This window comes from Fundulus heteroclitus, chromosome 12 (assembly GCF_011125445.2).
Source record: "Fundulus heteroclitus isolate FHET01 chromosome 12, MU-UCD_Fhet_4.1, whole genome shotgun sequence".
Classification (NCBI taxonomy): domain Eukaryota; kingdom Metazoa; phylum Chordata; class Actinopteri; order Cyprinodontiformes; family Fundulidae; genus Fundulus; species Fundulus heteroclitus.
The window spans coordinates 31,792,733-31,911,794 of NC_046372.1; the positions used below are offsets into that span (position 1 = coordinate 31,792,733).

The window sequence follows — 119,062 nt, forward strand, 5'->3', positions numbered from 1 at the left end:
GCTAAAAGAAAAACCATGAGAAACTCCCATCTGCAGCTAGCCACAAGCCGTGTAGGAGATGCAAATGTGGAAGTAGGTGCTCTGTTTTAAAGAGACCAAAATTGAAACAGTATGTGTCGAGGAAAACTAACACTGCACATCACCCTTAAAACCTAAACGTTGTGGTGAAATTATGTGATGGTGGCAATGCGCTGTTTGGATGCTTTTCTTCAGCAGGGACCGGGAAGCTGGTCAGTTCGATGGGAAGATGGATGGAGCTACGTAAAGACAGGACAGTCCTGGAGATAAAACGTCTGAATGGGAAAGAGGCTAATCTTCTAGCAGTATTATATCAACTCACATTCATGTGACTGAATGGACCACTTTAGACATCAGTTTAGTTGAGGATAGCTTTGCTGTTCACAGATGCTCTTCGTCCAATCTGACCAACACAGCTATTCTGCAAACATTTCAATCTATAGATGTGCAAAGCTGAGGAGGCCTACATACCCTAAATCTTCGGCAACTATAATTGCAGTAAAAGAATGGATTTATAAAGTATTGACTCAGAGGGGGCCGGTTAGAATTACATGCCTCAGTTAAGATTTGTAAAATAAAAACATTTAAAATTGTGTATCTTCTATCTAAATGATTAAAATCTATTGAAAATGATGCACACATTTTTCTTAGCAAATAATGTTAACAAAACATCAGACTTTACCAAAAACACACAAATGTTTATTCAACAGGCGATTTTGTAACAAAAGCTGAAATTTCAGGTCAAAATATACTTTAAAAAATTTACAATAACTCGTCAAGTGACAAAAAGAAAAAAAGGACAGCAAATACAACATTGACTATCATTTCTACAGTACAAGTACAGAATCATATTTACAAGGTTTCTTCTCTCAGAAAAAAAAAAGGCATCAGCTGAACAAAAGCTGAGCAAACAAAATATCTCCCATTTTCTGCTCTTTTTTTAACAGTACAGTGGTTAAAAGGCAACAAGGTTATTATTGTACTCCAAAAGTCTCCCAGTCAGCCATGAACAGATACTTCAATGCTCAGTGGGGGAGCCCTGGTCACATCCACACACACGTTAAAGAATACATCATCCTAAAGTACAGCTCTATATAACTCAGCAGGTATACGATCTTTATGCATTTTCTGCTCACTACTACTGCACAGTATGGTACATAAATTCATCTATTGTCATCATTCTGTTTTGGTAATAATGCACATAAAAAAAGGTAATAGATGAGGCAGACAACAGGTAACACATTCAGTTCTGTTTAGAAAAAGAAAATAATGACGTAATCTCTCTTTGTGCTGCAAAAAAGGCAAAGTTCTTCAGACATCGTCGATGTGAAAAGATAAATAAACATGAAAGCGAAGCTCCAGTAGCTCCATGTAGGAATTCAAACAAAGGTGCTCAAAATCTGAAGTCTTTCAGCTGCACAACGATCAGAAGAGGTTTTCCAGTTAAGATTCAGGTAGAAACGCAGAAGAGCCTGATAGGTTTTACTGCACATTATCGAGGAGTTGTTTCCAACTAATTACAAATGTGAGTATAATCTCTATTTTTCAAGGTTTGTTGTATGCTAGGAGCACTAATCCACTGGCTCGGATTTTCCTACACTACAGGTTTTAACCCGGCCTTAAATTGCTCTGTAACGCTCAGACACCGCTCCACTTTCAGCCTTAATTAATGTCTAGTTTCAGGTACAACACAATTTATTTTCTGATATCCTTTAGGCCTGTGTGCCTAACCCATTATGTTCTTTTGTTTAAAAGAAAAATTCATTTGTATTTTCATTTATTGCCTGCCGATATTAGTTTGTTATTATTAGCATTAATGAACCAATGTCTTTTTATTCCTGTGGTCCAAGATAAATGCAATAATTACTTTTTTAAAGCTTTGGCTGTTGGATCTATAAAACAAAAAGTGCATTGACTTAAAAGAAGGCCCCAAACGCAGGCCAACACAAACACACCTCCAAACAAAATCATTAAAAAAATATTTACCCCGTTCATATCACCACTCCTCATTCCCACTCAATGTAGGTAAACATAATCATCACTGTTAATAAATTAAGAGTTCAGCAGTTCACATTCATCAACTGGCTGTGTGTTCGTGTGCAAGAATTTCTTTTTTGGCTTGGTTAGTTGAACAATTCACATTGGCTATTGTTGCCCTGTGGCTTTTTTGAGAAGCTCCAGGTCTTTGCGTTTTTGACTTGCGAGCGGCGAACAGCCATAAGTCTCCAAACCCAACGGCAAGTAGCGCTCCTGCAGCCCCAACACGTTGTCCTCTTGCCCGCTTTGTAGTGAAATCCACGAGGGGGGCGAAGAAGCACCCAGGAATCCCCACATTGCCAGGCTTTCTGTTGTGAGAGGCAGCAATATCAGAGTTTAAAGAAAGTAAGTGACCAGGCAGGAAAGAATGTGGGAACAACTAGAGATGCACAGAGGAAATTAGCTGGTGACTGGAATCGGACAATTATACACTTGACCGTCTGATCATAAGCTCAAAAATATCCTCTATGCAGCAAGTAGACACTGTTAATTTGGGGGGGTTAAAAAAATATTTTCAACATCAGTTAGTATAGAGAGCAAGTAAGAAGTGGGATCCTTTTGAAATCAAACAAAAAAAAATGTTAATGTTATCTTGATGAATTACAGGTCATATCACGATAAAAAGATTTTCACCATATCGGTACAGTAATTGCCCGCCCCTAGTTGGCAGTAGGGTAAATCCCCAGAGTCTGCTTCTTTTGTATTGGTTGCTATGCTAAACCTGCCCATTGCTTACATGTCACAGGGAGCCAAAATTGTGTAGTAAAAAGTATTCAAGGGCCAAAAAAATTATAATTTAAAACCAAAAACTGAAATTACCCCAAAAATCATACCGCGACTTTGTTTTTTGCTGTTCCACAAAATATTTGCTTGCAATATTTTAATTAAACAACCTGGTCAGATTTCCTTTAGGAAAGGGAAGTGTAAATCATTGTAGATAAAATATAAAAGGGTTTGGCATAGTTGCCTTACTCAAATATGGCCATCCAGTTTGTAAATTCTGTTGTGCTTGAGTGAAGGAAACTTGACAGAAATGTGGTCTATTCTGAGCAATAAGAACAGAAATTGAGTCATTCTTTCTTTGAAAAGGATTTCTGTAATTTAGGCAATTGTTTTACATGAACTAAAAAGAAGATTTTGGTGCCTCAAAGTCTGCATTTCAGTAAAAATCCCTTAATAGTTGTGGTCTCGTTTACTATGAAATTAAAGAGAATGTGAAAAGCAAGGTTATTAAAAGACAATTACTTTGTGTTGTACCTAACATTTTACATTGTAATAAGATTTAACTGGTCTGTAATAAATTTGCTCTAATTAAAGCTTAAACGTCTCCATCTGCATCAACCACCTGTCCTGGGGGATCAAATCATTCTTCAATTGCCTTTGGGGGCCACACACAAATGGCCCCTGGGCTGCACTTTGGACACCCCTGCTTTAAGACATCAACTCTGTAATCATTTTTGTCAATGATTTAGGAAAATTAAAACCACACAAAACACTATTTTAACCACCAATCTTATGGTAACATGTAATATGGCTCTTAAAGAGAAATCCAAATGAGCTAAAGTCATCTGCTGGTATTTTTACCTTTATTGTGCAGATCAGCAGCTTTGGCGAAACCAAAAGAGACCAGATGCGGAGCCACATCCACCAAACCTTTGGGCTGACCTCGTGTTGCCAACAGTACTATTGACCTGGAGACAAACAGATATGTGTTTTGCTATATGGGGTGCGGATCGTGAAGTGTGTCCTTATTTTTCCAGAGACTCACCTCTTTGGGATTCCTGTTTTTAAATACTGTTTCATCTTGGAGTCTACACTCCCAAATGAGGCTTTCTTGACAACTTTTCCAGAACAAGCATCCACCGAGACCAGGAAAAACCCAGACTGAGAGAAGGGCATGCTAACCTCATTCACCTAAAGGGCAACAGGAAACATTTACAACAGGTAAAACGCTACTTTTGTAATGATATGACTGACAGTGAGGCTTTAGATCTGATCTTGAAGTGTTGCACGCTCACAGTGATGAAGGAGGCGTTGTCTCCGCGTTCTTCCTCTTTCCTGCTCAAAGACTTCACTTGTGTGTGAAGGTAGGACGTCCATGGCTCACTGGAAAACACAATCTGAAACAACAACATGACACGTGATCAACAGCCGTGGCTTTTCTGTTAATGTTTTAGTGTCGAGATGTAATGTGACAAACCTCCTTAGCCCTACAGTCTTTGCAAGGTTGCGTGTTTGGAGCCGGCAGAGGCACCACCGCTGAGGGCGTCTTTGAGTACTTGGGGTAGGCCTTAGCGGTACAGTTGCAGGCCTGTTTGGAGGATGTAGTGGCTGTGACTTTTACTCTTTCACAGCCTTTTGTTGAACAGTAGCTGTGGCCATCCCGTCCGTGCCGCGCTCGGAGGTAGAACCACAGTAAGCTGGGAATGATGCCACAAGCACAGCAGGAAGAGGCAGTTCAATAAGCGCTTAGAAACGTGGAGCCTCAGAGACAGCTACAATGAAAACTGATGTGGCAGACTGCGAGAAAGTTGACCTTTATAGGTGAACATCTGTCTGTATTAAAAGCCAAACGGCAACAAATCTCCTGACTTCTTCATCACCTAATTATGTTGCGATACTATCAAATTCTAGAGAGCAAGAGAAACTCAAATGTAGGGTCATTGCTGACAGAGCATCGTATTTGGACTTCCTCACCCAGCAGGTTGGTCAAAGAAGTACTTCCTTTCTGCGGGCTTCGCCTCCAGCTGGGCCAGCGAGGACACGGGGCCGTAATCAGTGATGTCGTCGAATGTATTTTTTTGCCTGTCGTAGATGTCGCTCATGATCTGAAATGTGGTGTCTGATGGGTAACAGAGTCCAACCAGAACCCAGTCTTCTCTGAGTAAGAAAAACACAGAATATGTGCCTTAAAACCTGTTAATTCATCGTACCGTTGTACTTTAACTGTACTACGGATTGAACAAGTAAACTTCCCTTGCAAGCATACCCCACACCTTTTTGCCCTTCTACATAGTTAGTCATATTAAAAACATTGATGTAATTTATTGTGATTTTATCTGAAAGACTAACGCAAAGTGAGGCATAATTGTTCAGTGGGAAGAATATACAATCACATTCAATAAATTAAAATGTGCCCTCCAACAAAAGGTTCTCTGTCAAATTAAAAGTGCCTTTGAAAGTAACAACTTTTGGCAGATGTTAAATATACTTTTTATTAAACTCAGTTTTCTGTATAAAAATGCTTTTTTTTTTGTTCTATTAGTTGTAAGCAAAAAAATCCTAATTAACAGAAGTAAAGGCTTGAAAACATCAGTATGTGTGCAATAAATATATATAATGTGTTTTTATTTAATGAAATGAGTTACTGAAATTAATGAACTTTTTCATAATGTTCTAATTGTTTGAATTTGTCTATATGCGTTAACAACTTATTTATAAATAAAAATCTAAAAAAAATTTACCATGCCGATTTATTAAACCCTCTTTAATCTGATTTAGTTAACTTCAAAAGTCACTTACTATTAAATATGGTCCACTTGTGTTTTTTTTTACTATTCTATATTCAAACAGTGTAGCAGGCATTTAATTCATCCCCTGTGAGTGGATAATAAGCTTACAGCATCGTGTATTTTTGCCCATTTATCCCAGACTCTGGTCTTTTGCAGCCTCTAACAGGGTTTGCTCTGGTATTGCCAAGTATTTAGCTCCAGCCATCATCCCATCAACTCTTGGCTAGTTTTCCTGATGTGCACAGTTAGGCGGACGGCCATGTCTTGACAGCTTTGCAGCTGTAACCTGCAATTTCCACTTTTAAAAGATGAACTGAGCATTGCTCTGTGAGATGATGAAAGCTTGGAATATTCCACAACTTTCTCTTTGGTCTGTCTGCTGCACTCCTTGGTCTTCATAATGAAATTCACTGATATTCTCCAACAAACCACTAAATTCTTCAACAAAAACCGCTGGATTTTTACTGAATTTGAACAAAACTAAGGTGGACTCTTATGAGGTGACTTCTGAAGGCAATGGGTTGCAACCACTGAGCTATATTATACACTGGAGTGCGAATCGCCCGCTGTTAGAACCAGTCGCTTTGAAGCCACCAGCCGCCATATTGGTACTCCCTATTTCCTCCCAGTAACTAGGGAATATGTGCGCTACAGCATCGAATAACAAGGATTTTCTCATGTTCAGGGGGGGCTTAAAACTTTTAAAATGTCAAATGCCATATACTTTTATGTTATGTTCTAAAACTATCAAGTAATGAGAAAGTCATGTGCTGACATAGTTTGCATTATATATATATATATATATATATATATATATATATATATATATATATATATATATATATATATATATATATATATATATATATATATATATATATACACATCATATGAATAACATGTAAAATATTTTAGCACCTAATTTCCAAGTAGTTGATAGTTTTAGTACATCCACTGACTGTAGAATTATCTAAGAAACGTCTTCACACAGCCAGAAAACTGCTTGTTGTTGCAACCAAATCCTATGGGATTCTGTGAGAGTAGGGAGGAGCAAGATGGCGGCCAGAGACTTCACTTTTTCGGCAAAATCAGCACTCCAGTGTATAATATAGCTCAGTGGTGGCAACGGCATGACACAAATGCATTCCCTACAGTTGGTCATTTTTATTTTTAGATGGTTTTGAAACCCATGTATCATTTTCCTTCCACTTTTAAATGATATCCTTTTTAGTTTTGGTGTGTCATATAAAGTCCCCAAAAAATACATTTATATTTGTGGTTATAAAAGTGACAAAACGTTATAAAAAAGTTGACGGCTATGAATACTTTTGCGAGCCACAGTGTACACAATTTGACATTATGAACACCTGACGACTTCATCAATGTCAGCAGCTCCAAAACATGGGAGCCAACTGCATCTACTCACTTATCAAAATTGATGAGCGAGAGGACAAGCTCTCTGGGTGCAGGTCCGTTCCAGTGCAGAGTGTAGCTCTTGCTCATCATCAGGATAGGCTGGTACTGCTGAGACGACGCCCCCTGGCTATTGATCCCCCTCAGTACCAGAGGTGCACCAGGATATTCATCTCTGTTGATAGACAAGCTCAGGCTAGGGGCTCCCCATGTCTGAATATACACCTGAAGGAAGAAAATATTGCGGTGAGTTAAGACCAGGAAAGGTCAAAGAGAAGGCCTGGACCACCCGGACCCCGCCGTGCAGTACCTGAGAGTAGCGGCCGCTGCAGATCACGCCATTCCACCGGGTTATTTTCACACAGTCAGGATGCTGGATTAGGTAATTGTCTGCTCGGCCGACATATGCATCTCTGTAGCCCGTCACCGACCCGTCCACATCGTGAAAGATTGAGTTTTTGTCCCCGTCCAGGTCGTTTTCCTCAAACCACTGTCCAGGACGACCAAAGAACACTCGAAGAGCCACCTGAGGATGTTATTTGTGAGGAGTCATGTGAACGCTAACAAATAAGTGAATAACTGCATATGTTTTGACTTCATCCTTGTGAAGGTACCTCCCTGAACGTTACTTCAGATTTTATTTCACATCCTTTTAAGATTAAATAAGATCTGAAATTAGCTCCTATATTTCATACCGTTCTAGTCACAATGAAAATATGCCACAAATGTCAGCAAAATAAATACTGCATCCTGGTGTCTTTGTTTATGAAATGAACCTTAACATAAAAACCTAGTCGACTTACACAAGCCGTTTGGTTTTACAATTGCATTTTTAGGCAGTCTTTGGTAAATATGTAATTGCATCTAATTGGTAAAGTTTTCCAAGAGATCAATTCAAACAGGCTAAATATTCTCGAAGATTTACAACTGCAGTATACAATGAAGCCAGAAGAGGGCACCGGTCTTATAAAAATGTTTTTCCACAGATGAAGTAGATCCAGTTCCATTTCTACCAGAACGCTGATCTACTCAAATATGATCCCAGGTGCCTCAGGAGGATGAAGGGATGGGCAATAATCACTAGGACAAATCATTCAGTGGGTCTATGATGAAGTGAAGTCAACCTATTCATACTAATCCCTTCCTATTTTAGTGTTTTCATTTCAAGAAGAAAAAAAAAAATCTACCTACAAAAGAATAAAATACAAGAAAGCAAAAGGAAGAATTAACATAAAATGGTAAAAAGGACGGCTATCAGAGTCACAACTCTCTATTCTGTCGTAAAATATAAAATTTACATCCCTACTGTTATGTTAACAGATTTTTCCTTTTTTTTTTTTTACATAGTCTATGCTGTTTTTATTACCAGTCATACATGCACATTTTGTACACTTTCAGATCTACCTTACTCTGTTGCACATTTTACTTAATCTGAATATGCCATTTATAATAACTGTTCAGTATTTCTTTTTCTTCTTGGACTTTTTTTCCCCCCTCTTTCACTTCACTTTAGTTTATTGTCACATTTATGATGGACAATTAACTGGAGTGAGTTACAGTTCTCCATGGTTCATAGTTCTCAATAAACTAAAGTTTAAAAGAAGGTTCACAAACACACACTAAGAGAAATTAGAGAAGAAACGTAAGATATTTTCTAAAGTTTCCATGCATTCAATTCATGCCACCCATCCCTGGTGTTAACAGGTAGATTACAGGGCAACTTGTGAAGACATTTCATTGCCCTGATGGTCTTAGGAAAGGAGCTCTTCAATGGTCTAGAGGTTCTGGCCCGGATGCTCTGCAGCCTCGTACCGGAGGGCAGGACGTGTGAGAGGGGTCAAGTGTGCTTTTCGCCTTTCTGACACATCGGTCTTTATAAACATCAGTAAATTCAGGGAGAGAGACACTGCCAATTTTTCTTGTCAGCAGCATAGCAGCTGCTGTACCACACAGTAATGCTGCTGTCGTTCTATCGGATTTCGCCACTGTGGGACAAAAATTATTCATCTATTGTATCCACCCAATCTGTCTGAGATTAAAACTACTTAGCAAAGAATAACAGCACATATTTTAGCCTTCAGGTGTGCAAAGCTTGATAAGCTGATTTGTAAAAGACCTTGAAAATAAATGTTTTGCTACCACTTCAGTTATGCACTACTTTGTGTGGGTCTGTCAAACAATAGCTCAATGAAATACCTGCCAAGTTTGTGGTTTCTGCATATTAAAATGTGGAAAAGTTTAAGAGAACTTTTTAAATTAATGAAATAAAATACAATATAAAACAGATAAAGCATGTTAAAAAGATATTTGCTCACAGTGGGGTGGAAGCTGAGCTGGGACAGGTTGTTCCTTGGGGTCAGCTGCCACGTGTTCTTCAAGTTGAAGCCCACCGCACTGGTGAAACGCTCCGGTGTGGGGACGAACCCCCGAAACGTACTGTGTGTAAGACGCACTGGACCATCATAGATCTGGAAACCTCGGATTGGGAATGTCCTGAGGTGCAGATGGAGAAGGCCCACACAATAAACAAATGAACAGTAAAAGCAGTCGTACATGGTTTCAGCAAGTTTCAGTTATTCAAATTTAAGACTTTTACTTCATTTCTACCTAAAATTAAGACCAGCATGAATTTTGAAAATTAAGTTAAATACTTACTTTATAACCTGTGTGTAACTAATAGCTGAAGCAATTTAAATTATACCTTAATCAGGCTAAATTTAAGTTTTTTTATCTTTGACTTAGCTTAACTGTTTGATTTTAATTGCATAATCATACCATTTTAAGCCAGTAAGTCAGCTTCAGAAGCACAACTCTTTCGCAGGTTTGTTGGCAAGGCTGAACGCCTGTAGATAAAATCTTTTTGACAAGGCGCATCCCTTCTCAGCATCACATGGTTTGCAGATTTTTCACAGTATAACAATCAAAGCTAGGAATCTTAGAATAAATAGAAGCAGCAAACATTTTTCAGAAGAAGAAAAAGTTGATGTAATAACCGAATGTATAATTGTGAGATAACTAAATGTATTTCATACTAGATACAGAATATCCGTATTTAAGACTTTTTAAGGCCTATAATTTATATTGATACATTTTTGGACACTCTCAGGGAGTTTCCTTTGATATGCACTGAAAATAATGAATGCATCTTTTTAGTGAAACCTCTCACAGAGAGCACACCAGAAGAAGAGTCAGATTTCCTGTGTCTATTGAGTGTTTGAGAACATCTACAGTTTTCCCTACGTATTACAAGCTAATAAAGTTTTTGGAAATAAAAGTTTTTTTTATTTCTGAGAACCTTGTTCATCTTGTTCTCTTGGTTGTGAGTAGAGATGGCGAATTATAGAAACAGATAAAGATGACAATGTGTTCCCAAAAGACAAAAGAAAGAGTTTGTTGCAGCAGGTAAAGCATATAAATATTTCTGCAATGGAAGTTCAATTAAAAGAGACAGTGTGTTCTTAAAGAAGCTATGTTACACAAACTCCATTCATACAGAAAACACTAAATACGACTTGCTCTCTAAAAAAAAGGTAAGATCTAAATGTTACCGCCACCGTTTTTCATTAACTGCTGAAAATATCATGACGGGAAATGAGTCAACCAGAACTTCCTTTCACAAGTTCATCTACTTTGAAAAGTTGCAGTGGCATCGTGATGACTCAATCCTACCAGCTACCTGAGTGCCTTACCAACTCTAACCCTCCTCAATAATTTAATCACTATTTTCTTGACCTTACTTGTTTCTTGGCAGTGTCCGCATCTTTCCATCAATCCCTCCCGTCCCCCAGTATTTATTTTGTCCTCCATTGGTCCCTCTGTTTCGGCTCTCACCAACAAACAGAGACTGGGTCACCTCCTGGCTGGAGCCTTCATCTTTTGGGTAGCTGCCATCGCTGCAGAAATTATATAGCATTATGTGACGTATTTATACATCGTTAATAATTTGTGCTTGAAACAAGAAACAAGTTAAACAACACAAAAACAAAGCACTGTTTTGTTTTTTAATAATCACAGGTAATCTTTGAGAAATGAATATGGCAGCATGAGAAAAAGGGGAAATATTTGTGAAATTATTTGTACAGCTAAATAAATGCATGATTTATAGTACACACCTGGCAAAAGACAGACCCACTCCATTGTCTGCAAAGCTGTAAAACATGTAGAACAATCCTATATTATTTTTAAATCCTGAGGCAAAGTAACAGCATCATACATGCTTTCCAGTTTCCAGAAATAAGGGACAGAAACAAGGTAGGACACTGTTAATTTTACACAAATATAATCATTGAAATGTGTGACCTGTTAAAATAAAAGAAAACACATGACTACATGATCCACAAAAAAATCTTCTGTCCTCGTTGTGGGACAATAAAAGGAATTTCTTATCTTGCTATGGGATAAAAGCTACCCTACATACACCCTATGTAAAAAAATAAGCTACACCCTTTTAGTCATAAATTAACTGAAATTGACCAAATGTTTTGGCTAGGTTTCACCAACCACACCCAGGCCTGATGTCTGCAGAATCAAGAAATCACATAAAAAGAACCCATTACACATGACATGAAGTAGGCTAAAAGATCTCAAAAAGCAACACCTGATATAAACCCTGAAATAAAGAAAAGCCCTATATGATGAGAAACATTTATAAGGCTTTGGGTTTCCAGTGAACCACAGTGAGAGCTATTATCCACAAATGGAGAAAAAGATGGAACAAAGATATCATCACTGTAAAATTAGCGTGCGTATTATCTATATCGCAAAGGAATGCTTAGAGTGCAGTAACTGATGGCTAATATATTCCCAGAGTTAGGAAGTAGTATTTTATCCTCTGTGCCATCACCAAAGTGCGGCTTTTCAAAGCAAACTGAAGACGTATTTGTTTAGACAGACAGTGTTTTATGTTCCTAGGCACATTCCCTTTTAACTAAATTATTTAGTTTTCTGCAATGTATTTTGTGTGTGTTTTTATTAACTTGTTATTTGCTTTGGTCTCCTTATTTGGAGGTTTTAATGTGTATTATAAATCAATAAACTAAATTAAACAAAACTGATATGACTGTCGCAATATTTTGCGATATTAATGCCATCGCCATACTTTGCAGCCCACAGCTGATCTACCAAAATTGCTCCAGGAGTGCATCTAGGAGATCACAATAGAATCCAGGACCCGATCTAAAGAACTGCAGGACTCACTTGCCACATTTAATGTCAGTGTTCATGACTCCACAACGACAGAAACACTGAGTCAATAGTTCATCAATGGGAGGACGACCAGTCAGAACCCACTGATGAATTAAATGAACACAAAGCCCCATATCACATTTCCTATACAACATTAAAATGATAATAAGGCCTTTTGTGAAAGAAATTCAGTGAATAGATGCAAAAGAAGTGAAATTACTTGGAATGCATGCATCCACTTGTACCTGGTGTAAAAAAAAAAATAGCAGCATTTCAGAAGCAGAACATCATACCAACAGTCAAACATGGTGGTGGTAGTGTGACGGTGTTGAGCTTCTTTGCTGCTTCAAGTCCTGGACATCTTGCTGTACCTGACTGAATCCATGAATTTGGCTCTGGAGTAAAAGCCAATTGAGATGTTGTGCCAAGACACTAAACAGCCCGTTCATGCTCAAAAACAACCCAGTGTGGGTGAAAACAAAGCAATTCAGCCAAGAGGACTGGGTAAAAAAATTCCACAGATGTATAAAAAAAAAACATGTGGAGGGAGATAAAGATGCTTAAGTTGTGATGAGGATGGGTAGGATCAGCAATGAGTGCATCACAGGGACAGCCCATGTTAGATGTTTTGGAGATAAAGCCAGAGAGGCCAGGCTGAAATGGTTTGGACATGGACAGAGGAGAGATAGTGAGGATATCGGTAGAAGGATCCTGAGACTGGAGCTGCCAGGCAGGAAACCTAGAGCAAGACTAATGAGGAGATGTATGGATGAAGTGAAAGAGGACATGAAGGTAGTTGATATGAGAGAAGAAGATGCAGAAGATAAGGTTAGATGGAAACGGATTACTCGCTGTGGTGACCCCTGAGTGGGAAAAGCTGATGGAAGAACTGAAATAATCTTTTTTGTGTTTATTCAAGTTATCTTTGTTTATGACTTGAAAGAGAGAGAAAAAAAAGAAAAATGGCTCTGTACTTGGCCAGTGATCAACATTAGCCGGTTGTCTGTTGACTGTATTTTATTTATTTTCATAAAAATCCACTTTTCAGTCAGTATGCCACTATAAAACAACATTCTTTGAAACGGCTTGTTTTTAGTTTAGTGAGAATCGGATAAAGGGTTGGGGACAGATGCCATGATTCATAAACTGTGGTGATCTTGTGATTACTTTATTTTCCGCTAGTCTTAATTCAACAATGACATGTAACAAACATGGATCATAAAACGTGCAAAATGTTCCTTTGGTGACTAACTTTACAAGAATGAGATTGCACGTGTTATAATCCTTGGAAAGAAAATCTAAATGAGCAGGTCAGATTACAAAGGAATCTGGAAATCTGCATTATTGGTTAGAAAAGAATTTGATCTGTGCGTCACTAAAAGAAATTTGTGTAAAATATCAAGTTGAGGAAAATTATTTGAAAATGCATGATAAAATGATTAACATACAACCCCCTAGAGGCAGCACCATGCTTGCCTGACTAAAATAATCCAGTAGTCTTAGATCTGTGTCAAACTCTCACCCAGAGTTCTGGATGATAATGTCTCCACCTCGTATCCACGCTCCTAAGTCATTGTTCTTAAAGGAAATCAAGGAGTCGATGACTGCTGCCACACGAGGACGACTGGGGTCGGCATTCTGGTGGGGTCGGAATCTGACAAAGAGAAAAGAATGATGCAAATAAAGACATTTACATTTACATAGTGGCAGCTCTTATTTTCCACCGACTGCCTTTCTATCCAGAAAGGTTTTTTTATTTAACAATCAAAAAACACCCCCCCCCCCCTCTTTTGCATGTCAATAACTAATATTAACGTTTATAATCCTCCTCTGCATACTCCTGCATACATGCTGTATGTATTTGTGTGCAGCAGCCAGCAGTCTCAGTGGACACATAAGATTTTTCTCCCATCGAGTCGGGGGCTGTGTTTGGATAGGTAGCAGAGTGGAAACTCAGTCTGTAAAGTCTTGTTTTCTCTGTCAACACAAACTTGACAGGCATCCCACCAAAATGCACCAACACACTATAAAGCCGTACACTTATCTTTCTCTGTCAATGGTCGTGTCCCGGTACGTCTCCATCAGGGAACTATCAATAACTTTATTCATAAACATTAATTAGCTGTGGTTTAAAACAAATATATTAGAAAACCACAAATTCCTTCATATTTACACAGTGTAATTATACAACATGATGTCTGCGATAACAAACCACAGACCGTTCAACAGAGCACAGCTATAAGTTATGTGTTTATGCATAAAGTACTTGGAACACGTAAATAATTCATCAAGACTTAAAGATAAATAATCAACGTGGCCATATTGGTACTATTCACATTAATTTAAGGAAGAAAACTAGAGATGTCCAGCGAAGCAGCCTGGTTACCAAAATCTGAATCAGCTTGGCTAGCCCTACCTGGTGACAGGTGGTTGGAAACGTAAAAATCTGATATTATTCTGATCAGTGAAAGCAACAAGAAGCTATTTAAAAGGGGAATCTATTTTTGACAAGATGTTGCAACATGTCTGTTCATTCTGCTGCAAGAGAGAGTTAGACTTTGAGCAGGTAACAGGAAGGCTGAACAAGTACAACTCTGAACTTCTGCCGTTTGTGCATCACACTGAATTTGGAGCTGTCGGTAGCCCTTTGGAAATCCGAGGATTAGGGTAAGGGTCTACCTTTTCCATGAGGAAAATAAACATAACTACTGCTATTTTTTAAAAGCCATAGCTAAAACTGTAACACACTAAAGCATCCGATTTCATCCGACCCGAAGTTCGGATCCATACAGATTTTTTTTCCCCCCTCACCTATTGGCTGCATAGAGGCTCCCTCTGCGTACCACCGGACTTGCGAGATTGCATATTCACACTACAGTAGATACCAGAAATTCTGGAAGCTCCACCAGCATAAACAAGCCAGCAATCAACATAAAGCTGCAGTTGCTGCTCAAACAAGCTCAAAGATCACTGTTTAATTTGCTTATCTGTTTGCTGTACTTCTGAGCTCCTACCATGGGTAAGTACACTGTTTATTAAAATGTTTCATTGATTATTTACTGAGCTGTCCAGGACGGACCTATATGGGGACGAACCTGGCCAGGAATTGCTTTCCGTTTACCTTACGGTTTGTAGATTTTATTTAGCATTTTCCCCAAAATGGGCATGTTTTACTCTGCCAAATATCTTGGATAAATTATGGAGTAAATGCCGCATGTGAGCAAAAATGACTAGACTGCAATTACTCGGATGTGTGAGACATTTCCGCTTCTCCAACCTAAATACAGCCATCTAAATCCTGTCCAATCACAGTACAGTAGTCGGACACCCCTTAAGAAAAAAAAGGTTTTGCTCAGACGTCGAGAAACAGCAGGGAGACCCTCACAGACGGGGATGAGAGAACGAAATTACGTCATTCCCTGCAGGAGCGAGACAAATGTCTGATTTCTCATGGAGTATGATTGCTTTTGCAAATTTTTTTTTTTTTTTTTGCTATTCTAATAAAACCCTTTTCTACATCAACCGCTCATTTACACACACAGCACAACATCTAAAATGCTCTTGCTCACAAATACGCACCTTGCACTGTTGTCTAGACAGAGGTATTCCCGGGGATCAGCAGCACTGGCGTTGGTAGTCTTCACTCCTTTATCAATGAACAGCCCTGCCTGAGAAGATCATAGTATGATTGTAATACAATAACATTTTCCCCTGAAACTAAAATTAAATAAAAAGAACTGTCTTGGACAGGTTTGTATCTAGTGTGTTGCTAAAAGAGCTGAGAAATGCAAAAAAAAAAAAAAACTAGAATAACATAAGCTGAGCGGGGGTAGTTTGTTAAAGATAAATGGAGGGAAATACGCTTCTGTAGATAATTTATGATGCCCATGTAAAGGCTTTGGAAAGGTCTGTATGTTTAAAATGGGATTAAAAAATATATAATATGTGACAAATCACAGGGTTTCTTGTGCATATGGAAACTTATGGTGTGAGCTGAAAGAAGAGAGGTTTGGTCTTTAACCGCAGGGCTCCTTCCTCTATTGGAGGCAGCTGTGGTCAGACTGGATAAAGAGCTCACAGTTCACCTGCCTGACTTCTGTCATCACAAAACAGAGCACCATTGTACCACCGCTCACATGTCTGCGTGTATCCACGTGTTTTAAGACATACCTTTAGGCAAGAACCTAGCAATTATACAACCAATTATGCTTGCTTAACATACAGATGGATTTTTCTCGTCATTGTATGAAACACAGAAGTAGAACTAGACACATCTGGAGTTTTGTGGTACAATAAAGGGTTGGTAGGACAAGAAATACCAAGGATACCTTGAAGTTGGAGTGTACACGGTTGTTGTAAAAAATTCCCAGAGGAGTGAGCTCTGCCTTGGTCTCTGGTACCAGCCCATGAGAGTCTCCAGTGGAAGAGCTGTGGAACACAAACCATATTCCAGCGTCCTGGGATAGGGAGGAAGAGCAGAGAAACGGCTGATTACGGACATCGTTACATAGATGAGAGCAGAAAACATACAGACTATGAGATACTGGGACAGAAAGTGATATCATTCTGGGGTCGTCTTTGTGCCATGGCAATAAAAGTCAGATTTAACAGGCAAAAGTTGCTCTTCAAATGAACTGAAACCAAACAAATGCCCGAGTAAGAAAGCAAATCCTCTTTATACTTTCACATTGAGAAGTCTTAGAAAGTTATTGCTTTCCTCTATTGGTTTTTAAGTCTCGTTTCATTGATGGATCACTCAGTTATGAGCAGGAAAATCTTTAATTTTCTGTCTAGTTAAACTTCGGGAACACCAAAGCCAATGGATCGGCTTTTAATGAATATAATTTAAGATACCTTTGAAGTGATTCACATTTTGTTGACTCATTTTCTCTTTTTCATGGTGCATTTTAATAATTTCTGAAACATCCTTTTAAAGCCTTCTTCTCAAATGAAATCTCCTGTTGCTACCTGAGAGCCAGCAGCTGCATTGCTGATGAGGTTGTTGTTGGGGTTGGCGATCCAGAATGTTGAGACTGCCCTGAAGAGCAAACCACACAGACACACAACGGCACAATTATACACACAAGGGAATGTTAAAAAGACAGCATGCAGGCATACCAGACTCTGATCTCTGTCTGTATGCTTATGAGTTACAAAGAATCCTCCAGTCTTCTCTAATTCTCTCAATAATCCAGCGCTCCAACGTCAACCATGGACAGACGGGCTCTGCCAAGACTCACAACACCCAGGCACAGATTCCTGGAGACAGGCCTCCCCGTTTCCGCACAGAGGGACTTTTCTTGTTCCTGCTATGATATAAAACATCCTACAGAGAGAGGGTGTTGTTGTTGCTTTAATAGAACCATCCTACCAGTATCATCTTCTCCCATCAAGTACTAAATGCACCTCTTTCTGGTTTCATAAAGACACAAACAACCTAAATTATCTAAAAAAACGTCGGCACCTTCCTACCAGGTTTCTGAATGACCGGGTCACAGATGTAACACCAGCATACGTTGTCTGAAGTGAGAACAGTTCAGACAAAATATTAAAATCTGGTCGTAATAACAAACAGGACCTGGCTGAAAAAAAATATATATATTTTTTTTTATAATAAAAAGCTTGTAAAAGTATTGACACCTCCCTATGCACTAAAACTCTCTAATTCCATAGGGCGTTTATGTAAATAGTAAATTACATAAATTGGTAAATAGTAAGTGGAGAGAAAAATGATCCCCCGCTCCTGGATGCAAACACTTTGAGACGAAATCCTACAGCCCTAAACATACACCCAGTCAATCTAACTTCGTTTAGACTCATTCGCAAATAAGAATGGGCAAAACTTTCTGTCTCCAGGCAAGCATAGGTGGAAGAAACATACCCTAAAAGACTTGCAGCTTTAATTACACTTAAAAGTTGCAATAAAGGCCATTGACTCAGTTGGGCTGAATATAAAAGCATGCCACACTTTTCAGATTTTTTTTTTTTATTAAAATCAATTTTTGTCATTACATCCACCTTGCAATTATTAGCAGATTTGTGTTAGTCAATCACCAAAAACAAACTTTTGATTTTAGTGTGACAGAATGGCTTTGAGGAAGTGTGGATGTTTTTACAAGGCACATTATAAATAGTGCGGTTCCCTGTAGCGTTAAATGACATTAACATTTACAGAGAAATAAAGCTGATTAAATGTCAGACCCAGTGGTATTTCAGGGGAATTATGAAATGCAATGAAACAACAAAATAATCTTTTTGATAATCAGAAACTCATTATTCTCAGTAGGTTAACATTGTCTCTTTTTATATATATAAAGAATGGTAGAAAAGCCCGATCCATGTACAGAGGCCTCAGTCCTCGACGCATTTGTCACAGGTTAGAGTCCCGACCCGGAGACTTTTGCTGCATGTCATTCCCCTTCTCTCTTCACCCATTCCCTGTCTGACCACCGTCAAATAAAGGCCACGGGAGCCACAAAAACAAAAAGAGTAACATGCAAAGTTGCAATTTCTTACTTGCACTCTGTGCTTGGCGAGGGAGTGTAGCCCTTGTAAACTTTGTCCCTGATGCTGGTGCACAGAGTCTCATTGCGGTCTGTTGGCAGCAGAGTCCCAGGCTGAGTCAGGAGGCCAAGGTTGTGGTAGAAAGTGTTGCGCTGTTCAATCCCATCCTCCAGGAAAAAACAGTGGCCCAGCGTGTCGTAGCCTACGGTGTTCTTTACCTAGGCCAGACGACAAAAACTAAATTAATTAGCGGCCCAAAGACCACAAAACGGAGGAAGGACATGAATAGGGGTCACGGCCCCATTTAAAAGGTGCTTTTCACTCAAAAAATGGAAACTATCTTGGTAAACAGAAAGGCAAGGGCGACATCTGTTCTGCTTTTAAAACACCCACACAAGAAAGTGCAACGTGGTCCACAAGTGCTAAATTGTGCCTGCTGGCATAAATAAAAAATTTTAACAAATTGTTACTGTAGTTGAAGAAAAGTGGAACGAAAATGGCAACACAGAAAGCTACTTAAAGATCCTTGTGTGAAGGGGAGGAGAGGAAAAATAATCCAGTAAATTCTGTCCAAGATTTGAAACTAATTTCCTCTATTAGGTCAGGAATGCATCCTGCAGCCTTGGGATAACTAATCACCAGCAATAAGAAGTCACAAATAAACTAAAGGCAGTGAAATGCATAAGAAGCTACAAGCCAGCAGGCAACGATCGTTTTTAAAATGTACAAATCCGCTGGTATAAACAGAGTCTTGACAAATTAGACAGAAAAAGGAACACTGAACAAGCCCTTGCAACGATAAACAAACCCTTCTGGCTTGTATAAACTTGCAGTGCCTTGCAAAAGTATTTATACCCCTAGCATCTTAAATTTTATTACAACCACAAACTTCAATGTTAATGTTTAATTGGGTCTTTTATGGAGCGCTAACTGCTACTGCTGTGTGGATGTGTAGTGGGAGACAGGAGATTGACGTGAAAGACGGATAAAATGTGACATAAGCGTTCAAGCTGTGGATGCTTTGAAAAATATCCAATACTTATGTGAATTAGTACCACATCTGGAAGTAGCACAGATTGGATTTTTTGGGGGGTGAAAAGATCAAAATTTGACCATTCACACTAACGGGAAAAAGGCGGATATGGGTCGCATATGGGCAAAAAAAAATCGGATTTGGTTCTCTGATGAACTTCCCTGCTGCTGATGAAGAAAAGGACACCACCACAACATGATGCTGCCACCAACATGCTTCATAGTTGGTGTGCTCCAGACTAAATTACCATCTGGTGAACTCTTTACTACTGATGGGACTCATTAGGTTTTTGTGCTCCAATTCTATGTGGTAGTATAAGAGTAAAAAAAGTAGAAATGTATGAAACCCAAATAGTGAATTTCCTCCCGCTTCACAATCATGGGCTGCTTTGTTTTGGTCAGTCACATAAAATCCCAATGAACTGCACTGACTTTGTGGTTGTAAAATGATAACGTTGAAAAGCTCAGTCGGTATCAGAACTTTTGCAAAGGACTGTTTTTAAACATCTAAAACACTTCACTTCCCAACTAGCCCTTAGAATAGTCATCAAGTACCAGCTTAATTTAAGGGCTACTTACAATCTATCAAATAACACTTTGTAGTATTTCTATACCTTTTATGAGACATACATGCAACCGTATATTGATTCTGTCATGCAATTATCTTACGAACCAGCAGCCCGTTGGTGGTATGGATGGTGACGCAGCGGGAGAAGGAGTGGTGGATGGAAAGTCCGTCCACGTACGTCGGCTCCCTGTAGCCCCCCTTCTGGTCTACGTCCCCACACATGTGAAAGTGAAGCGGGTAGCTGCCCATTTCTCGTTGCTGGCCCATGTGTTTCAACTCCACGTGGGACAGATGCACTGATGAGAAGTTACGAAGGATCTGGGTTGGTGGGAAAGGACAGCACAAGACAGGCTGAAGAGGCAGAGCAGCAACGAAGACACGATCTAGATTTATTTGCAATCGTTATTCATATTAAGCACAAAAAGCTAATTAATCTAAGCGGTGAATTTGAACGGCCAGGGTGCTCTGTTCATCAGCATTTTGACTGGAATGGGATGTATTTCACCGCTGTCCCTATGAAGGACAAACTCCTACAGAACCAAAGATATTAATGTAGAAGAGGCGTTGGTTATAGAAGTACAAATCAGCAAACAAAAAACACATAAACAAAAAAACCAACCAAATATGAAGATAATTAGTAGTATTAGGCTCGCTGGGAGGTCTTTTGTCAGTATAGAAAAATCCACAAGGTCTGGTTCTTGTTAAGGAAGAATTGGCCAATCCTTTTGGCAATCTAAATCTCACCCCAAGACACACATTCCTGATTGTCCAGCTCCATTGCCCCCTCTCCAAGACTTACACAAATACTCATTCGCGCCAAATGGTTCACACAGCCAATGTTACTTCAAGCCATGGCAAGGCCAATACAAGCTGCACAGTCAGACATGCTGTACATATGGATTGGTTCATGCATAACATACAGAATACAGAGAGATTAACTTTGCATTGGGACGTTGCAACAATGGGAATGTACATTTTGTACACAAAAATATGCTATAGACATACAGGAACATGTTGTAATACATAGTTGAGTCAAAGGAGAAAAATTAACCACTGAGCGATAAACTTCCTTTCTAAGTTGGGGCACAAGTCAACTTTTAGACTTAAGTCGATGTTAAACCCTTATTTAGTTTTAAACATTTTCATTTAACTGTGGAACATATTTAGGATCAATTCAGATTTCCCCTCACTCTGAACCCTTAACTCTACATTTCCGAGGTGTAGGGTGTCCCACTAGTTTTTATGGAGTAAGTGAGAGAGCTAAAGGAAACTACTTAGCAGCTCTGAGGCACACTCGGAAACAGAAAGAGCAGGCGCTGCACTTGCAATTCCCAGACAAAAAGTAAATATTTTCTCAGTTGACAGATTTTTAATGTCACAATAACCCTAAGAATAACTCATTTGAAATGTTCTGATATATTATATTGAAATTATTATTAATCACAAAATAGAGACAAACCTCTTTCCAACTTCCCCTCCATTCTCTGTTTAAATGCATTATAAGAAACTAAAACAGGGACCACAGATTAATTTCTATTCTGATGTATTACCTTAGTAAAACATTATTGCTTTAAATACAGTATTTAAAGTTTGACATACTTAAGCATGTTTTGCGATCAGACTAGTCATCTGTGCAGTCCAAGTACATTACAGAGGTGGGTAAATGCAGCTTCAGAAAGTAAAAAACCCTGCCTAGTTTTCCTTCATCATGTTCACTTAACCAGGTGATTATACATTAGTCACCGTCTACGCTGTGGAGCTGGAAAAGCAAATGGTTGGAACGGATCTTTGTACGGGCTTTTCACTTATGATGGTAAAATGTGATCAAAAATGTAATTAAATAAAAACAGATTTGTCAGTAAGACGCATGTTGCAATACAAATTTTATCCTCACACACCCAAACATACCTTTATATGGCCGCCGAAGGTGTCGTGGTTAAAGAACTGGCACAGGTTGTCTCCATAGCAAGAGTTTTCCATTTCTCCATAGATGAGAATGTTTCTAGAGAGCAGAGCCACTTCAGCCCGCATGTCGACTCCATCGATGATCTCACCGACATGGTTGTACCGAGGCTTTCCTAAACAGTGCACAAAGTTTCACTACAAATCATAACTTGACACCTAATGCTTCTGAAACCTCTTAGGGTTGTCATATCTAACAGATAAAATAGAAAGCCGTTACTTTTCTGTGAATTATGTTGGACGAAAAAAAGATCACACCTCACTGTCAGCAGCAGGAAGTTTGCTGCTCTCACTAAACATTATCCTCAAACCAATCATAAAACTAAAAATCATAAAATACACATAAAAACAACAAATAACCAGCTCTTTAACAAGACAATGTGCATATAATCTCAAAGAGTACAGCTGTAAATCATCGTGTTTAGCAGATTTAAAACACGCTCGGCCATTCCTTCAAGAAACCACAAAACACTATGCGCATAATATACACCCTTCTTCTCCAGAGAGGGAGTGGATGTTTACTGACCAGAGAGGAATGAGATTAGCAGGCATGTCTGATAGAAAGCATAACCATGAACAGCAGTGAGGAAACAAACGCATTAAGTGAAAGGAAATGTTGCCACATTCCTAAAATCTCTGCCCTTATCGTGAGATAAAGTTTCTATCAGAATGTAAGCTGATAATCTCTTTTCCACTTCCTCACATCACCACAACAGCTGAAAAGAAGTGCGGTCCGACTGTACCTGCTGATTAGCTGAGAGACATTTGCTAATCTCATTTATAGGCTGAAGGGCATGATCTTCTGAGTGGCCCCATTTTGACTCCAAACCATTTATGGCACTCTTTGATATTTATAAGCTATACCTGCACATTTTCCTCTCTTTTTATCCTGGAATAAACATGAATATAAGATCAGCCCCGTAGAGGACAATCCTGAAACTCCACCTGAATTCCCATTTAAGTTTGCAGTAGCGAAACCAGATAGGAACACACACTGCTTCCTTTTGTCTCACCTTGTATCCTGACCTGTCTGCTGGTACACTGAGGGCAGGGTAGCAGGGTGAACTCCTCAGCCTGGTGCATGGAGTAGTCTGTACTCGCGACCACAATGTTATCGCCTGGTTTCCAGGTCTGCTGGACTTCATCTTGGAGGTTTAGCACCACCTGGTCCTCAGCGTCTACCTGGAAGCCCATGATGGGGTAGCCTGTTGGCAGTGGGACAGGAAGCAAGAGTCATTAACAGAGCTGCACAAAATAATCTTCAATAATAACAGTTGTAGCAATATCAATGTGTGCAAATTGGCAATTGCCAAGGATTAATTGGATGTAATATTTGAGAGACTATTTTAAGTTTCCGTGCATTCATACATTTGATGCCAATAATACGTTTGTTCAGGTGGATGGACTCTCTTTGGGCTGCAGGCCCTCAGCTGGTGCAGATATTAGTCACCAAGATGGCAAAGCTCATTTTTTAGTGTTGTTCTCACATGGAATTAAATATATAAAAGGGATTATATGAGGGAAAACATTTTTAAAATACAGATATATTTTTTAATGTAAAAAAAATTACACATTACAACCCCATACAGTGTTTTATGTGATTACTTTTTACAAATAAAAGCAGATAAAAATAAGCATTGTGGCATACATTTGTATTCAGCCTCCTTTATGAGAACGGTCCCCAATAGAGACCTTGCTTAGGACTTCCTGATCGATGTCTGCTTCATCTCTTCCCAACCTCCAGACAAAAACTAAAAATGTTTTAACCTGTGGTTAGGACTGTTTGAAATGGCCTTCTGAGTCAAAGCAGATGTTAAAACATGCTTTATATTCACAGACTGGAGAGTGTTTGAGTCTTCATCCAATGACCTGAATTCTTTTACTGGCACTGTGACATCCTACATCAGGTTCTGTGAGGACATGTGCGCAGACTAAGACCTTTCGCACATGGAACAACAATAAAACATAAGTTTCCTCAGATCTGAGGCAGCTGTGTAACAAAAAAAAAAAAAAACAAGGAGTAGGCTTTCAGCAGTGGGGACCAAGTCATGCACCGACAGGCCAACAACAAGTTCACCAAGGAGATCAAGGCAGCGGAAAGAAGCTACAGTGAGAAGCTACAACGCGTTTTTTCCAGCTAATGTCCTGGCTTGAGCTTAGAATACTTTGAAAACATCCCGTCCTACAGGAAAGTGCCCCCCCCCCGAGCGAGAGCCTGGTCTGGCAGACGACCTTAGCAGCTCCTCCTGAGAGTCTAAAAAGCAGCCTTTGACAACCTCCCACCAAGTCATCCACATATCTGAGACAACGTCTCCATGTTCAAACCATCCTCCTCCCCTTAGACCCCTTACCTGGAGTTAAGATCTCTCAGGAAGACATTATTTCTCAGTGTCGAAAGACAGAGAAAGCTCAAGGACTTGGCAATGTGTCCCTCTCATTCCTGAGAGCCTGTGCTCATCAAGCCCCCCCCATCTTCACTGAATCAGATATACTTTAATAATCCCAGAGGGAAATTACTGAAATCTTTAGAAGGTCTCTGGTACTGTTCTAGGTTATTTTGTGTTTCAAACACTCCGCCGCCGTCCCAGTCCTCAAGAAAAAAAAAAAAAAAAAAAAAAAAAACGTACCATAACGTTGGTAAAATGACTGCAGGCCTGTAGCTCTGACATCTGTGGTCATGAAATCCTTTAAGCGCCTCTATTGAAGCATTTTAATGAGATCACAGCCCCCCTACTGGATGGTGGATCTCCTGCAGATTCCTTACCCAGCAAACAGGCTGGCAGATGATGCAGTCAGCCTGGGACTACACTTCATCCTGCACCACCCTGACCACTCAGGAACGTACGCCAGGATTCTCGTTGTGGACCTGAGTTCGCCCTTTAACACCATCAACCCAGACATCTTCCACCAGAAGCTCACCCAGCTCAGTGCCGGCCTCCGCCTGATGTGGATCACTTCCGAGAGCTAGGAACCATCCTTTCTCGGGAACTGAGATGGCCCTCACACATAGACAATGTTTAAAAAAGGCCTAGCCAAGACTGGACTTCCTGCTGCAACTCAAGAAGCTGCTGGTCATCCTCTGCACTGCCCTCATTCAGTCTGTCCTGAGTTCATCCATCACTCACTGTGTGGTTTGGCTCGTCCACAAAACAGGACAGCTCCGAACTACAACAAACGATTAGGCCTGCAGAGACGATCATTGGGGCTGACCTTCCCTCCACCCTGAACTTGTACGTCTTGGGCAAGAAAAAAGGCAGCCAACATTTCCACAGACCCAGCACACAAACCGTTTACACCTTTAACCATCTGCTGAAACCAGCTGCCACAGAAACCCTTTCTTCCCTCAGGCTGTCATTCTGGCAGAGCATCCAGATCAATATCATACTTATTCACACCAACCCAACCATGTCCTCCTCTTTTGTTGAAAATGTATATATTCATAGTTACAAGTAAAACATCCCTATTTACCCTTTTTGTATACTGTATTAAAATGTCTTAAGAGGAAAGTGGGACCAAGGTCAAATTTCTTGTTGCACGAAGCAACTTGGCAATTAAACCTGACTAATTACATTACTTGTATATAACTCAAGACATAAGCTGCCTTGTAGAATTAGAGGGTTTTGCTGTGTGAAACCAAACCACACACTAAGATTGTTTTTCTTAAAGCATGTTCTAGCTTTGCCGTAGAATATACCGCAACAAATATAAAATGCAAATAATGATGATTATGTTACATTGTTATGTTGTATTTGGTTAGTATAAACCTTAAATTTAGATGCTTTTTAATAACAACTGGAAAGAGTTATGGCTTGGAATGAATTTGTGTATACCTTTCCTTTTTAGAAACATAACTCTCAAACTTCCTTAAAAACATTTGGACAAATATTTTACACAAATCTAATAACTGAGACAGTTTAATGTTGTAAAAGTTATTTTTCAGTTGAGCCCAAAGGATATTCCTCTGCTTTGATTCAGATAGTTTTAGTTCACAGAGTGGTTTTCTCTGACAGAGTCCTGGAAGGTTGCTGGAAAATACATCATTTGAGCTTCTCGTCAAACCGTCTTTGTGATTTCCAACGTGTTTACCTTCACAGCTGAGAGCAAGACCTTAGAACATACTGTAATAAAAGCATCTTGAAAGCTGACAGGATCTGTAAATTCTGTAAATATACTCATCTGGATTAGGAATTTTCCTCTGTCATATGATACAACAAAAGGAAATGAAAATAAGCTGAGGGGGAAGAAGAAAAAAAAAATTGCATTCCAGAGACTAGAGTTTCCAAAACAACTGTGGTTAAATTATCATTACTCAAATCTTGGCATCTGAATTATTCAGCATCCACTCAGATAATGTGGAGCAATCTATAGAGAGATGGGTTGCACAGTTAGATACATCTGGAGAAGGAAAGACACCTGGCAATAGGCCCGTAGTTAGATTTTTAATCAAAAACATTTACTGGTTTGACTTAATGCCCCAGCAAAAGCTGGCTCTCACCATTCTTCCACTCGCTGTAGGCAGACACAGAGAAGCCCACTCCTTCCACAGTGGTGAAATTGCGAGTTGCCAGAGCTCTTCCACCTGTGTTGAGGTTTTCGTGCTCCCTCACGTCCTCTGAGCATGACTCGTTGCCACCTCCAACCACAGAAACCAAAGCCCACGCCTGCCTGCATGAAGCAAAGGGGGGAAAAGAAAGTGGACCAGAGAGGTGATGCATTTCAATTTGATTGAAAAAAATATTGATGTGACCCTGTGTTTAAAAAAAAAAAATGACAAAAATAACCTCTACTGCATGAGCAAATTCAGTGAATACGTCAAACTATAGATGCAACACCAGCAGATGAAACAGCTCACTGAATCATCACCTTCTGCGGAAATTTCACACTTAAACTCAAGCAACTTGGGTTCTGTGCCTCTCTACATTCCTCCAGACTCTGGTAACATGATCACCAGATGAAATGCATCTACTTTCTTTACTTTGACCAGAGAAGACTTTAGACAATGGTCCCTTTAAAACGCTTCTGATGTTTCCTCTGGTTCAGGAGTAGCTTAACACAAGGAAAGCCAGTTTTACATTGTGTCCTGGATACATGTGTGTGGGGCACCAACTCCAGCCACGGCACACGCTTGGAAAATCTTCCCTTGCTTCGTACTCCCTCCTGCGTCGGCTGCTAATCCTGTTGCTTGTGAAACTGTCTGCCACATTTTTTCCTTCCACTCGACTTTCCTTGGATACATCCCTCTGTACGCGCAGCTTGTTTAACAATGACCTTCTGTGACTCACCTCCTTGTGGAGTGTGTTAAAGATTGTCTGCTGGACAACTACCGAGTTAGCAGTCCGACCAAGATTTTGTAAATCATAACATTCTTCATAGAAAAATAATTTTTTTACTTAATTACATATATTTTAAGATTACTCAAAAAATAGATTTTTAGATTTTCATTTGCAGACACTAGAAATTGCCAGGAATAAAATGCTTGTTGCAATGGTTAAAAAAAAATTAAACAACAACAACTAGATGATTAGTACAAAGCAGCATCAGAGTAGATCCAAATTCAGAAATAATTTAAGTGACTCACTTTTCCACTGAGACATAAAAAGCAGATACTTGTGTGAGGAGATTAGTTTCCCCTCATTTTCTGGGAAACTATAAATCAATGACGTGAGTCCTTTTAGCCACTCCCTAATTATCACAGCAAGTCAATACAACTTGCACACAGACTTGGCAGAGTCTTTACTTTAGATGCCATTCCTCATGCAACAGGGATTCAAACCCGAGTCCCCTGTAGCAAAGACACAGACCTGCTAGAGCACAGATGAGAACCATGAACGGTAAATGGACGGAGCTTATACAAAGCTTTTCTTGTCATACTGACCCCTTAAACCACTTTAGATGGGAGCCGCATTCACCCAATCACACTCAACCACCAAGTTGCCTACCAATCTGTGTGTATGTGATTGAGTGCCTTGCCTAGGGGCAAATCGACATGTGACAAGTGGAACAGTTCATGGGCGTACTACTGAGAGCAAACCATCTAAATCAAAGTTCAACTGGTGATTAAAGATCGGCTGAATGTTTAAGTGCTTTATCAACACAAGCACACCCTGACCAAACCCAACACTACCATTATGTGTGACCATTACATGCAATGCTTATGTATTAAAATCTTTCCAATCTGTTCCGACACAAACACAAGTGATGTCAGCATGCTTGGTTGCTCTTAAACATAGTGAACAGCCTCACATATCTTATACTAGGCTGCAAATACAGTCATTACCATAGATCAGGGGTCACCAACCTTTTTGAAACAGAGCTACTTCATTGGTACTGTGTTATTCAAAGGGCTACCAGCACTGACCATAACTGAATCATAACTATGTAAAATTAATACATTTGTCATGCTTTGTTATAGATATTGTCATTTTAAAATGTATATAAATGCCAGTGTGAATAAACAAGAAGATTAACAGAATAAAATAAAAGTTTTAGATGTAGCTCACTGGTGGGTTGTGCTTTTTTCAGAACAGGCGTGGGCACCACCTGTGGTTCTCAGGGGCTATTCGGTGTTTGCGGGCACCATGTTGGTGACCCCTGCCACAGATATACTAAACACAAAGTGCATGTCAAATTAAAATACCCCTTTCTTAAATATTTTCATAAGAAAATGACAGACTCCCAATGACATTAAGCAGTACCAAAAGATAAACCAGACCCACCGTGTTTTATCACCCACCCCCATATTCCCAGCACTGCTCTGGTATTCTGTTAACAACTGTATTGTTTTGGTGGAACAGATGACATGCAGAGGTTAGAGGGCAATTCACTGCACACCATCATAAGCGTGTCTATCCATGCGTGCGTGCTACTCCTAGACAAAGACTGAAGACAGAGGTCATTTGTGCCAGGAAGTACAGTTGACGCAAGTGAAACCACCCTGGGACACCTCTAATGCATTTGGGAAAGGCGGCTGTTATACTTTAGTCATAAACGTGCGATGCAAGTCAAGGGTTTGGATACATCCTGCCCTTCCAAATGAATATGTTCATGTGTATGCGACCATATGAGGTCTTAAGGTGTTCAGGCTGGTAAATGCCATAAAGGCACTAAAGAGTTAAAAGGTTTAACTCTATAATTTTAAATAGGTTTAAAAGGAAAACTGCACCTTAAGGCGCGTTGGTGGCACAGGGGCAGAGCACAAAGCTCATGTTCACAGGCCTTGGTCCACGACCCGCCCGTCACGGGTTCAAGTCCAGGCCCGTGGATCTTTGCCACAAGTCTACCCCTCTCTCAACCCCACTTCCTGTCAGCTTGCTGTCAAATAGAGACCACTGCTGGCAAAAAAAAAAAAAAAAAAAAAAAAAAAAAAAAAAGGAAAAAAATGCCCCATTTGGTTCCTGTGACAAAATCTCTGCAGTTTCTCAACATACTCGTGAACTGAGCCTCTGTTACTAGGCTCAATTCAACAGTCAGAAAAAAAGAAACAGGCACACAAAACTTCACATTTTAAGATTATTACAAAAAACTTAATACATTAACCTGAACAAAGTACAGGTTTATTTTTTGCTTACTGCTGGCAAATCCAAAACCAAGCTAAAATGAAACAGAAGAATGGCAAGGGAAAAAATCTCTTACAGATTTTGATCACACATTAATATGTCAATAGAAATTTCAGTAAATGATCTCATTTCAAAAGGGGAAAAGTCTAGTTAAATTTCCCTAGCCATAACCAGGCCTGATTCAGAAATTGTTTCACTAGAAGCTGTCAAACAACACGAAGTAGGCTAAAAGAGCTCACAAAGCCGCACATTATGCGTTGATGTAAAGAAATAAAGGATCCCTTAAATCCATCTGGCCTTAACAAAGTCGCTGCCCACAAATGGAGATGACAGAACAGTGGTGATGGGGTGCATTGTGTTACATCTGGCTTAAAACTAACAACACTTTTTATGGGAAAAAAAAGAGCATACATTAAGGTTTTGGAGTGGCCTAGCCAATGCCTGGACTTAAATCTGATTGAGGTGATGTGGCATGACATTAAATAGGCTGTTAATACTGGATATGTCTCCAAAGTTGAATTAAAAACAATTCTGCAAAGAGGAGACGAACACAATTCTTTCACAGCAATAGAAAAGACTCATTATTACAGCAGTTATCACAAACATTATGGCAGTGAGTGGTTGCCACCACAGGTGACTCAACCAGTAATAAGGTTAAGAGGATTCACTTTTTCCACATAGGGTCAGTTTGGTTTGGATATTTTTTTTCCACTTCATAAACTGTTTTTGATATTCACTCAAGCCATTTTTGTCTGATTTTTTTTAATAATCAGAAACGTTTAAGTGTGAAAAACACAAGAAATCTGTAAGGGGTTAAATACTTTGACAGAGCCCTAAATTCAAAAGTTAAATGGTAGCACACAAGCACCTCTTAGAACAAACGCAATGCTATTATGTGACTCACGTAAGCTACTCTAATGTGAATTGAACGGGAATTAGGCTAGAAACCACACTGCTTTGGCATCCACCACCCCCAAATGTGAAATGTGACACTGGAGGCATCCGAGGACCCCAGCAAGTCCAACTGCAAATCACAGTTATGGGAAACGCTGACCCTGTACATACTTGGATCTGAGTGATAGTAGCAAGACATCTGCCACTGAAAGTCACTTTAAAAACCACCAACTCGTGTAAGCAGAACTACAGACAATGCACATGGCTCTGTTCTTTTAAGATAACAACCACATGGAACACAAAATCTCCTGAATTGCCAGATTTTGTACAAATGCTGTAACCTCTGACCGAGACCCTGCTATCCTGTGGGCGCTTCCTTTCTCTGGTGCAGTGCGAAACCGCAGAAAGGCACGGGAAACAGGAAGACAAGTAACTGGGAAAGATTCAAGAGAACATGTTAAATAAAATGATAAACGATGGAGGGCTGTTTTGTTTTTTTTTTTTCCCCTCGAGGACATGCGTGGAACAAAGTGCTGGTAGTCTAAGTAGTGGGGCTTCAAAAGTGGAAGCGTTTACTTTAGCTGCTAGAGAAAAAACATTAACCTTGGTTATCAGCCCCTGGAGGCTGAGAATAAACAAGACACTCCTAAAGACGTTTCCACCCAACACTCGGAGAAGGAAAGGTCTTTATGAGAGTTTGCACAGTCCCATCACAGGAAAGAACAAAAAAGATACATCATTTCAAAAAGCTTCAAAGCTAGTTCTCCTCCCAGCGGAGGAAGCCGAACATGAACCCTGCCAGTAATGTGTTGTTACCTGTATTCGAGATCATAGGCAAATCTGCTGCCAAGCACCTCTTTAAAGGCTTTCTTGGTTTCATCCAGCAAGCTCTTGACGGCAGAATCCCCCACAGCCAGCGCCACTATGCGGCCAGCCGGGAGAGAGCGGAGCAGCTGGGTGAGCCTCCGGCTGTCGTTACGGGAGTCGTGGGTGTCGTATCGCTCGGCGAACAGCAAACCAGAAGTGTCCTGGTCGAATACCCGGAAGTTGATCCCCCGGCTGAAGTTCTTCTGGAAGGCATAGCCCCCGGTGGCGAGCCCGGATGCGGGGACGCTTCGGGTCAGCAGAGACCAGGAAACCCGCTCTGTGCCGTGCAGCTCTAATGTTCCACCGCTCTTGACGCCGATGAACTTGCGGCCCAGAACGGGGACCTCGGGGACAGCTTTGTCGTCAGAGCGACCCGTGAGGGCAATGGTGGCACGAGACCGGTAGCGACATTTGGGTGAACCGATGTGAAAGGCGCCACCATCTTCTATGAGGATGTGATGTGTTCTCAGGGTTATGTTTCTGCTGCCGTCAGCATTGTCAGCAAAAACTACACGACCTGTGGGAAGTCAAACGGTTTGCATCTTTTAAATTAAATTACTGGCTAAAAAATATACGAAACATTACGGCTAAGAATGCTCTAAAAGTAAACGGAGCTCCATTAATAATCTCACCTCCTGATTGGATGGTAAGTGAAGAGAAGGTGGCAGAAGATTCCAGTCTGTAGAAACGTCCCCTCGGGACAACGACCGCCTTGTCTGGTTGGTGACCTGGATTCCAGCTACTAAGTGATAAGTGGTGATCTGGACAGTTCTCTGTGAGCACGACCAATCACAAGCATTAGAAAACCCAATAACAAGAACGCTACAAGGTTTAACAAAAACCCTAAAAAGGCTCGTCCTGCGATACTAACCATCTAACTCTTTTCCACTTGCGAGACTGAGGACGAGTATGAGTGTAAGAAAGAAAGCCGCCAGCATGACTCCGCAGCATATAAGAGTGTTTTTCCTCTGCCGTTGGTACAGAGAGGGTTCCCTGCGCTGGTTTTCCACCGGCTGGCTCGGCGCTGTCCGTTGCTCCAGTCGCAGGCCATGTGGCTTCAGCGGCGGGGGTGGTGGAGCTTTGGTCGGTGTAGGCGAGCGCACTGGAGCCACCCGCCCGGGAACGTAGCCTGGACACCTCTGGTGGGTGCTGTGAGACGGAGCCACAAATGCGGAGAAGTGGCCTGGGCAATCACTCGTCGGCATGGTATTCTTGTCCGCTTATCTGAGGGGAGGAAGAAAAGCACAGATCAACAGAGTTGACGAAAAAAAATATATTTCCTCGTTTAACTGCTTTAATTCTTAAAATAATCCCTTTAAAAACTTTCATTCACTTAATTGTCTGTCTTTTTTAAGTCTTCTGAGCATATTTCCCCATTTACAGTGAAAACGTATTCACCAGTCTTAAACTTATTCACCTTTAAACTGCAATGACTCAATTTACAACTAAAGCTATTTAGTTTAGATCAAAGAATCTAGTCAAAGTCCAGGCCTAAAGCAAATTGGCCACACGACCGCAAAATGAATATCTCCAGATATTCTCTCCAATCTGACTTGAGCTATTGTGCAAAACAGAGCGGGTGAAAAACTCAGTCTCTGGGTGTCCAAAGCTGATAGAACATTGCAGCAAATGGGGAATTTACAAAGTATTGACTCTAGAGGGGGTGGGGTGGATACAGATATACACCGCACTTTTCAGATTTATTTCTAAAACTCAAGAAAAAAAATCTTTTTATTCCACCTCACAGTTGTGTGACCCTTTATGCGGATCTATCACATAAAATGTCAATAAAATACTTCTAAGTTTATGGCTATAAAATGAAATGTGTTAAACGTCAACGAGGCATGGCTCACGGTCTCCATCAATTCATTTCAATGAGAAATGGCCATTACACCACAGGGGGAGGGGTGGGCTCATGGTTAAAGCAAGGTGCTAGCATCCTGGGAAGGCTGCAAGTTCCCCGGTTTGAATCCGACTGACTGCCACTCTGGGCCACTGAGCAAGACCCAGAATGCTCCCTGGGCGTCGCATAGTGGCAGCCCAATGCTCCCTAATGGATGGGTTAATTACAAAGCTGCAATGACAAATAAAGATGATGATTGTTGTTATTTTGTTGTTCAGATTGCTCAGTGGGTAGCATGACAACACTACAAGGATGATATAAATGTACCAATAAAAGAAGAAAACCAGGTAATAAAATGCAGGAATGAATAAAGACTTCAGAAAGCAAGGGTCAGAGTAGAAGAAGACACCAGAAGAGCGGCCTTTAGAAGTGAGCAGAAAAACAGTAGGAGGTGAAGGACCCTGAGGGGAATATTTAAGGAGTGGGAAAATCAGTGAAAACCCCACAAACAGACTACTTTTGGGCCTCAAGGTTAATATCCAGGAATAGATTTTAAAATGCAAGGTAATTTGTTACATCAGTGCCAAGTTTCTTCCCGGATGATTTGTCTTGAGCGGGATGACACCGGCTGCTCTTGTCAGCATTAATGGATCACAACATAACGGAGCGTTCCAAACACCAAAACACAGCCAAACACATGGCACCAATTACTGCGGGGAAGACGGAGAGCGCTTTAGCTTGAGACTGTTTAGCATAAATGGAGAAAATAACTCCAAGAAACTGAGGCCATGGACACACATTTATCTTAAAATAACGTCCTAAAGAATGTTCTTCCTCTAAACCAATCTTATCTCAAAACTTTGCAATGATATTTTTTTAAGCGTTGGGAGGGTCCCTCGTTTGTTCCCAGAGATGAGGTGGGGCAGCCTTATTACTGTGCAAACAGACTTTTGCCAGAATATGAGCCATACAAACATAAAGAGGTCAAATGGGCAGAATCATACACTGGACATAAAAAAAAGGATACACACCCCGGTTAACATGCCAGGTTTTTGCGGTTTAAACTATTTTTGACAAAGAAATGTTTTTCTGAACCTTCTCTATCGCTGATATCATCTTAAAGCCATACAACTTGGATAAAAAAAAAACTGCAAGAATTCTTTCAAGAGGGGGTGAAGTGAAGAACGAAAATATAGCATTTCAGTGAGTGTGCATATCAAGGAGATGTGGCTGTAACCACCACATATACGCCATTATTCAAAGTGTGTCCGAAACAAGCCTGAATCAACTCCAGCTCTTCGACTAGGCTTTTCCTGACGTTTTCTTGGACGCATCAAACAGTAAAAAAAAAAAAAAAAAAACACGGTCCACAGAGAGACTCCAAAAGATTCAAAGGGATTTCACAGTCAGCAGTCGTCACTCTGGAGAAGCGTACAAATTAATTTTAGAACATTAGAGGGAAAACAGTAAAAAGATTCACTGATTTAAGAAGACGGCACAACCCCGACATTACTAAGAATTGGACATCCCTCCAAAACTGATGAAAAGTCTAGAAAAACTAAATAAATTAAAACAGGCAGGCTTGTAGTGCATGGGACAACAAACCCATCATATTCTGTATTCTGTATGTCCATCTGCAGCAAGTTGTCTAGAAAAACATCCAGGCCTGACAAAAGTTCACAAAAAGTCTCCCCAAACCATGTGGCAAAATGTCTTACAGTGAAGGTGGAAGAGGGGAGGCGCTTTGTGCCAGGCACCTTATTCCACGGGAGTAATTCAGAGCAGAGTGACGGTGTGCGTTTGGACCCAGATCACGCGAAGATTGCGCGATAGTGGCACAGTTGTAGTCTTTAAATAGAACCTTACCTTGTTTTCTTTGGATCTATCATGGATACGGGAGTTCAAAGATTTTGTTTTTCAGATTTTTTTTTTTTAATTCAATGCTCAAAAACATTAGCTTGACAAGGAGAAGGTTATGGTTTTAGAGCTCAGGCAGCTAAATCATTCAGCGTGATCTAAAGAAGTCCGTGAACAAGAGATGAACAGCCTGCTGGAGCGTTTACACCAAGTCCAAATGTGCCATGCTGATGGAGTCCCACCCAAAAATACCGAGTGCCGGAATAAAATCAGAAGGTGCTTCAACAGCTGGTTTCAGGGTATGCAAACTTGAACAACGACTAAACATTTTAAATCGTCCACAGCACTTTGAATAGTCTTGTTACTGAAAAGTGCTATATAAATAAACTTGCTTTGTCTTTAGAATTATTTCTAAAGAATTATGTTTCTTTTTCAAATGATATACAGCTCCTACGTCCCAGTAAACTTTTCATATCATATATGTTGGTCAGATTTGTATCTATTTATTTTTTTACATTAAAACACATTTTAAATAGTGGTATGGACTTTTCCATTCCATGTGGAGAGTAGAATGTGCCTTTAATGGCACTTTTTCACTACCATTAGTACCACAACAGCTTATTTCCCTTTTCTCCTAGGCAGGCTTTTATTACAGAGACTTGCAAGCTAAAGCCCATCCTAACTGATATTGGACAAAGTCGTCTGTACTTAAAGCAGCTAAGATACAGAAAATCTGGATTTTTCATTCTTGTGTCCTCTTTTTATGTCCTCTACAGCAGATAAGATTTTCAATCTGTAGGGAAGGAAAAATCAGGGATAACGGCATCTTGTTTTCAGTATCACACTTTAGAGAGTAAATATTTTAGTGCTTTCATGGGACAACGCTGAAGATATGACACTTGGATAGAATGTCGTCAGTGTACAGCTTATATAACAGTGTAAATATGCTTCCCCTTCAAATAAATCAGCCATTAATATCTATAACCTTCCCAGCAAGCTGAATTGTCGGGGTATTTGTGCATTCACAAACACACAAGAATCCATCTTGTCCAGTCTCAACCAATAGGGACAAAACAAGAACAGCTCAGGCCAATCATTTTGCAGTATTATGGTTTAAGGCAGGACATACAGGTGACATACTAGGTGTCGATTCACCCAATCAGCTTCCCTCCTTACTCCAAACAGATTCAATGGGAGCAGTCCCAGATTCATAATGTGTAAAACGTAGCGTTCTACACATTATCAATCTGGCTGGCCAGGTTATATCTAAGCCACTGGCACCAAAAATTAGTACACTACTAATTGATAATGTCCACATTGTGCCCACAGTGACAATATTTTGTGTGGCCACCATTTTTTTCTAATCCTGCCTTAAGTCTGATGGGCCTGGAGTTCACTAGAACTTCACAGTTTGCCACTAAAATCCTCTTCCTCTCCTCCATGACGACATCACAGAGCTGCTGGATGTTGGAGACCTTGCTCTCCTCCTCTTCATTCCAGCTGAGGATGCCCCAAAGATGCTCAGTAGGGTTGAGGTCTGGAGATATACTAGACCAGTCCAGCATTATTACCCTCAGTTACTTTAGCAAGGCAGCAGTGGTCTTGGAGGCGTGTTTCGGGTAGTTTTGAGATTCTGCCCTACAACCCAGTTTCTGAAGGGGAGGGGATCCTACTCCGCTTCAGTGTGTCGCAGTACATGTTGGCATTCAAGGTTTGTTCAATGAACCATAGCTTCCCACAGCCGGCAGCACTGATGCAGCCCTGAACCATGACACTGCCACCACCATGCTAGACTGTAGGCAGGAGAACTTTGGGAAAACAGGTCAGGAGTACAAAGACCAAACACACGCTTGACACCATCTGGACCAAATGGGTTTATCTTTGGTCTCAGACAACAAAACATGGTACCAATAATCCATGTCCTGTTGTCTGCTCGTCTTCGGCAAACTGTTAGCAGGCCTTCTTGTGCATCATCTTTAGAAGAGGCTTCCTTCAAGGACAGAAGCCTTGCAGAGCGATTAGTAGTGTGCGGCGTATTGTCCGAGTACGGACTGGCTGACCCCTTCCACCTCTACAGCAATGCTAACAGCACTCATACGTTTATTTTAAAAAGACGTCTACACGTGATGCTGAGCCTGTTCTGAGCAGAACCTGTTCGTACGTTTACCAATTTCAGGGTGCTAGCAATCTTCTTATAGCCTCGCCCATCTTTATGTAGAGAAACAGTAGTTTTTTTCCCATACCACATCTGCTCCTCATTCACACCTGAGATCTTTGTTACACTAACAATTCACATGACACCTGGGAAGGGAAATAGTTAAATGGGCACAATTTGCACATTCTCTCGCAAGGTGTACTTACATTTGTTGTCAGCGTCTTAGACATTAATGGCTGTGTGCTGAGTTATTTTGAGGGGACAGCAAATTTACACCGTTATACAAGCTGTTACCTGTCATTACATTGTATCAAAGTGTCGTATCTTCAGCGTTAACTCAGGAAAACTTGTATGGTAAAGATATTTTTTTTAAATGTGAGGGGGTCTATGCACTGTTGTGGCATACTGTGTCATACATGTTCGTCAGGGCGGTTTATCCTTGAAAGCAGACGAAAAGGAAGGCTCTTCTGCTGCACGAGCCCTTTATCTAAGCTGATACATGCAAATCTTTTTATAAAGGATGTTTGTGTCGCACAACTTGACAAGTTTGACAGTGAAAGATAAATGTAGATGTGCACATGGCTTGGAGATTGGACTTATTCTGTTGTAGAGTAAAAGCCGCACATTATAATGAGAGGATTTCGCCAATATCAGTGTGTGCAATGCGTATGTGGCAAAAGACTGTTTGGAGTGCGATGATATATGGCTAATATCTTACCAGTGGTATGAACTTGCATTTTACAAGCTAATGTAACATTTAGTCAGTTGGACCTTGTTTCGTGGCAGCAGATAGTCACACTACACACAAAGGACATTGCCCAAAACGCTAAAGGTCACAGAGTATAGAAAGCCCAGATGAAAAGGAAAGGAAATAAGAGAATGGGCATAGAGCACAACTATAACAATACAATCAACATTGTAATTACCATTATTACTGCCATAAGATGTTCTAATAAAGTGCAGCCCTAGAAGAAAGCCGGCAAGCACACCCACAGCGCTGAAACTGTGAAAGCCCTGGTACATTGTGGTAATAAACCTGACAGAAAGTGTCTCAACGAAATATAAAAAAAGCCTTTCTTTGGCTAACTAATATGCACACAGACAAAAACAGCATTGTCTTGATGAGCCAGTTTGTCATCATTTTGCTCAAGAGCAACAACAAACCTCTTCAACTCCTCAACAAAGCAATGCACAATCAAGGGCAGCTGGGACAACAGCCCTGTGATTTATGCAAGCCACAAAATAAACTAGGCGTAACACCCTCTGGTTTATCCACGTCAACGTGCATATCCCGTTGTAACAGCTCTAAAACATTTCTGTGCATATTAACAACAATCCATCTAAACTATAAATGGGCTGTCAAAAGCTAAAGGATGATAATGGCACTCTGTTGTTCATTATGTTCATGCTCTCGAGCCTAAACATCCCATCATGGGATTTATTTTCTTCCCCACTAACAAATATACACAGACTATTAAAACACAGCTGGGTGATAGAAAATAGAAGAATGCAGCAAGATGTTGTACAATTCAAATAAAAATAAATGCAAAAAAGAAATATAGCAGCTAACTCTGGTGTGTGTGTTCAGGTCGATGACATTGCCAGAAGCACAGAGGTCAAGCACAAGACCAGGACGCCACGGCAGGTGAAATATAACACCCTGCCAAATACTGCATTCAAGCAGTCATTTTCCTGGAGTGAAACTGCTCACACTGGTATTGTGATGAGGATTGAGATTTGATATGCTGAGCAGCTGCAGAGGCAACTTCTGACAAATTTCTACATAGAGTGGGACACATTTGAAATTTGACTTGCAAGTGGTTCAACGTTATGTGTGTGACCCACAGTTTGACTCTGATGGCTCCCAGTGTCACAATCTTCTTCTAAACTTTAAGTGGTTCCAATATGTTAATGTTCTGTTTGAATTTTTCAGTCCTATTGGTGTAACAGTATAGACCTAAAAAAGGTTAGGTACATGTGATGCATAAATAAATATACTATCTAAATTAATCAATTTTAAAGACAACCAATTCTATCATAGAACCCACAATCATTTCTTTCTATTTTATGTGTTCTATTCCTAGAAAAGACAAACATCACAAAGAACAGAATCAGCCACAAAGAAAACCAGATATTGGTGTCAACTAGAAAAATGCTGTGGTGTGCATCTGTAAAAATTACATTAACAGTACAGTGGACAATTTTTCTAGAAATAGAAAAATTTCTAGAAAGTCCCTTTATGAATAACAGCGCATGCGCAAGACCGTCTTACCTGTTCTCCCACTCCTCAGGGGGATCGTGTGAAAAAAAAAAAATAAAATCTCCCAAATCCACTCTGGTTTTATTTATTTATTTTGATTCCTTCTGCTTCTTCTCATAACCTTGTAAGACAGTTTGCTTTTAGCGACTCTCAGCCATTTTCCAAGTACACGGTGAGAGTAGTGGCACTGCCATGAATGAACATCGCCAAAACTAACTGGACACATGAACACTAGAAATGTGCACCCCGCAAACGGAAACTAGCAAGGAATGAGGCGGCACATTACCGTTACATGAGCGTGTCACAATGACTAGCATGTGGGACAACCAATAGATAAGGTGATACCTTCGGAACTCAAAGCTGAAAAGGACCATCCACTATAAGGCATCTGATTGGTTCTTTCCATTTGGACCGAATGGCAGGGATTGGTCAGAGTTTATACAGACCTGCAGCTCTCGCAGAGATAGATTTTTTTCTATTCCTTTTTCTGAACGCATAACGTATTGACTACTCTCAGGGTGGAAGGACCATTTCACCCAGTATAACAAAAAGTGTTTCTGAATAGGATTACCAACTATATCTTTAAGTAGTCAGTTCTCAAAGCAGGTATGAAATCCTTACTTGGCATATACAGGCTGATGCATAGTCTGTACCAAACATGCCGAGGCAGACAGATCCATTTCATTCTTGAAAAGGTTGGGTACTAAATGACAAAAATGTATACTAGTAATTTGAAGAATGAATTTCTTTTTGATATTAAATCATGCAAACTAAGAAGAAGAAAAAAAAACAACTAGAAAAACCCAAATAGTCACATTCAAAAGATAGCGGATCAGGCGCCTCCTGTGACGTCACCACAGTCACGAACGCAAGGGCAGGAGATTTTCTCTGGATTCAGAAATTATTTAGTTCACAACAAAATATCTAAAGAAGATGAAGAGAATAGCATGCCGGTCTAGAGCTGACAAACTACTTCTAAAGCAAGGTTCACTGATTTTACCAAAACATCTGGCTGGGAGCTTTAACTAAACACTTGACAGGATATGAATGCGTCGTGTTTCACAACTTCAGAACTCCATCATTAAACAAATCCAAATCCTGCACAGCTGGGAGCGGATCAGTGACAGATCGATACACTGTGGTTGGTTACAGATGTGGAACACCAGCCCTCAACCCTCACATTTTCCTGATTTAAAAGCTACTGAATATCAAACAGATGTGGATGTGGATGGGGGGGGGGGGACACTGGGAGACGAGGCGCGACAGACAAAAACATTCCTCAGCTGTAAAAATCACCCTGCGGGAGTGTGACACAACCGAAGCCACGCGTTTCCTGGCTGTCACAGCTCCTCGCCGACTGCGGAGCCACTCCGGTCCACGCTGAGCCACTGGATGTCTTAATGAATGGGCTCAGCTGCACATACACCTATTTATGGTCGGCTCCGGTCCGCGTTGCTTCTTTGGACAACGTGACACTTCTGGCAATTAACAAGGCAGCCGATTATTTATAGATCTCTTGAGAAAGCGGAATGCTTTGCTGCTGATGCATCACAAAAAAAAAAAAAAAAAAGAGGAACTCTGCATGAGGCAGATGTGGAGCTTTATTACCACCAGCTGAGTGTACGGGACACGTAGCAACACGCTGCCCAGTTGTCACTTTTAATAACTAACTTTAAACGCGCTCTTAGAAAGCGCCGCTTTCACGGGAGGAATAATGGTAGAAAAAAGCAAAACAAAAACAAAAAAAAAACAGCTCACCCGGTGAATCCCTTTCCACCCCCAACGCTTGACGGACGGACACAGACACAATGTGAGCGGCCGTGTGGACGGTGAGGTCTGCCGTAGGTGGTGAGGCTGTCCTGCTCCTCCGCCGCTCTGTCCATTCGCTCTCTGGCGAGCCGAGCTGTGAGGAGCAAAGCACCCGGTGCTGGTGGCAAGAGGGAAGGGGGTAAAAAAAAAAGTTATCTGCCAGACCGGTTTACGGGTTTTACTTCCCTCTATATATACTCCTTTTGCACATGTTGTTTTTTTCCCCTTTCTTCCGCTGATAGGCTGTCTTCCGTCCGTCGGTCAGCCTCCAACCCCACCAAGAGAGAGCAGGCAGGCGCGGCTTGGAGAGAAAGGAAGTGGCGGTGCGTTTAGGGGCTGTCGGAAATACTGCACACAATAGGAAGAACGAGGGTTCTTCACTTTAATGCTGTTCTCAAGCAAGCGCCAATCTTATAGTTACTTCAGTCGGATATTTTTTAGGTGACTCCGTGAACAACCCCCCCCCCCCCCCCCCCCTACACACACACACACACACACACCTTCCACTATTAATATGTATGTGTGCTTTAGCCTCACAGTCATATGGGTCGACTGGAGCCTGCAGTGGCTGATACTGGATGAGAGGTCGGTGTCACCTGGATGTTTTGGATGGAGACACACGTCGTAAGCAGGCAGAACTGGACTCACAAAGCGAAACTGGCCATAGTTTTAAATATCCAGTGGCCCACAATGTGTTACATGTGGACAGCATGCTACTTACTGCATACCAGCTTAAGTTCAGACTAAACATTGTCCCTGCAAGGCAGCAGTATTCAAAAAAATTCAATATAAAATGAGTATTTTTTTAAAAACATAACACTGTCATCCACACTTTCTTTTATTGTTATATGACACCGCAACGTGCATTATAGAGGGATTTCATGTCAATAACTATTCCTAAGTAGCACTTAAATGTTAAATTGAATTACCAGACCTACACTGGACTTGATTAGAAAAAAAATTCAGCATTTTGGAAATTGCTGCTCACAAACGCTCTCTATTCAATCTGACTGATATTAAGCTATTATGCTAAGATGAATAAGCAAAAATGTAGGTCTTTGGTGTGCAAACCTGACAGAGACATAGGCCTACCCCCCAAACACTTTCTGCTGTACTTTCAGTGGTGCAACAAAGGCTCCAAGACTTAAACAAGACACTTTTCTGATTTTTATTTGTAAATAATTGTGTAAACCATCCCTTCTTTTCTTTCTACTGCACAGTTAAAGCACTGCTTGTGTTGGTTCATTCATAAAATTTCCCACCACCCCCCAAAAAAAACAAAAAAACATTGTTTTGTAATGAAGTCCAGTTATAAGTTGTTAGTTAAACAGTACAAAAGTAAACAGTAAATGTGCTTCACTTAAATCACTATCAACAGGAAAACTATGTTTAGCCTAAGGGGAATAGGAAACAATAATAGTTTATTTCTACAATAACGCTTCACTATTCTCTTGTGCAGAGGTTTTCAATCCTTCCTACCCAGAGCATGTGAATTTTCCCTTCCCTCGAAAAGAAAACACGGGTTTCCAAGGAGTTGTTCAAAGAATCTGCAGAAGCTCTGGATCCAGCATGAGGTTAGACCTACGCTGCCACCTGCTGGTGTAAAGAAGAGGAAGGCAAGGAACTTCACAACTTAAGTTTTATTAGTCTCTCTGAAGGGTCTCTTCAAAAAAACTTGCCCATAACAAATTGACTCTGAAATAAAGTGGCTTACAAAAGTATTCACACTCACTGGACCTTTCCACATTTTGTCACATTGCAACCATTAATATATTTTATTGGAATCTTACGTGAAAGACCAACACAAGGTGGTATACAATTGTGAAGTAGAAACATTATTATACATGATTTTAAAAAAAATGTAAGTGAAGTGTGTAAAAGTTTTCAGCCTCCGTTTTTCTGTGTAACCAATTGCCTTCACAAGTTGCCTGGTGATTGCTAATGATTGAATAGAGTCCACCATAATCTGATCTCAGTACAAAGACAGCCTGCTCTGTGACGGCCTCACAGGTTGGTTTAGAGAATATTGGGTTTGCAAACAGCATCATGAAGTCCAGGGAACACACAAGACAAGTCAGGGATAAAGTTGTGGAGAAGTTTAAAGCAGGCTTAGGCTATAAAAAGATTTCCAAAGTTTTGAACATCTCACCGAGCTCTGTTCATCATCTCGGAATGGAAAGAGTACGGCACAACTGGAAACCTACCTAGACAAAACCGTCCACCTAAACTTACAGGCTGAACAAGGAGAGCACTGATCAGAGAGGCAGCCAAGAGGTGACTCTGGACAGACTGCAGAGATCCACAGCTCAGGTGGGGGAATCTGTTCTCAGGAGAACTATTAGTCAGGCACAAATGTGGTCTCTATGGAAGAGTGGCAAGAAGAAAGCCATTGTTAAAAGAAAACCATTAGAAGTCCCGTTTGTAGTTTGCCAGAAGCCATGTTGGTGACACAGCCAACAAGTGGAAGAAGGTGATTCAGTCAGCCGAGACCAAAATTTAACTTTTTGGCCAAAATGCAAAACGCTATGTGTGGCGGAGAACTAACACTACACATCACCCTGAACACACCATCCCCACTGTCAGATATGGTGGTGGTAGCATCATGCTGAGGAGGTGCTTCTCTTCAGCAGGGAAGATGGTCAGAGTTGATGGAATAATGGAAGAAAACCCGTTGGAGTCTGCAAAAGACATGATAGTGGGGCAGAGGTTCACCTTCCAGCAGGACGACGACCCTAAAGATAAAGCCAGGGCTACAATGGACTGGCTTTAAAACAAAACATATTTAATGGCCAAGTCAAAGTCCAGACCCAAACCCGATTGAGAATGTGTGGCAAGATCCGAAAACTGCTGTTCACAAAACCTTCTCCATCTAATCTAACTGAGTTTGAGCTGTTAGGCAAAGAAGAATGGGCAAAATCTTCACTTAGCTGCTAGAGAGATACTATAAAAGAACTGCTGCTGTAATTGCAGCGAAAGTTGGTTCCACAAAGTACTGACTCAGAGGGGCTGAATACTTTTGCACAATGGTCCTTTCAGTTTTCCATTTGTAAAAAATGAAATCATATAATTTCTATTTCACAATTGTATACCCCTTTGTGTTGGCCTTTCACAAAAAAAAAATCAAAGAAAAATATATTTATATTTGTGGTTGTAATTAACATGTGGAAAAGTTCAAGGGGTGTGAATACTTTTGTAAGCCACTTTATTTTCTTGCCAAGCAGACCTGGGTGCCACACAATTCACTATTCCAAATGGATAGCGCCTGATGTGAGGCTCTTTATAATTAAAGAAGATACACATAAACTGATCCTGCTATAAATTAAAATAAGACACAAATTAGATCCTTTTTTCCACATACAATTTTATTATCTCTCATTATCCGTGTTAGAATTACTATATTAAATGTTAATACATAGTTGCTTTGCATTGAAATATGCTATACAAACTAAATCAAATCAGATCAGACCCATCAGGGTGGCGAGTACAAAAGGCTGCCTGAAGGAATGACACAATCAAACAAAAGCCTGTGGAAAAAAAAAAAAAAAAAAAAAGTAAAACCATAAATATATGCTCTGAGCATATTACCGTTAAAGCAAAAATCTATAGATCAAAAGAAAATACAATAAAAAAAAAGAGAAAAAAAAAGAAAAAAGTTAACGTGTGAGCACATAAAAATAATTAGTCTCCAATCCTGTGGATCTTGGTCAGTCTGACAACCAGCGAGTTGTTTCTGCTCTTTTTTCAGCAGGAGGCCAGTCTTCCAGTAGCACCGATTGGCTCGTCAACAGTGACTCAAAAAAAAAGAAAAGAAAACTGTTCAAGTGTCCAAGAGTAAAAATAACCACAAGGAAAGTGACATTTCTTCTGCAACTGAATGTCAGCATGCCAGCGAGAGAAAAAAAAAAAAAAAAAAAAAGTAAACGCTGTTCATGGCACACAGCGGCAATTTGACATTTCCATTTTATGGGTTTGGCTACACGACCGAGCTCGCTCTCTCTTTTTCCGCAGAATTAAAGGGCAAACGAAACAAGGATTTCGGAAATATTATGGTGAAGAACGATAAGATTAAGACAAATGCACGGCGTTTTCTTTTGTGGCCATGATGAAGTCTTTTGATGCTGAACTGACCACTCTGACGTAGCTCATTGTCTCCTGCTCGGAGTGGAACTGCCCCGGCGTATGCATACTGGAGGAAAAAGATAACACGGTTACCCCAGATAACCCATTGTAAGATTTTTAGCTAACTTCCTGAACTGAACAACGGATAAAAACTAGCAGCGATCGTAACTCATCCCGATTGGCAATAGTGGTCTTGAAGAATTGACAGCAGCCGCCCCAGTAGTTTTGCTTCTGTATATATTAGTGGGAGAAAAAGAAGAGAAGTATAAACTCACCCAGTTACAGAGTACACATAATAATTTCATTTGATATACTGAGACCCAGAGGCAGAAATTGTACAAAACTGGGATTTATAATCCTCTTTATATATATATAAGTGAATCAGTATTTCCAAAAGGTCAGAATTTTCTCCATAGATGTGCCAAACATGTCCTGAAAACGCCTTCATGAGCGGCAGTGGGAGGACGCGTGCCTTAGAGCACCAAATCTAGGCAAGTGGTTGGAAAGAGCCTGCTCTGGAGCATTTATCAGCCAAACCCTACACCCGTCCCCTTGCTTTGAGGACTCATAATCAAGCTGTACCATTTACATTAAACAGAGACGATGTTAACGTGTTCTCTTCGTTATGTACACAAGCATCCGCAATATATTAAAACAAAACTGGCACGAATGGGTAAAGTGTTCATTTGCCTTGTTTAGCTCTTCGTTGACAATATGCAGCAGATCCCACGCGTTTGGAGGAGGAGATGGAACCGATAACCAGACGCAGCGCGTAGGATGGCGTTGAGTTCAGCTGATTTGGACTGATTGGTCTGTAGAAAGGCCATTTCCTGGAACGAAGGTCTCCATTAAGAGCCACGGACCGTCTCTCATAAGGCAGGAAAATGGAAATAATATGACACTTAATTGCTCTGTAGTTACTGCACTCACTCCAATGTTGTCCTCGCACATTCCCCTTTTTCTACCGTAGTCACAATCTGCAGCGTCCAACATCAGGGGGTCTAAAAGCAACGGTCTGAACTGAGGTGAGGTTTCCAGTGGGGGAAAAAAAAGGGAACGAGACAAGGCGGAGAGCCAAACGAGGAGGGGGGGGGGGGGGGGGTTAACTGAGTGAGGTTGAAGGATCACCTTGAAGGCAGTTCAAGATAGACGCCCATTCTGCCTTTAGTAATTCACGCAGAGGCGATAACTCTGGGCGTCTTTAAGAGCAGCTCTCTTCTCTCAGCCCCCCCCTCAGCCCCCACCTCTCTATAAGTTGACCAGCTCATGTGCGACAAACTGTTTGAGCCTCTCCAGGTACTGTCCGTACAGCTCCACGTCGTTGTGCCCGGCCCCCTCCACCCAGAGAGGCTCCACGGGGCGCTGGCAGCGCTCGTACAGCGCCAGGCCGTGGGAGAAGTCGATGACCTCGTCCTCGGTACCGTGGATCAGGAGGACCGGCGACGTCACCTTGGAAATCTTGTCGATGCTTTGAGGGAGGCGAGAACAAGGAAGAAACGAAAAAAGGACACAAATTAGGGGAAATGAAGAGCAGAAAATTGACTGAACGGCTGTGGAGCTGAGCAGAGCGACAGAGCATTACGCGACATTTTGTCACATTGCAAGCGCACATTTCCACTTATTCTGTTGGGATTTTATGCCATGGACCAAAAAGCAAACACATAATTGTCAAAGGGTTTAACAATACATATTTTTCTTTTTTTTTTTTTCTTTTTTAACAAATCTAAATCTAAAAAGAATGTGGAGCATGTACTTTTTAATTCTCCGTCACTTCGATCTTGCTAAATAAATAAAGATCAACCAGTTGCCTTGAGCCCAGATGGAGCCCATTAGTCAACAGGGTCCATCTGGGTGTAATTTAATGCCAGTATAAACCCAGCTGCTGGGTGAAGGCTTCAGAGGTTTGTTTGTTGGTGGATAAATAGAGCCATGAAGGCCAGCGAGCACAGCAGACGGGTCCGGGATGACGCTCTGGAGAAGCATAAAGCGGAGTTAGCTCATAAAACAACATCCCCAAGCTTTGAGGCTTTTCAATCCATGATCTGAACCTTACCAAGACATGGCTGTCCACCTGAACAGGCAGGCTGGGCAAGGAGAGCTCTGGAGGAGCTGCATACATCCCCAGCTCAGGTGGGAATATAAGTCTACAGCTCAAATATTACTAGCAAAAGTCCACGACTGTGCTGCCTCTTGAAGAGATAAAAGCTGAAGGTGATTCTACAACATACTGGTTCAGTGAGGCAGAATATAAGACATGCCCCACTTTTCAGATATGTGTTTGTAAAAACATTTAGAAAATCTTAATTAATTAAATAAAGTAGGTGGTTGCAATGTGAAAAAGTCAAAGCGATATGAGGACATCCACCAGGCGTTGCATTTTACTAACTGTCCAGCAGATGGCGCAGTTGGTAACATTTTCTTGTTACTCTAAAGCTGATGGGCTGTAAATGACTTCAGTCCACTGACTTTGAACGCTTAGCGGAGGAGGCACACTCCTGTTGTCATAAATCAGACATGCAGATTCATTTAGACACACGTCGCCCGTCCCCAGAGAGCACTCACTTTGGAAAGGCGTCAAAGCAGTAGGTCTTCTTGGTGTCGGGGAAGGCCACTCTCATGCCAGAGGTGAGCGGGGAGTGGAGGATGACTGCGGCACTCTCGTAGCGCGAGGCGAGGTCCACAGAGGGCACCGTGCCAATGCTCTGGCCGTAGATGATCACGCTCTCCGGACGGATGCCGTACCTTTAAAACACAATGCAAGCAAAAACAAACGTAAGCGGACCGTCCGTTCAGCACAAGGTGCCCAGGCGAGAGGGGACGATGTCTGTGTTCCTGGAGGAGACGCTGGCGCGCTTCCAGTGAGGCCATTAGTCAACGGTGGAAAAAAAAAAAAAAGCTGATCAACACACAGGAAATCACACAATGAAAATAACCCATCTTGTTAATATGGTGCATTGTTTGTTCAACGGCCAGAATTTCTCTGTTTAGCTTTCACTGCATTTACTTATTTATTTTATTTTCCATTGGACAGTCCCCCTCCTCCCCTTTTTCCCCTAAAAACTGTTTTTTGTTTTTTTTGCTCCTTGCTCCGATTGCTTTCATTGATTTGATCTTTTCATTTGAAGGTTTAATTTTCTCCATCTGTATGACTTTGTGACTGGTACTTGTTTCCTCCCCCACCCTCTACGGCACTTTTGATCAAGAGCCAGCTGCATTTCAGTCCAATCTGAATGGAAGTTGTTTTTTTTCCCCATCACCGGCACCCAGCTATGTGATGCAGCGCTGCTTCTACACCATCCCTGCAGTCTTGTGACTGAGCTCAGAGAGAAAAATGAGAAGAAGGAGGGGGAAAAAAGAGAAAAAGAGGAACGACGCTGATTCCTAGTTTGAAGGAGGCGGAGGGGGGGAGTAAAATGAAAAGAAATAAATAAATAAAAGGAGGAAGAGAAGACATTCCACAGCTGATTATGGCTAACGTGACCCACTGAGGCTCGCACGCAGTCAGCTGACAGGCTGGGACCTACTTTGGGAACACTGCATCGCTGTCTCCGCCGCTGCGTGGCCGAATAACACAAAGTAAACAGTGAAACACGGCCAGAACAAACCCCAGCTCCGCCCGGTCGTTAAACACAGCGCCTCCAACATCGCATCGCCGGCTCAAGTCTGCTGTAATTCCCAATGATGGGTACAGGGAAAGAGCGAGGCCAGATTACAGGTCCAGCTACTGTGGTGGCCGCTACTGTAAAGAGCGAGAAGCTGAAGAGTCGTGGCGTGGCGTGCAGACAGTCATCAGCGTGAACATGTGAGGTCTTTACGGTCCACGTCAGCTGCTCATCAGGGTATAAATAGTGGTGAGAATACTGGCACGGCACTGGAAAGGCTTGCTGCAGCTGCTGAGGAACACACCGAAGGGTTGGCTCACGTCTCGCTTATCTAAAATACCGCATCCTGGATAATATGTGCAGGGCGTCCCAAACTTTTCCCAAAATAACAGCGCCGGAGACCCGTGCCCCCGTTATGGCGGGAAGATTTTTCCCTTTTTTTTTTTATGGAAATTATGAGAGTAAAGTCATGATATTAAAAGAACAAAATCGTACAACTACAAGGATAAAGTCTTAAAATTACGAGACTAAAGATGTGTTTTTATCAGAACTCTTCCAAAAAAAGTGCAAGAAACCACATCAGCATCAAACCATCCCCCACTTTGATAACCCCTGATATAGCAACACTTATATATACACATGTATATAAATTACACTTTCCTTTGTGGGAAATAATCACATCGACTTCTGTAGTTTCATTTTTGTTTTGCCACAAATGGATGAATTTTTTTTTTGTGAAAGCAGAAAACTGTGAAAGGAACGTCATTTTTTGTTCAGGCTCTTCTTGGAAAAGTTTGATAAAATGTGAAGCTTGAAATCCGAAGGACTGAATGAACATAGAAAGTTATTGAAAAATGATGAAAATGGAAAACTAACCATTAAGTAACCCTAGGCTGTTAAACTCAGTGCTTAATAATTCAACACCTAAATGGTAACATTATAATTAAACAGAGATTCAATATCTGCGATAGACCGGCCCATTGACAGCTGGAGATAGGCACCAGCACCCCTTGTGACCCCATGAGGGATAGACATGTTAGATAATGGATGGATATGAATATTTAAATGCTCCTCAAAACTGAATCTATAGAAAATAAATGTAACCTTTTCTTTAATGGCGCACTATTAGAGTAGCATCCATTATCTTTACCCGCTCATCAGTGCAGGATTGCACTGGACAGGTCACCAGTCCATCCCAGGGCAACACAGAGACACACAGGACAAACAATCATGCACACACACTCACATCTGGGTGTAATTCAGAGAGAACAATTAACCCAATAGTGTTTTTGGATTATAGGAGGAACCCACGTACGTACAAGGAGAACGTGCAAACTCCATGCAGAAAGACGCCGACCAGGCCAGATTTGCACCCAGGGCCTCTTGCTGCAAGGCAGAAGTTTCTAACGATTGTGCCACAGTGCAGCACTGCAAAAAGGGAACTAAAAGTGCAATTTTCTTGAAATTAGTGCATTTTGCCTTGATTTGAACAGCTAAATAAGACCATTTGTCAATGCAATGAGTATTTTTACCCCTAAAATAAGATAATTGCACTTAAAAGAACAATTCATCATTATATTATTTCAAGTGCAAAAATCTTATTCCATTGGCAAATCATCTTATTTATCTGCTCAAATCAAGGAAAAATACACTAATTTCAAGAAAATTGTACCTACGTTGAGTTCCCTTTTTGCAGTGAGCAACACTGGAGTTTTACCATCCAACGTCAGAAAGTCCCAAGATCTCTCTGGGCAGGAACGTCGGGGTCATTTGGGGCCTTTAAGGCGGCATTGTTAACTTTGACCATGTGGATTAGATAAAGAAAGTCAACCTTGCATTAAAAAGAAAAGTAATTAAAGTTGTTTTTGTGTGATAATTCGCACCCAATAAAAAAAACAGTTGACATGAATCATTAAAACCCCCTAAACTAATGAAGGTCATGGTCCATCAGGGCTTCTTTTACCATTTAGTAAAGCTTTACATGTGTGCCACTTATATCTTACCTTCTAAACCACTATAAGCTAGCTTGTCTAATAACAAATACCGTGGACACGCCACAACTTTGTGACATTTACATCGATAAAGCGGATCCATCTGCACCGTCTGAAGAGGACAGAGGACAATAAAGTCAGGACGTCTGTTCCCAGCCGCCTTAGGTTTCCATCTTCAAATTTAACGAGCAATGTCATTATCAGGCGCAGAGGAGGGACACTTGGTGACAGGCGCACCACTCTGCTGTCTTGGATTGTGCTCGAGCGCTCAGGAGGTGGGGGGGGGGGGGGGGGGGGAGTGGGGGGGACACCTCTAATCACAGACGCGCTGGTGTGTGCAGTCCACAATTTACTCTGTCGCGTTTCAGCTTAAATGGATCTCCACAGGCCAGAGCCAGCCAGGCTTCCTGGTTACAACCCCTCCCCCCCACCCCTAAAAAAAAAAAAAAAAAACCTTCATCGATTCAGTCTCCTGACACAAATGCGATCTTTTACGCATCCCATCCTCCCTCATCGCTCTCCCCTGGATCACGCTGCCTCTTTGACTGCCCACCTCGTGCTCCCTGAAGACTGAGACGGCCTCTGAATTCCTCCGCAGCGCTCCGGGACCCATGAACGCTGTAAGAGTCTGGAACATATGTAGCAGGGTTTTTATGTTTTCTTCCCGCTGTAGCACACCATCTGTGATACAGCAGGGAGGGGGGGGGGGGGGGGGGTTCATGGAAATGCTTGATGAACCGAAAGCTTTCAACTCAAGAGGTTTGCTTGTGTTCGCTGATACGTGCGCTTCCTGAACGAGCGTCAGCAGCAAAGTACAGAACGATGACACACTGTTGTGTGTTTAGTCAGGTGAGCAACTCAACTCCACCCTGGAGATTGGCACGGCGACAAATGTGTTTGTTTGCTTGGGTTTTTTTTTCTGTGTTCAGGTCAGAAAGGTGAAACCCTCCTATAAATATCAAGCCGCCACCTCGCAAGGGCAGGTTAGAAAATTCCTCCGCAGCGCCGGAAACGCCTGAAGAGATGGGACGGCGCTTCCAGCAGGGTCGATGGGCTTATTGACCAGGAAACCAGTTTTCCCCGTTTGTTTTCGCAGGCCTCGGCAGAGAGGAGAGGCTCGGTCTGAAAGCTTATTGCAAATCTGTTGCCAGGTTACCGCTCAATATTAGACGAGCAGGATTGACTGCTGGTCCGCCTCCTCCACAGAGGGGAGAGAAAAATGCTGCAAACACACACACAGAGAGGCGTTCAGAGTTGGGAAAGGACACGCCGGGAGAGTCAAACGTTTGCGTCTTCACGGGGAAAGATTAGCGCCAGCTTCCAAATAAGCTTTTAAATAAAAAAAAAAAAACAATAAAAATTTAAACAAAGAAAAAACACACTGGGGTAAAAAGAGCAATGACGGTGCGAATTTACAAAGAAAAACAAAAGTGGTATTAAACTAAATAATCCCTGAGGCGTGACGAGGAGCGCTGAGCCGGCCCGTACTTTCATAATGTGTCGCCCTCAGCGCGGCAAAGCGGGCCGGCCGCCTCCCACGGAGAGAGCGGCTCCCACGCGCCTCCTGCTCAGGTGAAGGGAGTGCCACGGCCGCCCGTATCGTCGCCTCCGGCGCTGCTGAGCCGACGAAGGCCTCGTCAAAGTGACGGGTGCTCAGCTGTCACCTGGCAGAGTGTCGACACGCTTGTATGGGCGGCGTTCGTTCTGCTCCACGCTGGGCGAGGAGAGGTGGAGTGATGTGGAAAAAGAGGGGGGGGGTCTACAGGGTTCCCCTCAGTCCAAACCTTTCCCCTCCTTAAGTTATATTAACATCATCCTCCATGAATAAGGAAGCAACACAGCAGTGAAGTCATTGTTTTTTTTGTATCTAGCTCTTGGTCCTTAAATTAGATTTATTTCAGAATATTTACAGTAAAACAGCTTCTTTATGCGATCTGTGATGGTTTTACTTTGTCTGTAAAGCTTCCAAATGTGTCTATGCTTTGTTTGCTGTCCAGACCAGACCTTGTTTAACGCTTCCTACGGTTCCAGTTTCTGATGTGAAAAGCAAAACGAATCCGGCAAACGCTTTAGACGTGGTAATCACAGGTAAATATAAATCACTATAAGGTTTATGCCCAAATGTTTTCATTTTGTCTTTTAATTAATGGAATAAAGGACTGAAGTCTTGAAACTCACATTTTTCCCATACTTATCCAGATTCGCTATAGTTAAACAGCTGAGTTAGAGCCCATTTCTACTGCAGAGGCAGTCACTTTTACAACTTCCTCAAGATGACAAACATGGCAAGTAAAAAAAACATTAAAAAAAATTAAATTAGGTTTGCTTTCACTTTGACCAAACTTAGAAAATGTGTGGCACACAGGAACACACCCCGGTTAGAAAAGTAGAAGCAGTGTGCAAAGATTACACAGGATTATCCACAGACTTTTTGTTAAGTCATTGACAAAAATCATAGAATCTGGGGGATTTTTACTGAACCTGTCAGTCGGCATTTCAGGTAAATAAAAAAAAAAAATCTTCAGAAAACTACTCCGTTTATTTTAGGCCATAATAACAACAGAGCTGGAACTCATTGAAAGCCGGAGCTTCTGTTGATTTGATGAGGCTTGGCTCTAAAGCGGCATAAAAAAACCCCTGAGTTAGCCTTGCTTTTGATCCTGGTTTTAAAGCCAAATATCACAAATAAATAAATAAAAGCAGGCAGCTTTTACATTAAAATGCCTAATGGCCGCTAATCTTCACGTCTAAGTTAGTGAATACTCTGCATAGAGCTCAGACAATGCTAGCGCTGCCAGAGATGGTTGAATGAACGGGGCGGAGGAAAGCTCAACCAGACCGCTCGCCGTCTCCGACTCTGTTTCACAGGGATGGTGAGATTGATCCATGCACCGCACAACCTGGTGCCAGTTAACACCAGGCCCGGCTAGTCTGGAAACACTGCAATGGAAAACTCCTAAAAGTATAACTGAGCGCGCACAACCGTAGAATATATGTCACTTTAAAATATGACACTGATGTAGACGAGGCAGTGAGAGCTGCTGAGTGACGGAGGCCACAAAGTTTACATGAACTTAATTTGGTCGGCTGCTTTGTTGGATATCTTTAAAAAAGAAAAAAAAGAAACTGACTTTAAAATGGCAACACTGAGTAATAGTACATCATGATTTTGCGACTTTAAGGAGAATGAATTATCATGAAAGGTTTGTATTTATGCTCTTTGTATCGGTTAATAACATCGAACTGAATCTGGAAGATGTGTTGATGGAAACGTGGTCTGAGCAGAAACCTAACCGGATGAAAGCTGTGGGAGCAGGGCGGCCATGAAGATAAAATGCCTTCAGTCGTCTTAACCTCATTTAGATTATTTTACCACTGAAACCCAGGGGGCATCGCACCCTAATGCAAACCCTAACCACGGGACTACAAGGCATGGGACACGCAGAAGGCGCTGCCGCCTCAGCTTCTCCAGGAACAGCCCATGTCCCTGTTCCATCCCATCTTCAAGATCTTTCTTCCTGGAATGAGTAACATCTTGTCGTCACCCGACATCAAATCGTAGACTTCAGGCTTGATACGGTCTCCCTTTGATTCGACACAGACGTTGGATCCTGCAGTAAGCGCTGGACGGTTCTAATTGGCTTTTAGCCAAACCCTCTGGTTCCTCTCTGCAGGCCACGTCATCTGCGTGGGTTCCAGGTGAAGCAGAGGAACGCCACGGGCATTCATCGCAGCGAGGCTTTCACAGCCGAAAAAACGCCTGTAGGGAGTCGGAAGTTAAAGGAGGGGAATCCGAATGACTCAGTGCACGCGAAGACATTGAGGCCGCCAGAAAAGCCGGTTCTTCTTCAACCAGAGGCCCGTCTGTGATCCGGTTTCCTATTTAACTCGCTAGCTTCCTGAGGCAGAGCTCTTTATTTGCAGAGGAACAGTCATCTGGTCCCGAGAAAAACCGCTGCTGGAAGCTACAGACAAACGTCACGCAGACAAGAAACAGCCAACGTGTTGTTGCTGGAGGGTCCAGCCACCAACCCAGCTCATAAATCACCCCTCCCCCCCCTCCCTTTAGCCCCCCACCCCCACGCTCTGGACCGGCTTGTGGTCCACAGGAGGACCGCCAGTGCTTAAAAGGGTTGATCATTACGCAGACAAGGATCATTACGCCACTGGGAAAACAAAAGCATCACACACACAGAATACCCCCCCCCCACCCACCCGCTCCATATCCTGTTCTGTCAGGTGTGTGGAAATGTTACCTTCCCCTTTATGGTAAACGCGTCTGCCCACGTCTCCGTGGCTTGATGCCAGAATCGATGAAAGAAGAAGTTCTTTCTGCCACGGAGCTTGTGGACCGTTGCAGATGTCATTAAGCATCCAGAAATGTTGCTGACCATCCAAGCTCCTGATTAACTCGTCAGAGATCTGCTCATTTATCGCATCAGAGGCAACCGGCATCCAACGAGCCGTCCGAGCCCAACCTGTCCGTGTGGTAGCGTTTGTGCCGCTGCGGCGCGGGGCTTCCCATCGCGAGCCGGTCCCCGAGGCGTAAAGCGTGGCCCATCAGCACTTTTACAGAGCACAAAGGAAGGAGATGACGAGAGGACTCGAGACAAAAAGCAGACATCCTCAGACGTGGATGGGAGGAAGTGAGCGACCCGAGGTCAAACAAACGGATGAATGTAGCTTACGTGCAGAAAAGCCTTATCAGAGAGAAGGACCCGCAGCCGGGTTACGCAGCCAAATCTGGTCCCGCTCGTGATAAACCAGGTTTACTGAACCCGAGAAGACGTTTATGGATGGTGACGGTGGTAAAACAGGGCAATCCTGATGGAGAACCCGTTCAAGGCTCCAATAGACATCAGGCCAGATTTGGTTTAAAGCTTATCCATACGTGAGAGTGGCCTAGTCAAAGTCCAGACATCTATCCTATTGAGATTCTGTGGCAATGCTCCTAAATCGACTTTCAGACAAACTCTGGATCGAAACTCATTGAGCTCGGTGTATCCAGATGGCTTTTAGGACATAAACCAAAAGGCTTGAAGATCCAAATGCAGCGAAAAACAAACTACTGACTCATCGGGGCAGAATACGAGATGCTTGACCGTTTCAGCACTTTTTATTTCTAAAAAAAAGAAAAATTAAAACAACAGTTATGCTCCACTTTCCGCTATCCGATCACCATAAATAATAGAAACAAATATATATAGATTTTAAAATAGATGCTTGTAGTAGCGAGAAGACAAATGTGGAAAAGTTCTGAACACTTGAGGCACCGGGCCGTGACCTTTCTCACCATTTACATTTCCTGCTTTCCATTCATCACAAAGCTGCAGAAATATGCAAAACTTCCCATTATCATTCGAGACAGAGCAGTTCCTGCCCGATTAAATTCAACACCGCGGAAACAGCAACTAAATTCATTTTAAAAACGGTGAAGGAGGAGGCAAAGAAGAGGGCAGCACAGCTAAAGGTTCATCACACAGATGCATGTTCTGCAGATCGCAGGGTGTGAGGGTTCTGGTGACCATGATGGCAGAACTCAGAATCAAAGTCCTGGTTCTGTACGCCAACAAAGAGATAAGAAGTTTATCACGCGGGATTATGCATCATGGTTATCAGCGATTACTCAGGATGAGTAAAGGCACTTCCCATCAGCTGAGGCTAAACGACAACCGGTGAAATCAAGAGTCCACCCGGTGCCTACAGAGATGAAGCAGAACGCCCACTCCCACCTACACGCCGCCTCCCAGGAACCACACTCCTCATTAACCGCCCACAGGAGCGTCTTCGCTATCGCCACACACACACACACACACACACACACACACACACACACACACACACACACACACACACACACACAACAAAAAAAAGAAGAAACAACGGCTCGTCACCTCCACGACGGGAGCTATCAGCGTGACTTGACTAATCCTTCCTCCGCTCGGCTCCTTCGGCACGCATCCGTCCGGCTCCTCCTCCCTGCCTTCTTGTTTTCTTTTTTACATCATGAAGGAGAAGGAGGTCTCCCACATCTTCCTGCTGAGCTTGTGTCACGTCAGCCTCTTTTCACTCTCCTCCCTCTAATGTCATCCAAAATCTCCCCGAGTTTGCATTTGACATTTTCAGCCAACAACACAACGTTATTGGCCACCGTGTCTCTCTCGCTTCCAACGCACAGCTGCCAATTGCCACGATAACAAAGAACTGCTACTATTGTTGTTAATGTTAATATTATTAGGCTAGGTCTATCATTATTATTATTATTATTATTATTATTATTATTATTATTATTATTATTATTATTATTATTATTATTATTATTATTATTATCATCATCATCATCATCATTATCATCATCATTGTATCTGTTTACAGGGTGTTTATACATGGGGAACTTAGTGACCAGAAGCCGCATTACAGCTGGGTTTCTTTCCATGGAACCATAACCAGACATTTACATTTGTTGTCTAAATGACGCAGGACCTTATTTTCCAGCACAGACTTTAAAATCAAACAAAGTTTTAATTGTTTTGGGTCCGACTTCCATTCGCTAAACTTGAGAGTAAGGGGAGATCCGTTTCTCCAAAGTCAGAAGTTTACATACGCACTGCAAAAACGGATCTAAAAATAAGTAAAATGTTCTTAAAGTTAGTGTATTTGTCCTTGATGTGAGCAGGTATATAAGATTATTTGCCAATGGAATGAGTATTTAGACCCCTAAAATAAGATAATTAGACATCCTGCACTTGAAATAAGCTGATGGAGATGAGTTGTTCCTATTTTAGGTGCAAAAATCTTATTCCACTGGCAAATAGTCTGATATACCTGGTCAAATCAAGGAAAAATACCCTCATTTAAAAAGGAAGATGTTCTTATTTTAAGTTCCATTTTTGCAGTGCGCCGTGCTTGCGACGCCTTCAAACAGTCGGGGGAAGCCCAGACAAAAGGCGCCGTGGCTTTCTGAGTGCTTACTCACGAGTTTTGCATGACATGTTCCTTTTACTGTCAGACAAAGAAAATTTGTTCTATTTTTTCAGCACCTGGGTAAATATCTGCTTTCAACCGTCTCTGCCACTTCCTTTTCCACCCACAGTTTTGTTGCAACGTATTTTTTAATCAAGTTACTAACAATAAAAAAAAAAGGACCGTTTCATGAGTACGTCTACTTAGGACACTGGAGCCATTTTGCCACTCGTGTGCTTCGGTGGCAAACGAAAGCAACAAGTCAACGTCTAAACAAAGTATCCGCTCCTCCTTTTTCAGGACCTCCTCCATCCACTCATCTCATCTCCATCCTTACCGGGACCGCAGCGCGTGCCACGCAGCCTCCACGTCCGCGTACAGGTTCTTCTCCGAGGGTTTCCCCGAGCTGGCGCCGTACCCCGAGTAGTCGTAGGAGAAGACGTTGCAGTTGATCCGCGAGCCCAGGCCGATGTAGAAGCTGCTCATCTGGCCCAGGTCCACCGCGTTGCCGTGGGAGAAGAGCAGCGTGTAGCGGGCGTTGGGCGAGCAGCGCACGAACATGCAGGCGATGCGGTTGCCCCGGGAGGTGCGCGTCATGAAGCACTCGATGGCGTCCCTCTCCCGCACCGAGTACTGCCAGTCGGCGCGCTCCGTCAGGTGCAGCGTCCATCTGCCGCCGCTCTCGTCACACATGAGGCTGTAGGTGGGCTCCGGGGGGAGGAAGGCCAGCTTGGAGGCGATCTTGCTGGGGCACGGCGGGCAGCAGAACAGGCAGCATAGCTCGCTGAAGGTTAGGTGGTTCATCCTGGAAAAAAAAAAGGGGGGGAACGGTTAACACGAACACAGCTGCAAAAAAATAATTAAAATAAAACTTGTTTCAAAAGGCTAAAGCCCGGACCGGGCTCGTCCCCTGAACAGAGTCCACCCCACGGCGGTGACTTGGACAGAGCCGGGTCCACACGGGCTCCAGGGACGGAGACGTGCAGAATTTATGATCCTGGTGTCAAGACTGCTCAGAACTGCTCTTAAAAAGGTCGCCCTATCTGAAAAAGCAGGGACTTCTCCACGTTGAGATGATTCATTAGTTTACTTGTTGTTAAACAAGTGGCGTCAGGAAGGTGTCGTTTGCAAAAAAATAAAAATAAAAAAGTGTTGCAGAAGCTCCACTTAAGACCCATTCATATCCTACGTTTGGCCTACACGTCCGTATTTCTGTCCGTACGTTCTATCTGTTGACTCCTTCATACCTCCGTCCATTGAGGTGCGCAATAACCAATATTTCCTCTAGGTGGCAGTGCTGGGCATCAATAATTCGTCATTGATCAAACATGGCGACGGTCCAAGACGTGATTTTGTTGAATTTGCTCCGTAAGTAAACTTTTTGTTTGTCCCTGTGCCCCGGACACGACACATCATATGTGTGGGTAGTTGCGGACAATCTCCGCAAGTTGTTCCTCGAATCCCCCCATTGTTTAAAGCCCAGAGTTATAACCTTCTTTGTGATTTTGTTGACATTTTGTACTACAAACTCAATAGCGCCCCCACCTTTTCCGGTAGTATTGCTCCGTTTCGTCCGTAATCGTAAACTCCCAATTTTCGTGTCAAAATACGGAGGAAATCAACGGTTAGAACGTTTGAAACACTCCACACGTATCCGTCTTTTACGTTAGGTATGAATGGGCCTTTAGACGAGAAAAGCCGCATTTAGCAGCGTCTTTGGCCTACACGTCCATATTTCTGTCCGTACGTTCTATCCGTTGACTCCTTCATACCTCCATCCGTTGAGGTGCGCAATAACCACTATTTCCTGTAGGTGGCAGTGCTGGGCGCTCCCTAATTGCGGCCCACTTGGACTTTACGACATCCCCTGTCATGGCCAGAGCCTCCCCGATTTCCTGAAAGCTATTCATAACTTTTTGTTTGTCCCTGTGCCCCGGACACGACACATCATATAAATGTGGGTAGTTGCGGACAATCTCCGAAAGTCGTTCCTCAAAACCCGCCATTGTTTAAAGCCCAGAATTCTAACCTTCTTCCTGATTTTGTTGACATATTGTACTACAAACTCAATAGCGCCCCCACCGTTTCCGGTAGTATTGCTCCGTATTGATCCGTTTCGTCCGTAAGCATAAGCTCCCAATTTTCGTGTCAAAGTACGGACGAAATCGATGGTTAGAACGTATGAAACACTCACACGTATCCGTCTTTTACGTGAGGTATGAATGGGCCTTTAGACGAGAAAAGCCGCATTTAGCAGCGTCTCGTTACGCTTAAAGTAGGAATGGTGTTTAAAGCTGAAAGCAAGGGGAACCACTAAACATTTAAACACACAAAGCGTTTAAAATGAGTTGAAAGGTCATAAGTTGTCATGGGAAGATTTTTGGGGCAAAGCTTACATACCGTATTAGACGTGGAAAAATTCAACATAAAAAAAACATATGAAGGTAATAAATAGTTATGATTGTCGTGAAATAGCTGACCGTTAACATATTTAAAGTTCAAATAAACACTAGCATGTTTTTTTATGCGTAAATATATATGCCTGTTTTGCACATTTCTTAAAAAGAAAATCGCCGCACTCAGCTGCACACTTCTTTCAGCATTGCTGGTTTCTTTACGTCGTAACTTTGCTCCTTGCTGCTGGTACAGCCATTTCCCCACCGCTGGACAACAAATGAACTTCCTCACCTCTTCTACTCCAGATGCCAAAGAAAAATGGCCTCCGCTCAGCTAAAAGCAGGACGTCTAGACCGGGACGCCTCAAATCAATCTCTCCATAAAACAACGTCGCCTGTAAATATCCTTCTCATACAGATGGACTATCACTGGGAGCGGAACACGTCCACATTTGCTCCCCATCTACATTAAATATCACCATCACCATATGAAAAGCTTTTTTTAAAGATTCCCTTTAGACTTTATCAAGTCTCAGACGACGGATCGGGGGAAACTCTTTTTTTTTTTTTTTTTTTTTTTTAAAGAAAAAATTGATTTCAGGTGCTACGCATTGGTATTCTGACCATTTGGTGGGTCTAGTGTCCACCGGCTCTAGTGACTAAGATGCTTACACACACACACACACACACAGTGGTTGGAAAATCAAGACTCTAGAAAACAAAGATAATTCAGGGAACGTGGGTTTAAAAATAACCGATATTGACATTGCGATATTCAACAATAGTATCGCAATTACATGTTTTCCTCTGCTGTCGTGCAGCTCTTACTTTTCTCAACATCAAGTTTGCTTAAGTTCTAGCCATAGATGGGCGTGCCTGAGTCTCTGGTGCTGCTGCAGGGTTTGTTTGTTTTTTTGTTTTTTCTTTGGATCCCAGCCTCTGCGCCGTGTGCCATAAAGCTTGGCATCAAGACCTATTCTTGAATTGAAAAACCCTTTCAGCCAAACCCTACAACTAGAACAAAAAATAAATTAAAAAAACAAGAGCGATGGAGATCGTTTTCACTAAGGAGGATGTACTGGCATGTTGCCCAGACCCCCTTTTTTCCCCCCTTCATGCTACAAGCTTTAATGGCCCTGGTGGAAATGAGGAAAGGCATGTGACTTTTACTCTGGTAAAAATAAAAATAAAACTAATGAATGCATTCTGGGAAGGCCTGGCAGCGGTTTCAACCATTTAGGGAAACCATTAACAAACAGAAAAAGAAAAAAAAAACAGAACAGAACAGGCTTAGATTAGCTGCTGGTGATTTCATACCTCTAAGGATAGTTTACATGTTCCATGTTGACATTATATCTGAATAAAAGCACGTTTCATGTTGAGCCGGATGCTTTTCTGAAACACCTCCCTGTTGGGCTCTTTTAATTTGCGCCCATGTGCTTCCAGCTCTAACTGCCTGCTGAAGGGGATAATAAACATAAACAAGTGGCAGCACAAGAGATGATGATGTGGACTCCTTGAAGCCACTTGTGATTATAAATGCCCCCCCCCTACTAGAGGACTCCGCGACGGTCCTCCGGCATCCCGGAGGAGTCCCAGCCACAGGAAAAGCCCCGATAGCGTCCCACGGTCCTCCTCCATCTGCCTTGTGTTTGGTCACATTTACTGAAAACGCGTAGCTTCGCGGTGACACCGAGCAGTGTGTGTGTGTGTGTTTGTTTTCTATAATAACACACAATTAATAACCAGCGTTACCTGAACCGCGGGGGTCTCCTTTGTTTTTCTTCCTCCTTCCTTCCGTGTTGCCCCCGGTCTAATGTTTTCGCTCACACCAGGCAAAACTACCGTGTCTCGTTTTTTCGACGCCCGCAGATTTATCGGGGCTATCCCCGGCCGCAGATTATCCTCGGTTTTACCTCCTATCGGTTATCGATGTCACGCTGGGTGTTGGGTAGCCCTCGCCGCTCCTGGGCAGCTAGCCGCTTCGTCCTCCGGGTCCAAACAGCCCCCTTTATTTCTTCCCTTCTCCTTCTCTGCTGTCGCTTCCTTCTTTCTTCCGCCTCGCTTTTTTTTCCTCTCAGCATATGGTGTTGAATGATAACAAGGGCGCCTCATTCACGCCGTCCAACGGGAGGAAGCTCGGCGGGGACATGGGGTGAAAAATCCCGAAAGCGAAGGTCCGAAACCGTCTAGAAAAGCGGGGGGAGCGGGCCGGCAGATATCCGCCGAACACTTCACAGCTGTATCACTTGGCTACGAGACGTCCCTGCTTTCGTTCTGGTTCTCACTTCGCTCGCGAGGAGGGCGGGGCGTCGCCCGGGACGACAGCTCCGAGGACCAATCGCGAAGACCCTACAGAAGGCAGGCCGCCAATTGTGGACAGCTTGAGGAAATGTAGGGGCGGTGCTATGGAACGCCGCGGAGTGGCAGCGTAGACGTATACAACACGGGAGCGACAACGCGACCGCCGCCGCCATGTTGTGTGTGGCATGGGGGAGGCCTTATGGTGAAGTTGGGTGATGATGGTTCTGTTTCTCTTGTTTTCAGTATAGCTGTCTGAAAATTGGGTAATGTTAAGACACTGCAGATGGTGCAAGCACAAAACAAAGCTTTTCTGTTTTGAAATGAACGGATGGAGAAAGCCAATAAAATATCCATCAAAACAAAGATGACGGCAATAATTGTTCACCTAAAAATTATGGATACTTACAATCTGCAATTCATTAGATACACCAGGCGGTCTCCGCCTTCAGAGCCGCCTGGTGTATCTAATCTTCCGTGGCATATAGATTCAATAAGGTATCAGAAATATTTGTCGGATGTTGTTGATGATGCCACTCTTCCATTACACCATTGTGGTACTCCTGGATTTAGATCTGGTGACTCTGCAGGCTGTTGGAGTACAGGTCAAGCATGTTAAGAAACCAATTTGAGATGTTTTGAGCTTTTTGACATGGCATTATTCTGGCGCAACACCACCAGCCTGAACTGTTCATGCAAGGCAGGATGGGTCCATGCTATCATGTTAAATGCCAAATTCTGACCCTGCAGTCTAAATGTTGCAGCTGAAATCAAGATTGATCAGACTAGGCAACCGTTTTCCAATCTGTTAATGTCAGTTTTGGTGAGCCTGTGCAAATTGTGTCCTCAATTTCCTGCTCTGAGTTGAGTGGCAACAGCATCTTACAAAAATAAAGCAACACAAGTAAAACCCTAATCACTGCTGCTTTTAATTCCCTTGCCCTTCTTGCTAATTTCATCCAAGATTGAGTAATCCACCCATCCAGCCATTAATAATATATTATTAAGAAGTTATAACAAGAACTAAATTAACTTAATTATTCATTTAGTGGTTTCATGTAATTTCAGCGTCAATTGCCTTTTTAAGTTTTATATTGCTTGATTTGTCTTATTTTGTTACTTTTTTCTCAATAATCAACATTATTGGTACTAAAATGAATATCGTTGTATGGAAATGAGCAGGGGAGGATTAATGCACAGGCTGGTCTAGGCTGTAGCCTAGGGGCCCCACGTGTGCAAGGGCCCCGGATTGGCCAGGATATTTTTATTAATTTACATTTGCTCAAATAAAACATTGAAAAATAAGGCCGATTGGGTAGATGTGGGCCACATCTACCCAATCGGCTGGCCCAATGAACCCTGGCCATATCACGTGGCCAGGGTTCATAAGGTCAAATTTGTCTTCAAATGATATGTCACTGGGTGCTACAGGACAGGAAAGCGGCAAGATGTCCGATACAAAATACGAAAGTGGGGCACAAAAACGGAAAGCCCAACGGCTGAAAGAACACCATGACCAAGATCTTCTAAAGAAAATCCCAAAATTGACTGGTTATTTCAAGGCTGCCGAATCTTCATCTAGTCGACCAAGTAAAGATCCACAGGCACAGGAGGACTGCCAGCTAACGGCTAGCATTGGCGCGGTTGAAACAACTGCATCCTCAGCTGTAGCTTCAGCTAGCTCTAACGTTAATTATGGCAAAGAAGACACTTCCCACCTCCAAGAAGACCACGACCATGCCTCACAAACAGGTGACCTGGACTCCGATAAGGAGTCGGAGACAGAGGGTCCGACACTTCAACCTGAAATACCGGTGTGCTGTGTTGCCACCACCAACATCCCGGGAATTAGCCGTGTCATCCCAGCCACCACAAATCCCTCCATGACGCTGTCACCTGTTGCTGCGGAAAGGGGACAAGAGTCTACAGATCCCGCTACCTATAGCTCGGATCCTGCATGCTGGGATAAAATTGATGAGCATATGAGGACATACTGGGCTAAAATAGGACCTAAAACTTGTCAGAACAAAGACGCAGATGTCTCCGCCTCAGAAAGACAAAATAAACACCAAAAGGTGTTTCCAAACGTTGATATAGCCCTCCGACTGTTTATGACTTTGCCTGTAACCAATGCCAGCGGGGAGTGCTCTTTTTCAAAACTGGGACTAGTTAAAAATAGACTGAGATCTACTATGGGCCAAAACAGACTGAATCACCTGTCTTTGATGTCAATAGAAAGTGACATTCTGCGCAAATTGGATTTTACCAGCCTCATAAAGGACTTCTCTGTTAGAAAAATAAGGAAGAAAAACTTCTAAAGGTGGGAATATAATTGTTCTGCTGCTGATTATTGCTTGCTTTTATGTGCTGCTGCTGTTTATGGTATTTGTATGGCTTTATTTTATTGGAATATTATACAGCGTTTCGATTTGTCTCTGTCAGGATGTTGTGATTTTGTCGTAGTTAAACAGGAGCTGCTGCAGGTGTTTTTGGCCTAACTGTTGGTTTAGAAAGGTAAAATATGTTACCAGCTTGCAGGTGTATTTTTCATGATTTTTTTTCTGTGGCATTGCTGTTTATAGTAGGCTAATGTCTGAATGTGTTTTGGACTGTAGACTAAGAGAGTGTTGCACTTGAGGCGTGCAATTTAGGTGTACCCTTTTACACATGGCACTAAATAATTTATTTTCTGGTAAAGCAGCTTAGGAGGGGGCCACACAAAAAGTAGCCTAGGGCCCCTGACCACCTTAATCCGCCACTGGAAATGAGTCATCATCAGAGAAATGGTAAATAAAAAATGCATTCCCAAGAACTTGTTTGCCACTCACAACATGGCGCACGCACTGACGTATTTTTTTTCTCCAGCGCTGTGTGGCTGCTGAGGGTGTCTATTCTTCTATATCTATGTGCGGCAGCAGAGCATTTTTAGTGACGTTTGGTTGAGCCAATCAGAAATTACTATTGAAGTGAAAAGCTCAATCAGCATCCACCTTTATCATGCGACTCCGTTGCGACAACCTAACAGGTGACGTCATTGAAAGCGCTTCCCCTGAAGTCCTAAATCACAAAATCAAAAATATCAAAACCACAAATAAAAGTAATATTATTTTCTGTTTCTAATGTGGTAAAAGCATAGTTATTCTATCTGGACATCTTTAATTAAAATGATTTGAGTTTTGACCTCACAATCTTTTTTGTCACGTGCTCGTTACTGCTTCCGGGTTATGGTTCTCCTATGCTGATGGTGGCATGCTTGTTGGATTTTGCGAACCCCACATATCACGTTTTAGCAAAAAGAGAAAATAAAATGAGCTCTCAGAAGGGGAACGTATCTCGATCACGACCTCAGAAGCACCAGAACGCCAGTGCCTTCAAGAACGACAAGTACGGAGCGACTGTACAAGTGAAGGTCCGTAAAGAAAATTAACAAACATTAAGTCAGGTTTTAATGGTCGGTTGTAAATGAGTGATCTTCTGTTCTATAGTTTCTATGAAGAAAACCAGGGTAAATGAAGTAGTTGTAATTTGTAAAGATTAGTTTAAATGTAAAGCAAACTTCTCTTAAAGTCATGTACATTTTCCTTTTCTATCTATCTATCTATCTATCTATCTATCTATCTATCTATCTATCTAACATCTGTCTAAAAGATCTGTTTTAGATAGATTAAGTGTTTTTTCAGTAGTTTCTATTACGGCTTCCTGTTGTTATTTTTCCATTCTTATTTTATTTGTTCACTTAACCTGTTTTATTTTTTTAACCTACAAATTTAGTTTTAAGTATATTTGTATCAAATAGAATTTTGAATGTGTTGTTTCATTGTGGTAAATTGTGTAAAGCGCCTTGATCTACATGTTTTTCCTGCTGGGATGTATAAATAAACGTTGGTTGATTGACTGGTTATATTAAAAAAAATATTCATAATAATTGTTAAATGTGTTATAATCTATATTATGTTTGTGTTCTATATTCAAATGGTTTTCCTTAAGTTACTTGAGTTATAGCCATTACTGAAAAGAATGTGGTATACATTTTGAACTTTTGAGTATTTATTTGATACAGTCTTCTTACAGGGTGACCTCATCACACAAGAAGCAACCTTAATGGTTTTTAAAACCAAAAACTTCATGCACAGTTAAGAGTTATGATCACCTTTTAATCAGAATAGCTACTGCTGATTTTTGATTGGTTGGAAACCTGCGATGGTCCTGACTTTTTGGCACAGTGGTCCTTTGGAAAGGTGGTTCCAGAGGATTCACAGTAGGGTGTTGTATCTCTTCAGAAACTGGTTGTGATATGTTTGGGACCTTGTTGATGAGCAGTTAAAGTCCATTTTTATGGACTAGAACTATGTTACTGTATCTGATTCTAACCTCCCCGCATTGTCTCTGCTTCATTGGTCTTAATTACAGAAGGCGAAGTCAAAGATCCACGATGGACTCTGTCAACACTGTAAGGGCGTCCTTGAGTGGAAAGTCAGGTACAACAAATACAAGCCGCTAACACAGCCCAAAAAGTGGTGAGTACATGTAGATGCGTTATTTTACTTTAGGCCAAATTATTGGGGTCAGATTTCTCCTATATAACACAAGAAACATGTTTAGGCTCCACATTGATTTCTCAAAATCTGTTAAAGCCAAATTCAATGAGTTAATTTGACTGGACGTTAAAATGGTAAGAAATCAATTAATACACTTATTACAAATTAGGAACACCATCTTTTTCTTGTAATATTCTATTATGTTTTAGCAGAGTCAGAATCAAGTTTGTCGTATCACTTTGTAGGAATGAATATTGACAAAAATGATAAACTATTTTATTTCCTGGTGAAACATCCTGTTTTTATGTAAACCATGCCTGAAAACAAAATTACATTGTTGTAATTATTGGAAATTCTTTTCCTCCCACATTTTCACTCTTAATAAGGAAAAAAACTTACTGAGCCCTTTCCACTTGATTTCAGGAAAGTCTAACTGAACGTGGACACCAATGAAAACAATATTACATTTTTACCTTTGAACCATTTGAATTGGATAGAGATCCAGCCTGTTTGCTGGTTAAGACGTTGAGCTGATCTGCCTTTTGTGAAGAAAATTGTTGAAGCTCTTTCCCAGCTAGCAGGATTCATCATGAACTGAAGATGCAGATTCTTCACTGGGTCTTAATTTCATCCAATCATCCAAAGACCATGACTGCTCACATACTGAAACTCGTTTGTCTTTTTAGGCGTTAATGGTCATTTACATTTTGATCTATTCATAAATCCAGTTTCCTTCATCGGCTCTCTTACACTTAAACAGATTCATTGTTTTCTGCTTCTTCCTATTGATTTTTAATTTTATTTGTTGTGCATTTTACTTTTTCAACGCATATTGCTTTGAGTTTTCTGTCCGGATAGTTCTTCTTAGTCTACGTTGTTGTCCCCTTACACTAGCTAGTCCCGGGCCTGATTACTGCTAGACCAATCTCCTGACAACATGAAGTAGGCTAAAAGATCTCAGAAGGTGACAATTAATGCTTCGATCTACAGGAGTTCAACAACAGATTAGAAACGGTCATTGCCATCTATCAGTGTGGAAAATGTTAAGGCAAGGCAAATTTATCTGTATAGCACATTTCAGTACAGAGACAATGCAAAATGCTTTACATGATTACAATATAGTAAAATAAAACAGAATAAAAGCAAGCAAGAATAAAATGCAGAAACAAAATAGAACTTGGGAAAATATAAACTAAAAGCAAACAAGTAAAAACAGTTGAACTAATGATGTTTCACCTAAAAGTTTAACTAAAACAGTCAAAGGCAGTCCTAAACAAATGTGTTTTGAATCTTGATTTAAAGGAACTCAGGCTTTCAGCACTTTTACAGTTTTCTGGATGTTTGTTCCAGATAAGTGGAGCATAGGAACTAAATGCTGCTTCTCCGTGTTTGGTTCTGGTTCTACAGAGTAGATTTGAACCAGAAGACCTGAGTGCTCTGGATGGTTGATACACTGATAACAAGTCTGTAATGTATTTAGGTGCTAAGCCATTCAGGGATTTATAGACTAACAGAAGTATTTTAAAGTCTATTCTCTGAGATACAGGGAGCCAGTGGAAGGACTTTAGAACTGGGGTGGTACAAAGACATTTTAAAGCCGTTGGGATTCCAGTAAAATCACAATGAGAAACATTATCTACAAATGAAGAAATATGAAACAGTGGTGAACCTTCATAAGAGCGCGTGGATTACTCATCCACAAGGTCTCAAAAGAACCCAGAACAACTGTGGGGTCGGTAGGAGAATTACAAGACCAAAACCACTGGTGAACAAAAACTCCCATTTTACCCCAAAAAACCTTCTTGGTGATCCCTGAAAGTTCTGGGAAAATATTCTGTGGACCGACGAGGCAAAAAGTGGAACTTTTTGGAAGATGTGTGCCTGATTGCTTGAATATTTGTGTTTTTTTTTTATTTTGATTTTATTGCATTTATTTGTAGTAATTCCACATTGTCTTAGTCTAAGGATGGCCCGTCATAAAAAACAGCAACACATGGCTTTCTACAAAGTGGCATAGTTTTCTGAGCTGATATTTTGGCCTTGTCATGTAAAATCTCAGACTAGATAGCGGGTGTAATTGCAAACAGAGCTGCGTAATGTAACTGTCTGTAGTTGTGTTTGGAAACAATGCTTGAAGTCCAGTATTCGCCCAGGTTGGTCTGCTGCCTATGGGTGAAGAGATTCAGGGACACGACAGTCAAATTTACCACAGCGTTGGCAAATGTTTCATCCTAATCTATGTGCCGTTTTTTTTTTTTTTTTTTTTTACGTCAAAAATAATTGATTACAATTTCTCTGTGTTTTTCTTCTGCAGCGTCAAGTGCTCTCAGAGGACAGTAAGAGATGCGTATCACATCGTCTGTAAGCCCTGTTCGCTTCAGCTTGAGATCTGCTGCAAGTGTGGAAAGAAAGAAGACATCGTCATCCCGTGAGTTGAACAGCCGTCTTTTGTTCTGACCCAAGTTCTCTTGCATATGACAAGGAGAACCGTTCTGCTGCTTGTGACTCTGTTAGGTCAGGAAAGTCCTTCTTGTTTCACTGTATGCTCTCACAATGGAGATGCTTGGTTAGGATATGGATCCAAGTCTGCCATCCTGTGGACAATAAGACACATTACCACTGGTTCTAAGAAAATTATCAAGTGTCTCCTGGTTTTGTATAAATCATCATTTCATAACCTACAAAAACATTATTTTATATTATAATTTGGGTTGCATTCATTCTCAGGTGTATTTCAGATAATTTAAAGAAAAATATCTCATGTTTTCTTAGACTTTGCAAAGTTTCAAGATTAACAAAACGAGAAAATGAACTTATTTCTCTACCCCGCTGTAGGGTGAACTCACACTTGGACAAGCTGGAGCAAGAGGAGGAAGAGACAAAGAAAGAACACAGGCGGGGGAAAAAAGACTTGGAGGGTTTGGACTCTGATGACGATTATTCTGATGGCGGTGATGATGATGATGAGGAGGATGAACGAGATGACTCTGACAGAGACTCAAAACCGAAAACTACACAAAACAAATCCGGCATTCTCCCCAACGTGTCTTTGCTAAATGTTAAAGATTAACAGGGTTTTTTTCCTTGCAAATGTTCTGAGTTCTGGACAGAATGAGGTTTTTGCCTGTCGCTAATAAACTGAGTGAAGTAAAGAGAGATGCTGGTTGTTGCAGGAAGACATACCCTACTATTGTGGAAAAAATGCACTATTCAGCAGTTTTAAGATAACATTAAGGTATCTTGACAAAAGATAAGTCATGTTTTGCATTTCTGGTCAGTGGACTGGTTATTGCATCCTAATGGAAGAGACAATTATGAGTTGCTGAAAGGTGTCCACTCACCTATTCAGTAATTTTATATTATGAAATTTTATGGAAGGTAACGTAAATAGTCTCACTATTTTCAGAAGAATCAGATGTTCATTGTTTTTAGCTTTTTCAGTTTGTTTAATAAGACTTGCTTTCTTTTCCCCTTAAATTTTCAAATAATAAATAAAGATTTGTGGCCTCATAAGACAATTTTCACAAACTGTTTTTACGTTTTGCGCAACTTTCTGGTCGCAGGAATTAATTTCACCAGTTTTCTCTAAAAAATCTTACTGACCAAAGTTAAAACACATTTTCAAAATTTCTTCCCCTAATTTCTCATATAGTGCCTTGCATAAGTAAACATACCAATGGATTTGTTTATCTTATAGACAAACAGGAATTGATGCGTCATTGGGAAGTTGAAAGAAAATGATACAGTTTCTAACGTGGTAAAATTAAAAAAAAGACCCGAAAAGTGTGATATGCATTGACTCCCAAAATAAAATCTAGTGCACCCATCTGCCTTCAGAAGTCCCTTTATTAATAAATAGAGTCCAAATGTGTGTAACGTACAGAGCACTGCTCGATCCATTATGTGGGAATGAAAAAAAAATTATGGCAGCTGCATGTCTAGCGAGACATGACTGTCCACCTAAACTGACAAGGCAAGGAGAATGTTAATCGGGGAAAGGTCCTTTGTTAACTGTGCTTTGTATAGAGCCCATAAATTAACATCTCCTCCCGTAAATATGCGCAGTTCAGTCATCAGTTTATGATCTGCTGTTCCTCTCATTTTGCACACGCAAATCGCTCTGCACCAGCTTTACACACGCTATTTAGTTTGCACGTGTTTCTATACCCACAAACCATTTGAAGATCAGCTGTAATTGTAGCAGAACTTATTCACCCAGGAGCCCTGATTACTAATGGGTTTTTTAAAATTGTAAAACATTTCAAAAACCATCTCCCATTTATTTTCCCCTCCCCAAAGTACAGAAGGGGAGAGTGGGGTGAGTTGTGTCAGTTTTTACTTAAAGTGACTTTAAAGCAAGACTGTTACAGTAAAACTTCCAACTAAAATATGTACATATATTTCAGGATGTGGTGCATCCCTGGGAACAATCACTCTGGATCCGAAATATAGCATTAAAAAACTTTGCTTTCTGAATAAAAGTTGTCTTCTGGCTTAACTTGCCCCCATTGTGGGTAATTTGTTTCGTTGGAGAGAATACACTGGGGTAAATTGTGCCATTGATTATTAAAGTAAAATAAGGATTTTCAATTCCAGAAACTGATATTCCATATAAAGTCTAGATAGACTCAGTCCAAAATGACTGAATGAAGGTTTATTTAAAGTTATATTACACCATCAACAGCCAATTTTTGTTGTGCCACAAGAGCTCTTCAAAGTTCAGTTTTCTTAAAGGGTTACTCATCCCCAAAGCAACTTTCTTTTGCTAATAAGCTGTTAACATTGTCGTTTTCTAGTGCTGTCTACATATCCTGGTGATTATTTTGAACAATTTACTGCATATATTTTTAAAATTCTGCTTTTGTGTCTAAAACCTTCAGTGTGGCGCCCTCCTACGGTTGTCTTGCAATAAATATTTAATCAGTGTTGCTTTTGGTTCAAAGGTTTTTGTGAAGTCGTTGAAAGAAACTGACGTGTAAAAGCAGCTCTAAGTTGTGCCTCTGTAGTCAGTTGGCGTTTGAATAGGGAGTTTTGTGGTCTTCCTCTCGATTTTTCAGGTTAGTGATTTATTAGCTTAGCATTCAGTTTATTTAGCATTTATGTAGCTTTTAATAGCAGCCCAGACCCCGCCAAGCCCATTGGCACAAACCACCCCGACCCTACTATAGTGGAAAAAATGCACTATTCAGCAGTTTTGCGATAACATTATGGTAGCTGTATAGACTGATAGTGTAGCTTAATGAAGCACTAAAAATGATGTGAAATGTTTGTAAACAAGTCTATAACCGTTTGTACACAACTATTAAAAAACTCGATCATTGAAATTTTACTTTGAAAGACCAAAAACTGTTTTTTGACCTGAAATGAACCTCTCATGTAATGCTCTCTTTTGCAGGATGAGTGAAATGGCTGACTCTTCAAAACTGTGTGGTCATATGACCAATTTCTTTTAAAGTTACCTAGAAACAGTCAGTGGCACAACTTACCCACTGGCCCAAATCACACCACTCTCCTTGCTACTTTTTGTCAGTGAGGCACATATAATCCCACTTGAATAAATTAAGACTTGTGTTTGTAATGTGACAAAACATGGAAAAAGAATTAACTGGAAGGAATACTTCCGCAGCGCTCTGAAGTTTATGTAACATCTGAAGCAATCTAACTCAAACGTCTTCTTTTCTGCATGATTCACAAACTTTTGCCTAGCTGTTGTCACGGACTTGCTCATCAACAGCACCTCCTGGTTGTTGCTGTTATCTGCGACTTATTCAAACAACGTATACGTTTGACACATTGAACACAGTTATTGGAAATCTCTGAACGACAACTTCTCCTTTTGCTTATATTTCAACACACGGTGACCCTGGGCTGAATAAAAGTAGTCTATTTCACGCATGCTGCAACAATCAAAAATAAATATGTCCTCATTGGTCATATGGCCTCGATAAAATCAAAGCAGCGATTTCCTCATCAGGGCCTGTCATTGAGACCACCACAGGTATTAGTCATGGATCTCATGGGATGCCCGTTTACTCACAGCCTGATGTCCTCATGTGGCTTTCTGACACACTCATTTCTGAAAGTTGAAAACCCGATCTTACCCTTGGAGACTTTGAAAAGGAAAGGTTTACTGGGCAGCTTTCCTCTGTAACAAACACGGTGCCAACTTTAAGCCCGAATAAAACGGATGAAACAAGATCCAGTCTTGATGAGCTTACCCTAATGCTAAAATGTCGTCTAAAAAGATATTGCTATCTAATGCAGCATGGTTGTTTTTAAAGTTACCTTTTGTGATGAAGCTCTACCAAACACGGTTGATCGACGTTGCGAGGAGAGAAACATATCGACCATCAGTGATAAATAAGATGATTAATGATATGTTATTGAGAACTACATATCTGCTTTCAGACAAAAGCATACATTATAAAGCCGAGGCGTACACACCCCGGATAAAATGAAATGCTTTTGTGATGTAAAAAAAATAAGACCACGATCATTCATTTCACAGATTTTTTTTTTACATGTAATTCTGCATTTCCATGTGCATTTAAACAAAAACAAAAAAACAAGTAGTTTCAGTTTAAATGGAAAATGAAATTCAATAACCGGGTGTCACAGGTATGCAAACTCCTAATTCAATACTTGTCAGCGTTCAGTCTTCTTGGACAAGTCTTACAGTTCTCAATCAGACGGTGAGAACATCTCTCATCCATAACCCTCTTCAGGTGACTCCACAGATCGTTGTACGTTAAAGGATTGTATGTCTGGACTATGGTCTAAACCAGGGTTTCTCCACCCTGGTCCTCATGGCAACAGTCGTTCCAAGTTGTAGACGTGTCTCTGCTTTAGCTGAGAAATGCAAATAAAACTTGCCACACCTATGAAGGTTTCTTGTTACACACCTTCGTTTATATCAGGTGTTTGGCAGCAAAGAAGTACCTTATCCGTGCAGGACGGTTGTCACATTATTACCACAACTAATACCAGACAGAAAATCCTGCAGCCACTTCAGTGTTGCTGTTATTCTCTGGGTATGCCTCATTGACTAGTTTATAATCTTGCATTTTCATTAATTTTGAAAAAAAAGTTAGTTTTAAGAACATCACCGATGTTCCACATGACCTCTCAGTGGCTTTAGTTAAAGGTTGCAAATGTGGAAAGGTCAGAAAGATTTTAGCTAAACAAAACTATTTTATTTACTTTTACTACTTTGTATTAGTTATAGTCGAATATATGATGTTTCAATTAAATTCAATTACAAGATACTTAATAATCCCAAAAGGAAATTTAAGTTGTTGTAACTCATATACTGTAATGCAAGCGTCCTCAAAGAGTTAGATGCTGATGACTGTGGACAGACAGGTTCTTCCTTCTTCTCTGTCTCTCCTGTTTTCCCGCTCTGCATTCATGGCGCCTGCTTTTCAGCTCGTCTGGCATCTGGGGCTGTAGTTGAGGTATTTTTGAGCTTTTGAGATGTCAATCAGCTCCTCTCAGTTATGGAAAACCACCTTGCTTTTACGGTTTTGCTTCATAATAAATGTCCAAAAGTAAACTGAAAAACAAAAGATCACCAAAAAATCCTTCCTGTTGCACAGCATCCGGAACCGAGCCGAAGAATTATGCAAAAAAAAGCAATGTAGCCAATTAGCCAGAAAAGCAGGAATAAACGTTTTTAAAAAGAACAAATCAGAATGAAAGCAACAGAGTTGATTGTTTATTGTGACATGTTGGTATATTGATAAGTTACGACAATGTATTATAAATTATATGCACTTAATACTTGGCTTGGCCTTTTTTTTTTTAGATTACTGCAATAGCATCAAGGCTGAGGTGTTAACAAAGGTGTCATGTGTACCTCTGTAAACGTTCTTGGCAAGTGTTGCTAACTATTGCCGCTGTTGGTAGGTAAATGAAATGAACATCTCCATAAAGCCGGTCAGCTGAGGGAAGCATTAAGAGCTCTACAATGTCCTGTTTTTGTCTTGTCAAACTTGACATTGCACAGTGGACCAACACCGGTCCATGGCACGAATCACTGACTGGAAACTTCAATCTGCACTTTGAACAGCTTGGATGCTGTGCCTTTCCACTCTTCCTCTGGACTCTGGAACTTAGATTTCCAAATAAAATGCATAATGTGCTTTCATCTGCAAAGAGGACTTCTAGGTCAGGCAAGATGCTTCTGACAACGTCTCTAGTTCAAGAGTGACTTAACACAAGGAACACGACAGCCGGACCTGGTGGATGTTATTGTTGAATCTGTGCGCAGTCACTGGAATAGCTCACACTTTTTGAAACTTTCGCCAAAGCCCAGAAGGAGCTTTGCTTCCCAATCACATCCGTGTTATCCCCGTTGGTTGTTTCTCACCACACTTTTTTCTCCCACCAAACTTTCCATTAATATGTGCTCAAAATACTCACACACATGGTACATTCAAACCAAGAGATAAAAAGGATAAAAATGTAATTAAATGTAATTACATGTAATTAAAAATTACATTTGGGAAGTGATTATTTAGAAGAATCTTAATCAGTGGAAAACCTTTCATGACATTACAGCAATTAAACAATTTTAGATATTTTCTGACCAGCTTTTTGCATGTTTCCACTGGTGTTTGCGTTGCTTATGTTTGGTGATGAGCTCCAAGTCTCCCAGGTTGGAAGATCTACCTGCCATCACCCTAATCTTTAGCTCTTTCCACAGTCTCTCCAAAATGTCAGTGTTGCTTCCAATCTGAATTAAACGTGTTGGTGAAATTAAAAGATGCCCTAAAACCTAAATCCGGCAGGGGGTATGAATAATTTCGTACACTTGTGACTTTTACACATCTTGGAAAAAGCATAAAAGGGAAATATTTCACTTTATTCGAGCACTCATATGATGCCCGTTCACCGCTGTATCCTATGATCAGCAACAAAAAGTAGCACAGGCGAGGATCTCCATTCCGTCTTTTGATTGGCTGCAGGTGATCTCTGATGTCGGGTGAATAATTATCGCGTGCGTGGGGTAGACTATAAAACTCGCTGTCCCGCGGTGGATCGACCTCGTTGCTCCATTTGCACATTTGACGCTGATCGGGCGGAAACATGGAGACTCCTGACAACTCTACCGCCGCTGTCAAGTTCGTCTTCAGGGGGACTTTAGTCCACTCGACCCCCGAGGAGGCGCTGCAGATCCGGGAAGATGCGCTGCTGGGAGTGGACGCCGACGGAAAGGTTTTCCGCCTTTTATTATTATGTCTTAAAATCCTATTTATTCTATTTGTTGCTGAAGTTTTATTTGATTTAGAACACTCTTTGTGCAGAAGACACCGATTGTTAAAAAAAAAAAACTGATTTTCTGAGCTGGAGTGAAACCTAATCAATCTTGTTTGCATAATTTGCACAAATAATAAAATAAGCAGGCTATATAACAAGAAAATACCTTCCTTCCGATTGTAAAGATCATTTTCCTGTCAATATGTCATGCTGAGGAGAACAGAGCTGTGCCACAGTGAAGACAAATATATGTTAAATAACTGGTTAACTGCTTTTATGGTGTATTTATTGATTAGATGTGGCAAAATCTGTCCAAAAACGACTGAATTAATGATCGATGGAAAATTGTAAAGAAATCGACTGAAAATTTTCCATGGATTTTAACAATTAATTAAAAATTAAAAGCTAATTATCAGTCTAGAGTGTTCTTTCTCCCTATTGTTTCTCTACTTTGCATCCACACCGGACTACAGGTAGAACAAGTAGGCTAACCATGGTTTTATGGGTAAAAGGATGAAAATTATTCTGTCTAAAACTTACAAATATCTTCATCGACCCACTCAAAGTACATAAAACTTGAATATTTATAGGACAGAATTGCCCATTTTCAAGTGATCTGTATCGATACATTTCATTAATAATAAAGGCTTTATTAAAGCTGAAGTAGATTTTTTAGATTTCTGTATTCGCTGCTTGGAATTTATTTTGTAATTTCATGGCATAAAACTCCCCTTGATTTTGTTTTATATTGATAATTTTAACCTGTAAAATAACACTGAATGCTTTAAACTACAGTTCATACAGACTTCCCTGCTTCATATGAATAATAGAGCAACTGTTTTTCTCTGTTATTCAGCCAATAACATTTGCTATCTGAGTTTATAGACTAGGCAAACTCTTTCCTGCTAGGACATGTATTTCCCTTAAATCTCACCCGATTCATATTATGCCATCAGATTGCGTTCATTGAGGATGGTAAGAAGTTACAGGACATTTCCAAGAGTTCTGGATTTAACCCCTCTGCAATCACTCAACTGGGACAACAGTGAGTAAAAGTCTGAATCCCTCATGAGTCAAAATTCCTCGAAAGTGTTACAGTTTAGAAAGTTTGCTCCACAGATGCCAATTTAAATACATGTAGCGAGAACAGGAACGTTTCCTTTTGCACAGTAACAGAATGCGTTTTAGCACCAAGAGAAGATTTTAACAGCTTGTTGATGTTTTGCTGTCCTGCAGGGAGTTCCTCATGCCTGGATTGATAGACACCCACATCCATGCATCCCAGTACAGCTATGCAGGCACAGCCCTGGACATGCCTCTGCTGCAGTGGCTCAACACCTACACCTTTCCTGTGGAGTCGCGCTTTAAGGACTTAGAGTTTGCGAAACAGGTCTACACTCAAGTAGTGGTGAGTTTGCATTCATATTTAAACCGAAATTTTGGTTAGGAACGTTCAAAAGGGAAAGCAATAAGGAAACAATGAGCTTCGTGGGATTTAGACATGTTTTACATCTCCTGAATCCAGTGGCGGTTTTTGATATGGGCGACCTGGCTCACCTCCCAGGGTATCCTCCCACTAGATGGTGGCATGAGATTTAAAAAACCAAACTTATGTCTGTCATTTGTGCTCTGAATGTACACCAGACCTTGAAGATGAGATTTGGATGTGAATTGGTGATTCCTGAACAATAGCTTCTTTAAAGACTGTTTTAGGAATCTGGAATGGAAATCTGAAATGTTTAGACTGGACCTCAACTGGATTATACTGCACTGAACGGAGATCAAACACAGTTTAGCATTCAACCATCATTTGTTTTTAGGTGTCAACAGAAACAAAGACTCTTTCCTTTATGGCAATTGAACCCCCTTAGATCAAACCAAATTGATACAAACACACACACACACACACACACAGACACACACACACACATATTCATGTTCAATGCTAACAGATTGGGAAACCATTTATTGTATTCAAGGAAACAAAAGAAGGAGCTCGCCCATGTCATCAATCATGCAAGAACCGCCACTGAGGCATTCTCATAGGCTGTAAATAGATTTACTTTTGTTTGTGAGGACAGCTAATTGGTTTCACAATGAAGATTGTTAAAAGTGATGCTGTAATAAAATAAGACTTGGGTTTTCTCCTTCAGAAAAGGACCTTAAGGAACGGGACAACCACTGCGTGTTACTTTGCCACTATACACACTGATGCATCTCTCCAGCTTGGTCGGATCGCAGGTAAGGTGTCAAACACAAACACGCACACGCGCACCTAAATGTAAACGTGTTTTAAAAAGAACTAGCTTTATTCAGTGTTTTCTGCCTCTAACTAACCCGTGGTGTTTCGTCCTCGTGAATCAATAGCTGCAGTGAGTATAAAAACAAGAATAAAAGATGTATGTTAAACCGGACGCACACGGATTAATTTTAACAGTGGACTCAAAGCTTGGTAACTCTGACAGAAAAATGATGAGGAAAGGGGAAGCCCTAAACACATAAAGCGTCCTCTAAAGGGTGGTATTAGAGATCAGCAAACATGTGTCTCATAAATCAGTCTGTAATCCGTCTCAGCTAACATTATTAAGCTCTGCTGTCATTGACTTAAGCAGAGCAACTTAAAAAAAAATGTGACCGTGATCATCACATGCTTCTCTAGTTGTAAAGAACCCATCAGATTATTACTTTCGTTTGGCTTATTTACTCTCCACTCAGCTGAAGTGTCTTTAAAAGCAGAGAGTGGTCCTTCACCTTTATGCCTTGTTCTTATCATCTCACTCTCGTTGCATTGCATAACTCTTGGCATACGCTGGAATAAATGTTGAACGATCTGGTTTGTCAGCTTTAAACTGTCATTTCGTGTAGGCAGGGTCATTAAACCTTCAACTTTGGACTGTTCTGACCAGCCTTTATGTGGAGAACTGTCAGATGTAGGCACATGTCTGAGCACACATACACGTTTCAGGATTTTACAGCAAGACTTCGTCATTATTGTCATTACTGTCGTTTCAATAGATTGGTGTTGCATAAAGGAGACAAAAAGAAGGACTACCGATACTGTAAAGCTTGGCAGAACGACTCAGTACAGAAACTAGACCAACCTGCTGGTCAGGCACATCAGTCTCTGATATCTATATCTTCTTCTTTTTCTAAGAAATGATGTTACTATTGATGTTCAAACATTAACTGTGCAAGTGAATGACCTAAATGGCACTGAACATGTCCATGCCCAATCAAAATATAGTCTATTTGTCCCACCATCTTACAACAAGAATATTTAACTATATTCATATTTAACTATTTGCATTGGTTCAGCTTCACTTTGCTGTGCCAGTACCGGCCTTTTGTTTTTACCCTCTATGCAAGTTTCTTTTTTTCTCAATGAAACAGATCAATAATTATTGCTCCCCCCTCTCTGTTTAGATTTTGCTCTGCTTTATAGAACGTAGTGACTTCTAACCAAATGTTTGGATATTATTGTTTTTACCAGTTGTGTAGTTGAGATAACAAGAGGGTTAAATTTTGAGAGGTGTGGTTTGTCTTAGAAGTTATTATCCGTGATGAGGTTTCGATGATAGTTCCTGGTAAAGTAAGGTTGATCTGCCGTTCTCACGTTTTTCACTGTGATTTTGTAGTCCAAGCTGAAAGATGGCAAAACTACAAGTAGATAGGTCAAAATGTATTCAGTTGTTGGGTTATTTAACTCCTGCAATTCATTACGCCGTCCCCCAGCATACAACAAAAATGGGTGAACGGGGTGGAGTGGAACGCCCTGCAACCTGGAGGGGGACGGGGTATGAAGTGCCTCATTCACATTTAAAGAGACGGCACCAAAACGAGTTGATCTCAGACAAACCTCAGCACAGGGGCAAAAAAAGGAGCTGTGGGGTAATAAGAAGAAGGAATTCAGACCAAAGCATTGCGGTTCCACTTTATATAAACCATGACTGAATGATTTCAGTGTGAAAAGGAAGTATTTAAAAAGCATGCTCTGTCCCCTTTACAGAACAGAGAAAATAATATGAATTACATGTCTCCTTTCCCTCAGCCTAGATTTTTTTAGGTTAACAAAGAGTGGTACCAAAGGGCTTAAAATGCATCTTTCATGGTCCAACCTTCTCTGCCGTTACTTATCTACATCAGTGTCAAAAATTAAATGACTAGCAGGGCTATTTATCTTATTGATAAAGAGGTAGAAATTCAAAATGTCCATCTTAAACCCAGTATGACAGGATATCTTGCAGCATTATAATAATGTCTCTTTGAACACTATAATATTAAAAATAAATCATATCAAGTTATTGCCTTTCTACTAATAATAGGTGATACTAATTAAGAAAAAGTATGACATTTAGCAAATGTATTCAGGTCAAAATCAATACAACATAGGTCGATTAATGTGGAATAGTTAAACCCAAAAGTACTCATTACTTTGGCCGATTTAGCTTTAGAGCAAAGATGGCATTTTACCAACATGTTTCATCTGACTGAAAGGGATATGATAATATTAACAGGAGTGGACCAGCCAGAGTCCCAACTTGAGTTTGACTTGAAACTTGTGGATAGAGCTGAAGATTAGAGTGATGGCAAGGAGGCCGATTAACCTCAAAGGCTTGGAGCTCATTACAGCAAATATGACAAGGGTTTGATTGCTGCAATTTTTTTCCATTTATTATTGAGGATATACTTTCACATACCATATTTGATGAAAAGGAATATATAAACAAATATATTTGATTGAAAGTAAAATATAAAGAAATGTATACTTGATTAATACTACTGTCGTGCTTCGGGTTAGGAGTTGTGGTAGGACCCAAAAGCAGAGAGACCAAGGCAGGGAGTGGTTATGGGTGAGTTTAATGAAAAAAAAAAAAATAAAAAAATAAAACAAATTACAAATCACCGGAGAACTCATGAGCAAAAACAAAATATAAACCTGGGTTGTGACACGAGGAAGCAATGAGACAAGGTGACATGCAGCAGCAGTGGGAAGCGGTAGTTTACACGGTAGGAAGCAGTCGAGATGACACAGTTGAAAGCAGTGATAACCAGCAGGGAGTGGAGAAATGAGAGGAGCTTAAATACTATGAGGAGAGGAGCCGCAACAAAGGCAGGTGTAGATTGGTTGATTAAGCACAGCTGGGAGAGAAACTAAGGAGAGAGCTAGTGGCAACAGGGGGAGAGAGAGAGCAACAAGAAAAGCAGACAGAGTGTAACAAAACAAAAATACGTACAAAAACCCGTGACTGAGTAACCCATGACAATTACTTTGACATGATTTTATAATCTTTTAAGAGACGTCCAGAGTCTCATTTTCAATCCAAAAACAAGCTTGTTGATTAAATGAAAGTAATTTACCATCGAAAAATGCTAGGGGTGTAATTCATTTGGGGTTTAGCATCAGCTGCAAGCATCACAGAGAAATACAAGCTCTGTTTTTTTTATTGTGTAGAATGTTACAAATATTACTCATGGCAGTTCATATTTGGCTGTATTTGTCTGATTGTATTTTTTTTTCTAATTCATTTGCAGATGACTTTGGGCAACGTGCCTTAGTAGGGAAGGTGTGTATGGACAGAGATAATGGCGTGAAAGATTACACAGAAACCTCTCAAGAGTCTCAAGATGAGACCAATCGGTGGGTACTGATCAGTTCATTTAGTAGACTTATGAAACAGCCTGTTCAATTTTTTTATTGTTTATTTGTAACATATTTGGACCTGCGATAGTTTAAAAACGGTTCAAGTAAATGTGTGCAGTATTTATCAGATTAAGTCCTAATGCTAAAATTTGTAATACAGTATATTACAATGGAAAAAGTGGTTGTAGACATCATCTAGAATTTTTTCTTTTTTCTTTTTTTTTTTTTTGCAATATTTGTTTTCCAAATAATTTTACCTACTTTTATTTCATTTTCAAATAGATTTTGTTGTATTTTATTTTGTGAAGGCAAACAGTTTCAAACACTCCAGTTATGATTCAGTGAGAATTACTTACATATGACTTTATGTTTAGGCTCAGCTTCCCATAATATTTTTATTTTATTTTATATGTATTTATGTATGTATTTGTTGCTTTTGAGCCTAATCTCAATGAGTCTTTTAAAGTGCTAAAAAAAACTGTAATGTTTAAAGGTTTACCTTAATTCCATTGAAGAACATTTCGTCCAAAGGCCATGCTATTACAGTATTGCCACTCCCAGTAGGGGAGTGGTGGCCTAGTGGTTAGAGCACAGAGCTTCGGTCCCAGAGGTTCTGAGTTCAACTCCCACAAGCTGCCATTCTGGGTCCCTCAGCAAGACCCTTAACCCCCAATTGCTCCCCAGGCGCCGCACAGTGGCAGCTCACTGCTCCCCAAGGGGATGGGTTAAGATGCAGAAGTGAATTTCTCCATTGTGAGAACAATAAAGTTCAAATTTTGGCAACCACTTGTTGGTATGGTTATGCTTTCTGTTTTGGCCTGCAACCTTAAGTCACTGGGTTTTCCGTTGGTATTAAAATGGGTGTGTTTGCTTTGTGGTTAGTGTCATTGTTCTGTCTTGCCCTTTCGTGCAATAACAACACAACCAAGGTGTATGATTCCTGTTGCAATATGACAGTAGGAAACTGCTGCAGACTTAGTACCCCAAACACCCGCTGCCTAGCATAACGATATTATTCCAGTGAAGCAGACAGAATTCAATGCTTTTTAAAGAGGATAAATTCCCTGAGAGGGTATCTTTAGTTGTAGCAGATTAATTCAACAAGTCAGTTTGCAATCTCTAATGAGTTGTTTCTCTCCAAATGTGGAACATTTAAATCTTGATGCTCTATAGTGTCTTGGTAGTCATGAGGCAAATCTTATAGTAGTGAGCATTGACTTCTAAATATCTGTTTTCTGTTTTGAAATCAACCACATTCAACGATATGTTTTACAAAGGAAGTCCATCTTATTCTGATATATTTTTCCAATGCACCTATTTTGGGGCACATTATACATTCAATCGTAATTATATTAATAGAATGGTGTTTGTCTCACACTTTTCTCAGCATAGTTACAGAGTGAATTATGGAACAGGATTTGCTGAACTTATTTATTCGTCATTAATTATGTATATTTGTTTGTTTGTTTGTCCCCCCCCCAAAAAAAAAGGTTCATCAAAGAACTACTAAACCAAAAGGTAGGATTCTATAAAAGATTTGTAAAGAAGTTGGTCAGGGCTGTTGTCTGATTCTGCTGTTTTGGGGGGATTTGGTGGTCCTAACAGTACCCTCTGGTGAAGCCGGTGGTCACTCCACGTTTCGCACCTTCATGCACAGAACCCTTGCTTGCTCAGCTCGGAGAAATTGCCAAGAATAACAACCTGCATATTCAGGTGAGGTCACAGTGACAACTTGACCACAGAGAACTTTAATTGTTGAAGCTAATGAGATTTTTTTTATTATTCTTATTTCAGAGTCACATCAGTGAAAACCTTGAGGAGATAACTCTCGTAAAGGGGCTGTTTCCCCAATCAGAGTCTTACACAGACGTCTATCACAGGTTCAACCTTCTCACTAACAAGGTAAGAGCACAGTCCCATCAAAGGCTGGACCCACTCAACCATTTGGTACAACCATATGAAAGTTTGCTTGAAATCGGAGAACCTGTCTATAATTACACTCAATGTGAATGTCTTGCAGACGGTTATGGCCCATGGCTGCCATCTCAGTGATGAAGAATTGGTTCTGTTCAGGGAAACAGGAGCTGCTTTGTCCCACTGTCCCAATTCAAACTTCTCGTAAGTCTTACTCAGAACTAAGAAAATATCAAAGGTTTGCAGAACACAGATTTTTTTTTCTTGAAAAACAGGACAGTAAGAGATGCAAAATTAATGTTTAATCATTGAAACTGACAAAAAAAAATATTGCTATGGATTCTAGAAACTACTGTACACAGTCGAGATTGTAAACTAAATATGAAGTCATTTTTACAGTTTGTGGTTTCTCTGCTTAACCAGGTTATGCAGCGGAGTGTTAAATGTACGCAACGTCCTGAATCACAATGTGAAGCTGGGGTTGGGTACAGGTGGGTAACATTTTTTGACTCCACCAATAAAGTCTGAAAGAGTATCTGATTTGGAAGTTTTTAGTGACTTTAAAGGAGCTATAAGTAACCGATTGGTACCGATTTAACCCTCAAATCAGTACAACAGCTTGCCAATCACAACAACCTAAAATGCCGTTTTTAAACGGTGTGTTGCTGTTGTGAATTTTTACTTACACGGGATAGATAAATTATGTCGTAATCTGTTCTAGTTCTGGTTTGCTTCTCTTACTGGCTTCCATGTTTGGAGGCTGCAGCTCTTTTGATGAGATAAAATACCAAATGCTCTGCTCTGTTTTGTGAACCCTGGGAAATCTCATAGGATTGGCTAAGGAACCAGGAAGTAAACACGGGCTACACTCTACACTGAACAGATCCATATCGTATCTCTAGGTCTGAAAGGAGAAAAACGTGACTGAGACATTGCTGATGGAGAGGACCTGATTGTTTATAGGGAATGTTACTTCCATCCTGGGTGACAAATGAGAATGACTTAGTTTGATTTTACAGTAAATGTCTTACTTATTGCTCCTTTAACAAAGTCAGCTCTTCAGCAGGCATGCAAATCAACTTATTATAGAATATAAGAGGAGAGAACATTTTGTTTTGATTTCCAACAAAAAGGAAATGAAGTAATCTTGTCCAAGATACATGTCAGTGAACCTTATCTGCTTGTGCTGCATCAGATGTAGCAGGAGGCTACTCGTCTTCTATGCTTGACGCCGTAAGAAGAACTCTGGATGCATCCAAAGTCCTGAAAATCCAGAACCCAGAACATGAAACACTCTCCTTTGAGGAGGTCTTCAGACTGGCTACACTGGGAGGCAGCCAAGGTGAGAACCGTACATTCAGCATAAGTATTATCCAGGTATTGACAATTTAGCTCTGAGGGATTGCTGCAAAGCCATGGACAATGCAGACGACCGTCCACTGTGGCTCTACGCTGTTTCATGAGGAGTGAATGCTGCTTCTCAAGACTTGCTGCTATTTGCTGGGTTTCTTCAGATAGGAAACTTTTTGACTAATATGAATGATTTGATTGAATTTGACTTTGTAAAGGGCCTTGAGATGACATGTGATGTGCATTGGCGCTATATCAATAAAATTGAATTGAAGGAACAGATATAACAGGACCACAGAAATAAAGGACCATAAGCTAATTAAATCTAACAGTACACCAACTCAACTAAAGAAAGGCAAGGATAAATAAGGATCTAACAGAATACTAAAATAATAAGATCTAATAGATATCAGAAAATCTAATTAACATAAATGCTGAACTGAAAACTAAACAGATGATAACATGACGATCTTGGAATGAACAGAATCGAGGTGTGACAAACAGACTGCAGGATCTCCAGGGATAGGCAGATATCTGGGTGTTCACTTACATAACAGGTTCAAGTGGGAAATTCATCAGTATGTTATGTTCCCGTCTACAACAGAGACTGTATTTCTTATGTAGACTCAGAGTCTTCGGGGTTAAACAGAAGCTCACATTTATATTCTATCAGGCCGTGTTAGATCTTATCTGCTGGTCTGATTTGCTGGATTGTATGTGTGAATGTGTCAATATTCTTGTATGGATCAGCTTTTATCGAGCAATATTTGTTTATTTGTTTATTCTGTTCAGATGATTTTTGTTTGTAGTATATCTAATTGTTGAAGCAGCTTTTGTTTAGCGTACAATGTCCAAGACAAATTTCCCCTAGGGACAGTAAAGTATACATCTATCTATCGATCTACTCAAAAAATCTGTCCTTTATGAAGGTTTAACAAAACAGTAATGCGAAAAGAAAGAAGGTTTATTTGTAGTGTGTTAAAAGCCATGTAGGGTTCTCAGCAATTATGTGGATGAAGAGGCTCTCTTGAGACCAAAATGTAATATTTTGGCCTACATACAAAAATGCTGTGTGTAATGTAAAACTAACACAATATGTAACCCTGAACACACCATCCTCATGATCAAACGCGGTGGTGGCAGCATCATGCTGTGGGGACGGTCTTCTTCTGCAGTGGCAGGGAAGGTTTTTTCAACAAAATGTAGAAAGAAAAACAATGAATACTTCTGTAAGGTTATGGGTGCATTCAACATGTCCTCTGTTAATGTTTTATTTTTGCTTCCACGCGATTTTGAGAATGTTCTTCATGTGTGGCAGGAACTTTAAGTTATAGTCTGTGTAGACATGTCACATGTGAATATGTTTTGAAAACTGAAAACATACATTAAAAACTGAATATTAAAGCCATGTAATTTTACATTGTCCCACTTTAAAAGGCAGCCAAAACGCAAGGCAGGTGGATGCTTTTATGCATGTGCTTGCACTCGGTCTTTTCTCTCAGCAGACTGGGAGATGCTTATCTTAGACTTTTACCTCTAAAATGCTATTGCTTCAACTCTTATATGGGGATGCAGTCCTGTCTGATCACACTTGTGAATGGTCACAGATCTGATCTCAGTATGGAATGTTATTTCGTAGGAGACATTCAAACAGCTGATATTTCTTTTTGTAGCCCTGTCCCTGGATGATCGAACAGGAAACTTTGAAGTGGGAAAAGACTTTGATGCCCTCAGAGTTAATGTGGCTGCTCCGGGTGGACCCATCGACCTGATCCAAAAAGAGAAACCACAGGTAACAGAGGGATGCTCAAATATGTTTAGACACAAAGTGACAGAAAGCAAACACCCCAGCTTAAGTAGAACAATAACCTGTAATCATTTGGCTTTCAGATTCTTCTGGAGAAGTTCTTGAATTTGGGTGAGTTTCTGTTTTTATTTACTCACACCTTTTGATTTTATTCTCCCAGATCTTATAACTCTTCCCTATCTTTCCCTTTGACAGGTGATGATCGAAACATTGTGGAGGTGTTTGTAGCCGGCAGGAAGGTGGTTCCTTTCTGAGTCCTATGAGCAGACAGAACGTCAACCTTCCTCACGGGTCCAGATCAATCTGACTCAAAGAATCAAACACACACTGTGGCTGCCTCAAGTTTGTTTTTGCACAACATTAGATAAATGAGAGTGAAATTTTGTATACCCAGGGATATTTTTTGTGTTTTAGGACAGAATGTGTAACACAGTTAAGGTCAAGCAAACCTACTGATCCTGTTCAGTCCTCAGAGTCTCTCTGAGGAGTCTGGTTCGGCAACTTTTAATCAGGAAACAAGGGACTTTTTAAATATGTGGAAGTTTGTACTTTTTAAGATAACTGGCTAATAATTAGCCTGGGGATTTTCATTATTGTCTGCTACTTATAAATCTTCTTAATTTAGTAAATAACCCACACTGAAAAAAAGCCATCTTTGTTCTTGTATGCATTAGTTTGTTTTAACCAAACTTCTTTGAATAACTAATAAGGGGACTTGTTGTTTTTCAGTGTGCTCAGGGTGCAGATACTGCAGTAGCTTTATGTTCTCATTTCTATGCTCTCGGTGTTGAAAATTTCTTTGCAAAGGTTGAAATTGTGCTCTAATAACTGGACACTCCAACTAAATGCAGCAATTCAAGAGTTTAAGCAGTAGAGGTGTGTAAGGCTTTTATTTTAAAGTATCCTCTTTTTTTCTCTGTAGTATATTGTAGTGTTGAAGTGGAAAAATTATGGTGTTAAGGTCTCTATTTACACTTCCCGAGCACATCTAAGGATTCAGGGCCTTATTACAGAAAAATATTTGTGATTTTGAAATGGTTTGGTATTAAGATATTTCATTCAATATACTAATAATCAATACATATTTTTGGAATTTTGTAATACTTTTATAAGCACTTTTTAATTATTGGGGAATTATGAAGAATGTGGACTTACAGTTAAATAGGCACTTTTGTTGTTGACAGTATTTAAGTCAAGTTTGCTTTTACTGAAGAAGATGTTAATTTAATCTCGACAAATGACTGTGTCTGAGTCACTTTTCATATGAAGGTCATCCTCTGTGTTGTTTTTGAAATATAAAATTATATATAAATAAAGAAATATACACAGGTTGTTTTGACTTAAGTTTTTTTTTTATGTTGACCAGCCGTCATTCGAGATTGTGGATAAGATTTGCATAAATACTTAAACCATTGATTCGTTCAGTCCATCGCATTGTTTATAACACAGCCCTCTCCATGTGGCTCTGTTTTAATTTGAACACACCTTTCCTGGGTGTAAGAAGAGGTAATACAAATCCCAGCTACTAGAGGGCAGCAAACATCCCATTCAATGCATGCGGTAATGCACTAGTTAAAGCTATGGTTAAGGTTTTTGGGGTTATGCGAAATAGTTTTCAGTAGTCAGCATCACACTTGCAGCAGACAGACGTTTTGAATAAAGGGAAAACAGAAAAAAAATCTCTTTAAAAAAAAACAGGAATGTCATGCTGGTGGTGTGAGACAAGCATTGTATATTAATTGTAACCATCTTTTATGCTTCAATAGTACGACAACCTTTGTAGAGGGTTTTTATAAGCCTTACAAACTCAACTATAAGCATATATGAAATATAGTGGGCCATTGGGTAAGACTTTATTTTATATGCGTGGTTCGTTATTGCTGGGTCTGGCATAAAGATAAGAATAATTGCCTGTAGTCATTTGGCAAGCCAAGTCTTATTGACATCCTGTGGATGAACAAAATGTTTTATTCCACGGTGTAACCCCTGGGCATGTAGTAGAACTGCTGCATGTTTTTGCTTGTGAGTGTCTTTCTGATTCTTTGTGTTGATCTCCAGCAATATTGTGATTAATTTGGTAATCCTGTATTTATAACTTTATAACCTGTCCATGTGCGTATTCAATAGTCCCAATTATTTTGTTTTCACCAGTGTGTGTATGGCAAAAAGGGATTCAATATCACTTTAACACCACTCTTGTATCGGTGATGTTTTTTTCTCAGTGGCGTGACCTTTATCTCATGTTCATAATGTTTAAATATCATAATATTAATGACTTAGTTTGAGTGTCTTTGGAAACATGGACATTATAAAGACTAGACCCTGCATCAACTGCTGTCACTTATGGGCGCTGCCGAGACGTGGGGTTGCCATCTTGGGGCGGTCAGCAGCTGTGCTCAGTGTAATGTGTTTAGCAGGAGCAGCGAATTGTCAGTGCTTTTATTCAAGCAAAATTCGCCAAATACTTAATGGATTTTCACAGGGTTTTTTTTTTTTTTTTTTTTTTGCAAACCCTAAACATACAGCTATATATATATGCATGTATACATTGTTCACTGTATCTAAATATTTTAATGGAAAGTAGACTGTAATATAATATTCTAATGATTAAATACTTGTCAAAGCAGTCTCTCATATATTTAAAAAAACACACACACACACATATATATATATATATATATATATATATATATATATATATATATATATATATAATTGCATGGACACTCGCTATCTCTGTCTCTCTACATTAATATCTATCTCTCTATGTCTATATCCTTATATCTCTATATTTCTGTATCTCTATCTCTATATATATTCTATATTGAAGGATCCTGTCAATTTCCCTGCCACAAAAAAGGAAATTAACTGCCTTTTCCATCAGTAAGGGAAATTAAAGATTAAAGATTGGTGGGGGTTTTTGTGGACTTTGTCTTTGTTGTTTAACATTTGCATCCTTTCATATTAATAAGACAAAATTATAAATTAAAAATGTGGTAGAAAACAGTGTTTGGTGACTGACTGATATCTGACATCAGGTTAAAGTGAACATGATTCAAGTGAAGACTGATTCTCTCGGTGATTAAAAACACAACACGAATATGTAAAAAGCAAAAAAGAAAAAAGAAAAGAAAAAGAAACACCAAAAGACCAATTTTTCTTTTTTATTTATTTTTTAAGTAAAGGATTAAAAATAAAGCAACAACATGACATGATTGTTTGTCGTTTTACCGATAAGTTGATGAGGAATCGTGAGAAGACAGGGGAATCCGCCTCTGGTATCCTTGTGCTGTTCTCAGGTCACCCGCCCCAAGATGGCGGCCGTAATTTATGCGCTACAGCCAATGTGGGTCTGTTCTTTATTTATGTATCTATGTTTGGAAATACCTGCGACCTTTGAACGCGTCAAAGAACTTGATAGTGGTGGTTAAACCCAGCTTTCTGTCTTACAGGACTAAAATAGCCCAACTTTGAATCACTGGCTCATCATAAGTGAAAGTTATAACAGATTTAATGTTAATAGGTAATGGAAAGCTGACTCCACGTGTTTGGACTCAAATCCTGCTTTGTTTATTTGCAACCACCTGAAGGGAGAAGCTCCTGAGAGACTACACTCAGGTAAATTTAATCAATGTCACAATGGTAATCAGGAAGTAACGTCAAAGAGTTTCTCATATTAATCCCCTTCTTCATTCTTTCTTCACATTACCAGACTTCCAGCTGTTAAATCTGGAAGGTAGGCTATGTGCTATGACTCAAACCCTCCCGTCCCTCTTTAACTGAGCTGGTAAACATTACATTTAGCTGGTTATTAAAAGCGAATAACGTCATTTGTTTTCTTTCTTTATTGCTTGGACCTGTTAAGCAGAACCTATAAATGATGCTCTTGCATGCTCTAGTTTTAGGGGAAAATGTGGGCGTTTTTAAAAAATAATTTCCACGCTGTGTTTTATTTATTTTTTTTTTTCATTAACAACTTTAGCACACTGAGAATACTAACACGGATTAGTTAGGAACTATGTTTTTTTTTTCACATTAGGACTTCACAAAATACAACGTTTTTAAAGCGGAGGGAACGACAGGTCCAAACTCTCTGCTTTGTGCGCGTTTGAGTTGATGACGTCACAAGAGGCACAAGAATCGCGATGAACAACTGATGCTTATAAATATGGTGGACCAGCGACTTTTGACATATTTCTACATAGATACTAAAGCTGTGATGGACTCGTATGGTTCAGCCTAACATGTTTGAGCCCGACGACCCTAAAACGATGACGGATATTACGAAACTAAAGCTGACAGGCGTTAATAATCCTCTGCAGAATTTAAACTGCTGGGAATCCGTTTATGTTCCTGTTTAAATTTGTACATCTGATTAGTTTCTCTGTGCATACACCACTCTTAAAGCATATTGATACATAATTTCCTGGTACTGTGGTACACAGTCTGATCTTATACTACTTTGATTTACCCGAGCAATGTCTCTCTTTTGGGTTTTTTCTCTGATTGATTGGTATGATAGCGATAATAAAGGCTGCTCAGCAGGTACTTGAATGGTGGGGCTAAGGAGGTTTGTAGTCGGCTGCTTGACAATATTTTTTTTATTTATTTATTTATTTATTGTGGAAGTAGTAAATGATGAAGCAGTTCTGCAGGAGACATCGCTGGGAGTTCAAATCATCTTGATTTTTACCGTATAATTTGCAGAATGCATTGGCTCAAAAGTGATTGGCTGAAGATCAGAAAATGAAATATGCTGATTTAAGCCGGCCTCTTCGCAAATCGTTTTGCTGTGTGTGATTTTCGCCAGGGTTTACTGATAACAGTGCAGCATTCCCACATAATCAAACATTTTTGTTGCAGCCCAATACAAAAATACGATTCTAAATGAATTTGATTAAAAATACCAAAATAGAAGGGAAAAAAAGTAATATACAAACTGTGATCAGCTGTTTTATGCGATGTCAACTTCATGTGTGAGAGGAAGCTTGTTTTTAGGAGGAGAGATTTTAGCTTGATTGAATAACAATGAGTTCCCTTATTTAGGGAGAGACACGGCAAGTCATTAAATCTTCTCACAGACCTGGCAGAGCTTTTAGAACTGATGCCCTTCCTGACGCAGCATGGATTCAAATCTGGGTCCCCCGTATCAAAGACGTGGACTTGAATAACTGTTTACTGCAAAACCAATAGAATAATATGTTCTAGAGAAAACGTGTGGCTTTAAATCTAGTTAGTTATAACAATTGAAATTCGTTCAGAAAAAATCCGATATGAAAAACTAAACATGAATCCATGTATTGAAAACAAGTTTGTTGTGTTTCAGTGTTGTGTAAAATTCTGTTCATATGCAGAAGCGTTCAGCATCGCCTGCTGCTGAAAGCCCACCATGCCTCTGTTTCGGGCTTCGGATGAACAGGCAGAGGCGAAGGCCCGGCCCAGGCAGAGGTGTCTGAGGAACGTGAGGAGCACTGGGAGCTGCGGGAGGAATCATGACGATGATCGGGTCCTTTCTCTGGCTCGGCTGTGCCTGTTGAGCCTCGCTGACAACATGAAGGACCTGTGGGTGAAAGACTATGCTGACAACTACCTCGATCAGTACTCATTCAGATACATCATGGGGCCTTTCAACCAACTGCGTGAGTTTGGCTACAGACCAAATAATAATGAAACAAACAAACATGGAAAGCAACGTTAGCTTGGTATGCTGCAGCGGCATACCGACATTATTATGCATGCAGCGTACAGTTGTGTAAAAAAAAAATTCTTAAAATAAGCGCATCCTGTTTTGCAAAGCATTTTATTAGCAAAATCAGTTTGTTTAACCTGTCTTACCACCCTCCTCCCAGTGTGAGGTCGCGAGAGAAACTTTAACCTTTGTCCAGCCTTGTTTTATCACAGTTTTATCACAAAGTCTAAAGGTGCGTAATGCAAGTTTTTGAAGTTAAATATTGTTTATGTTCTTTCCCATACATCCCCTTACAATTTGCCTGATGTGAAAATGAGTTATCCTCTATTTACTGGGTTGCCTCTATGGGCTGGATTAGTCAATTCATGAGAGAGTGATTCAGGCCGAATCCTCTGGGCGTGCGCGTGGGTGTGACGCGCTGCATGCTCTTGTTCACCCTGCTACTTTGTTTAATCTCCACTGTAATGAGTGCATTAGCGAGAGAATACGAGCTAACTTCAATATTCATAACCTTCTAAACAGAAGATCTGTGCAGTCACAGCGGGAGATGCTCTTCCCTCATCTTCTATGCACGTACACAGCACTGGTGTCATTTCAAATTGTCGCCAGAGGGGGCAGACGTCTGCAAAAATCCTGGAATTTACGCTATGCTCCTTTAAGAGTGTTATCAGTAAGCTAGTTTATGCCGGTGGCTTTTTTACTTGACTCGCCAACAAACATCTGTCTCATTTGAATGGGATGTTTTCATGTCTTTCCTATTTTTAACAATTTCTAAGAGAAATGGCCCTTTAAAAGTCATGGATTCTGTATAAATATTCTAATTTTACATCTACTTATAGGGGATTTGCAATTTACAGTGCTACTAAGTTTACCACCAGTAATTTTGTAAATCCAATTTTTTGTTCTGTGGGGATATCTGCCAGCCAAATTGTCTTATTTGGATTGTTCTGACATTTTTAGTGTGAGATTATGGGACTGCAGCAAAATCTAACATTATTTTGCACATCTTTACCAGTGGTGCCACTAATTGTAGTATCGTGGAAAGTTATACACTGCATCATCAAAATGTCAACTGCTTTGAAAAGACTTTCATTATATTTTTCCCACACTTCATTATCCATAATTACCCACATTTGGAACCGTGAGGGCAATTTCACCGGTCACATCCAGGCGTGATTACTGTCTGACCTGTAGAAGCAAGAAATCGCTTAACCCGATGTTGGCCAAGAGAAACCACGTCATTGTCATCTATCAATCTAGAAAATTCAGTTCCAACGCAGGAAGCTACAATGGGAGCCATTATCCACAACAGTAGAAACAGTGGAAAAGAGACTCGGCATCTTGACAATTAAGCCACAAAAGTGAAACTTTTTGGAACGTTGACATCCCATTACATCTGCTGTAAAATTAACAGAGTATATCAGAAAAATAACACCATACCTACAGTCCAGTTAGTGGTGGTATTGTGATCCTCTGGTGCTGATTCTTGCCTCAGGACCTGGAAGACTTAATATAAATCATGGAATAACGAATTCTACTTTCTATAAGAATATCCCAAAGGGTAATGTGCAGCCATCTGCTTTGAGCATCAACTCAAGCGCTCTTGGGTTCTGCTACAGGAAAATGAGCTCAAGCACAGCAGGAAGTCCACATCTGAATGGCTTAAAGTTAAAAATTAAATTTAACTCCAACTGTGATACCTCTGTGCGCCTTTAAACGGCCCATGCAGGCTAACAAACTCTTGTGTTGTCATTTCAGCAAAGTTAAAAAATTCCTCCATGACTTTTTAAGACTCCCCAGCAGTTTTCCAAATGCTTGGTGGCAGCTGTTGCGTTTAAGGTTGGCAAAGCCAGTTATTGTGTTTATGGGGGATTACTTTCCCACATAGGGCCATGTTGGTCTGGATAACTATTTTACCTCAATAAATGAAACATTCTTATGATATGCACCTGTGTTATTACTCAGGTTACCTTTGTCTACTATAAAAATCTGTTAAAATGTAATTGTACAAACAGAAGAAATCTGTAATACCTTTTCACAGTACCTTAAATAGGAATAAAGTAGTTTTTTTTTAGATTTCGGCCTAAAATGTCCTGGACTTTCATATAGATGTTTGCTGCATATGTGTTATTTAAAACAATTCTATATTTCCGGTTGATTGGAAGTAATTTCCTAGAGCAGTAACAACATAAACCTATGTCTGTGATCACAGCTGGTGAGCTGGTGGAGGAGCTGACGTGGCTGCTGGCCATCAGAAAGCAGCTGTCTCGGGCAGCCCTCCACCTCTTGCTGGTCCCCCACCTCCGAGGTCTGTCTCTAGAAAGGTGTCCTGGCTTGGTGACACCGGCCTTGTGTGCCCACATTGCTGCCCGTTGCCAGGTAGGACACAATAAAGCATGTCTGTCCTTTGCTTTCAACATCATATGCTTGATCTTAACACTGAAACATCAAAATAAGAATCAACTTTATTCGTCAAGTTTGAGGGCACAAACAAGGAATTTGACTTGGATTCCAACGCTCGCATCGTGTAAAAGACAGGAAGACAAGTAACAGCAAAAGTGTCATGAAGGTGCAGACTCAGATTCGCATTATTTGCTTGTTCTATAGACATCAGGGATATCATCCGCATTAATCAGCGGTGGAGTGTTTTGTGGCATGCTGTAGGAACGATCATCTTAAATGTGATCATAATGAAAGGGATATTTGTAGATTTCAGGAGAAACGGGAGTAAGTCAAACACTTTCCATCACGGTAGAAGAAGTGGAGTTGGGCGTAGGGGTCTGAATACCTCAGTGTTCACATAGACAACGGCAGGAACAGAAACGCAGCAGTGAAGGTCCGTTTGCAGTTGGCTTTGTGTGAAAGCTTAGCTGTTTCAGTGTTTGCAGCAAAATGCTTCAGATCTTCTATAAGTTTGTGGTGGAGAGTGAAAGCTCTTCTGCCATGATCTGTTGGGGTCGCAGCATCAGATCCAGTAACTTAAAATAGTTCAACAAGTTAATAAAGAAGGCTTTCTGTCCTGGGGACTCCTTTAGAACCGCTCTAGATGATTGTGCAGAGACAGATGCTTCGTGAAACAAAGAAACATCACAGATATTCCTCTTTACGAGACTGTAGTAACACAAAGGAGCGTCTTCGGTGAGAGGCTCCTTCAGATGAGCTGTAACACAGACCTCTACAGGAGATCCTTTCAGCCCACAGACATCTCCATCTGTAGTGACTCTCTGATCAAGTCAGATCACTCTGTGCAGCTTTCGTATTGAAAACGAATTAGAAAAATGGACTGGGGTCGTTTGATTATCTCATGCTTACCAACAGGAAGTTTATTCCTTCTTTTTTTATTTTTCTTTAAAATAATTCTGAAAATGATTGCTTTTCTCTCAGGGTCTGCGGAGTCTGGACCTTTCCGGAGCCCAGCAGCTACCTCCAAAAGTCCTCTGTGAAACTCTCTCCCGTCTACCTGCCGTTCGATCGCTCTCCCTGGCCGGCATGCCTTGCGACGGGAGCGTAATTCAAACAGTCGCCCGCTGCTGCGGCTCGTTGCAGCACCTCAATGTGTCCCGCTGTCACCTCCTTTCCCCGGCTGCGCTGCTTCCTCTCGGCGGCGTGGCTTTTAATCCGTCCTTTTCCTCAACCCCGTCTCCTCTCCCACTCAGCAGTCTGTCGGCTCTGGATATCGGGTTTGGGGAACAGGAAGGAGACTCTGTCATGACAGCAGCCTATCTCCTTCTCTCTCTGCCCTACTTGGAAAGAGTGGCCCTGGAGGGCCTTGGGCCGGCCTGCCGCCTCATCGAGCAGAGACAGTTCAGCCAGGCAGATGAGTTCGCTGATAGGGAAGGCGTCTCCAGGCTGCACGTGGTGTGGAGGGACAGGACCCGCAGGCAGGGTATGGATGGTCGGAGGAAGATGAGAGAGGCAGAATGGGCTGATGATGATGATGATGGAGATGAGAGGGAAGAGTCGGAGAGTCCATCCTCTGCGGGGGATGGCTGTGACACTGAAGATTTGACGAACGATGACCGGCCCTTTTGCTTTAAAACGGAGGAAGCTGTGTCCCAGTCAGGCTTGATCCTGCAGCTGAGAGATGTTGAAGGTGTAACTTGTGAGTCTCTGGGGAGTTTAGGAATTTTGTGTCCAGGCTTGACCTCTTTATCCGTGAACATAGACAGACATGGAGATGCAGGTGGAAGGAGCCAGTGGCCCCGGTTGACTGCCGATCTCCAGAACTGGTCAGGCCAGCTGCGGAGTCTTTCGCTTATCTACTCCGGCCCAATGGCGGATCTCCTTCCTGCCTTGCAAGTTGCAGGTTGCTCACTGATCTCTCTGACTTTGGAGGGGGTGAAAACCAGCCCTCACACCCCGCTCCTGGAGCTCATTAGAGTCTGTCCCAAACTCAGACACCTCCTCATCTCTGCTGAGCCTCCCGCTGCGCCGCAGTACGAAACTGATGACGATCAACAGGGTAATCAAAACCTCCCAAAGCTGCCAGATCTCCGCTCTCTCAAGCTCAGGTAATCACATCTTTGTGTCACCTTTGAATTAGAGCCTATTTCTGTTATAAACTCAACGTATGAGCATGATTTTTACAAAAATACACCACATCTTACAGCAAAATTGTGCCAGTGACATTATAGAAACATAGAATTAGAAGCAGTTTTTAAAATTTAAAAGCATAAATTTTACACATATTTTCTAACTCCAAGCTGCATAAACTTGAATGCTTAATTGATTGTGCATTACAGTTGTTTGTCTGTTTATTGAGGGTGGAGGTGCCCTAAGGAAGTCAACGCCCTATATGAAGTTGTGCATAATTATTTGAGACATTCTTTTCTTTGGGCAAAATTGGTCGAAAAAGAGATTTAAGTCACTCTGGAAAGTCTAACATTTCCAACAGTTTCTCAGAGGGATCCTACACTCTTGAAATTGCAAAGATATTGGGGTGTGATCACAAAAACATCTAACATTTTGTCTGCTGAGGAAAAAAAATGTGAATTAATCATTGTCATTGTGTCACTGACATAATGAACACAGTAGAAACATAGAAATAGAAGCAGCATGGAGAGATCTTAGCCATACGTTTCTATTTTCTGGGAGTCGTCATGTGTGTATTCCTGTTCTCAAGCAATAACAAAAAATGAAATGGTTCAAGTACACACAGGAATCAGCAGTTGTCAGATTGTGTTTTCATTAATGTTGTCTCTCTGCCTTAATTTTTTAAAAGCAAATTTTGCAGTTGTGTGACATCACAGCCAAGGTTGTTAAAGTATTGAATAGACAATGTCTTGCAAAATAATTCATACACCTTGAATTTTCTCATACATTCTCGGGTTAAATAAACATCAATTTATTTGACTGAGATTGTTTGATAGACCAACGCAAAGCAGTGTATAAGACGTAGAAAAATATGTATGGTTTAAAAAAATGTACAACTAAAAATTTGAAGGTTGTTGGCGTGCGTTTGCATTCAGCCCTCCTGAATTCATACTTTCTAAAACCTTTTGCTGTAATGGCAGCTGCAAATGTTTTGGGACATGTCGGCTAAATGCTGGTCTCTTGCCTGCCATCAGGCTAGAGTCCAGCATTAAAGGGGGAATGGTATGGTATGGATTACATAAACAGTATGTTACTGTTCCTTGTGCTCATTATAGTTTGCAGTTCAATTTAACAACCTCACAGACAGCGTCGGTGTTGGAGAGAAGGAGATTGTTGATGTGCGTACACGCAGATATTTTGATTGTCCACACCAGAACAGTGTCAGGCTCCGAGTAAGAGATTGAATCTAGTGTGATTAGAAACACCCTGGAAGCCAGTCAAACTAATCCTATTCTCCTTTTTTCCCTGTTTTCTCTCAAATCTCCAAAGTTTCTCTTATGAGCACGACCAAATGAAGCCCCTCATGTCCTGGACGTCTCTAAAGGAAATCATCAAGTGTCTTCTGATTGGTTCTCCTTTACTGGAGAAGCTCTCGTTGATCTCCCTGCCGTGCCTTCTGAACTGTGCCCTACAGGACGCCCTGCACAATGTCAATCTGGATGCAGATCTGCATGCAGATTCCACTGGTTCACGGCCCCTGCCACTTGGAAGGATAGAGCACGTTGACCTGCTGCGAACAGATGTGCAGATGAGCACTGTGAAAAGCATGATTCAACTGAGCAAGAGGCTCAAGTACGTGGATGTAAGTCACTGCTGGCGGATCAGTCAGCGAGAGTGGCTGGACTGCAGGAGGTTCAGACGCGTCAAAGTTGTCTGGGTGTAGTAAACAGAGGGGAGGATTCTAACTCTGAGGCCCCTCCTGAAGTAGGTGGGAAGTGTTTTTTTTTAAAATATTTGAATAAATCCAAATGCCAATTTTACACTTTAAATTCTATATTTGTGAGAGTCTCTTTGTATAATCTATATTTGTTATTTTGTAACAGACTGATATTAGCACTTCCCTGTTACGGAAAGCTGTAAGTCTTCATTACCTGTTTTATATGGGCACTGGTGGTCTTTTTGGCCTACATGTATTTCTGATGTGACTGAAACACAAAAAGAAAAGTGTTGTAGAAAATGTTTTGATTATTATTATTAAACAATGACAACAAATTCACAATAGACTGAATGAAACAATGACAAATTTTGATGTTTGTGTTGATTGTAAAACCTTAATTCAACGGACAAATTGGTACTCATACTCTTACATGATTTTTTTTTTTTGTCCATGATACTCATTCAAGTAACTAAATAGACATTTGTTGACATAGGGTCAGAGTTTAATATTTCGCCACATATTTATACCAATACTCAATATATTTAAAGAACAGTAAAATAAAACACCACATTTACAAGTTACAATCCACTTAACTATCTCACTAAAGTTCCAGCTGCTAGTATCCATTGAAGGAGACATTTTGACCCAGAAAGACTTCGTGCAGGGCAGCAGTTTGTCTCTAAAGATATATCTGATTCAACACATACATCTTTAGAGACCTTTTTATGATGTAAAGTTTGTTGGACTGCTAGCCTGTTTACTCAGTTTTTATGTGACTTGTTAGTGATTCAGCGCTTAACATGTCTGAATGCAGTTCTTGTTAATTATGTGCATGCATAACGTACTGAAAAAATTAAAAAACTTTTCATTAGAAGCGTTTTGAGTGACAAGCAACAGAAAAAGTTGGGGAAACGGCTAAACCCGCCGGGTCAATGGAGGGTTTTTCTAAATGATCTTTGCTAAAGTGAGCTTTACACTTTTACATTTCAAGAAGTTTTGTCAAGTTAAGTTTAAACAGGCATCTTAATGTGACCTAACATATCTTCTGCTTTAACAAATGGTAAAAGTGCAAATAAATAAATATAACTGCATTTGTTTCAGTACCTCAATTCACCAAGTGAAATATATTAAATAGACTAATTGCACACAGACTGATGTTTTTAAACCTTTATTTATGTTAGTTGTGATGAATTTCTGCTTACATCTGATGAAAACACGATATTTAAAAATAATATCTGACCTATAAAAACAGGTTTTACACAGTGTTGTGGGATTAATGAGAAATGTGTTTAGTACCTGCACACAAGTTGTTATTTTCTAAAGGTTATTTTAATTGTCTGATTAAATGTGCCTTATTCTACTGAATGTTCAAGCAGAATAATCCTGAAAATGATTATTCTTCCACTATCAGATGTTTCAGTGGTCCAACCACTTCTCTCTGCAGCCTCTCCACATTCTGATCACATAGGTCCAATCACAGCAGGTGGTCTGCTCTTTGGATCATCCCTGGTCGATACAAGGAAGGATGCCATCGGTCAGTGTCTGGCCAATCACCATAGGCAAAAAGGCAAAGCAGAATAAGCTTATTTTGTTCAAGCTGCATTCAGGGATCCTAACAGACTGAACAACTGCACCCCTAAACATACTATATTATCTACAGCACCTGGCCAAGATGACAAATACTAGTTTGTTAAACACAAGATAATAGAGCTTCTGAATACCCAGCAGCTGCGGCATCACCTGACAGAAGGCAGTGAGACTGTTGCTGTTCCGGTAGTAACCCTTCCACTTGCCACTGTGAATCCTCCTAGCATTAAGTCCCAGAATGCCCCTTTGACAAGAAAAAAAAAATCAAGCAAATGGTTAAGAAGATTTTCAATTTCAGCAGGACCAACAACCACCACATTTAAAACCTTAATCAGGAACTGCCTTTCTTGTGGTCAACCAAAGTCACATTTCCAGATGGATGAATGGACCCAGTTTAATTTTTTTTATCATTCTGCTGAGGTGAAAAACCTTTACTACTCCAAAAAGGTTTACCGAGCATATGCAGCAGAGGGGCTCACAAATATGTGGATGCCATTCATTGATTTTGCTGGAACACCTTTTCTCATAAAAGATCTTCAGGTCACAGCAGCGGTCTGCTGAATCAAGGTAAATTATGGAGGAAAGAGTAAAAACAAAATCCAAGGAAGAGCATCATTCTGGGTGTTTTTGCCAGGTCTCTGCAGACCTTTCAAACGAGATCCAGAAAGTTTGTACATTCACAGGGTTTCCTGGTTGAAGATGGTGAGCAGAAAAGGACAAATGATGGCTGACAGCTGTAACTTTATGATGCTAAATGTAGATATTGTAAATATTCTGTTATAATAATAATGCTGTGTCGTTTTTGTTTTATGTGTAATATTATGTAACAAACCTTTATTACCCTTTAGTATAAAAAGTATTTTAAAACTTGTAGTGCAAGTTGTAATCTTTATCCATCACTGTGTCATTTTAACATTGTTCTTTCTTTTTCTTACATTGCTCTAAATTTTGACAGATGCTATATATATATATATGAGTAATTATCCCCGCGACCCCATGAGGGATTAAGCGGTTTGGAAAATGGATGGAGGGATGAGTAATTATCGCATGATTGGCTTATAAATTCAGACATTCAAAGAGCCTTTTCTTTCTGTTGCATAATTTCTTGTCTTGTTGCCTCTCTACATAGAATACCTCTGCTGAGCCCTCCACGTACATAGATAAGCGTTCCTATAGAATAATCCTTTTTGTCTTTGACATGCAATGCTTCTGCATTCACATTCCTAAACTTTATATATAAGTATATTATCGTATGGGTCAGATAAAAGATACCTGACCAGACTTTCTTGTAGATGTTTTCGCACAAAAGGAAAGTATTTTGATTATGTGTATGATTTTAGAAAGAACTCATTCATTTTAAGCGTTTTATATTTTTTATACTTTAATTCAGACTTATTTATACGGCATCAATTCACAGCACATATTAGAAGTTACATTATAAAAGGTATGGGTCAATTTCACATCCAGTCCAAATTAATGCATTCACAAAAAAATACAAAACATTGGATCATTTGAGTATTTGTTTTGATCTAACGTCCTTTCAGCTTCTACTTAAAACATGTTCATATTTTTATTTTTGCCTTGATCAAAATATACTAGTTGAAAACTATTTTTTGTACATGAACAACAAGTAAACTTTATCCTAAGTTTAACCATGACTGGAGTTCAAACGCTGGAAGCAGGCACCGTTTTACCGGCTGTCAATGCTTTCTACGCCGGTATGGAGACACGTCTACACCTGTGGCTGAATAGTATGGATTTTCACATCCCTTTTTTAATTTCTACAGGCGCGATTATAAAAGTCGCTGGAACAGTTTGTGCCTGCGCGGCCCCCGTAGTTCCTGTGCGACACAAGCGCAAGTTCGCCGGGAACATGCGCTTCTTTTTATCACTTGAACGGCAGCGCACTTGGTTGCATAACACATCTCAACTAGAGACTACGGGGATGAAAATATTTTTTTAAATATAGATATCTTGTAGACTTTTAAAATATACCATATACAGCCTTTGGTTTAGGCCACATACCCCCTGCATTCTGTTTTATATCTAGACAGATCATATCTGAACGGAGCCCGCCCGAACGTCGGTATACGCGGACCTTATAATCGAACGCACCTCGTACACGTTACACGTCACTTAGCAAAGCTGTGCCTCTCGCTTGATGTGAGTTAGCCAGCGGCGAGCATCTGGATGACGTTTCCCGGGAAAACTTGGTTTTCTGTGTGAGTATCTGTGAATCTAACATGACCTAGTGATATAAAAACCCCGCCATTAAAGGTGCAGTCAGAAAAAAATTTTCTTCTCCGGGCTCTCTCTGCTTAACGTCCTGTTACCTACGAGACTTTCTCTGTACAGGTATGGAAACGCTTTGCGTTATCTGACGTTAACTTCTCAGCTCAAATTAAAACGTGTGGTTTGTAATGTCATTTCTATTACGATTTTTCTTTTTCTTTTTCTTCTTTGGTTGCTCAAAGTTATACATTTGATTTATCCCTCTAAAGTTAACGGAGCGGAGCTTGAGTCCACCGGGTTTTAGGAGAGACAGCAGGCTTGGCCCTGCTGCAGTATAATGTCTGTTTCCGGGGCTGGGAGGCCATGGAGTTGCTGTTGATGAAGGTTTCTAAGTTTCTGCTGCTCCTCCTTCTTGAAGGTCATAATGATGGCAGGACCAGGGGCCACGGAGCCGTGGAGTCAGCCCAGACCGCTCCCCTGAGAGGACCGATGAATGATAAATCTAAAGGACAATCTGCACCATGGGAAGGTAGATATGAACAAGTGTACTGTGTCCCTCTGGAACTGAAAAGCTACATATTGTCACTTGAAAGTGTTTTTATTTTTCTCACATTGTGTCACTTTGCAATCACAAATCCGTTAGATTTTAAGGGCTTTATGTAAAAACAAAGACAAGGAGGTGTATAATTGTAACGTGAAGAAAGGTGCATGTTTTCCACTTTAATTTTTAAAGTTGTAGTGAGTATACAGCCCCCCCTTCCTTTTATTATGATACTTTAAGTTAAAATCCAGTGCTGCCACTTGCCTTCAGAGATCGTATTATCAGAATATGCAGCCAAACGCTGTATAGATGAATCTGCAAACCAGAAAGAGCCGAGAGGCACATGGTAACCTTTGAGGAGCTGCACATATCCACAGCTCAGGTGGTTGTAAATGTAAACAGGATAACTGCACGATGGTGCAAATGACTGTGTGAATTTATGCTCGTATACGACTATCCTTCTAATATTCTTTATTGTTGTACACCTGATATTATGACTTTATTCTCGTAATAAAAAAAGACAAATTGTATTATGGCCATTGTAGACAAAAGAAAATAAATGATTTGTCTCCGAAGAGTACATTTCCACAAAGAAAATGAAATTGAGATTAATTTTATTCACGAGAGAGAACTTAGATGTTTTCTGATGTTGAAAAGTTGTAAATTTTCAAGAAATAAAATGTTTTCCCATGATTAAAGGGATACATTTCTTATATTATCTCTGACGTAAAGTCAGAAATCTTGGATCATCTCGTGAATTACCAGAATAAAACAGATCGGAGCAGATTTTTGCCGTTTCCGATGGTCGATCCTTGCGGTTGATGGTTCCAATCCAGATTCGCCGGCGTTCAGCACTCAGCTCCTCGGTTTGTGATCCCTCGTTTGTTCTGGATTTTTGTATGTAGTGAAAACTGCACTTTGCCCAACCGTCTGCACGTTTGCACATCCTCCCAACATGAAAGCTTTGTAAAACATAAAATTTAAAGAAATTCTCTTCGGTAGTAAAACTTTCACAGCCATTTCTAAAGGCAATTCTGCCTACCGTCATGGTGGTTATATATCAGTGCCCTGATAAATGACGTCACATGAGAACTGTGTATTGGTTTAGGTCAAAGAACATTAATGTTTGAATGGGATGGTCAATGTTTAGACCTAAATTAAACTGAGAGGGAAAACTTGATCCTCTGTCCAATCTGTAGGAGCCGGAGTTCTTTTGAGAAGATGAATGGGCAAAGATTTGGGTCTCTAGCTATGTAGAGACATCCCAAACGACTTGCAGCTGTAACTGCAGCGAAACATAGTTCTACAAGGTGATCTATAGGGACTGAATATGCACGTTATGTTTTTTCAGTTTCCCCATACAGCTAATAATGTGTTGGTTTTTTCACCTAAACTCCCAATCAAATCCACCAAAGTCTGTTTGTGAAGTGAAAAAATGCTGAAAAGTTCAATGGCCATGAATGCATTTGCAAGACGCCACATCTGTAACATCCAGGCACGCGGCGTTGAGGCTCACTGTGATTTATTTATTTGTGGACAGGATTGGGTTTTCGTGCCTTTTCCCGGCGTCGTGGCACTTCAGCCTGTCGTCTCAGGTTCTTCCTCGGCTTCTGAGTCCTTCCCTCAGACAGCTGCTCTTCGTCGGCCTGGCACTCTGCCTCATAGGACTGCTCTACCTGCTGCTTGTGTCCGCTAAGACGCGCACCAGCTGGATTGGAGAAGAAGCCCCCTTCCACCGGTACGCTAAACTTAGAGCTGCTACCCCCGCGCGGATCTCCCAGAGCCGCCGCTGACTTAATCCTGTGTTTCTCATTCCAAAGGCACCTGGCGAGAGCCACTGACTCAGAGGCGACAGATACGAGCAACCCCAACCTGAACTATGGCCTGGTGGTGGACTGCGGCAGCAGTGGCTCCAGGGTGTTTGTGTACTGCTGGCCCCGGCACAACGGTAATCCCCGTGAACTACTGGACATACGGCAAATGCGAGATCAACACCGCAAGCCAGTGGTCATGAAGATCAAGCCTGGTAAGAAGCTTATTGGTCAACTTCTTAAAGGAGAAGGACCCAAATATGTCACCCCTCACTTTACTAAAGTACTGGAAAGAATACTGTATAAAATGCAGTTTTATAGCAGAATACAAGTGATTAAAGTAAAAGCTGTTTTTCTTATCAAATTTTTTTCTAAAGGTATCGCTGAGTTGGCTAAAACACCTGAGAAGGCCAGCGACTACATATATCCTCTCCTGAGCTTTGCAGCTCAACACATTCCCAAACATAAGCACCAAGAGACACCGCTATACATCCTGTGCACGGCTGGAATGAGAATCCTACCAGAGAGGTAAGCGTGATGGGACTAATGATAAATGTTAAGGGACAGCAGAAAAATATGTTTTTTTTTAATGTTAATGTGTTTTATCTCAGTCACCAGGAAGCCATTCTTGAAGATCTGCGCACAGATATCCCAGTTCACTTCAACTTCCTCTTCTCTGATTCCCACGTGGAGGTGATTTCTGGAAAACAAGAAGGTACATTTAGGATGCGTTGAGTTATATTCTATTCAAACATCAGTACAGATTTAAATATAATCAAACCTAATAGCTTCTGTGTGTTTTAGGTGTTTATGCATGGATTGGGATAAACTACGTCCTTGGCCGATTTAACCATGAGCACAATGGTAAGAACTTAACTTTGCTGTTTCACGATTAGATTTGTTTTTGGGAAGGAATAAGGCGGTTACTAGTGACCTCTCTGCTGTCCCAGATGGAGAAGCTGTGGTGGAGGTGCATGTCCCAGGCAGCGATCAGCAGGAAGCGCTGATGAGGAAAAGGACAGCCGGGGTCCTGGACATGGGCGGCGTCTCCACCCAGATTGCATATGAAGTGCCCAAAACTGTAAGCTTTGCCTCTCCACAACAGGTCATTATCTACAACCAATTCTGTTCTTGTTACGTCGTTGGCGTTCGGTGGCTCACGCTTTGTTTCTCTCCCTCCTTCCGATCTCTCTCTCATTCCTTGGTTAAAACCTCTATGAACCATTTTGTCCCGCGGAGATGATCTGCTATCCATCCATCACTGTTGAAAGCATACTGTAAGGTTGTTTCATGCCCCCCCTCTCCCCCCACCACCACCACCATGAGGATATAATAATGCAAACATTAGCTTATGTTATTGTTTTTGAAGATTTTGTGTTAAAAACGTGTTTGTCAAAGTGTGAAGTACAGTTGTATATGTTTCCATGTTCACGGTGCCTTGCAACATATTTATACTTTTCATATGTTTTTATGAAAGTGGAAGAAAAAAAATCACTAATGGTTTTCAAAATCCAGAGCACGTGACTTACTTTGATCTGTTGTGGTTTTCTTTGTGCCTCTCCCCTTATAATGGCCAGGTTAGCAGTCCTCAGGACTAATGGTTGTCCTGAAACAGATACTTCCACCTGAGCTCTGGATCCCTGCCGCTCCTCCAGAGTTACCATGAGTGATCCTCTCTGAGTAACCCTTAAAATCCACATCCTCCGTGACCGCCCCGTTTACGCACAGGCGCGTCTGTCCGACGGAGCAACTACGTTTTTTGATTTATTTATTTTTTGATTAATGAGAACAGTTCCACATTTTCTGTGACTTCTCCAAACGTCAGCGGACGCGCTCTGTGTTGTTCACCGCCAAAATACGGAACAAGTCTATTTTCTGCTCCGTTACGGTCCGCCGGACTCCTGCCAGAGAGAAATAGCCCCCTGTTTTCTACTCGGATTCCTATAAAATGGTGAAGTGTGGGTTGAGATGTCCATTAACGTCAGCTAAAACACAATTAGATTATTCTAAATGCAAAAACATCTAAGGTTTGGTGGCCAATGTACTCACCCATATTCAGTAGAACTAAAAAATTGCAGAGTCGATGTATAATCAGCAACAGAGAACTTTTCAGACGCTGGGTGAATGAAAAGTTTGTTTATATCCCCTTTTTTATGCCATGAACTTGTACTTCTCGCGTGTGCTCACCTTGAGCTCCAAGGAGTAGCCGCTGACGCAGTAGGAGTTGCTTTTCACGGAGGCGGTGTGGAACGGAGCCAGTCAGTGTTGCTCAGAGGTCAGCGACTTTTACAAAGAGCCCATTTTGCCATCAGTCCAGCTGAATAAAACTTGTTTATAAGCTGAAAGAAGACAACTTAGAATTTGTCATTTTTAAAGAACCACCATTTTATTTCTGTTTTTAGGTTTGAAATACAGCAAAATTTAACTTTTTACAAAAAGGAGATGGAGACATTTCGTTCTTTGGGATGTTTATATTTGCGGAAAATAAAAGCACATACCTTCCAACTGGTTAAAAAAAATAGATCTAAAGTCATATTACTGCTACTTTTAGTGCTCTTCTGTGGTGGAGATACAATTATTCCATGAGAAACTAGAAAGCTGCTTAAATCTTGTTTTATAATTATTATTCGATATTTAAAAAGCTTAGTTGTTAGTTCCACTGTGGAAAGGCCAAAGAGACTCGTGGTTTAGGTGGAGGGCCTTGTCTTGGTAGGTTTACTGTTCTGTAATCTTTCCCTTCCCAGACTATGGATTAAAGGGTGCTCTGTGACAAGTTCAGATCTTGGGATTATGGTTTGTTTCTGTTCCTTGGGGTAAGATGCTCTGCTTTTTGATGCTTTGTAACATGCCTGAGGCCTTCCCAAAGCAGCTGTAGTTATTCTAAGGTTAACTATTAGTTACCATTTTTATTTATGAGTATCCGAGTAAAGGGGTCTGAATACAGATACAAACCTGATGTGTCAGTTATTTATTCATGAGAGATTTTGAAAACCATGTATTATTTTGCTTCCACTTCACAAGTATACACTACTTTTGTGTCAGTCTATCATAAAACATCCCAATGAAACTCTGACGTTCGTGGTTTTTAAACGGAGAAACGTAGAAACGTTCCAGCGGCCTGACACCCTGTCTGTCTTCCACAGGAGGAAGTAGCCAAAAACCTGCTTGCAGAATTCAACCTGGGATGTGACGCACACGTCACCGACCACGTCTATCGCGTTTACGTCTCCACCTTCCTGGGCTTCGGGGGGAACGCCGCGCGCCAACGATACGAGGAGAGCCTCGTCAGAAACACCGCTGCCCGAAACAAGTGAGCGCCACAGCTCTGCGCTCCGTCTGCTTTCAGCGTTTCTTTTGAACGTCCGCTGCTCAGACCGGCGCGCTCTAACGTCCGTGCGTTGTCGACCCCTCCAGGCTCTCAGGGGAGCGCGTCGGCGAGACGGCAGAGTCTCCCCTCCCGGACCCTTGTCTTCCCACCGACCTGCAGGACGAGGTCGGCCCGCCGACTCAGAGGCTCCACCTTCGGGGGACGGGGGACTTCGACGAGTGCAGGCGGATCCTGCAGCCGTTCCTCAACAGGACCGACGAGAGCCGGACGTCCCTCAGCGGCGTCTTCCAGCCGCCGATAGACTACAGCAACAGCCAGTTTTATGGCTTTTCCGAGTTCTACTACTGCATGGAGGACGTGCTGCGCATGGGCGGGGATTATAATGCCTCTAAATACGCCCAGGCAGCCAAGGTAAACACTATAGGAAAACTATTTATCGTCTGTAAAATCACTAAAGGTTCCAAGCTTTTATCCCCATGTCTTTTAGCATTAACCCTGTGGAAGAAATAGGTCAGTGGGAAACTAAGGCTACATGTTAGTTGGACTAGTTCTTTATGTCTTGAATAGAATATATTGTGACGTAATAGATACGTTGGGTATTTAAACAGTGTTGGTGTAATACTCTTCCAGGTCAGATGGTGCAGTCGCCTCAGCATCACTGAGCTATATTATACACTGGAGTGCTAATCGCCGGCTGTTAGAACGAGTCGCTTTGAAGCCACCAGCCGCCATATTGGTACTCCCTATTTCCCCTCAGTAACTAGGGAATATGTGCGCTACAGCATCGAATAACGAGGATTTTCTCATGTTCAGGGGGGGGCTTAAGACTTTTAAAATGTCAAATGCCATATAGTTTTATGTTATGTTCTAAAACTATCAAGTACTGAGAAAGTCATGTGCTGAAATATTTTGCATTTTATTCATTTAAATATATATACTTAACATTTATAAATATATAAATAACAATATACAAAAACATAAGAGAGATATATATATATATATATATATATATATCTATATATATATATATATATATATATATATATATATATATATATATAATATGAATAACATGTAAAATATTTCAGCACATCATTTCCTAGTAGTTAATAGTGTTAGTACATCCACTGACTGTAGAATTACCTGTGAAAATTTTCACACAGCCCGAAAACTGCTTGTTGTTGCAACCAAATCCTATGGGACTCTGTGAGAGTAGGGAGTAGCAAGATGGCGGCCAGTGACTTCAGTTTTTCGGCAAAATCAGCACTCCAGTGTATTATATAGCTCAGTGCTCAGCATCCATGTCTTTGCCTTGGTAACCCCCTTCTGTTGCGGTGTACCATTCACAGGGCTACTGCGCCACCCAGTGGAAGACGCTGAAGGAGCGCTTTGACTCCGGGCTGTATGCGTCGCATGCCGATTTTCACCGGCTCAAGTAAGCCACGCGTAGATTTACCAGACGGTCTCTGAAGTCCACCTACCTGTGAGTTGTAACAGCGGGACACGGCGGGCCTTTACTCTCACGTCTGCAGGTACCAGTGTTTTAAATCTGCGTGGATGTACGAAGTTTTGCACACTGGTTTCTCCTTCCCGACCGATTACAAGAACCTGAAGACAGCCCTGCTGGTCTACGATAAAGAGGTCCAGTGGACTCTTGGAGCCATTCTTTACAGGACGCGGTTTCTCCCTTTGAGGTAAGATGGGCCGATTCTTACATTTGCCCCTCTCTGTTTGGTTGCTTGGGGTAATTTTATCTCCTGAAATCCAGTCTGGTTCAGCCAGTTTTTCACACAATCCAGAAAAATGCCAGAATATCCATATCCTCATCAGGATTGGCTGGTAACAGCGATGGATTTAAGAAGCAAAGGAGACAAATCTAGTCTTTATTAAGCTTATAATAAGATATTAAGCTCAATTGGTATAAGACTCGATAGGTTGCTCGGATAATAGCTGCAGAAATCTGAAGAAAGGGTATAGGACAGAATACACGACCTGTAAAGACATGTTTTCCATATCTATTGAGAATGTTCTGGAACTTACCTGCTAACTGTGTTTTGTTGCGTTTTTTTTTTTTTTTTTTCCTTCCAGGGACATCCCTCAGGAGAGTCCGAAGGGAGCACACTCTCACTGGCGACACAGCTTCTCCTTCATCAACAACCACTACTTGTTCCTGGTCTGTTTCTTTATCGTGTTGCTCTCCATTATTCTGTACTTGCTGAGGCTGCGCCGCATCCATCGGCGTGTGGCGCCGCGCTACACTCCCTCCTCTGTGCCGTGGTTGGAAGAGGGCCTCGGCTCTCCCTCCCTCCCGGTCGAGCTCTAAACTTTGGGCCGCATGAGCAGGTTTATCACTTTCAAACGTCAGAGTCCACTCCTACGTCGGACCGTCTACGTTTTCGGTGCCCTACAAGTCGCTGGGCTGGAAATAGAAATTTGGATAAATGAGGAACACGTTTCATATGTCTTAGGATGACAGATACAACATTGCTGTTGTTATTTTTGCCTGCTGCTGCCTTCAGGTGTTTCTTTTTTTTTTTTTATCATAACAAACACAAAACGGTACTTTGCTTTCTACTCAACGCGCACCTGGATGGTGGGACTGGACATTGACATTCACCACACTGGCTAAATATATTATAGAGACATTTAATTGTCTTTTTGCCTTTTCTTATTTGCCTTTTTTTAGTTGATTTTTTATTTTGTTCCAGTTTATTTTTTTCTTAGCTTTTTCATAGTTGTCAAATAGAAAAAGCACTCTCTACAGAAACCTGAAAAGCAATATGATTTCTCCTCTGCGTTGGAAGCACTTTGCACTGCAGTCGCACTGCATGGCCTAAATGAATTGATTTATCGGGTGTGTTTATGCCTAAACGTTTCTGCATATTTATGTTGGAAGATGTTAAGCCTCTAACAACAGTAATAGTGCAATACATGTCTTGTCACTGCTGGGACATTCTTAAAAACCCGTCTGCCCCCTTAACAAGAGAATCAGTCCCACCGCTGAAACTTGCTTGACTCTTTGGTGGGTATTGTTACCTAGACTTAATTGGGGCTTCATTTTCCGAAGCCAGTATATCTCTACTGTGAGGGAATTGTAAATCAGAGCGTATGTTCTGTTATTTAAATAAAATAAGGGTCTATTTAAGTGTTTTCGCAGGTGAATGTGAAATAACTGTTGTGACACTGCAATACAAGAATAAAAGTTTTATGATATACTTGTCTCCTTATTTTACGAGAAGGAAATCAGACTAATAAAGAACCGTACATACAACTGAAACAAGATTTTTGCATAAACTTTTTTATCTGCCAACCTTATTTCTCACTGATGTTAAATCAGACTGTTTTTTTCTTTATTTTAGGTCAGTTAGGATTTTGCTAAAAGTGCAATCATTGTCTGAGAATTTTTAAAAACTTTCTTGAAATTGAGAGGTCTGCGTACATTTCGTTGATATTTGGTAGGTTTGCCTTTTTTAACAGATTGGTCAAATCTTCTAAATATCATTTCACAAGCTAATAAATCTGTTTCCCCTGATAGAATCGCAGGATCTGTTTGATCAGAACAAAGGATATGTTTCAAAGATTAAAGTAATATTAAGGCTGAGTGTAATTATGAATTGTAAACTAGCTGTTTAAATATTCCCTTGGAACAAATGGCTTCTTCCTCTCCTATTGGCCTGTCAGCCCATGTCAGTGTATCGCTGCCAGACTGATTTATTTTTATTTTCCCATAATGTTACACAAGGACGTTGTATGTTTAAGATACAAATTAAGATACAGCGACCAATTATGGTTAATTCATATGTTAATTTATCCACGTACTAGATGGTTGTAGCTGAGCCAGGACCTCAAACTGTCCACATTGTTTTAATAAAATCTGTGAAATCTAAAGGAAAACATAGCTATGTAAACTTAGGTTCTAAACAAACTGGATCAATAACCAGAATGTTATTTCACAAGTCTCTCTATAAAAGCATTATTAGAAAAAAAAACAATGTTTTTAGATTGACCATGGTTTTATTATGGAAGCACCAAATATAGGGGTGTCCATATGTTTCAACACTTGAGCCAAATTTGTTAAAAGTACTCCCAAGAGCAAAAAATATATAATACAAAAAAAGAAACTAAACTTACCAAAAAAAAATGTTTTTCCCCCACATAATATGTTTATGCAATATTATAATTAAATTTGTCAGATCTTGTGTAGGAAGTAATGTGTAAACCATTACAGATTCAAAACTTAAAAATGGGGTTTTGGCACATCTGCCTTATTAAAAGACGGTCATCCAATTTGCAAATTCTTTTGGACTCAAATAGTCTATTCTCAGCCTCAAGAACGGGATTTGGGTTAGCCTTTCTTGGAAAATGTTTGCCGTATTTAGCCAATTTTAATAAAATAAATGGAAGCAGATTTTGTTGTACCAAAGTCACTGGATAGATGTGATCCCATTTACTATGAAACTAGAGTCTTATTAAAGATGAATACTTCAATTCAGTTAATATAGCACCAATTTGTAACTTTATGTTAATGTTAACTTTACAATGTTGATTCAATGTAATCATTCAGACAGATTTATTAATAGTTTTCTGCCTAAACAAAACTCACCAGATTGCATTGAGTCATTGACTTGCTGCGTTCACTCCTCCAGGATGAATATGTAGCAATGCCTGCATTGTATTGACTTTGAAGTAATCCCTCATGCCTAGCATGAATCTAACGGCAGTTGAAAGGAAAACTCCCCTTTTGGAGGACGAAACCTCCAGTAGAACGAGGCTCAGCTTGAAAGGACATCTGCCATGGCCAACAGAGGGTTTGAGAAGACCGAGCAGAGACACAAAAACAGCACAGAAGCACTGAACAGGAGTACTTTCTAGATCATTTGAGAGAAAAGGATGGTGACTGTACTCTCTCCTTTAGTGGCGTCACCTAAGAAGAAATACATATAAACTTATATGATAAAAGAGCGCACACACAGCTAGTTGCAGTTAAAGTTCAGGGGACCAATAGTGTTTGCAAAAAAACTGTTAGAAAAATAGACTTTCAAAGAACTTTGAAAGTAACAAACAGTACAAGATCTGTTATTATTAAAGACATTGTGAGTGTGTTATCTGACAACCGCACTGACACAAGTGGCTCTTTCAGATATATGCATGTAAGTATCAACACCCTAGTGACTCAGCAGGGTGCTTTGTGGGAAGAGCTTGAGTTATAATCGATTGAAACTTTTAATTTACCCCAGTAAAGTGAAATTATTTTCACGTTAGGTTTTTGTTGTGACCAGTAAAGCCAGCTAACAAACTTAAAAAAAGCAAAAGTATGCAGAGGCCCAATGGATCTTTTATATTCTCAACACAAACAGGAAGATTGTTTTCTAAGACGACGTAAAGATATAGCTAATGTACAATAAAATGTAAATAGAAGTGCAGTACTTGTTATTGAAAAGCTGGAGATAAAGCATGAATGATGCGTATCTTTGATTTCCCTTCAGGCTGTTTCATGTGACTGTCCACATGATTTGCAGCAGCTCTGGTGTTCGCAGATCAGTTTGTTTGAGGCTTTCAGGTGAGGGGGTTTGAAGAAGTTTTCTTCTCATTAGTTTGCTCCCTAAATTCATTTCAAACTTGACTTTGGAGGATTTGGTATGGTAGTGGATGAGTGTCTGCTGAACAGAATGAACCTCAATGCTGTATGACTGAAAAATGTCAGAAAGTTTAATTTATTTAAGACGGGTAAATTTAGACAATAGCAGCATCAGGATCAACCTACAATGCATCAGAGAGCAAAAGCACCCTTAAAGACAACATATAGGTTGTTACTTTTTTATTCTTTCGTATTTCAAAAAAGTAGAATGAAGTAGCCACCATAGCCTTGTCAGCATACTGATATAATTTAATATAATATATCCCTCATTAACACCATTCCCTTGAATTGTGTTTAAACTGTTGTATGCTTGGACATTGCTTAAAGCTCCCTTTTAAACCATCTTAGTAATGGAAACACAAAATGTGCTCTTAATTTTCTTCTCTCTTTTGCATTTTAATGCTTTTCTGTGTTTCAGATTATCAAAACAAATGTGCTTAAGAAGCCTATTCAAGAAAAAAAATCAACAATCCCAATCTAAAAAAAGAAGAAATTTAAAAAACAAAGAAGTCACTGACATCCATCAGTAAGGAAAAGTAGGCAAGAAAATGTTTTGGAAGAAGGGGTCCTATTAAATGTAGTATGACTAACACAGCATTGGAAGAAAAGAAAATACAATGAAATCATGCTGACAGCCAAACATGGTGGTCATTGTCTTGAGGCTTCAGGAACTGGACATCTTGCTGTTAATCTATGAATTCCCCTTTCTACCGAACAAACAATAAGACAACAAGAAGTACTGAGAGGCCTTGTAAAAGTCTGCGTTTAAATATGACTGAGATGCTGTGGCATGACTTTAATGGAGCCGATCATGGTCTCAAAGACTCCAGTGTGCCTAGATCTGAAAGAATGGGTCAAAATTCCTCCACAGACTCCTCACCACATTGCCAGTAGTTGCAAACACCTTTGATGGCACGGCTGTCATTTAATGGGTTGACTGTTTTATATGAGGCCAGGTTGAAGAGCTCTTTTCCCTTTATAAATGAAAACACTATTAATTACCAAGATTATCTTTGTTCGACACATTTTTTTGACGATCTGTAATGTGAAGTATGAAAAAAAAGCAAAAAGGAGGGAAATACTTATTTGGAAGGACTCCAAATGAACCCTACTTTATTCTCACAGAGAAAACTTTGCTTGTTAGATGGTAAAGAGCTGTCTCTGGCATTATGGATTATTTGAATTCTTTCAAAGTAAACTAAATCATTAAAAGTGCAGATGTCTTGACAATGAGTGTGATCCTATATCCAGCTGTATGAATGGATGTATGACAAACCCGGATGAAAATACGTTTCTTATACATTGTTATACTCGTTTTGGAGTTTTGTTGTCAGTTCTCCACAGCATCTGGGCTAGGGCTGACTGTAGATTTCGGTTGGCCATAGTTTGTCAGAGGTAACCGCGCCTTAGATAGCATTTTGAAGAAAAGATTTCTCCGCGGTCTTAATGGACACATCTTATCCGATAGAGAGGCCACACCTGCTTATCTACTCCGGCAGGATGGGCGATGAACACACTCCTGTCTAACTCATTCAAAAAAAACTTAGGGACGGTCCGCACCAGCGGGAGCTGTGAAGGTGCAGCAGGAATTAAACACGGAGCTTTGCGATTGGTCGCTCAGCCAAAGAGCCCGCCTAAGACATCACCATGTCGGATCTGATTGGCTCACAGCCTCCCAAGCCACGCCCAGCGCTGCCCCACTGGCGCTGCTGGAACTCCCGGCAAGTAGTAGTGATGTTGTGGTCATCCATGCCGCCGCCACTTGTCGCGTCGTTCCCGTGCACGGAGGCCGCCCGCTGTGAAGAGCCCCCCCCACCCACGCATGGAGTTGAGCTCGGACCGCGCGGTGGGCAAGGCTGGAGATTGTCGCAGGGTCCAGGGCGAAGACGGGGAGCCTTTCAGCGAGAGCAGCGACGGGTGCTACGAGAGCCTGCCGCCTCATGTCTCCGTGACGACCCACATGACAGCCGGAGCCGTGGCAGGCATCCTGGAGCACACGGTGATGTACCCCGTGGACTCCGTCAAGGTAACGCCGTCTCCCGGGCGGCTGCCTGCGCGGCTCTGCCCCTCCGCCCCGCGGCTCAGACGCGAGGCAGCCGGGAAAGTGACGCTGGGTGCCGAGGGAGGGGACGTGCTAGCAGGCGCTAGCCGTGCAGTCTTCGGACTGCCCATCCTTAGTTAGCCTCGGCGTTAGCTCATCCAATTACCGCAGCCATGTCGCTCCAAATAGACTCGACCGACTAGTTCAACTGGAAAACGAAGTTAATCTGAGTGAAAAAAATAAATGTTTCCCTCCCACTTAAGGGAGTTTTGCTCTTTTTTTTTTAAATGCTTTGCTACTTCCTAACTTTGCTAACCATTACAAGCTTTTCTCCCAACTTAAGCCCGTAGCAAGATTGTTTCACTTTAGTCTGTAACCAAGTTATCTCACGTGTCAGGCACCCAGTTAACGTGAGATGTATCGGTAGGTTCGCCACTATTAATCTGCACGAAAAAAAGCAGCCCAATAAATAGTGTTAACCTTGTTTTTTCTTTTTGTCTCTTCTGACATTATGCAGGCTAAGTGAAGGTCAAGGTTCAGTTAGGATAGATGTCAACCTGTCCTTTTTGAATGAATGAAAAACAGCAACCTCAACGACATATAGGGCAAATAAGATCTTATTACCAGGCGTCTGCGGCATCTTGGTGTTGTCTCCAGGAAGTGAACGGCTCCTAAAAGTATATTGACTGATATTCAAACTTTAAGCTCATCTCCATTAGGCTGTGAGCTGTACTTAAAGATTGCAGGATTAGGGGATCAAACCATCTAAATCTTCTTGTGATCAGTTCACTTAGAGAATCGGCTTCATCCTCATTATCGTGGCTCACAGACACAGTAAGTGGCCCTGCAACGAGATTCGGTGTGGCACTCAAACGCTCTGCACAGCTGGTGTAGCTTAGAGGAGAACTGGGAACAAGAAGCAATGCATTTAGGCAGGGAGCAGGCATCTCCTGCTGCTGGCATTCAACAATATGGTCTTGTATTTGTTTTGAAACCCTATACACTAAATATTGGGTTTTTCTGTTAATCGACCGTACATGCCTCTATGAATCATCTGCAGTCACCTAAATCATGCCGAACTCCTCTATAAATGTAGGACTTAAACATTTCTTCTTATTTCATTGCAACTAAACTGGTTGGACTGGTCTGTTGATCAAACTCAAGAAGACTTTGAATGCATCGTTTGATTTTCTCAAGCATCGTTGTTCCTAATTCTAACACAGTTTGATGATATTTAAAAGATCAAGCACAAGCTGTGATCGGCCACAGATCGACATGGTCCAGCGTTTCCTTGATGGGCTCTAATTGGTGTTCAGCAGGTCAAATAAATAAAAAAATAGATATTTTTTAACTGTTCATGTAAATGCATCAACAAGCACTACCACCATTTTTGGTCTATAAACAGTTCCCCCTGAAATACGGGCTTTGATGCTTTTTTTTATGTGTTTAATAGCACTTATATGCATAAATGGGCATGATTTTGTTCATTTATTGGTGGCTTCAAAATTAAATATTCTTAAAGAACCTGCAGCTAAATATTTTTATCAAGTCAATCTTGTAAGCCAGGCTTAGAAGAACGCTAGAATCGGAATGGGCCAGGGGAACGCTGATCGGTGCGACTCTAAGAATTTTTGTTGTTCCCTTTGTGGGTTTATTGGTTTTCTTCACTGTATTTTTGACAATTAATACAATTTTCTCCAAATGCTGATGTTTCCGAGGGAAAAGTGCAGGTATACTCAATATTCCTTTCACCATATCAGAAGAATTGTTTTCTTCATTATAATTTTAAATAAAAGAGCAATAAGGGAGATGAAAGCATAAACTGTAATTTCAGTTCAATGCTGAGACAAGACTGCTAGAAAATAGTGAAACAATGTTATGAGATCAGTAAAATGTAGTAAAATAGCCCCATCTTATTGAACTAATTCGCATTTAAATCACCATTCAAAACATGCCAGGGAATCCTTTTTTTTCCATTGTTGTTTTTCAGTAAATAGGGTCATTAAAACAATTGTGTGGCCTAATAGTTGTGTAAAGGCCAACCAGTGCAGATCCAATCAGGAGGGGATCTGTTGAGGGAATGAAGCCATATTGTAGAAGAATCGGGCCTGACTGAGTTTGGCTTTCAATCTGTAACCTACAGAGTGAGGGGATGTTTAGTGATTGAAGTGTACATTCATGATGTGAGGAAATGTCTGACGCTTGTTAAAAATTGGCTTAGAAGGGTAAATGGAAAACTGTTGGTGTGAACTTTGCTCCCGCAATCCCCCATTTCTCTTCTGCTAATAGCCATTGTTCTCTAACAATGTGGCAGTTGTTTGGGATCGTTCGCTGAGGTCCACTTTAGTGTCCCGCGCAGAATCCGCCGTAACAACCAGATGGAAAAGAAAGCAGAATCCATCCGCTTTACGTTTTATCTTGCTGGCAGAGTCACACGTCAGCCCGGAGGCCCTTCTTACCCAATCCACTGGTGTCATTTCCTCTCGAGCTTTCCAAGTTTTCACAAGCGCCTTTCAGCCGCAGCGCCCGTTCGTTTTTGATCTGGGACGTTTTGGAGTTACCCGGGTTTTCAATTTCTTTGATCTAAACTCAGG

The 119,062-nt window shown here is 40.8% G+C and overlaps 7 protein-coding genes across 12 annotated transcripts in view; 5 read left to right on the top strand and 2 right to left on the bottom strand.

Moving 5' to 3' along the window:
• Positions 1-695: 695 nt before the first annotated feature.
• Positions 696-41,765, bottom strand: cemip2 (cell migration inducing hyaluronidase 2). The gene is made up of 24 exons (XM_012863320.3): positions 41,421-41,765; positions 32,419-32,771; positions 32,180-32,320; positions 31,497-32,064; positions 26,726-26,895; positions 23,244-23,435; positions 22,177-22,346; positions 20,374-20,586; positions 18,681-18,886; positions 17,133-17,202; positions 16,493-16,621; positions 15,744-15,832; positions 13,687-13,818; positions 11,093-11,128; positions 10,718-10,873; positions 9,296-9,473; positions 7,291-7,506; positions 6,994-7,205; positions 4,753-4,935; positions 4,256-4,475; positions 4,074-4,175; positions 3,824-3,969; positions 3,640-3,746; positions 696-2,363 (listed from the first exon to the last, which is right to left on the bottom strand). Exons 2-24 carry the CDS (start codon positions 32,750-32,752, stop codon positions 2,164-2,166), a joined length of 4,170 nt encoding a protein of 1,389 aa, XP_012718774.2. The 5' UTR covers positions 32,753-32,771; positions 41,421-41,765; the 3' UTR covers positions 696-2,163.
• Positions 41,766-44,812: 3,047 nt separating this feature from the next.
• Positions 44,813-62,885, bottom strand: abhd17b (abhydrolase domain containing 17B, depalmitoylase). Of its 2 annotated transcripts, none has more exons than XM_012863341.3 (4): positions 62,459-62,885; positions 58,484-58,951; positions 48,153-48,332; positions 44,813-47,058 (listed from the first exon to the last, which is right to left on the bottom strand). In XM_012863341.3, the coding sequence occupies exons 2-4, from the start codon at positions 58,948-58,950 to the stop codon at positions 46,839-46,841; spliced, it is 867 nt and encodes a 288-aa protein (XP_012718795.2). In that variant the 5' UTR covers position 58,951; positions 62,459-62,885; the 3' UTR covers positions 44,813-46,838. The 2 variants fall into 2 exon arrangements, with proteins under 2 accessions (XP_012718795.2, XP_012718794.2); XM_012863340.3 differs by having other exon boundaries at positions 62,298-62,884.
• Positions 62,886-66,047: 3,162 nt separating this feature from the next.
• On the top strand, positions 66,048-71,205 carry c12h9orf85 (chromosome 12 C9orf85 homolog). The gene is made up of 4 exons (XM_012863244.3): positions 66,048-66,252; positions 67,254-67,360; positions 69,696-69,809; positions 70,217-71,205. The coding sequence occupies exons 1-4, from the start codon at positions 66,079-66,081 to the stop codon at positions 70,449-70,451; spliced, it is 630 nt and encodes a 209-aa protein (XP_012718698.2). The 5' UTR covers positions 66,048-66,078; the 3' UTR covers positions 70,452-71,205.
• A 5,233-nt stretch (positions 71,206-76,438) lies between these two features.
• On the top strand, positions 76,439-88,682 carry gda (guanine deaminase). Its single transcript, XM_012863333.3, has 14 exons — positions 76,439-76,597; positions 77,596-77,684; positions 77,876-78,047; positions 78,793-78,880; positions 82,172-82,277; positions 83,771-83,798; positions 83,886-83,993; positions 84,075-84,182; positions 84,301-84,398; positions 84,618-84,685; positions 85,390-85,536; positions 87,218-87,336; positions 87,435-87,462; positions 87,547-88,682. Exons 1-14 carry the CDS (start codon positions 76,469-76,471, stop codon positions 87,603-87,605), a joined length of 1,347 nt encoding a protein of 448 aa, XP_012718787.2. The 5' UTR covers positions 76,439-76,468; the 3' UTR covers positions 87,606-88,682.
• A 2,080-nt stretch (positions 88,683-90,762) lies between these two features.
• On the top strand, positions 90,763-99,716 carry si:ch211-214j8.12. 3 transcript variants are annotated; one of them, XM_036144454.1, is made up of 6 exons: positions 90,763-90,969; positions 91,064-91,087; positions 92,706-92,990; positions 95,253-95,419; positions 96,425-97,551; positions 98,903-99,716. In XM_036144454.1, exons 3-6 carry the CDS (start codon positions 92,741-92,743, stop codon positions 99,294-99,296), a joined length of 1,938 nt encoding a protein of 645 aa, XP_036000347.1. In that variant the 5' UTR covers positions 90,763-90,969; positions 91,064-91,087; positions 92,706-92,740; the 3' UTR covers positions 99,297-99,716. The 3 variants fall into 3 exon arrangements, with proteins under 3 accessions (XP_036000347.1, XP_012718813.2, XP_036000348.1); XM_012863359.3 differs by lacking the exon at positions 90,763-90,969 and having other exon boundaries at positions 90,995-91,087; XM_036144455.1 differs by lacking the exons at positions 90,763-90,969; positions 91,064-91,087; positions 95,253-95,419 and having other exon boundaries at positions 92,805-92,990.
• Positions 99,717-103,527: 3,811 nt separating this feature from the next.
• The window catches only part of LOC118556504 (ectonucleoside triphosphate diphosphohydrolase 4-like), a 33,735-nt gene continuing 18,200 nt past the window's right edge, over positions 103,528-119,062 (top strand). The window contains exons 1-12 of one of the 3 annotated variants that reach the window (XR_004932106.1): positions 103,528-103,638; positions 105,191-105,388; positions 105,471-105,676; positions 105,839-105,989; positions 106,073-106,176; positions 106,266-106,325; positions 106,412-106,566; positions 108,605-108,771; positions 108,876-109,200; positions 110,139-110,224; positions 110,322-110,483; positions 110,878-111,308. Coding sequence is in view for 2 of the 3 variants with exons in the window: in XM_036144458.1 (XP_036000351.1) it covers positions 103,631-103,638; positions 105,191-105,388; positions 105,471-105,676; positions 105,839-105,989; positions 106,073-106,176; positions 106,266-106,325; positions 106,412-106,566; positions 108,605-108,771; positions 108,876-109,200; positions 110,139-110,224; positions 110,322-110,483; positions 110,878-111,112 (1,857 nt within the window). In the remaining variant the exon portion in view is untranslated. Of the gene's footprint in view, positions 103,639-105,190; positions 105,389-105,470; positions 105,677-105,838; positions 105,990-106,072; positions 106,177-106,265; positions 106,326-106,411; positions 106,567-108,604; positions 108,772-108,875; positions 109,201-110,138; positions 110,225-110,321; positions 110,484-110,877; positions 111,913-119,062 lie in introns of those variants that run through there. The other 2 variants (XM_036144458.1, XM_036144459.1) reach the window with 2 other exon arrangements.
• Positions 103,531-119,062, top strand: part of LOC105926860 (ectonucleoside triphosphate diphosphohydrolase 4) — a 33,732-nt gene continuing 18,200 nt past the window's right edge. The window contains exon 1 of the mRNA XM_036144457.1: positions 103,531-103,638. Coding sequence (XP_036000350.1) covers positions 103,631-103,638 — 8 coding nt within the window. The 5' untranslated portion in view covers positions 103,531-103,630. The remainder of the gene's footprint in view (positions 103,639-119,062) is intronic.

What these genes read in the sequence shown, in the direction of transcription:
- cemip2 (XM_012863320.3), bottom strand. Translation starts at nt 32,752, where the DNA reads ATGCCGACGAGTGATTGCCCAGGCCACTTCTCCGCATTTGTGGCTCCG. An exon ending in GTGTACACTCCAACTTCAAG is followed by an intron (nt 15,833 to 16,492) that starts GTATCCTTGGTA and finishes TGATCTTCTCAG; the next exon opens with GCAGGGCTGTTCATTGATAA. An exon ending in GCAGCGGCCGCTACTCTCAG is followed by an intron (nt 7,206 to 7,290) that starts GTACTGCACGGC and finishes TTCTTCCTTCAG; the next exon opens with GTGTATATTCAGACATGGGG.
- abhd17b (XM_012863341.3), bottom strand. Translation starts at nt 58,950, where the DNA reads ATGAACCACCTAACCTTCAGCGAGCTATGCTGCCTGTTCTGCTGCCCG. An exon ending in TGGCACGCGCTGCGGTCCCG is followed by an intron (nt 48,333 to 58,483) that starts GTAAGGATGGAG and finishes TGTGTTTTAAAG; the next exon opens with GTACGGCATCCGTCCGGAGA. An exon ending in TGCTTTGACGCCTTTCCAAA is followed by an intron (nt 47,059 to 48,152) that starts GTGAGTGCTCTC and finishes CCTCCCTCAAAG; the next exon opens with CATCGACAAGATTTCCAAGG.
- c12h9orf85 (XM_012863244.3), top strand. Translation starts at nt 66,079, where the DNA reads ATGCTGATGGTGGCATGCTTGTTGGATTTTGCGAACCCCACATATCAC. An exon ending in GAGCGACTGTACAAGTGAAG is followed by an intron (nt 66,253 to 67,253) that starts GTCCGTAAAGAA and finishes TCTTAATTACAG; the next exon opens with AAGGCGAAGTCAAAGATCCA. An exon ending in AAAGAAGACATCGTCATCCC is followed by an intron (nt 69,810 to 70,216) that starts GTGAGTTGAACA and finishes ACCCCGCTGTAG; the next exon opens with GGTGAACTCACACTTGGACA.
- gda (XM_012863333.3), top strand. Translation starts at nt 76,469, where the DNA reads ATGGAGACTCCTGACAACTCTACCGCCGCTGTCAAGTTCGTCTTCAGG. An exon ending in TCAACCTTCTCACTAACAAG is followed by an intron (nt 84,183 to 84,300) that starts GTAAGAGCACAG and finishes AATGTCTTGCAG; the next exon opens with ACGGTTATGGCCCATGGCTG. An exon ending in GAAGCTGGGGTTGGGTACAG is followed by an intron (nt 84,686 to 85,389) that starts GTGGGTAACATT and finishes GTGCTGCATCAG; the next exon opens with ATGTAGCAGGAGGCTACTCG.
- si:ch211-214j8.12 (XM_036144454.1), top strand. Translation starts at nt 92,741, where the DNA reads ATGCCTCTGTTTCGGGCTTCGGATGAACAGGCAGAGGCGAAGGCCCGG. An exon ending in GGGGCCTTTCAACCAACTGC is followed by an intron (nt 92,991 to 95,252) that starts GTGAGTTTGGCT and finishes CTGTGATCACAG; the next exon opens with CTGGTGAGCTGGTGGAGGAG. An exon ending in ACATTGCTGCCCGTTGCCAG is followed by an intron (nt 95,420 to 96,424) that starts GTAGGACACAAT and finishes CTTTTCTCTCAG; the next exon opens with GGTCTGCGGAGTCTGGACCT.